This window comes from Oncorhynchus kisutch, linkage group LG10 (genome assembly GCF_002021735.2).
Source record: "Oncorhynchus kisutch isolate 150728-3 linkage group LG10, Okis_V2, whole genome shotgun sequence".
Classification (NCBI taxonomy): Eukaryota; Metazoa; Chordata; class Actinopteri; order Salmoniformes; family Salmonidae; genus Oncorhynchus; species Oncorhynchus kisutch.
Genome location: NC_034183.2, coordinates 28542777 through 28686955, shown reverse-complemented (window position 1 = coordinate 28686955; position 144179 = coordinate 28542777). Strand labels below are relative to the sequence as shown.

Genomic DNA, 144179 nt, shown 5'->3' with positions numbered 1-144179 from the left:
GTGATGTACTGGCTACCAGTGGAGGCTGCTGAATGGAGGACTGCTCATAATAATGGCTGGAACGGAGCAAATGGAATGGCATCAAACACATGGAAACCATGTTTGATGTATTTGATACTATTCCACCTATTCCACTCCAGCATTTACAACGAGCCCCTCCTCCCCAATTAAGGTAACACCAACCTCCTGTGCTGGCTACACTTGGTGATTCTCTACCTGCATGGTCAGGCCCAGTCAGACTTGTTGATAAGCGTAGAACAGGAATCATGATATACTGTACCACCGTAATAGGAACACTGTATTTAGAAAGTAAACATAAGAGGAATGAACTTTTGGGTAGGAAACGTGCATTTGTTTTGTAAATAATATGTAGACCTGGGGAAAGACAAGATCCAGGTTTAACCCCAGGGAGAGACATGATTGGTCTGTCTTGGCAAATGGGTAAGCCGTGCTCAGCCAGGGGCCCAAAAAACCAACATGATTTATATAAAGAGAGGATCAGGTCAAAGCCCACATCTTGAGTTACGCGTGTTCATCAGGGAACAGTATTCACACAGAGGGAGGAGCATCTCAGCACAGCCTACTACAGGGATCAGTGTTTTGGGTTAAACTGAATATGACCTTTTAGAAGATAGCTAGCTGAGCATTCGATTATTATTGTTAGATATGTAGCGGGCTTGACGGGATGGGCAGACAGACGGACAGTCCATATGGTGGGTGACTGGATGTCATTGCAGCGAGGTGGAGGGGGTCACTGTAAGGGCATCAGGTCTTTCCTGGTGGTCTACATTACAGACACTAGGGCTGACTGTTAGGAGTGGAGAGGAGGGGACCAATCACTGACCAGAACAGGGTTATCAAGGCTTGATCGCAACTCTGAGAGACCCTGGGTTACTGAGGATGTTATGGCTATAATTGACAGCATGTTTTAAACAAGTTCTATCAAATAAACATGTGTAATCATGCACTCTACAATATGAGCCAAATTAAATCTCTGCTTGGCTTGTTTTCTGCTTTACTCAGCTCTTGTTTTTGTTTTTTTACTATAAGCATTACATGCAGAGGTAAATGATATCTGGGTTATTGGAATTAAGGGTATGAGCAATTTCATTATTCAATTGCCACATCTTAATCTACTGCACATAGGGCCTACTTTGCCACAATGCGCAAGCACACACACACACGCACGCACACGCACGCACATGCGCACATGCGCACATGCGCGCACACACACACACACTTGAGCAGACCCAAGTGGTTTTTCCCCAGTCTGTTGATTCCCTGGGATCCTTTTAAGTTGTTGGTTGAGTAAGAGAATGAGTCATTCCCCTGACACACAATGGCCGACAGTGACAGCCAGTATTCTACAGAGCCCAGATAGAAGAAGACTTCCTCTCTAGAAAGGGTGTGCCGGGTGGTTTACATTGTCTCCACACTGAGGTCCTAACCCCCTGTGTTGGCCCCCTCACCTCTCACCTCCTGTCTTCTCTAATGTGCCTTTATTGACTGTGACACACTGGCCATGGAGACGATGACCCAACGATTAAAAGAGCCCCCAAAGGAAGGGCTATTAGAGTCACAAGCCACCCCCCACCATCTACCAGGGTGCGTCATGTGTATGTGCATGTGTGTGTCCATTGTATGTGCATTGTGTGTGTGTTAGCATGTAAAGCTGTTGATCGAAACTGTGGTGATAATACCCTAACAACAATGGACGGCTGAACTGCAACAATCCCTCCGGTCCCCCATTGGGCCATGAATATTAACCAACTTGGGTACTCAAATAATCAAAGACTTTTTCTCTAAAGGGATAAAGAGCAAAAATCTCAGAATAAATGATGATGACTTTTAGTAGACTATGATCACTTTTAGTAGATTATGATCACTTTTAATATATTATGATCACTTTCAGTAGATTATGATCGTTTTGAATAGATTATGATTACTTTTATTAGATTGTGATCACTTTTAGAAGATTATGATCGCTTTTATTAGATTGTGATCACTTTTAGAAGATTATGATCACGTTTAGCAGATTATGATCGCTTTTATTAGATTATGATCACTTTTCGTAGATTATCATCACTTTTAGAAGATTATGAACACTTTCAGTCAGGAGTATGTTTAGCTGTGAGAAAGACTTCTTAGCAGCTAAGGCTCTGTAGGAACACATGCAAATGCACACAAAAACACACACGTATACACACACATGCGCAAGCACACACTCACACACACGCACACACATGCAGACAGTGCAGTTCTATAAAGCTACAGTGGTACTTCGATTGCATCACTATAGAGCCTCCTATATGGCTGTACCTGTTTCTGCTACCACGGTAACAGTGCTGTTCTGTCTGTGGCATGGAAATGTGAAGTGAAGCCCTGTAATGAAGCTGCTAATGGTCTGGTTGACCTCTGACCTTGTGTCTCTGTCAGGGTCCTGCAGTGCAACGGCCACACAAGAGAATCGCTTCCACGAAGGATTCCCGGGCCTTTCAAATGTGACTTTTAGCCCTGCTCAGGAGTAACATTTTGTGAAATGCAGCTAATGCTCGCCTGTCACTTGTCGTCAGGTTTGAATAGGTCCGTGAGACGTTGTTTGTCTCGCTTTATTAGATTTACGCTGCGATGAAACTATCTGTGTTTCATTACGACCTCCTGGAAACAATCCTCTGTGTCATTTAGCTATGGGTTACACACACGTGGGTACACACATGCACAGGCACACACACTGGGGATGAGGGGGAGTATACTCTTTCTGTTCCAACAGACTAGACTGCAACCATATACTGTATCCTATGTTGCACTCCATATTTATCATGTCATCAGAATGCGTAGTTTGGTACAATACCTTGATTGGAGTATGTTCACTTGGATGAACATTTACTGATCTGCTTAGTGATGTCATAGCAAATGGAGGCTACTCTGAACTTACTGTCAATGAAATCTGAAAGTAATTCAACTGGTACGACCATATTTCTGTATGTCCATGTTGTAAAAACATTTTACAGACTGGTTTCCCATCAGAAGAGTTAGAGATGTATTTGATAAATCCCTACATCAACATCTGTTGGCATGCAGCAGCTATAATCAGTAAACTTTATCAGAGTTAAACTTTTACCAGATCCCCCCCCATTCAGTCCATAACACTTAGCCCTTTTATCTTATTTGGGGAAAGTATCAGTTGGATTTTCTGAGCGTTTGAAGAAGATTGAACAAACATGACTCCTAACCTTAAAATGATGGTGAAACTTGGAGACATTTGGGGATCAAGTGGTTGAAAATCTTTCAGGAAGTCACAGAATTTTGACACTTTAGTAAGTCTTTACTCATATTAAAAGTCGGATTTATTGAATTATCCATGTGGTCTATATTGAAATAAACTTCATTGAATATAACAGGCTTTAAAAATTACGGCACTTCGAGGAACGACACCATTCCTCATACCTTTTGTATTTTCCACTCTTTTCGGCTTTTAACCAAGTTTAAAGCCCTAGTTATTTTGTTGCTTTGACTAAGTCATTTCTGAAGATTATTATTTAATTAATGTGATTAGTGATTCATTTTAAGGTAAAAACAAACAAAAAATAACTTTAGTTTTAATATATTATATATATATATATATATATATATATATATATATATATATATATATATATATATATATTATAATCGAAAGAAACATTGCACATCTAATAGTCAAATCATAGTATAAAAGCAGGTGGGATGGTTCTACTCATTTTGGACATGTTCTGGTGTTTTGTGGTGGAAAACTGAGTGGGTCAAGCATACTAGTTCATATATTTTGGGCTCCCGGGGGGCACAGCAGTCTAAGGCACTGCATCTCAGTGCTAAAGGCATCTTTACAGACCCTGGTTCAATTCCAGGCTGTATCAACTGTCCGTGAACGGGAGTACCATAGGCCGGCGCACAATTGGCCCAGTGTTAGGCCGGGGTAGGCTGTCATTGTAAGTTAGCATTTGTTCTTAACTGACTTGCCTAGTTAAATAAAGGTTAAAAAAAATTGATAGACAGGCTCAAGGTTTGAACAATAAAACCAATTTTTGTGAAGCTTGCATTTAATTGGCCCCCCATGTTACACACAACAAGCTTCCCTTCCCCCTGTCACAAGGGGATGTAAGGCTGATTTAAGATGAAATCGTCAACCCTGGTTATTTTTTTGCCACTTAATAGACACTTACTATGGTCCTTTCTTTTATTTAACCTCTTGAGAGGGGAAAACAGTTTTTTATGAACAGGTGCTCTTTTATGACAGAATGGTAAAATTACAAAGTTACACATCTCACAAACCAGCTTAAGAAAACCTTTCCCTGTGGATTTGATTAATTTAAACAGACACCACAAGTGATGGTGTGTTTGTCTCTTAACTAGAACACATTCGGTGAGTATGGATCAGTTACGCCATTCTTTTCTCTTATCCTCCTTTCCTCAGCTTCTAAGCATCTTGCTTGTCTAGTGTTTGAGTAAGGGTTGTTCCCCTGTCACAGCCACAGACACATATTGTGGGATTTACAGTTTCACTGGGCTAGGTTTCCCATTGATTCTTTCTAGTGTACTGCAGTTATTGAAAGAGAAATGCATCTCCACAATGTAAGGTTCTTCAGACGGTTCAGGAATATTGTGCCTCAGGTGTCCTGCAGTTACTATTTTCTGAAGACGATGTCTGCCATTTTACCATGTTTATCTCTATGATATGCTACACTTTCTCCTTTGGAGTCCCAAATGGCACCTCTCTTACTCTTTTGTTGCTGAGAATTTTCCTGCACAGCAGGAAAAAAAAAAAGATATTGTACCTTGATTTAACTAGGCAAGTCAGTTTAGAACAAATTCTTATTTTCAATGACTGCCTAGGAACAGTGGGTTAACTGCCTTCCCGTTCAGGGGCAGAACAACAGATTTTTACCTTGTCCACTCGGGAATTCGATCTTCCAACCTTTCGGTTACTAGCCCAAAGCTCTAACCACTAGGCTACCTTGCCGCCCAAAACGGCTACCCTGCCGCCCGAAAGTAGTGTAGTGTACTAAAGGTTGAAAAAGGCATCTAAAGTTTGTAATTTCCTTTAAAATGTCAGACTTGATTTGCCTTAAGAGAATATCTATCGACCCCTAAACAAAATGCCCATTATTTACAATCCACAAAATAATTCACATTTCCTGTTCCTGCAAGATTATTTTCCTGTTGTAGCAAACTGGCTCAAATTAAGATCCTACACCTGTATATAGTGCACTGCTTTTGTCAGAACCTTATGGGCCCTGATCAAAATGAATGCCCTATAAAGGGAATAGGGTTCAGTTTGGGCCCCATCCATGGGGATATAGACTCAATGTTTGGCGTGTCATCACCTCACCTCTAACAATAAAATACTGTGGGACAACACTAAAGTGTCACAAACAACACACCTTGCTCGTTTGACTCACCTTGTTAGACTAACATTGCTGAACTCACGTAACCTCTTGGTATGAACAGGAAATCTGTAATTTTCGTAACCCCTTAGAAAAATATGAAGAAGTCCAACTATCCTCTAATGTAGTGTAATACTACAGCACATTACCACTGTATGTACTCCTGGTGAGTTACCTACTACTGCCATCTGCAGGTGGCTACTGAAGCATTTCACGGGTCCAACAAACAGTTACCTCTGCTTTCTCACCTTCATGTAATACTATATAACTCTAAACAATGCTTTGGACCTCGACAACAATAGAGAGCTGTTCACATCGAACCCAATGTTCAACACATGTTCAAGAGAGTTATTCTCATCCTTATACGCTCACAACACTGGTGCCAGAGTACTGTTGGTCCACAAACCAAGCCCAGAAGGATACATCGACAGTAGTCACTAGCTCCAGAGAGGTCAGGGCAGACGGCTGCACATGGGGCCTTCTCCGGTTGCTGGTGCCATAAAACAGAAATACTGAAACTCTGTTTGAGCTCTGCTCTCATAAATAATCTCGAAATGATTCATCGCTGAAATGTCCCGGCCGACAAATCAGGCCTCAATGCTTGTGGCTCCAGCAAGTAGGTTTTAAACATATATCCTCTCAAAGGGACTTCTTTCTGAAGGAGATTTAATGAGACTGAACCTCTGGGGCTTTTCTTATTGAGAGATGGTTTTATGGCCACTCATCCAGACACTGTGGACCAGTCAGAGACCCATAAAGAGAAATAAAATCTCACCCGTTTGGACCTCAGTCTAAACATTCAGGCCATTAGCTATGTTCTGCCTACAAACAGTATTTATTTATCCAGATAAGTTGACTGAGAACACATTCTCATTTACAGCTACAACCTGGGGAATAGTTACAGGTGAGAAATTAGCCAAATGTAAACTGGGGATTCTTAGGTGACCATGATGGTTTGAGGGCCAGAATGGGAATTTAGCCAGGACACCAGGGTTAACAACCCTACTCTTACAATAAGTGCCATGGGAACTTTTAATGACCTCAGAGAGTCAGGATACCCATTTAACATCCCATCTGAAAGACAGCCCCCTACACAGGGCAGTGTCACTGCCCTCGGGAGATAGGATTTTCTTTTTTAGACCAGAGGAAAGAGTGCCTCCTACTGGCCCTCCAACACCACTTCCAGCAGCATCTGGTCTCCCAGATTTTTTCATTTCTCATTTCATTTTCATTTCTTTTTGGGTCTAATTATATTCTCACCAAAGCTGTTTGTGATGCAGTGACATGTGGAACTAATGGAACAACCCTAAATGCTTTTTGAGACAGTGCCACCTTCTGGAACTATATAGGGAACATGAAGCAGGGTGACATCTTACAGTAACCTAATACTGATTTCTAGCACAGGCTGTGTTGAGGTGCAGGCTGCTGATGATGCATGAACTGTATTGATGGTTAGCATACTATACTATGGCAGGTTTGTATTATGCGAGGATGATGAAGGTTTGTGGCGTGTAACGGCGCCGAGGGCATGAGGCTGATGGTGTGTGGTGTATGGAGGGTGGAGGTGTTGTTGTTTTCAGTGTAAGGTTGGTGGTGTGCAGTGGGGTATGAGGATGAATAGTTATAGCGCTACGTAAGCCGTGCTAGCGGAGAGCGTGCTGTTCACACCTTTTCTCCTCGGCTCATTGAGCGGTGATTGATGCGGCTCATAACCCAACGCGGAACATCTGCGTATCGCCAGGAGAGTGTTGATTCACTTCAGTCATATCATTCCCATATTACAATACACAACTACACTGTAACATTCCCTAATCAAACACCCTTAGGAACATCCACAGGGATTAGAAGATATTAAGGAACTGCCTAACCCTACTCCCTAACTCCACCACTATGACGAAACCCCAGTGGAATGTCTGTCTGTCCGGAGAGGTTGGTTTCATAGAGATTAGCAGAGTGATGGCCATGGACAGAAGGTCCTGTGTGAAACCTTCATCCCCGTCTGGAAGAAAGGGGCCAGACACATCCAGACACACCCTGAACCAGGGGTCCTCACTACTGGGAATCTGCACCTGCTCTGACCAGTCGCAAGCCTGACAACCACATCTCATAGGTTGACCATTACCTCAACTATGGCCTATAAAATAAACATGCACCAGTATGAGAAAAATATTGGCGATAAAGTATGGCTGATAAAAATCCACTGGAACAATGAACCATGGAGTCCATTAAGTTTACCCAGGACGAGACGCTCAGTTTTAAGTCTTGATATTGCATCATCTCTCAGAATGATAAGGTATGTGTATCAACGCACATTGTATTTTCCGATTATTATAAAATATATAAACTCCACAGGGCGGTGCTTACTCCCCTGGATGGGGGCCCATGGGCCTGTCCTCTAGATAACCTTCCCTCTGTCTGAGGGAAGGTTAGGGGGACAGCAGCCAATAAGCGACCACCATGACGTCTTTTCATTAACACACATCACAACCAATCACGTGTCTGAGTCCCTGTCCGGCATGAGCGGTGACGGCACCAGGCAGTCCAAACATCTGAACCTGTCATCCCGGTGCAGTATACATAGCAGAGGGGTAAAATCACTAGCACATGGTTCCTAACACACACCTTCTACTGTGTTTAGACAATCGGCATGCTTCACACTCCTGACCGCTGATGCACAGATCCGAATGCTCCTAAAGAATATAAATAAATCCACCTAGGAAACATGAGACGGTATCAGGAGAGATCCAGACGTTTGTGGAGTAGTAGAGGAGAGGCAATAAAGATATATGAACTAAGAGCCAGTGTATTCCAATAGCTGTATGTACTGTATATGCCCATACAAATACAGTATATGGACCTGTATGAACTATAAACAATTAATGAACATGCACCTGTGGAACGGTCGTTAAGACACTTAAGACACTAACAGCTTAAAGACAGTAGGCAATTAAGGTCACTGTTATGAAAACATAGGACACTAAAGAGACCTTTCTACTGATTCTGAAAACACAAAAAGAAAGATGCCCAGGGACCCTGCTCATCTGCATGAACGTGCCTTAGGCACGCTGAAAGGAGGCATGAGGACTGCAGATGTGGCCAGGGCAATAAATTGCAATGTCCGTACTGTGAGACACCTACACCGACAGCGCTACAAGGAGACAGGATGGACAGCTGATCGTCCTCGCAGTGGCAGACCACGTGTAATAACACCTGCACAGGATCGGTACATCCGAACATCACACCTGTGGGACAGGTACATGATGGCAACAACAACTGCCCGAGTTACACCAGGAACACGCAATCCCTCCATCAGTGCTCAGACTGTCCACAATAGGCTGAGAGAGGCTGGACTAATGTTTTGTAGGCCTGTGGTAAGGTAGGTCCTCACCAGACATCACCGGCAACAATGTCGCCTATAGGCACAAACCCACCGTCGCTGGACCAGACAGGACTGGCAAAAAGTGTTCTTCACTGACGAGTCGCATTTTTGTCTCACCAGGGGAGATGGTCGGATTTGCGTTTATCGTCGAAGGAATGAGCATTACACCGAGGCCTGTACTCTGGAGCGGGATTCATTTGGAGGTGGAGGGTCCGTTATGGTCTGGGGCGGTGTGTCACAGCATCATTGGACTGAGCTTGTTGCCATTGCAGGCAATCTCAATGCTGTGCATTACAGGGAAGACATCCTCCTCCCTCATGTGGTACCCTTCCTACAGGCTCATCCTGACATGACCCTTCAGCATGACAATGCCACCAGACATACTGCTCATTCTGTGAATGATTTCCTGCAAGACAGAAATGTCAGTGTTCTGCCATGGCCAGCGAAGAGCCTGGATCTCAATCCCTTTGAGCACATCTGGGACCTGTTGGATCGGAGGGTGAGAGACTAGGGCCATTCCCCCCAGAATTGTCTGGGAACTTGCAGGTGCCTTGATGGAAGAGTGGGGTAACATCTCACAGCAAGAACTAGCAAATCTGGTGCAGTCCATGAGGAAGAGATGCACTGCAATACTTATTGCAGCTGGTGGCCACAACAGATACTGACTGTTACTTTTGATTTTGACCCCCTCTTAGTTCAGGGACTCATTATTCCATTTCTGTTAGTCACATGTCTGTGGAACTTGTTCAGTTTATGTCTCAGTTGATGAATCTTGTTATGTTCATACAAATATTAAGTTTGCTGAAAATAAACGCAGTTGACAGTGAGAGGACGTTTCTTTTTTTGCTGAGTTTATGTATGTAATATGTATGTATGTATGTGTGCTTTGTATCATGCTTAATTTTCATTGTACTGTGTGTGTGTGTGTGTGTGTGTGTGTGTGTGTGTGTGTGTGTGTGTGTGTGTGTGTGTGTGTGTGTGTGTGTGTGTGTTTGTGTGTGCACAGTAGGCTCTTTATGTATTCGTCTAAACTTCAGGAGGGACCAGCACTCAGCGTGCTCCAACTTTATGTCAACATATTTGTGACAACGTTTATATAACATTTACATAAAACTATAAATATGGAGGTGTATTTACCTGCTGAGACAGGAGAACGACCTTTCCCTGTGTATGCTGTGAGAGTGGGCTCTGTGCAAACGGTGTTCGACACATCGGAGTAGTGATTTGTATGTGTTTGTTTAAGTTCAGGTTCCAGGTTGAGCTGAGTACGTGCTGCTTTCATTAACACGTTGGACATGATGGCCGTGTGACTGACTGCATCTTCAGCTAAAGTTTCAGACTTCTACATTGCGGTTAACAAACTGTTTTCATTTCACATTCAACACTTGTTTCCCCCCTGTCATTCCACAGTGATGGAAATTAGGGATTTTTTCCCTCCTAAAGGATCTCATTACCAGGATCTGCTCTCTCTGTAGATAAATCAAATTAAATCAAATGAAATTGTATTTGTCACATTCGCCGAATGCAGCACGTGTCGACCTTACCATGAAATGCTTAATTACAAGCTCTTAACCAACAATGCAGTTCAAGAAATAGGGTTAAGAGTGATGGAAAAGTGAGTGAAGGAAAAGCAACCAACAAGTGATCAGCATATGTGGGAACTACTTCAAGACTGTTGGAAAAGCATTCCAGGTGAAGCTGGTTGAGAGAATGCCAAGAATGTGCAAAACTGTCATCAAGGCAAAAGGTGGCTACTTTGAAGAATCTGAAATATAAAATATATTTTGATATATATTTTTTGGGTTACTACATGATTCCATATGTGTTATTTCATAGTGTTGATGTCTTCGCTATTATTCTGCAATGTAGAAAATAGTAAAAATATGGAAAAACCCTGGAATGAGTAGGTTTGTCCAAACATTTGACTGGTACTGTAGGTCCTGGATGTCAGGAAGCTTGGTCCCAGTGATGTACTGGGCCGTACGCACTACACTCTGTATTACCTTACGGTCAGATGCCGAGCAGTTACCATACCAGGTGGTGATGCAACCGGTCAGGGTAATCTCGATGGTGCAGCTGTAGAATTCTTTGAGGATCTGGAGACCCATGCCAAATCTTTTCAGTTTCCTGGGAGGAAAAATGTGTTGTCGTGCTCTCTTCACAACTGTCTTGGTGTGTTTGGACAATGATAGTTTGTTGGTGATGTGGACACCAAGGAACTTGAATCTCTCGACCCTCTCCACTTCAGTCTTGTCGATATTAAAGGGGACCTGTTCGGCCCTCCTTTTCCTATAGTCCACCATCTGTTCCTTTGTCTTGCTCACATTGAGGGAGAGGTTGTTGTCCTGGCACCACACTTCCAGGTCTCTGACCTCCTCCCTATAAGCTGTTTTATCGTTGTCGGTGATCAGGCCTGTTGACACTGTTGTGTCATCAGCAAACTTAATGATGGTGTTGGAGTCATGCTTGGCCACGTAGTCGTGGATATACAGGCAGAACAGGAGGGGAATAACAACACACCTCTGAGGGGCCCCCGTGTTGAGGATCAGCGTGGAAGATGTGTTGCCTACCCTTACTACCTGGGGTGCGGTCCATCATGAAGTCCAGGATCTAGTTGCAAAGGGAGGTGTTTAGTCCCACGGTCCTTAGCTTATTGATGAGCTATGAGGGCACTATGGTGTTGAACGCTGACCTGTAGTCAATGAACATCACTCTCACATAGGTGTTCCTTTTGTCCAGGTGGGAAAGGGCAGTGTGGAATGTGATTGAGATTGCGTCATCTGTGGATCTGTTGGGGCCGTATGCGAATTGTAATGGGTCTAGGGTTTCTGGCATGATGGTGTTGATGTGAGCCATGACCAGCCTTTCAAAGCACATCATGGCTACCGGCGTGAGTGCTACAGGGCAGTAGACATTTAGGCAGTTTACCTTAGTGTACTTGGGCACAGGGACTATGGTGGTCCGTTTGAAACATATTGGTATTGCAGACTCGGTCAGGGACAGGCTGAAAATGTCAGTGAAGACACTTGCAAGCTGGTCCGTGCATGCTTTGAGTACACGTGCTTTGAGTACACGTGCTTTGAGTACACGTGCTTTGTGTACACGTGCTTTGAGTATACGTGCTTTGAGTATACGTGCTTTGAGTACACGTGATTTGAGTACACGTGATTTGAGTACACGTGCTTTGAGTACACGTGATTTGAGTACACGTGCTTTGAGTACACGTGCTTTGAGTACACGTGATTTGAGTACACGTGATTTGAGTATACGTGCTTTGAGTATACGTGCTTTGAGTACACGTGCTTTGAGTACACGTGCTTTGAGTACACGTGCTTTGAGTACACGTGATTTGAGTACACGTGATTTGAGTCCATTATTGATAGTCAGAAAATATTTGCATGTCAGCAATCAAGTTTTCAATAATAATCACCAAAACAAATACAGAAATACAGGGTGGATATGTGATGCCAAACGCAGCATCATATCGGCTGTATTTCTATATTTTGAAAGTTATATATCTTGGAAACTTGATTGCTGACATGCAAAACATTTTGGGACTATATCAACAATGGACTAATGAAACTAGTCCCAAGATATTATTTGGGGGTGGAGTTTTCCTTTAAGCGTTGTGGTGACACTTTGCTAAAGCATTTAAATGAATCACCGTTGGAGCAGCACAGCAGTGTTCCTCAGCCTGACCTGGATGGCTTCTCCCTTCCTGGTCTTAATGCTGTGGTATTAGCTCAGTTGTGGCTGATTTACGGACTCTTCACAGCACAGCATATTAAAGCGGCACAGCCTGCCAATTTGCTGGGGTGTTGCAGGTGTCACTGGGAGAGTGTGAGGTGAGCCGGAGCAGTTCAATGGCCCCATTATGAACCTAACACATGAACTGGAGAAGCACAAATATCCTGCTGAAAAAGAGCCTCTCTCACTCGCTCTCTCCAGAACGCATCTGTTCAGTTCATAACACACAAACACACACGTTGGAGACAAGTGGGAGGGGAGTTGCTGTGCAAGAGATAGAATGATGGTCAAAGATAAAAGTTTTAAAAAATGTAAAAATAAAACATAATAAAAAGTCAGTTTGAATGACACTGAGGGGAAGTGTTTTTACAACTAATGCCGGTTTACCTGAGGCTGATGCCGTGCAGGTGTTTGTACATGTGCATATACACACACTCTCATTCAAATAAACATATACAAGAACACACACATACATGTAATAGTGCCAGACATGCACACAAACATATACAGTTGGCATTGCTGTTATGATTTTAGTTGTCCTTGATGTCCTTTGTTTTTATTTTATTTTGTGTTTGTTTATTTTTTAAATACATTTTATTTGCATTGTTGTTTGTTGTTTTCTTCTGTCTTTTTCTTTTTTCTCTTTAGTTCTTTCTCTTGGATGTTGGTGCATTGTGGGGTTCTTGGGGGTGGGGAATGGAATGGATTTTTTTTTTTTCTTGGGGGGGGGGTCTCAAATGGTTGAAGGACAGTTATTGGGAAACCGTGGGGGGATCTTGGAGGGTTCAGGTTCACGTTTTTTGGCCTAGTGGGAGATCTGTCAACGTGCCATTGAGCAGGACATTGACCCTGGATGCTTCTGTGTGTCGCTCTGAGTCTGTTGGATGACTGGTATGATGTAGTTGTTGAGCGGCTTTATTGCAAGTATATTGTATGTTTCGGATATTCAATTTAAAAAATAAAATAAAAAACACACACGTTTACATGGCACTCTAACCGCTGCATAGCCTTTGCCGAGTCCCCGACAAACCAGATGTTCCGGTTTTCAGGGGAAATGGAAAGAGAACATCTTAATTCCATATTTACTGGATTGGTTGAACATTGCAGAAGAGATCCCCCCCCCGACAGGTTTTTAAAATTCTCTTCAAGACCAGTATGTAAGGGATATAGTTTCAGGTGTTTCTTTTACGCCTGCTATGTTAGGTTAACTGCTGTGTAAGAGACTGACAAATTGAAATCGGGCTCTTATTAAATACTACAACACAAAAGCACGTACTGGTATGGTACATACTGGGAGAATCTTTCCACAAATACACAATTGTCCTGCATACAGACAGGCACAGTCACGAAGCACCCACGCGCATACACACACACAGGCATGTACTCACGCACATACACAGATGGAGCAACAAAGTCACAGCTGGAGTATTAATATTGTTAAGGCAGCTGTCATTTAGGAAACAACGGCAATCAGCCATTTTGTTTGAGGAGTAATTCTGGAAACATGTTTCAGACGTCCGTGCTGCTTTTACAGTATTCCTCAAATATTTACATTTGGCTTTGGATAGAAGCACCAAGGGAATTATGACAAGAAACACAGGCAGAGCTGAGCTGTGCTGCGCGGTGAGGTTTCAAGACACTTGACACACTGGAATTTGGCTAAATATAAACTGAATTCACAGAGGTTAAATAAGCATGTTTATGTCCTTATCTTCCTCTTGGCCAATGTGTATACAGTCAAACAGAGACAGAGATATAGTGCAAAAGAGTGCATGGTAAAGGTAAGGAGAAAAACAGAGAGGAAGGAGAGGCATGCTTTTGGACTGCTTTATTGTTATATCCACTGTCCCGTTCAAGGACTTCTGTCCTCCATAGGATGGAGAGAACTGGAGTTTCAGCGGAAAGGGAAGGGTGGATGGAGAGACCGATGGAGGGAGAGACTGTCCATCACCTATACAATATGCAGCTTCTACATGGGTCTGTCGTGGTAAACATGTGAGAAGAGTCATATATTACCAGCCGGTCCTCAGCCACCAGACCACACCATCTGTGAATCATATCAATCGTGGATCACACAGCACCTCTACTGCTCTGGTTTGGTGTCACACTGTAGGACCATCAAGGCCACACACTGATACACTGTCACCTAGAAAAAGATCGATGCTCAACATCCCCACCATCAACTTCAACATGTCACATATTTCTTCCCTGCGTGTGAAATTCAAGGGTTTTTCTTTATTTTTACAATTTTCTACATTGTAGAATAATAGTGACGACATCAAAACTATGAAATAACGTATGGAATCATGTAGTAACCACAAAATTGTTAGACAAATCAAAATATATATTTTATTTTAGATTCTTCAGAGTAGCCACCCTTTGCCTTGATGACAGCTTTGCACACTCAGGCATTTTTTTTTATTTATTTTATTTAACCTTTATTTAACTAGGCAAGTCAGTTAAGAACTTAAGAACAAATTCTTATTTACAATGACGGCCTACCAAAAGGCAAAAGGCCTCCTGTGGGGACAGGGGGCTGAGATTTGAAACCCTTTTTGTAAAATTAAAATATAGGACAAAACACATGTCACGACAAGAGAGACACCACAACAACACATAAAGAGAGACCTTAGACAACAACTTAGCATGGCAGGAAGACATGACAACACAGCATGGTAGCAACACAACATGACAACAACATGGTAGCAATACAACATTGCAGCAGCACAACATGGTAGCAGCACAAAACATGGTACAAACATTATTGGGCAAAGACGACAGCACAAAGGGGAAGAAGGTAGAGACAACAATACATCACACAAAACAGCCACAAATGTCAGTAAGAGTGTCCATGATTGAGTTTTTGAATGAAGAGATTAAGATAAAACTGTCCAGTTTGAGTGTTTGTTGCAGCTCGTTCCAGTCGCTAGCTGCAGCGAACTAAAAAGACGAGCTACCCAGGGATGCGTGTGCTTTGGGGACCTTTAACAGAATGTGACTGACAGAACGGGTGTTGTATGTTGAGGATGAGGGCTGCAGTAGATATCTCCGATAGGGGGGAGTGAGGCCTAAGCGGGTTTTATAATTAAGCATCAACCAGTGGGTCTTGTGAAGGGTTTCCAGAGATGACCAGGTTACAGAAGACTACAGAGTGCAGTAATGTGTCCTATAAGGAGCATTGGTGGCAAATCTGATGGCTGAATGGTAAAGAACATCTAGCCGCTCGAGAGCACCCTTACCTGCCGATCTATAATCCGTAATCTAGCATGGGTAGGATTGTCATCTGAATCAGGGTTAGTTTGGCAGCTGGGGTGAAAGAAGAGCGATTACGATAGAGGAAACCAAGTCTAGATTTATCTTTAGCCTGCAGCGTTGATATGTGCTGAGAGAAGGACAGTGTACCGTCTAGCCATACTCCCAAGTACTTGTATGAGGTGACTACCTCAAGCTCTAAACCCTCAGAGGTAGTAAACACACTGGTGGGGAGTTGGGCATTCTTCTTACTAAACCACATTACAGAGAAAGCTTGCAGAGAAAGCTTGTTGTACACTAAGAAAGCTTTGTTGTAGAGCGTTTAACACAAAATCCGGGGAGGGGCCAGCTGAGTATAAGACTGTATCATCTGCATATAAATGGATGAGAGAGCTTCCTACTGCCTGAGATATGTTGTTGATGTAAATTGAGAAGAGTGTGGGGCCTAGGATCGAACCTTGGGGTACTCCCTTGGTGACAGACAGTGGCTGGGACAGCAGATGTTCTGACTTTATACACTGCACTCTTTGAGAGAGGTAGTTAGCAAACCAGGCCAATGACTCCTCAGAGACACCCTTACCTCTTATCTGGCCCACAAGAATGGAATGGTCTACCGTATCAACAGCTTTGGCCAAGTCAAAAGAAATAGCAGCACAACATTGTTTAGAATCAAGGGCAATGGTGACATCATTGAGTTTAAGGAGCTCCTTTAGAACTTTGGACTCAGTGACCGCCTGCAGGGAGAAACTTTGTAGCGGGGCAGGGAGGCGTATCGGGGCTATTTGCTTTAGAAGGGGTGGGAGATGAGGAAATGTTGGACGGGCAAGGAGACATGGCTGACTCAAATAGGAATCCTGACTTAATGAAGTGGTGATTAAAGAGTTCAGCCATGTGCTTCTTGTCAGTAACAACCACATCATCAACATTAAGGGGCATGGGAAGCTGTGAGGAGGAGGGTTTATTCTCTAGGTCTTTAACCATTTTCCAGAACTTCTTGGGATTAGACCCACAGAGAGAGAACTGCTCCAAAAAGTAACTAAATTTGGCCTTCCGGATAGCCTGAGTGCACTTATTTCTAATTTGCCTGAACGAGAGCCAGTCAGCCTGAGTATGCATTTGCTGAGCCTTTCGCCAAATGGAATTTCTTAGGTGTAGTTACTCTGCAAGATGACTGTCGAACCAGGGGCTGAACCTGATTTTAATTCTCATTTTCTTTATGGGGGCGTGTTTGTTAACGATACCACTGAAAATATCTAAATAAAAGGTCCAACAGAGGGGACCCCCTTCGACAGAGGGGATCAAGCTGATTCTATACCAGTTTACAGAGTTTTCATGAAGGAAGGCTTGCTAATTTAAGTTTTTTAGCAAGCGTCTGTGATGATTCAGGACAGGTCGTTTCACTGAGCAGCCATTACGAACAAAGGTTGTAAAACAGTGATCACTAAGGTCATTACAGAAAACACCAGATTGATACCTATCAGGATTATTTGATAGGATAACATCAAGGAGAGTAGCCTTATCTGGGTGTTTGGAGTCATACCTTGTGGGATTGGTAATAATCTGAGATAGATTTAGGGAGTCCCATTGCTTTAGGACTTGGTCAGGTGGTTTAAGCATGTCCCACTTTAGGCCACCTAGCAAGACAAATTCAGACTTAGTGTAATGGGCCAGGAGAGAGCTTAGGGCAGGTAGGGTACAGGCCGGTGCTGATGGAGGACGATAACACCCAGCAACAGTCAACAAAAGCTATTTGAAAGTTTAATGATTAAAACCAGAAATCTAATTGTTTGGGGACAGACTTGGTGGAGACAACCGAACACTGAAGGTGTTCCTTGGTAAAGATTGCCCCTCCGCCGCCTTTGGAAGACCTGTCTTGCCGAAAAAGGTTATAACCAGAAAGGTTAACATCAGTGTTCAAAACACTCTTTCTTAATCACGTCTCAGTAATGACCAACACATCTGGATTGGAGCTGTGAACCCACACTTTCAACTGATCCATTTTAGATAATAAGCTTCCAGTATTAACGTGCAGAAACCCTTGGCTTTTTCGAGAGCAGAAATCGGTGAAGCAAATATTAGAGCACACATCAGAATTGGGGCTAGCAACAGTAGATGGGCCAGTAATATAATAAGGGCACGGCAGAGGACAGGGAGAGCTTTGCAGTAATAATGTATGACATTTGAATGTGCATTAGATGACAACAAGATCATGTTGTACAGAAATGTCATCAGGTAACATGAATACAAAGCCGGCGATAGGTGGTTAGAATAGGATGGCCAAACATAGTCTGTCCCTCAGTTAGGTAAATAAGAAAGTTTATAATCAACAAAGCATGCAGGAGTCATGAGGCAAATAACATAAAGCACAAGAAAAAATATAATGACTTGGGGGTAGCCATTGTAAGTTCAGAGTCACTCGTCTCAACAGTGCGTGTGTGCTGGAGGCGAGCAAAAATTCGGGAAAGAGGGGGGAGTGTGGCGGTGGTACCTGTACCAGACAGGGGGAGACAGGCCAGGGCAGGAAGTGAACAAAAGCGCCAGGTGGAATCCAAGCAGCAGTGCAGCAGGCAACGGGAGTAGGTGTCACACCCACTAGGGTGAAGATTTTTTTTTTCCAGAACAAGATTCATGACAAAAAACACTAACCAGCGCTGTTAATTACACTTCTCTCTCAACTTTTAGCAGAATCGAGCCAAATACTGATGTGTTTGTCACTAACTTGCAACTGCTCAGTCTTTATACAAAGGACTCTGTCATCTTGGTTAGATTGTGTTTGATTGGTTAGTATACGAGGGAATTTCTTCCTTCCACTCTCTCTGTCCCGGTAGGTAGAGCTGAAACACCTTCTGGCATCTAAGGGCCGGGGGCTAACCCCAGGTTTGATTTGCGAGTTAAAAGAGCAGAGATAATCACAGGGCTTCTGTCTTAAATGACCAAAGCACTTTGTGTTTATGGGTTCATTTTGCAAGCCAGAGACCCAGACTAAACCGTTTTTTAATTTGTCCAACAAGGTTTTCGTTAAGGCTCCACAGAAGATAGGGGAGAGAGGAAAGAGAGGAGGGGGATAGAGGGGGGAGAGGGGAGGGCAATTAATCAAGCTGAAAAGTGTAGCCACAGGAGCCTCAAGGTGCCCAAATGAGTGAAAACACCCATTTCAGACCAGCCCAGTGGGGGACATTAACTGGGAAAGGTGCAGGGTGGAGTGGTTGTGTTGTCAGCCACAGAGGGGAACAAAAGAAAAGAGAGAGAGCACTTTGAATTTAAATGTAATTGAATTGAGAGAGGTGTATAGAAAGCCGAACTGTAGAGGTGAAGCTCCCACTTGTAGGCCCAGAGGGAGGGTGTGTTTATTTGGGTCTGTGTTTCCTTTCCTTCATGTATCCGTGCCAACTATCAAACGAGGGCATGATGGATTGTTATTTTCTTATATTTCTTGTTTACTTGGCTTGAAAGCCCATGACAGACAACATTTCCCCACTTTCTTTGTAGTCTTTTCTGCCTGCCTCCCGATGACCTCACCACAGAGCTGCAATCAGAACAAGACATAAGATAACAAAATACATTTCAGGGGGAAAAGGCATTGAGGCAAGATAAGGCAATTAACCTGTGTTTGTTTTAGCTCTAGTGCGGATAGCTCTCCAGGTGTTTCTGAAATGATGGCTCATTGGGTTACGGTTTATACTCAATAGGGTAAGAAAATGTGGTATTACTGAATTTTACTCACTGTGACAAACTAGACAGATTCCCAAAAAGACAGCATTTATTATAATCCCTCTACAGCACAGTTCCAATGCGTGGCATTAGCACACGTGATCATTCCCTCTTTAAAACACTTTAAATTGTTCATTTGTAGGATCAGTCAAGCACAATTGAGTTGAGATTTCCTGAAGTACACTCTTAGAAAAAAGGGTTCCAAAAGGGTGTCCCCATAGGAGAACCCTTTTTGGTTCCAGGTAGAACCATTTTGGATTCCATGTAGCACCCTCTGTAGAAAGGGCACTTCATGGAACCAAAAGGGTTCTTCAAATGGTTATTCTATAGGGACAGCCGAATAACCCTTAGGTTCAAGATGGCACCTTTTTTTCAAAGATCGTATTTCAGATCCACTCATTGATAACTCAAGCCAACGTTGGTGGTAGTAATTAGAAATAATAAGTTCCATGTTTGGCAAGTGTAGTGTAGTGGGAGTCAAGAGAAGAGGAGCCAGGACTGGAGTGGGCTCAGGTTGCACAGAACCAAACCTGACGGATCAATTCAGACTTACCAAAACTCTGAGCTCTCAATAACCAGGAACAGGAGAGGGGGAGAGAGAAGGAGAGAGAAGGAGAGGGGGAGAGAAATAGAGCGAGAAGAGGGGGGTGATTAAATGTAAAAAGAATGTGATCGGAAAACTGTTGGCAAGCCTGACAGGTGTTATTCACAGAGCCTCAACCAGACATAACACTCGAGCCGTCATGATGGTGCGCCATCTTACTCTGCTTTTCCATCCACACAGACCCGTAGCCTGGTGGTGCTCATCAGAGAGCTACTGTAGACATACACATATATAGACACAGACAAATGGAGGGGATGGTGGCAAAGCTACAAATGAATCAATTTGTCTCTATAAAAAAGGCAGGATGAAACACTTCATGGGAAATGGGGCTGATTGTGTTTATATCTGAAATATCTGCAGTAAGCTTAGGCATTCCTGAAGATGGACGGTGATGGATTGATGTAAGGAGGACAAGATGTTAAATGGAAAAAGTTGAATTCACCACTTTATTTAATTGAGTCATCCATCATGTTGAAATATATTCTGTGTACATTACAGCATACCTGAAACAGGACATTAAGGATACCAAGGATTTAGTTATAAACATGAATTTATGAGTCATGATTAGAAGATATGGGCCCAAATCCTGTAAAATGTATCTTAAACACATAACCATGGTTGAATTTGTCCCTGTTGCCAAATATAATTACCAATCCTTCTGAAACAAGAATTTGATGTATCACCCCTTTCCTCTCTGGGGCAAACGTCTGTTGTTTTACGCATTACTTAATGAGTTTATTCCCTATACCATGTTCTAGCCTTACAATAATGACTGATATCCCTCATGTAAATAACAGGAAACAGGACATTCACCAGTTTATCTGATTTATGGATCAAAGCTGTCCATTTGAAATGTTTTCCCATGCAGTCTCTGGCCTCCTAACTGCATATTCCTGTCATATCTGAAAAACTTATCAGATATACTTGGTCAGTTGGCCTTACACTATGAAGGTTGAAGGCAGATCATTTATTTCTGTCTTAAATTACGAGTGGACATCGATCAGACAAGCTACTGCGGCTAGCCGGCTAACTGTTTCTCTCCTAGGACGCTTTGATTTACAAAGTATTTCTGAAGGTCGCCCTAATAGAGGAAACAAATCTGAAGGTCACTTCAGCACTGCTACTTTCTGATGAAAGTCAGATGGAACTCTTGAGTAAATGTACAGTCTAATATATGGAGAATAGACAGGTAGCATGTCCCACACACAGAGACAGACAGACAGACAGACAGACAGACAGACAGACAGACGGACAGACAGACAGACAGACAGACAGACAGACAGACAGACAGACAGACAGACAGACAGACAGACAGACAGACAGACAGACAGACAGACAGACAGACAGACAGACAGACAGACAGACAGAGACAGAGAGAGAGAGAGAGAGAGAGAGAGAGAGAGAGAGAGAGAGAGAGAGAGAGTTCATTTTTGTTGTTTTGCACTTTATATATTCACTTTGTATGTTGTCTACCTCACTTGCTTTGGCAATGTTAACACATGTTTCCCATGCCAATAAAGCCCTTGAATTGAAATTGAATTGAATTGAGAGAGAGAGAGAGAGAGAGAGAGAGAGAGAGAGAGAGAGAGAGAGAGAGAGAGAGAGAGAGAGAGAGAGAGAGAGAGAGAGAGAGAGAGAGAGAGAGAGAGAGAGAGAGAGAGAGAGAGAGAGAGAGAGAGAGAGAGAGAGAGAGGAGCTATCATCAATCATAAGTCTGACAAATGTTTCCCTATTGTCTATACCTGCCTAATGTGCCTAACATTAACAGAACATGTACATTAGAAAATACACCTTTCTTATATCATATGTCTGCTCCATATATCAGTGAACAAAATATCTGACTTGGAGAATTATTATAATGCAGCGAGAAAACAAACAGAACCTTTTAGCTGTTCAGGCCAATATGGATTCGCTGTGCTTCTTTTAAAGGGGAAATGTATGGATGTGTGCTGTCCCCTCTAGAGAACACTGTTAATTCCCCTAAGGAGGAAAATATACTGTCTGGGAGAGGTGTAAAGAGGTGGCTCCAGATTCACCGGGAGCGCGGCCCCACTTTTTTTTATTAAAGAAAGATAAGGTTGTTACGCAATTGTTTCTCTTGTATTGTACTTGGTCAATGACAGTAAAGTACTCGGTATCTACAGTATATGCCAGTTACAGTGTATACATCCCTGTTACCAACCTCTGGTAAACTGATTGCTGCTGGGACCACCCACATTAACCTCTCTCTGCTATGACCTGTCCCCCTAAATCCCTTTTTCCATTCTCCTTTGCCCTGTCAGCCTTTTCTGTTTGTAACTCCAGTACAGTACAGTACAGGTTAGTGCCAGGTGAGCATCTGGGGAACAGGAGGTTCTTCCCAGCTAATATTGGCAACATGACACGATAAGTGCTCCACAGGCTGCCTGGGCTGGTCACAGTGTCTGGGGTTGAGCCTGGCAGTGACAAACAGACAGGACTATAAGAGCTCACTGCTGTGGGTCAGAGCTACACATTACTGACAGACTGCCACCATGCTGGAGAGACTGGTATTCCTGCTGCTGCTGGCAGCCTACGGTGAGTAACACACTTGCCTCTGAGCACTAAGGACAGCATAATGCTAACAACCACATCATCATCACTTCTGACATGGCCATTTATGTCCATTTACGTTTGTTTCACTGTAGGATAAAAGTCACAAAAACATTTGTCACAAAAACATCTGTGTGCAAATATATCATGCTGCTAACCGTGGACTGCATGTTTCTCAGCATATGGTTGTGGTACTCCCACCTTCGAGCCCAACACCAACAGGATTGTGAATGGAGAGGATGCCCGCGCCCATAGCTGGCCATGGCAGGTGAAAACTGTGAATTACTTCCCTGTATAAGTCCATTGAACCATACATTCATCATGTTTGTCTTTAACTGTTTTACTGTCTGTGCATCTGTATCCTTAGATTTCAATGCAGGTGAAGCATGGCAGCCGTTGGCATCACACCTGTGGGGGCACTCTGATTGGCTCTCGCTGGGTCCTGACTGCTGGACACTGTGTATGGTGAGTGCCAGAATGGAAGAGTGAGGTATTACTAGAGAATGTGAGTAAAAAGAGGTCATTGAGGTCACGAATGTGAAGCAGAATATTGGGAAAGTATAGATGTCATTAAAGAGAACTTAATGTTTCTCTGTGATGTTTGGCGTGTTCTCCCCAGGCCTGGAGATGTGTACCGCGTGGTGATGGGAGAGCATGACCAGAGTGTGCAGGAGGGAACTGAGCAGATCAGAGACGTGCTGCGTATCCTGGTTCATCCCGACTGGGACATCAACATGGTCGCCGCTGGGTGAGTATCCATCTGATAGACCAAAACAATGCTGATGACACAGCAACAGCTAGCTCTTACTATTACCATCACTACCACAACTAAAACTAATGCCACTATTACCACAACCACCAATAGCAACATTATGTCTTCAAGAACAACATAGGATATCGCAACTGCAACCATAATATGCAAACTAGCATGAATGTGGATGACTACAACAACTTGTTTTGTTTTCTCACAGAAATGATCTTGCCCTGCTGAAACTGGACAAGGCTCCCATCATGAATGAGAACGTTGGTCTGGCTTGCCTTCCTGAGGCAGGAGAGATCCCTGCTCATGGAGACGCATGCTTCATCTCTGGCTGGGGAAACCTCTACAGTAAGATATCACATACATCATTCTTCTCTGTGCTACACATGATGAGAGAGAGAGCGAGAGAGAGAGAGAGAGTCCTGTGTGGTAGAGCATTGTGCTCGCAACTCCAGGATCGTGGGTTTGATTGCTGCTGGGACCACCCATATGAAAAATATATGAATGCACTAGTGTAAGTTGCTTTGGATAAAAGGCTCTGGTAAATGGCTTTTAAAAAAAAAATATGTTTGGCTGTGTGGATACTGTGGGCTTGTGGCATGTGAAGTTTAATTTAAGGCTATATTTGCCTGTTTATGTTAAGCCACACAACAGTTTTAAAAGGATAGTGCAAGATTTTTGCGATCAAGCCCCTGTCCTATTTACCCAGATTCAGATGAATTTATGGATTCCTTTTTTAGATCTCATCATACAGCATGACGATAGTTAGCAATGGCTCACGAAAATACCTACAACTTCCTTCAAACTGCACGCAGAGATATCCATGAATTCGTCTGACTGAGTAAATAGAAAAAGCGTTTAGTTGCCAAAATTAAGATATATGGGGTGTGGATATATACAATATAAGCCTGTTAGTGAATATGATACATCGACATAATGTACTGTATACAGATATACGTAGGGTCATAATTTGGGCCAGTTTGCTACAGCCGGAAAATAATCCTGCAGCAACAGTAAATGTGAATTATTATGTGAATTATAACGATTGGACATATTTTTGTAGGTGTTGACATTTTAAAGTGGAATTTACAAACTTTAGAAGCCTTTTTAAACCTCGAATACACTACAAGTTTGGATTTTCTGATGTGCAGGAAAATAATTCTAAGCAACAAAAGAGTGATCAAGTTAAGATCCTACATCCGAGGCCTGTGTTTATGTTCCAGTGTATAGTGTCTAACTGTACCCTCCCTGTCCTGTTCTAGCCCATGGTCCCATGCCTGATAAGCTGCAGCAAGCTCTTCTGCCAGTGGTGGGGAACAGTGTGTGTAGGCAGAGTGACTGGTGGGGAATGGTGGTGAAGGACACCATGATCTGTGCTGGAGGGGGTGAAGTGTCAGGATGCAACGTGAGTGAGGCAACAACACATCTTGAGATCATATTCTTATGATAATACAGTAATATAACTGTCACCATAACCTGTATGACATAGTAACCAATGTTTGTAAAACACTTTCTGTCTCTCGCCTTATCCCCCTCTCTCTCTTCCCCTCCCTCTCTCTCATTCTCTCCCCCCCCCCATGCCCTGATCTCTGTCTGCAGGGGGACTCTGGAGGTCCTCTGAACTGTAAGGGTGCTGATGGTAAGTGGTACGTCCAGGGCGTGACCAGCTTTGTGTCCTCTCGTGTCTGCAACGAGGTGAAGAAACCAACCGTCTTCACCCGCATCTCAGCCTTTACTGACTGGCTCAGCAATGTAAGTCATGTAACAATACAGTTCCCTCTCACCTCTGACCTATAACATGCTCACCCACTGTTCTCAGATCTGTGTAACGCACAGCAAAGTTACACATGATTTATAACCCACAAAACATGTTTTTCCTGTCTCCTCCTCAGACAATGCTTTACTATTAAGGATCCGACTGTATCTCGGAGGCTGGCAGATGACCATCTTGTAATAACGCTGTGAATACATTTTGCCCAATAAATCATATGCCCATGGTTCAGATTCTGTACCGCTTCTGTGTTCTTTATAAATTGGGGCAGGAGTCTGAGCCTGGTTGGTAGAGGAATAGTAGACTTTAGTGGCTACATCTGTGGTGAGGAATATTTTGGAGGGGGAAAATAGGTCATGTGAAAATAATGATGACCTTGTGGTCACATGCTGGGGTTAGTTAATATTTTGCTACCTTAGGCTTTTAGATATAGTAGTCTAAATTGCACGTTTTCTTCCTCAATATTTGAGTGTAGCCTATCACGAAATCCTTCATCAGCAGGGCCATAACCAGGGTCTAAGTTTTATTGAGGTCCATCTAATAAATGTTAAGGAAGTTGAAGCCCATTCACTGCACTTCTATACAACTCAAAAAAAAATGACATTATCACATTGGTTACTGTAGCTTCATTCACCTCAGTCAATCTACAAACACAACCTATTAGCTATACAATTAGCGGCTACACATGAACTCACATTAATCAGGATTAAAAACTATAATTGAATGTGTTCAAAGGGATCTGTTGGGAGAAAAAATATTTTACTATCAAAAAGTTAACAAATTAGTTAGCAATTATTTTTTTGAAGTTTTACAGCGAATTTCTTATAATTTTACACATTTGCCATGGGGTGGGGAGAGATTTTTGCAGTTTAAAATACAGATGACATTTTGCCATGTTAATATGATATCTGAGTAAGAGTGGCTAACAAAATTAGGTCAGGGCTCCTGGGCGCATGCCCTGTGTGCCCTGTTGGTAACTTGGCCATGATTTGGTTACTACAAGTTTAGATAGCTAGCTAACTATTTACCCATCAAATGATTGTTTTACTGACATGGGCTAATTGAGTGACTGTCAGTGAGCGACATATGACAAGAGGAAAACTGCTGATGCACAACCAAGTTTCGAAACTGCACCTTGTGTTTTCTACTCTTCTATCTCTCAACAGTAAGTTGAGACCCCACAATTACTGAGGTCTGGCCCTCGGTATGCAGGCTTAGTTATGGCACTGTTCATCAGTAGGTTTACTGGAGATTAGCACATATTCACACTCCATGAACATTTGCAATCACACTTTTAATGTGAATGTATCACATTAAAAGTGAGTTTTATTCGTGTTTTTTGCATTCCTGGAGAAGAAGTGACCCGAGTGGGCTCCCGAGTGGCACAGCGGTCTAAGGCACTGCGTCTCAGTGCTACAGGTGTCACTACAGACCCTGGTTTGAGTCCAGGCTGTATCACACCTGGCCGTGATTGGGTGTCCCATAGGGAGGTGCACAATTGTCCCAGCGTCATCTGTGTTAGGGTTTGGTCAGGGTAGGCCATCATTATTGTAAATAAGAATTTGTTTTTAACTACTTGCCTAGTTAAATAAAGATTAAATAAAAAAGTGGAAGTGGTGAATGACTGGCCCCCCTTCCAGGGTCACAGCTTCATTCCTCATTTTCTGCGTGATCTGAGATTAACAAGCGGCCGTCCATATAGAGCGCCTTCGAGGGAGCATTGCTGATAAATCACCGCCGAGGCCGGAGAAGTGGCAGCGTCGGCACCCTGCCATAGAGCGGGCGGGAAAAGAGCGGAGTCGGGGAGTATGGGAGGGGGCCAGTGGCGGGGGGAAGTGGATAAATTGGTGGTGATGGCTAACCTTGACTTTAAATTGCTACGACTCGCCACTGGTTGGATCAAACATGGGATGATGTGGAAAATATACACCCCCCCAGCTCCACCCCTTCCCGTTTATTTTTTCCTCTGCCATTATATCACATTTTTCTAAAGCGTTGCTGTGCAGGCCTATGTGAATTGTGTGAAACGATTACCGTCAAAAGGCCTTCTGTTTTCCAGTCAGCAGTTTTCTACTCAGGCAGAACCCTGTGATCAGGACCAAGCGTTAACCGCGATGTGGTGATGTCACTTTAATTAAACCTTTGCCTCTGTGCAACCTGCAGTGCTCCCAGCACTATTATGCTACATGGCCTGATCCTATAGCTCCATGCAGGATTATATTTGGGATAACAATGGCCTATTACAGTAATTTATATTCCTAGTAGCTAGCCTATATTGTTTTTTTCTGTGGTAACCTAACTACCTTTTAGCATTACTTTCCTGGAGATAAACTCCAAAGTATAGGCTACATACATAACTACAACAGTATACAAGTACAGTACGCCCACATCCACATGGAAAACATTTTATCATTGGATGGAAAATTGAAACATGCCCTGAGGTGTCATGTGACAGCTGGTTGGGATATAGGTCTACACACAACGGGACTGACATAGAATTAATAGGATCTCTATGGGGATTGATCTGGGGAGAATTTCTGCTGGTTGAAGCAATGCCTAGAGTTTCTCATAGCCTCTCCTCAACCATGCTTGCGGATTGTGTGTGTATGCAGATGTCTGGATGAGTTTGGGCTGGGGGGGGGGGGGGGGGGGGGGCATATACTGTACCTCGTGGGGATGCAGCCTGCTGCTGGGACAATGCAGCCTGCTGCTGGGACAAAAGGAGCTAGGCTGCACAATGCCAGGGCTGTTCTCAGAACACTATGATTTAACTGGACAAACAAGGATAAATGTTAGTCCTAACTTGTAACTGCTATAATGTGCTCTTGCTAGGCTAAATTATGTTATTTTGGTATGAGAGAAAGTAAAGTCACCTCTATCTACCAGATGTACCACATCTCGGAAATGTGAATATATAGTATGTTAACGTTTTGCAGTGAGTCTGATTTGTGTTTTTACCAGTCATTCATCACCCTCTGCTGGTGATCATCAGCTGCTGCTATCACCAGCTCCAGCTCTAGTCAAAAAGTACAGACTAGAACGCCATGATGGCAGAACGGTTCTGCCCTCATATATATATATATATATATATATATATATATATACACTACCCGTTCAAAAGTTTAAGAACACCTACTCATTCAAAGATGTTTCTTTATTTTTAGTGAAGACATCAAAACTATGAAATATGGAATCATGGAGTAACCCCAAAAAATTGTTAAACAAATCAAAATATATTTTATATTTGAGATTCTTCAAATACCCACCTTTTGCCTTGATGACAGCTCTGCACATTCTTGGCATTCTATCAACCAGCTTTAACTGGAATGCTTTTGCAAGGTTCCCACATATACTGAGCACTTGTTGGCTGCTTTTCCTTCACTCTGCGGTCCAACTCATCCCAAACCATCTCAGTTTGGTTGAGGTTGGGGGATTGTGGAGGCCAGGTCATCTGATGCAGCACTCCATCACTCTCCTTCTTGGTTAAACACAAGAAACACAAGCAATGGAAATTAGACCGGCGGAAATTTCAACATCATACTTTCAAAATCTTAGCTAGCAGTCATCATCATGAATCAAGTCGACAATCTACTGGCAAATCCTTTTTTAATCCTTGTCATATGAAGATAAATAATGAAGAGAAATGATAAATAAAACGTATCAGTCATCAGCCATTGGACATATATATTACACAACAGGTTGGAAATCGCAAATTCAACAATGAGTGGTTTGGAAGGCTAACTGCAAGCATTGAAAAGCAATCACGAGCCTGCTATTCAGTGGAGTGGCTGTGTGATCCCGAATCTGGGATTATAGGACTCTTTTCCAAGTTTAAAATGATAAACATTCAACATTGGCCATGCTGTCAATGAAGCATGTTTTGTGCGGTGCTCTAAAACACCTTTTAACTCGGAACTTGACTTCAGTGAGTTCAAGACAACTGGGAATTCCGGAAAAAACTAGCTCCGACTGGGAAATACGTTTTGAACTTGAGCTTCTTTCTACAACCTGAAGATCAATGACGTCATCATGATTCAACCTTGTTTTTTTTCCCAGAGTTCCCAGTTGTCTTGAAAGCACCATAAATCCAAAGAATCCCAGACTTTGATGACAAAATTTGCCCACAAAGGACCACCGTGCAACCTTCCTGTTCAAGTGAGCACAACATGAGTCCAAAAATGTATTGTATGCTGCTGCATAAATGATTTGGTATGCCAGGGAGATATGTAGACTGTATCTAAGAAAGTAATACTAAGTGTATTTTGTGTAGTAAGCTGTTAGTAGCCCATGTGCCTAACCCAAATAATTTGGTCTATCTACCCCTCTTAATTTCACTTACTGTTCTGACTTGGTGGTGCACATGTAGCCTATAACCTGTTTTGGAGAAATGTAATCATAACACTTTATAAGAGCTTTCATTGTCTGTTGATATGCCCCCTTTATTTATCAAACGGTTCTGACTTGGTGTACAGGGAGAACACTGTAAGAATGGTCCATGTTCTGAATTCTGTCGCTGTACATTTCAAAAGTGCTAAAGAAATGCTACAATCTAAGCTAGATGCCCTCAATCTCACACAAATGATCAAGGAACCCACCAGGTACAACCCTAAATCCGTAAACATGGGCACCCTCATAGATACAGTATTATCCTGACCATCTTGCCCGCCAAATACACCTCTGCTGTTTTCAATCAGCATCTCAGCGATCATTGTCTCATCAGATATGGGTCCGCGGTCAAACGACCACCCCTCATCACTGTCAAACGCTCCCTAAAACACTTCTGCGAACAGGCCTTTCTAATCAACCTGGCACGGGTAACCTGGATGGATATGGACCTCATGCCATCAGTAGAGGATGCCTGGTTGTTCTTTAAAAATAATTTCCCCATGGTTAAATAAGCATGCCGCTTTCAAAAAATCTAGAACTAAGAACAGATATAGCCCTTGGTTCACTCCAGACCTGACTGCCCTCAACATGACAAAAACATCCTGTGGCGTACTGCACTAGCATCGAATAGTCCCCATGATATGCAAGTTTTCAGGGAAGTCAGGAACCAATACACACAGTCAGTGAGGAAAGCAAAGGCTAGCTATTCAAACATAATTCTAACTGCAAAACGTTCTGGGACACTGTAAAGTCCATGGAGAATAAGAGCACCTCCTCCCAGCTGCCCACTGCACTGAGGCTACGAAACACTGTCACCACCGATAAATCCACGATATCGAGATTTTCAATAAGCATTTCTTTATGGCTGCCCATGATTTCCTCCTGGCTACTCCAACTCCGGCCAACAGCTCCGCATCCCCTGCAGCTACTTGCCCAAGTCTCCCCAGCTTCTCCTTCACCCAAATCCAGATAGCAGATATTCTGGAAGAGCTGCAAAACCTGGACCCGTACAAATCAGCTGGGCTAGACAATTTGCATCCTCTCTTTCTAAAATTATCTGCCGCCATTGTTGCAACCCCTATTACTAGTCTGTTCAACCTTTCTTTCATATCGTCCGGGATTCCTAAAGATTGGAAAGCTGCCACGGTCATCCCCATCTTCAAAGGGGTTGACACTCTAGACCCAAACTGTTACAGACCCATATCCATCCTGCCCTGCCTTCCCAAAGTCTTCGAAAGCCAAGTTAACAAACAGATCACTGACCATTTCGAATCCCACCGTACCTTCTCCGCTATGCAATCTGGTTTCCGAGCTGGTCACGGGTGCACCTCAGCCACGCTCAACTAAGCAGTATCATAACCGCCATCGATAAAAGAAGCAGACATCTTCATCGACCTTGCCAAGGCTTTCGACTCTGTCAATCACCGTGATTCTTATCGGCAGACTCAACAGCCTTGGTTTCTCAAATGACTGCCTCGCCTGGTTCACCAACTACTTCTCAGATAGAGTTCAGTGTGTCAAATCGGAGGGCCCGTTGTCCAGACCTCTGGCAGTCTCTATGGGGGTACCACAGGGTTCAATTCTCAGGCCGACTCTTTTCTCTGTATATATCAACGATGTCGCTCTTGCTGTGGCTGATTCCTTGATTCACCTCTACGCAGATGACACCATTCTCTATACATCTGATCCTTCTTTGGACACTGTGTTAACAAACCGCCAAATGAACTTCAATGCCATACAACACTCCTTCTGTGGCCTCCAACTGCTCTTAAATGCTAGTAAAACTAAAAGCATGCTCTTCAACCAATTGCTGCCCGCAGCCCCCCGTCCAACTAGCATCACTGCTCTGGACGGATCTGACTTAGAATATGTGGACAACTACAAATACCTAGGTGTCTGGCTAGACTGTAAACTCTCCTTCCAGACTCATATTAAGCATCTCAAATCCAAACTTAAATCTAGAATCGGCTTCCTATTTCGTAACAAAGCCTCCTTCACTCACGCTGCCAAACATACCCTCGTAAAACTGACTATCCTACCTGTCCTCGACTTCGGCGATGTCATTTACAAAATAGCGTCCAACACTCTACTCAGCAAACTGGATGCAGTCTATCACAGTGTCATCCGTTTTGTCACCAAAGCCCCATATACCACCTACCACTGCGACCTGTATGCTCTCGTCGGCTGGCCCTCGCTACATATTCGTCGCCAGACCCACTGGCTCCAGGTCATCTATAAGTCATAGCTAGGTAAAGCTCCGCCTTATCTCAGCTCACTGGTCACCATAAAAACACTCACCCGAAGCATGCGTTCCAGCAGGTATATCTCACTGGTCATCCCCAAAGCCAACACCTCCTCCTACTTTGGCCGCCTTTCCTTCCAGTTTTCTGCTGCCAATGACTGGAACGAATTGCAAAAATCACTGAAGTTAGAGACTTAAATCTCCCTCACTAACTTTAAGCATCACCTATCTGAGCCCATCCAACTACATACCTCATTCCCATATAGTTTTTCTTAACATTTTTGCTCTTTTGCACACAAGTATGTCACTCCCTGACCATAGAAAGCTGTTTATTCTCTATGTTGGTTGGGGCGTGATAGTGACTAGGGTGGGACATCTCGGTGAATTATATTTCTATGGTGGCCTGATATGGTTCCCAATCAGAGGCAGCTGTTTATCGTTGTCTCTGATTGGGGATCATATTTAGGTAGCCATTTTCCCCATTGTTAGTTGTGGGAACCTGTCTACAGATAGTTGCCTGTATGCATATCAGTAGCCTCACGTTTCGTTTGGTATTTTGTTGTTTTTGTTCGGTGTTCATTTAATGAAATGTACGCCTATCACGCTGCACCTTGGTCCACTCATTATAACGATCGTGACACAGTATTTGTACTTGCACATCATCATCTGCACATCTATCACTCCAGTGTTAATTTGCTCAATTGTAATTACTTTGCTACTATGGCCTATTTATTGCCTTACCTTCTTACGCCATTTGCACACACTGTATATAGATTTTTCTATTGTTATTGACTGTACTTTTGTTTATCCCATGTGTAACTCTGTGTTATTGTTTTTTTGTCGCACTGCTTTGCTTTATCTTGGCCAGGTTGCAGTTGTAAATAATGACTTGTTCTCAACTGGCCAACCTGGTAAAATAAAGGTGAAATCACAAAATGTAAAATAGTTATATTGACTACGTCCGTCCTAGCTCACTCATTAATATCTTAATCGAAATTACAGATGGCCTCTTATCCGCTTGTCGTCCCCTTATGCCATAGTTTGTACATCTAAATTGTCATTAGAAACCACATTTGCTTCAGTAAGTCAACCATATCAGCTATGTTTTTATAAAAGGCAGTAAATGAGACTGAATGAACTGTTTCGCTTCCAGACAAGCCTCCGTCGATAGTCAGGTGTAGCAGTGGTAAGATGTTGGGACTGCTGTTGTTACAGCTTTATGTATGCCCTGACAGTTTGTGGGCACCATTTGTCACCGTTATAGTGCAATTCATGTGTTGTTTAGTGTTGTGTTGTGTAGTGGCTTTGCTGGCATCCCACTTCTTATAATATCTTTGCCCCACCAAGATTTACATGCCAAAATCACCACTGCTCTCAGAATATTTTGATTCAAAAAAGTGTTGAGGACTGTAATCCGTATGAGACTGGCAAGTACAGTTATAGTGGTGTAAATAGTTAACCTAGTAAACTACTGTCACCGTGTGGGGACTCCCTACTGTTTAGGATGATGCTGTCAGTCCACAGTTTGAAATTGTCACAGCCCATCTAATAGAGTGCATGAATGAGAGTGCATGAACAACATGAATGTTAGCTCAACTTCACATTCAGTATATTAATATAGTTTGATATTATGGTACATAAGGCTTTTCATAAACCTTGAAGGGAGGATGCACTTCCTGATTTGGACAAGTTTTTAAGATTGCTCATTAAGAAATGCTAGTGGCCATGACAGAAATCAAACAAGAGTTGTCTTGGGGGTGTGGTATAATGTGGGAGTGTTATGTTGTTTGTCCCTCCTGAGTCACCATAGTAACAAAATAGCCACTTCCTTAAAATGGTCCGAATTAATCTAAGATAAATCAAGAAATCTGTCCTTAATTTAGACGTTTTTGCTGAGTAGGTCTTAGTCGCACAAATGTACATCTAGCTAAGGTGTTTGGTGCAGTATTTCTCAAGTAAAAACATGTGCATTAAAAACTAGTCAGTGCACTGAATACAGTCTATCGAGCCGGGAAAGTCTGGCTGCGCGTTCAGGACTGATTTCTGAGAATAATAACATGTCTACAACTTCGTCATCTGCAAACTGTCAAACTATCGTAAATTTACACACTGTTTATCAGTGCCCAAAATCACTTGCTAGCTAGGGAAGTTCCAACTCTGTGTTTGTCAATGAAGCTAGAAAGTAGTAGCTAGCAGGTACATTGCGCAGCCAAGCCACAATCAGCTTATGAAGTGTCTGATGAGTGGCAACGTTTGCGCTTTGGTGACGTTTTTGTGCTTTGGTGACCTTTTTTACAGGTCGAGGGGGACACAAGATGCTTGTGAATGGGTTTGGAATATTGACAAGTTGCAGTTGGCTGCTATGATTGGATAGTGCGCAAGCAGCTGATGGAATGCAATCTGCACAACTGCTTCTCTCCTGTTAGTGGGCAATGGGCAAGGAAGTGGGAATCATCTTAATCCATACCGAACCCTCCAGTAAGTCTTGAAGAACTCACAAAACTTTGTTTTGGACAAGACTGACCAAAATTATCCTATTTACACTTCGTAGTCAAATTTTGACACAATTTCTGACTCAAATCCATGCCACATAGGCCATTTCAAACCAGAGAAGTTGGTTCTAAGAGGCAGTTGACCTTTAATCCCAAACCTGAAAAGGTAAATGAAGAGGGAGGAATTCTGTCGAGTTCACCGAGTGACTGTGCGTGCTGATACGCTAAATTGTTTTCCATCATTCCAAGGCAGTGTGGTAGGCCTTCATGGTGACCTTGACTGCAGATACCGCCTTTCTCTCCACAGCCTCTCAGGGTGAACTAGTTGAGACAAGTTCTAGCAGCTGAGAGTGTTTATGGCTTTATAGACAACTAATGGGGTACTATAGGGCTTGGTGGCCCCTGGTGATAAGGAGGCAAACTCTCTCACCCTGCCTGGACTACAGTGCCAGTGCAGCAGACATAACTACGCAGTGTCAACTCAAAGGCCCTCTGGGCAATCATTAACCACCATTCCATAATAGTACATTACCGGAGAAATTAAATAAGACCATTTCAGATAGAATGCTATTTTGAGTATATAATTTCATAAGACCATTACATGCCAAAAATGTTGAGCAAGGTAACGTTTCAGCACACTTTATTGTAAATTATCATATAGTAATCTCAGTTTTAATGCTTTCAAATAAAGATTTTATTAGAGCGTGGGTGGAGGGCCAATCCATGAAGGGTAAAGGTTATGCCACAGCTCAGCTGTACCTCCCACAGAATGTGGGACTCCTTAAGTCATATGGAAAAAAACTAATTGCTTCAGTATCAATGGTTAATAAATGACTGGATGAATTGTAAAACACTCACATGAAAATGTTTCTGTAGTACTTGATGTTACCTGTTCGTCATTAACCCTGTGTAAAAGTGTGTGTATTATAGGGTAGCAGACACTCAACCTCCCTTCACCCTTCACGTTGTCCAATATGTAGAGTGTGTAACATTCTTTTTAAAGTGGTCCTTGAAGTGGTCCTTGAAATTCTCAGAAGAGTGCAAGGACATTTATCGTGGGACAGTCTACAAACATTTGAATACTGTACATTGCCTGGAGGTTTGACACTGAGAGGGCACCTAAAAAGAATCACTCCCTAGGCATACAACTTGCCACTTGTGTCACGCCTGCCCCCGCTCTTCCCCCCTGGGGCTTGAGGGTGCCAGGCTCCCCAGCATTGCGCACTCCTGCCATCATCATCACACACATCTGCCTTCCCTCTGTCCTGCGCATCAGCGATTATTGGACTCACCTGGACTCAATCACCTCTGTCATTACCTCCCCTATATTTGTCTGGTTCCCCGCTCTGTTCCCTGCTGCAGCATTAATTGTCATATGTCCTTGGTTACCCGTAGGCTGACACTGTTCCTGTCTTGTTCTATGTCTGTTCCCTATTAAATGTTTGACTCCCCGTACCTGCTTCTCATGTCTGTTCCCTATTAAATGTTTGACTCCCCGTACCTGCTTCTCATGTCTGTTCCCTATTAAATGTTTGACTCCCGTACCTGCTTCTCATGTCTGTTCCCTATTAAATGTTTGACTCCCCGTACCTGCTTCTCATCCCGGCATCGGTCCTTACAGAATGCAGAAGCCATCTTACGAAGCATCAGGGAGTGCTGATGTTGGGTCCTGGGCCCGACACCGATGGAACCGGGGGTGCCTAAGCCAGCTCACGCCTCTGCCGGTTAGTTGGAGATTCAGTCCCAGCCGGCTTGTCCAGCACCCGTGCCTCGGACGGCCCATCAGGCTCGCCCAGGTGGGATGCCGAGTGGTGCCCCTAGGGGGGGGGGGGGGTACAGTACACGCCTGCTCCCACTCTTCCCCCCTGGCGCTTGAGGGCTCCAGGCTCCCCAGCATTGCGCACTCTTACAATCATCATTACACACACCTGCCTTTCCCCGTCACGTGCATCAGCGATTATTGGACTCACCTGGACTCAATCACCTCTGTCATTACCTGCTTCTCATCTCCGTCGTCGTCGGTCCTTACAACTTGACTTTAAAGCTTTAATTGTGTCATAATCAAACTAAGAAGTGTATCCTTGACCTTGTATGTAGTGAAAAATAAATTTGCAACCAATAAAGTTCAAACACTATCGTTTTTGAGAGAACAGGATCTGGGTTGGGATAAGTCTGACGGTGCCAGACCTTAACATAGAAGGTACATTTTAAAAAGATACTGACAAAGTGAAAGTCTTACTGATTGAGTCATTTTAACCTCATTCGAATCAAGCTCAAAGGTAACTGTCACACTTACATTAGGCATATCTGGTCATTATTCCCCACATAGGAGCATATATAGGAGGTGAACACCGCAACACTAATCACCTGTAATGGAAGATAAACTATCAACCCTACCAGGGGCAATTATCATACCGGTATCTGTTTGTATTATTTGCGTTCCTGTAGTAATAGTAATAATCTGTGAGATAGTGATTAAACTATTGTGATAAGCTGTATTTATTTAAGACATTCTCATCAGTGGGCAATGGGCATCACCATGACAGTATGATAAGATCATTAGTTACTGTCCTAGCCACTGTATGATGTCATCGGACTACAGATAAGAAAGTCTGAGGCAATATTTGTTGTGCTTCGTCCCCGTAAATCTAAGATTTGGAGGTAAATGTTGCAGTTGCTTATGATACTGTACAGTCAAGCATTAAAATGTTAAAGTTACTTATCAAGCCAGAGCAATATTTTGGGGCAAGAGCATCAGCAAAAGCTTCAGCAGATTGCTAATTCAATTTCAGATGTCAGATCAAAACAGATAACGGTATGCTGTCCAACCAAAAATGTTTGCAATTAGAGTCAAAATAGTTGTACCATTATTTAAGACATTGTCTTTACTATTTAATACTATATATAGAAAATAACATTATCAAAAGCAACAAAAAAAATCCTAAGCACAAGAAAAACGTTTTTTTTTCTTCCGTAACTGGGAATAACCTTGATTGAGCATTTTCAATTGATTGGGAGTTGGCTGGTTGTGTGGCTAGGAACTACAATAGCCATTAATCACAAATCAGTCACCAATGAATTGTGTGGCATGTAGCCTTGAACTGAACTATACTTGTATGGACTCTACAAAGCATGGACACTACAAAGTTTAGAAAGTGTTCCACAAGGATGCTGGCCCATGTTGGCTCCAATGCTTCCCACATTTGTGTCATGTTGGCTGAATGTCTTTTGGGTGGTGGACCATTCTTGATAAACACGGGGAACTGTGCAGTGTTAAAAACCCAGCAGCGTTGCAGTTCTTGACACAAACCTCTGCACCTGGGACCCTTTCCACAAACCCAATGAACCTGTTTACATGCTGGCACACAATTTTTATGGCATCATTTTATTGCTCTCTAAGAATAACAAAGAATTATGATGACAAAATAATATTTGTTCCTTTACTTTCAAAAGTAATATACTGTGTTATCTGTATCATAAAGGTACAGTAGATTGGTCGAAGTGTGCGCATGTGAGCGTGGATGAGTACATGTGTGTATATGTATATGTATATGTACATGTGTGTGTGTGTGAGTGTGTGTGTGTGTGTGTGTGTGTGTGTGTGTGTGTGTGTGTGTGTGTGTGTGTGTGTGTGTGTGTGTGTGTGTGTGTGTGTTTTACTATCCTTGTGGGGACCAGAAGTCCTCACAAGAATGGTAAAACAATGAACATTAGACAAGTGGGAACACTTCACCGATCCCCACAAGGACTATTATAGGCTCAGGGGTTAGGGTTACAATTATGGTTAGAATAAGAGTTAGGGTTAGATTTAGGGTTAGGGGTTAAGGGCTAGGGGTTAGGAAAAATAGGATTTTGAATGGGAATCAATTATTTGGTCCCCACAAGTATAGGAAAACAAACGTTTGTGTGTGTAAGTGTAAGTGTGAGTGAGTGAGTGAGTGAGTGAGTGAGTGAGTGAGTGAGTGAGAGAGAGAGAGAGAGAGAGAGAGAGAGAGAGAGAGAGAGAGAGAGAGAGAGAGAGAGAGAGAGAGAGAGAGAGAGAGATTTGATTAGCCAACTTGTATTCATAGTCTATGGCATAATATATTCAATTTGTACATAAAGAGGTATTGTAAGACTATAATGTTTTAGAAGTTCCTCTCCTCAGTTGTGTTAGACTGTTATAACCATGTGCTAATGACAGTTAAACCCTTCACTCCTGTATGATTCAGGTTATTCAACTGTCACATACTGTCAGAGCCATAATACAAGTGTCACCATGATAGTAGTGTCTATCTTATAGTCATGAACAAGCCAAGCCATAACAAAAATGAATTAGATGATAGGCCTATCTATGATATATTGAAGTGTATTGCGTATGGACCTGTGGTTGAAAACATGATAGGTAGGCCTATGTCGATCTTAGGCACAACACATTATACTGTTGTTCTTTTCTATAATAGTCGTTAATGATTTGGTTTAACCCACAGAGACTTCTTACTGGACACTAGGTAGCCTATAGACGTTCCACAAGCTACCACCAGAGAGCAGCTTTCCTCCATTCAGAAGAGAAATAGAGAACATTACGCACAAATGTGCCAACTGACCCACTCAACTGATTAAAAAAAATATACAATCTGGATAGGCTACACCTGTATAAGGGTTTGAATTAAATTTGCAAAGCATTTGTGAAAACTTCTACCATTTCCGTTATTTGAATAGGCCGAACCTAGTCTATTCTCAATCAAAGTGCAAATATTCTAACAGACTGGCCTTATTTATTCTAATAGACAGGCCAAAAACATTTCGAAATCATCAAGATTATTTGGTTAGGCCTAGTTCATTTGCCATTTTTATTTTTGGCCTGTCCTGAGATTCACGGAGGCTACACTCAACCAGCAAAAAAAACAAAAACAGTTTATGACAGTCATTAGCCTACTTTTTACCTAGTGAAAACAACATTTTAAAAACCCATGCCAGAGTAGTAATATTCCGTCATACACTGATCATTGGATGTTGCCTGGCCTACATTCACTGTGGATGCTAAGGTAAGCTCACTTACTGTCCGAGAGCCCTTTTTGCCTCGGACTTTGAACAGTCAGGTTGAAGTGGGTTTTCCCGCCCCAGCGCTATATAAGCAGCATGCAGGACCTCTCCAGGTAGCCAGGTAGCTCAGGTGAATTCCCCTTTTCATAAGGACTGCTGCAAAAGCCTACTCCTCCACCTCAGGTGCGTATTACTACCCTCGATACTCCACATTAGAAACAAGACAAATTCAAGTAATAGAGCAACAAAACAAAATCACAACAAACAAAGATATGTTAGGAATTGTTACCTATAGCTGTATGTGCTCATAGCCTTAATGCGTATTATTTTTGTTGACACTCAGCTTCACACACAGTTTGGTGCCAATGACTGGCCGAGCTTGTTCTCAAGGGTGCTATTTTTGGCCGTTTTTACCTGCTTTCTTTTTTTTGTCAAATGTTGCCCAGATAACGATGATAATAACTTGTTTTGTTATTATTAGAATAATTGGCATTCATTGTATTAGTTAGCCTAGTAGTATGCCACTATTGTAGCCTATTGTTGTTTGAGAGAACTCAATTTGATCCTTGGAAAAGGAGGACTTAGAGAGCTTTACTGATTACACTTCTCTTGTGGTTTTCTTGAGGATAGTAGGCCCCTAGCCGACAGTCATATCTGTATGTCTCTGTGGACGTAATCGATGTGGACGTGAAAAGCAACATCACGATGAGTTATTCCCATGGAATAATTGACCATAATTGAAAGGAGAAATTCTCCTATTTTGTAACATCTTGTGACAGGCACAAGATTGCTTGACTATGCATTGGAGGATGAACAAATAAACAGGAACTCTTTAATAGAGGATTCAATATAAAAGGACTGTGTTTTTGTTTCCTCTGGGAATAATAATACTTTTTTAATAACAATAGATTAATTCAAGTTAAAACTGTTTAGCCTTCCGATATACTTTGATGGTTTGCCACAGTACATGTTCTTCATGGTTTACCTCAAAGTAAAGTACATCATATTTGCCGTAGGGCAATGGCTCCTCGTCCAGAAGTCAGAGATACCTTGTCTCCCACTCTTGGTATGTACGGTTGGCTACTCCTTACTATCTATGACATCTACACCTCATCACCAGGCAGCACCACACACAGAGGCAACATCCACTCACAATTCTCCTAATCCCACAAATGATGCAGATACGGCACCCAAAGACTCAGTCGTCCTGCCAGCATATTCTACAGAGGACAAGTATGAGGATGACCCCTGGAATCTCCCTGAACTGCAGGACAATGGACTCAAGTGGTCAGGTGAGATAGATTATGGTTGTTTCTCAAATGGCACCCTATTCCTAACAAAGTGCACTTCTTTACCCTTCACTGAGATAAACATTTAGATGTTTTAAGTGAGAACCTGTGTGACTACACCAACCAAAATCTGGTTCCTCATCCAGTCTCATATCTCTCTCTTTGGAAACAGAGTTGGATACCAAAGGGAAGGTTTTGCGGGTTCTGACTGCCGTTGTCAAGTTCATTCTGCTGGTTGGATTTCTCTACATGTTCGTTTGCTCTCTAGACGTCCTGAGCTCTGCTTTCCAGCTAGTTGGAGGTAACATTAAACCCTGCTCTCTCTCTCTCTGTCGGAGTTGACAAAATGAATATTATGGTTTCATATCTTACTAAATCTTTGTTGATCCACGTAATCCAATCCAATCATATGATATAATATAGAGTCAAAATCAAATCAAAGTATAAAAGCGTTTGTTTTCAACCAGGTCCTGATAAGGACCGACTGTATTTGTCACTTCTTAGGTTTTAACTCTACTAATTTGATGATACTCTAATTATTATTCACAATTACAATTGTCCTGTCATTCCATAACAAAATATCTAAATATGGGATGTTTATGGATATGAAAGTGTTTATGGAACGTTTTCATGATGAATTTGGCCTTACCTTTAAGCTGTGTCTGCATAGGTAAGGCAGCTGGGGACATCTTCCAGGACAATGCGGTGCTGTCCAACCCTGTGGCTGGCCTAGTGATTGGAGTGCTGGTCACATTGTTAGTCCAGAGTTCTAGCACGTCCTCCTCTATTGTGGTCAGCATGGTGTCTTCTGGATGTGAGTATACACACACATACAAGTACACATGGGACACACACACACACACACACTCACTCTGTATCTTTATCATAGTGCTGGAGGTCCAGTCTGCAGTGCCAGTCATTATGGGAGCCAACATTGGAACCTCAGTCACCAACACCATTGTGGCCATGATGCAGGCAGGGGACAGAAATGAGTTCCGCAGGTACATCTAACTGAATCACTTTCTAAAGATTCATAACACTACAGTGCTTGAATTCAGGCATTATATTTACTGGTAGTTACTGATCATATATTTAAATGATTTATTTAATTGGATTCTTATTGAGCAGCTATAAATATATACATTTTATTGCTGTACGATAAAGAATGTGACCTACACAATTCCTTAAACCTAAAATAAGTAAAGCAATTTTGTGTGGACGTTAAACACTCTTTTACGTCAGATACAGACACAAAGCACGTCAGTAGAACCAAGAAAAAGCACCCGTTTCACAGCGGATTAGACACAGGCTGTTTAAATGGACAAAATGTTGATTTATACATTCACAAATTGGACAAATTTTGACTATCACTAATGTCATGATATTTTGGGTAAAGTAATAAAGAAGGTCAAGTCACTATGATATCATCAAATCTGTATATGGACATGACTACATTATTCAAAATATTGTCTTCTTGCTCGATTGATGAATACAGCCATAGCAAAATGACTGTCAGTCAGCTCAAGACGTTTCTAAACAGCCTCAATTGATAGAAGTATACTTCACAATTTTGCACCATAAAAAAAAACATTGTAATTTGCTGGTTGGTAATGAGCAACATTTCTGGGAAATAAAATATCAACCTTGGTAAATTGTGAGCTGTGTAACCTAGTGTTATTTCCTCCAGGGCGTTTGCTGGTGCCACAGTGCATGACTTCTTCAACTGGCTGTCTGTGCTAATCCTGCTGCCTCTGGAGGCAGCTACTGGTGTCCTGTACAAACTCACCAAGATCATCATCGACTCCTTCAACATCCAGGGGGGAAACAACGCCCCTGACCTGCTCAACGTCATCACAGACCCTCTCACCGATGCCATCATAGAGGTAGGATCAGCGTTTTACCATCGCAATTCAGGTGATTAATCTAATTTCACCTTATAAAGCAAAATACGCAATATGAGAAGTGAAAGTTATTTGAATGTATTTATATAGCTAGCAAGATATAGTACCTATACAACCCTGAAACATGTCTGAAACATTTATGAAACATCTGCTTAATATTACATTTGAGTTGATGAAGAAGTTTAGTAGGTTTTAAATCATCTTTAACTAGTCTGAAACCTTTATTTTCCTCTAGCTGGACAAAAAGGTAATCAGTGACATTGCCACCGGTGACCCAGCAGCCAGAAACAAGAGTTTGATCAAAATCTGGTGCAAAACAGAGAAAATCACGGTAAGATGTTTAGATTAACGATGACCCTGTCACCAGTGTTGGGGAAGGTACTCTGAAAATATACTTTACCGAGATGCCAATTACTTCACACTGGAAGAAGTTACGCTACATTAAAGCTACCCTTATGAAAAATATAGTTTGCCGAAGTAAATGTACTTTGGAAATGACTTATTGACAAATTATTATATGTAAATCTCTACAAATTGCAGGACAGATCACTTTGGGGTCATAATAACAGAATGTGTAATTTTGCCTATTGAACACAAAGATATGTTTCATGTGAGAATTAGAGAGGTTTGATACCGAACATGAAAGGAAATCATTGCGTACTTCACTTTATTTTCTTTTAGCAAAAAAAAGTAGTGTGTAGTTCCAGTAGCTAGTTACACAGTTACAAGGCAGTAAAGTAATTATCTACAGAAAACACTACCTAGATTTGAATATAGTTCTACTACCGCCAAGCTACTGCAAAATGTAATTCAATTATTTGTTGAACTACATGTAGTTCACTACTCCCTAACACTGCCTGTCACACCAGCAACACAGGAGGTTGGTGGCACCTTAATTGGGGAGGACGGGCTCGTGGTAATGGCTGGAGTAGAATGGTATCAAATGCATGCCATTCCATTAGCCGGTTCCAGCCATTATTATGAGTCGTCCTCCCCTCAGCAGCCTCCAATGACCAGCAATTACTAATCAGATAAGTCAAACAAAGGGCTATTTTTATAAGTTTGTGATGATTGATGATTTACGAGTTTTCCGACAGTAAAAACAAGATAATGTTGTAGTATACGTGAGAGTGCTATCTCTTAAGCTCTCTTCTCAGGGTTAATGTTTGATAGATCTTGTAGTTTGGCCAGAGTGATTCTACTTATAAGTTCCAGTGCCTTACTGATACTAAATCATGTCATCATGAAGGTGGTCTTTTCTTAATACAATTCTGCTTCTTTACTAGTCATAATGTCATTAAGGTCATTGTTTCCATAGGTTTTAATTACTTAGTGATAGCCATAATTATTGTGCCTTTTATCTGTATTGGCTTGTGTTTTATCAGAGAGGGAGAGGCGAAGCCTTACTCTGTCCAAAATTTGTCCATGAAAATAAGGAATTTTTGTATGGAGATCAATGAGAGAGGGTTGAAAAAGTCATTGCTAATTTGCTACATGAGGCTTATTTGATCAAATACACGTTTCATAATGGTTAGGTTGTTACGAATACACTGATATAAGTGGACACCTGCGGCATTTCAGCAACCTTGAAAAAAACCCGACTTTATATCGGAGTTGTGTCTGTTGTTCACATGCGTAACTGCCCTCTCATAAGCTAGAATGGTCTCACAAGATCGCGCCTGCGCCTTGTCTGCCTTCCATCTCTGAGGAGGTGTATTTTCATTGTTAGAGCGGTCACTGGACCGTCATCTTTGTTTTTATTCTCTTCTGTTTTAGACTCTTGTGAATATAACAGTTCCCTCAGATGCCAATTGCACGACCGGTGCCCTCTGTTGGGTGGAAGGCAACAAGACATTGACCCAGATAAATGTCACTGAAACAATCAATCTAGAGAGATGTAAGTACAGCACAATCACTGAACAGCCCATGACCCTACAAAGGTCTCGACAGAGCAATTTGAATTGCCTGATACGCTAAACCAAAATTCTGTGAAAGCTAAGAACCCCCCCACTGCCAGACAAGACCACATGATACAAGGACAATGACTTCCATTCAGTCTATAAAGTGACTCGGCACATATCCTCATCTCACCCCCTCTGCCTACTCAAATACCACACCCTCTCCACCTGCTCAAAAGGCCCATTCATCCTGGCCAGCTGAAGCACCTGAGTGGCCCAAGGCCAAATGACGGGCCAGCGCTCCCAAGTCTAACACAGCCAATCAAAATGAATACCTGTGCGCTTGGATCTGAAATCAGCCAATCAAAACAAGGGAAAGGGTCACTGCTCTCATTATGACTTGGACCAAATCCTGTTGTAATGTAACCCCCTACATTGGGTCACCACACGTCAGAGCTAAGTGTAGAAGCTATGGGGGAAAAAACATGTTGACTAATCAAATCAAATCAAACATTATTTTTCACATGCACCGAATACAACAACTGTAGACTTTACCGTGAAATGCTGACTTACAAGCCCTTAACCACCAGTGCAGTTGAAGAAGAAGAAATATTTACCAAGTAGACTCAAATAAAAAGTAATAATAAAAAGTAACAATATAAGTATAACAATAACGAGGCTATATACAGGGGGCACCGGTAACGAGTCAGTGTGCGGGAGTACAGGATAGTTGAGGTAATCTGTACATGTAGGTGGGGGCGAAATGACTATGCATAGGTAACAACCAAACAGTGAGTAGCAGCAGTGTACAAAAGGGAGGTGCTGGGGTGCCAATGTAAATTGTCCAGTGGCGATTTTATGAATTGTTCAGCAGCCTTATGGCTTGGGCGTAGAAGCTGTTGAGGAGTCTTTTGGTCCTTTTGGTGCTCAGGTACCACTTGCCGTGCGTTAGCAGAGAAAACAGTCTATAACAATTTTATGGGCTTTCCTCTGAGACTGCCTATTATATAGGTTATGGATGGCAGGAAGCTTGGCCCCGGTGATGTATTGGGCCTTCACACTACCTTCTGTAGATGCAGAGCAGTTGCCATACCAGGCGGTGATGCAACCGGTCAGGATGCAGAGTTGCAGAGGGAGGTGTTTAGTCCCAGAGTCCTTAGCTTAGTGATGAGCTTCGTGGGCACTGTGGTGTTGAAAGCTGAGCTGTAGTCAATGAACAGCATTCTCCCATAGGTGTTCCTTTTGTCCAGGTGAGAAAGGGCAGTGTGGAGTGCGATTACCATTCTTCCTATCTATTCCATAAAAACTGTGGAAGTCATGTCAGGACCGAAAAATTACCTTCTCACTAATCATGTGACCTTCTCTCTAAAATCACTACATTTATTACCGTCTTTCTAATCTCACTAAAGTTTAATTACCTTCTCTCTAATCTTTCATTGTTATTGCCCCTTTGTCCCATTTAAATCTTCAATAATATTTGGCATCTTCCCATGCAGGCAACCATATCTTTGTTTATGCTAACCTGCCTGACCTGGCTGTGGGCCTCATTCTGCTGGCCCTATCCCTGCTTATCCTCTGTACCTGCCTCATCCTCATTGTCAAGCTGCTCAACTCCATGCTTAAGGGACAGGTGGCTGTGGTCATCAAGAAAGTGCTCAACACAGGTGAGCACACATTTGGCTATCTTCTCAATCTACTCAGAATGCTGGTAGAACATACATCCTGTTTGATAGTCAGCAGTGGTACATCTTGATGTTTGATGAGCAACACTGGTACAGACACGCTGCAGCTTGAAGGTCACCTCAGGTGCTCTGGACCAAGATCAGGTACAACTATGCTGTGATCCAGACAGTCACTTGGATGTTGATGTTGAAAGTAATCCTAACGTTCACTGTGGTCACCAAGCAAATGCTGAACCTGCTGTGTCTTGTCTGTTCAGACTTCCCTTTCCCCTTTGGCTGGGTCACTGGTTACATTGCCATCATGGTCGGAGCAGGAATGACCTTCATTGTCCAGAGCAGCTCTGTCTTCACCTCTGCAATCACTCCCCTTGTTGGTGAATAGTTTTGTAGCTTCTATCTATCCACTTACCTTTAGCTGTCTCCAATTGCATCCAGACCTACTGACTAATGTAGAGAGCATATACTCAAGTATTATTTCAGTATTATGTAATCGTTCTCTCAATTACCCAACAGGTATTGGTGTTATTAGCCTTGAGAGAGCTTATCCTCTGACATTGGGCTCAAATATCGGCACAACTACCACTGCTATTCTTGCTGCTATGGCTGCTCCTGGAGAAACCCTGGCCAACTCACTGCAGGTTTGTTGTAGTAATCGTTTATTTTCATGTCAGTTTCATATTGCTCTCTGTCCACTCTCTCTATGCATCAGTGTTATTGAAGTCTTACTCACCCTGTTTGCATCTCCTCCTCTCCAGGTCGCACTGTGCCATTTCTTCTTCAACATAGCGGGGATTCTGCTGTGGTACCCCATCCCCTTCACTCGGATCCCCATCCGCTTGGCCAGAGCCCTGGGGAACCGCACAGCCAAGTACCGTTGGTTCGCAGCGCTCTACCTCTTACTCTGCTTCCTCCTCATGCCCCTGACCATCCTGGGGCTCTCCCTGGCCGGCTGGCAAGTCCTGGTTGGGGTGGCCGTACCCATCGTTGTCCTCGCCATCTTCATCATCGTTGTTAACCTGATGCAGGCACGTTGTCCTCAGTACCTGCCCAGCGGGCTGCGTGACTGGGACTTCCTGCCCCGCCCCCTGCACTCCATGGCCCCCTGGGACCGTGTGGTGACATCAGGCATGGCCTTCTGCGGCGCTCGCTGCTGCTGCAAGTGCTGCCAGAGTACTGACGATGAAGAGAAGGGTTTGCAGGAGAGGAAGAAAAGTCTGGAGATATATGATAACCCAGTCCTAACCAGAGACGATGAGCCGCAAGAGACCTCCAAGGAAACTATGAAAGCCACACAGCTCTAACACAGTTAACATATCTATCTGTATGACATATATAACCTATTTGTAACATGTTTGTAATTCTCCAAGTTTGCTTTGGCTTTATGGAGTTAACCAGCCTCTGTTTCGGTGATACTGTATCATGTGGTGTAAGCCTGCACATCTTGTAGGAAAACATCACCAAAAAGTGAGTGTCCACTATATATACACTGAGTATACTAAACAATAGGAACACCTCCCTAATATTGAATTGTACCCCCTACCCCCCTGCTCTTTATGACATAGACTGACCAGGTGAATCCAGGTGTAAGTTATGATATCACTTGTTAAGTCCACTACAATCAGTGTAGATGAAGGGGAGGTCGACAGGTTAAAGAAGGATTTGAAGCCTTGAGACAATTGAGACATGGGTGAATGGGAAAGACAAAATATTCAAATGCCTTTGAACGGGGTATGCTAGTAGGTGCCAGGCACAATGGTTTGTGTCAAGAACTGCAACGCTACTATGTTAGTCACACTCAACAGTTTGCCGTGGGTAGCAAGAATGGTCCACCACCCGAAGGAAACCCAGCGAACTTGGCACAACTGTGGGAAGCATTGGAGTTAACATGGGCCAGCATCCCTATGGAACGCATTTGACACCTTGTAGAGTCCATGCCCGGACAAATTGAGGTTGCTCCGAGGGCAAAAGGGGTGGGGGGGATGCAACTCAATACCTGGCCATTACGTTTAGCAGCTGCTCTTATCCAGAGCGACTTACAAGAGCAATTACTGTTAGGTACCTTACTCAAGGGCGCATCAACAGATGTTTCTATAGTTGGCTCGGGGATTCAAACCAGAGAACTTTTGGCGTCTGGCCCAACGCTCATAAGCACTAGGTTACCTGCCGCCCTGTGATTGATAACGCATAAATGTAAGCTAAAGGGTACAGTAGATTGGTCTCCCCTGGAGGGTTGTGCTCTTTTGCTGTAGCTAGTTTATGGGAGGTTGTATAAATATATACAGTACCAATCAAACGTTTGGACACACCTACTCAATCAAAGGTTTTTCTTTATTTTTACTATTTTCCACATTGTAGAATCATAATGAAGACATCAAAACGATTAAATAACACATATGGAATCACGTAGTAACCAAAAAAGTGTTAAACAAATCAAAATATAGTTAATATTTGAGATTCTTCAAAGTAGCCACCCTTTACCTTGACAGCTTTGCACACTTCTCTCAACCAGCTTCATGAGGTAGTCACCTGGAATGAATTTCAATTAACAGGTGTGCCTTGTTAAAAGTTATTTTGTGGAATTTATTTCCTTCTTAATGTGTTTGAGCCAATCGGTTGTGTTGTGACAAGGTGGGGTGGTGTCCAGGAGATGGCCCTAATACTTTAAGACATGATTACTTTGAGACATGAAGGTCAATCAATAAGGATCATTTCAAGAACTTTTAACATTTCTTCAAGTGCGGTTGCATAAACCATCAAGCACTGTGATGAAACTGGCTCTCATGAGGACCGCCACAGGAAAGAAAGACCCAGAGTTACCTCTGCTGCAGAGGATAAGTTCATTAGAGTTACCACCCTTGGAAATTGCAGCCCAAATAAATGCTTAATGGAGTTCAAGCAACAGACACATCTCAACATCAATTGTTCAGAGGTGACTGCATGAATCAGGCATTCATGGTCGAATTGCTGCAAAGAAACCACTACTAAAGGACACCAATAAGAAGAAGAGACTTGCTTGGGCCAAAAAACACAAGCAATGGACTTAGACCAGTGGAAATCTGTCCTTTGGTCTGATGAGTCCAAATTTTAGATTTTTGGTTCTTTGTGAGACGGATGATCTCCTCATGTGAGGTTCCCGCCGTGAAGCATGAGGGAAGATGTGTGATGGTGTGGGGGGTGCATTGCTGGAGGATACTGTCAGTGATTTATTTATAATTCAAGGCACACTCAACCAGCATGGCTACCACAACATTCGGCAGCAATACACCATCCCATCTGGTTTGGGCTTAATGGGACTATCATTTGTTTTTCAACAGGACAATGACCAAACACACCTACAGGCAGTGTAAGGGCTATTTGACCAAGAAGGAGTTACAGCGTGCTGCATCAGATGACCTGTCCTCCACAATCACCTGACAGCAGCCCAATTGAGATGATTTGGGATGAGTTAGAGTGAAAGAAAATCAGCCAACAAGTGCTCATGATATGTGGGAACTCCTTCAAGACTGTTGGAACAGTATTCCAGGTGAAGCTGGTTGAGAGAATGCCAAGAGTGTGCAAAGCTGTCATCAAGGCAAAGGGTGGCTACTTTGAAGAAGGCTACTTTTAAGACTTATTTTAGTTACTACATGATTCCATATGTGTTATTGCATAGTTTTGATGTCTTCATTATTATTCTACAATGTAGAAAATATTCATAATAAAGAAGAACCACTGAATGATTAGGTGTGTCCAAACTTTTGACTGGTGCTGTACTACTGATAGTAATATGTGAAATGTATCTGATGTGCTTTTAGACAGTAGCCACCTGGACAGGACTTTGCCCTGCATCCTTTGACCCATAGATATTTCACCTGGGAGACCAGTCCTGATTATGGTGCTCAAGACAAGGTGCACTTCATGAGTAACTCATGGTGATAGCACTTTATAGTTAACTACTAAATCAATTGCTACAAATGGCAGCAGATCAGAAAACCAAATACAAGTTTATCATTGTTATGTTTTCTCAAATAGGCCATTTGCACGTTACCAATTCAATCTATAATTTCAGACTATGTGTTTATCTCTAAAAACAGGTCAGGTGGGCTTTTGCCTTCTAGTTTGGGGTTGATAATTAATACATAATAATCCATACTGGTCTCATAGACCAAAAAATGTATACGTACCATACGAAACATAACATATCATACTAAATGGAGTGTCTCGGATTTACTTACAGAATAATATAAAATGCTCTGAGACCACATTGCAGAATTGGAAAATTGTTATAATGGGTAGCTGATACTGTATCTAATGAGTTGATAACAGAGACTTTGGGCTTTATTCAGTCGCTTAAGCGTTACAAATTGTGTGATAGAAATGTAAAGGTCATTTCCCATTGAGGATATATGCAGCGTTTACCGTGAATGCAGTGTCCGAGAATGCAGGAACATTGCCTTTAAATTTCAATCACGCTGTACACTGAGGGACTGAATAGAGCTCTTTGACACTTTTATTTCTGAGAGTTCTGGCACTGGTGATAACATTGGATAAAGAGTTAAATACTCAGCTGTTTCAAATAATAGCAATAATCTTGAAATAATTTGGCAATCACATTTACTATTTTTTTTATGAAAGGACAGTTTACAGGCTATGGTTTAATGCATAGCTTAGACCACGCATTAACTCAATCTCTGGTTAAAATGGTTGCCCATGGGAATATTAAGAGGGTTTGACTAAACACAAATATTATTACAAGGTATAGGGTTGAGAGCAATTCAAAATGTCACATTTATTACTCTGGTCACAGTGCTTGTTGGCAATGAAGTACCAAGATTCAACGTCATATCCATCTTCATTTTGGGGGGAGGGGAGAAACACTAGAAATTATACTGCTGTTTAGTTCCTATAAATTACCCAACATAGTACCAGCTCTAACGTCACCATAACACAATGTCCTTAACTGAAAATCAGAGAGCAACAGTGAAGTACTGTATCTACATGTTCATCAAAGTATGGTGGGGCATTAGTTTGTTTCACAGAACACAATCATATCTGCCTCATTCACACACATACAATACATGACCAAAGGTATCTGCTATTTCATAATCTCATTCCAAAATCATGGGCATTAATATGGAGTAGGTCACCCCTTTGCTGCTATAACAGCCTCCACTTTTCTGGGAAGGCTTTCCACTAGATGTTAGAACATTGTTGGGTGGACTTGCTTCCATTCAGCCACAAGAGCATTAGTGAAGTCGATCACTGATGTTGGGCGATTAGACCTGGCTCGCAGTCGGTGTTCCAATTCAATTCATCCCAAAGGTGTTCAATAGGGTTGAGGTCAGGGATCTGCGCAGACCAGTCAAGTTCTTCAACACCGATCTCGACAAACCATTTCTGTATGGACCTTGCTTTATGCACAGGGGCATAGTCATGCTGAAACAGGAAAGGGCCTTCCCCAAACTGTTGCCACAAAGTTGGAAGAACAGAATCGTCTAGTATGTCATTGTATGCTGTAGCTCTAATATTACCCATCATTGGAACAAAGGGGCCTAGCGCGAACCATGAAAAAAAGTTGCAGACCAATATTCCTCCTCCACCTAACTTTACAGTTGAAGTACTACTTATGTAGATTTTTGGGGTATCTGCACTTTACTTGACTATTTATATTTTTGACAACTTTTACTCCACTACATTCCTAAAGAAAATATGTACTTTTTACTCTCATGCATTTTCCCTGACAGCCAAAAGCACTTGTTACATTTCGAATGCTCAGGCAGGACAGGAATATGGTCCAATTCACACACCTATTAATATAACACATTGTCATCTCTACTGTCTCTGATCTGGTGGACTCAATAAACAGAAATACTGCATTTGTAAATTAAGTCTTGAGTGTTGGAGTGTGCCTTCTGGTTTGCTTAATGAATTTGATGTATAGCATTTACTTTTTACTTTTACTCAAGTATGACAATTGAGTATATTTTCCACCACCATAAGTTAACCAGCATAAGCCAGTCCATATGATCGGCCTTGGACAAGACAGACGTTTAGGAGGGGCCCCAAAGGAGAGATCTGTTCTAGTAGTAGCTCTCCTTTGGGGGACTCTCAAGTGGCACAGCTGTCTAAGGCACTACATCGCAGTGCTAGAGGCGTCACTACAGATTCAGTTCGATCCTGAGCTGTAAAACAACAGGCCGTAATTGGCCCAGCGTAGTCCAGGTTATGGGAGGGTTTGTCTTGGGGTGCTTTATTTGTCTCAGTGTACTCTAGAGACTCCTTATGGCAGGCCAGGCACCTGCAGGCTGACCTCAGTCATCAGGTGAACAGTGTTTCCTCCGACACATTGGTGCAGCTGGCAGGCGGGTGTTAAGAAGCAAGGCACTCACAGCCAAGGAAAAAATCAACGATTCCAACATGGATTGTCTACTCAGGAAAAACAGGGTGATGAAGGAGTAGCGACTAGACATACAAAGTCGTAGCATGTGTGAAAATCAAACATTTTCTGGGATTCCTGAGGATGCATCTAATAATCCAGAGGGCGCGATCAGAGAATTCATGCAATCCACCTTGAAACTTCCTATAGAGACTGTAAACAAGGTGACTTTCCACCGAGTACACAGACTTGGAGCTTAGAGCGACAAGACCAAGGGTCCCCGACCGATTATCACAAAATTTGAACACTACCAACAAAAGGAGCTGATCAAAAGCAGGGGAAGGGAGCTTAAAGGGACCAAATTCAGCCTCAATTACAAATTTCCAAGGGAGATAAATGAACGTCGTAAGAGACTGTATCCGGTACAAAGGCAACAAAGGGAGAAGGGTAAGCGTGCCTTTCTCATTCTGGACAAACTATTTATAGATGGACAGCTATTCCGAGACAGCTCCATAACACCATGGCTGTACTAAATTCTACAGGGACTTCAGGTTACGAAAAAAAGAAAGTATGGGAACTGTGAAAATATCTGACCACTATGAAGTGGATTTGAACACACACATACTCAATTACATGCTCGCTTACACATACGGACGTATACATACACACACACACACACCTGATCTCGCTCTCTTCTCTCTCTCTCTCTCTTTCTCACTTTTCTCTTCTCTCCCTCTCTCTCTATTGTCGAGAACTGTTTTATAATTTAATATGTTTATTGTTTGTCTATCTTTTGTTATGTATTTGTCTACAAGTTGATATATGTTTACAACAAGCAAGGGAAAGATAACAGAATTGGAGGATTTGCTGAATAATAACATACTGTATGGAATACATTTGTACTGTAGTGAAGCCGTCTCTAGAGTATTGCAAGGTCTCTTTCATGATCATGTGAAACGTCAATTGCTATGGAAATGCAAGGATGTGTTTTTCAATTATGTTAATAGATCGTAGATCCTTTTGAATATGAAAGTGGACGAAAAATAGATTTGGCTCATTAATCTATATGGTCCAAATCAGGATGATACATGTGTCTTCAAAAACATTTATACCAATTTATTGAACTTACAGGCAACAAGTCATTATGGTAGGAGACTATAACACAGTGTTAAGTACCTCAATGGACCGTAAAGGTAATCACTCTACAAACTATCATCACCGTGGCCTTAAGGAAATCACAAATATTATGAACACATTAGAAATAGTAGATATTTGGAGACTAAAAAACCTCGACTTAGTGAGATATACATGGGTGAGACTTAATTAAGCTAGTTTTCTTGACTAATTTCTTGTCTCTTTCTCACTTGCATCAAAGGTTAATAGTTTTAATAGGAGACAGAATGCGATTGGATCATCATCTAATTGACATTCACATAACTCTTATAGATTTTCCACATGGACGGGGATATTTGAAATTTTATCAAAGTTTACTGGAGGACAACTTATTTTTAACTAAGACAAAATCATTTATAACTGCATTTTCCCAGTATAATATAGGTCCAGCAAATCCCCTCATTGTTTGGGATACCTTTAAATGTACCTTCAGAGGTCATTCAATTCAATATTCATCAATAATTTAAAAAAACAAAAGCAGTTTCTGGCTAAAGAGACAAGACTAACAATGGAAATCCATGAACTAATAGTACAGGTAGATAGCAATAAAAACAATACTACAGAGATACAAAATAAGTTAGAGGAAAAACAAAAAGAACTTGAGGAACTTCTTCAAGAACGATCTAATGTAATCTATTACAAAAATAATGCAAACTGGATGGAATATGGAGAAAAATGCACAAAATTATTCCTGAATCTCCAATACAGGAACGGTAACAAAAATTATTTGCAGAAACTCGTTACTGAAGATGGAGTCACCTATGATTCTCCGAATTATATTTTAAAAGAGGAAGCTAATTATTTTCCCTCTCATCCTCTCCCACTGAATGAAGATTACGGTAAGGAATTCTTTCCAAATAATATACAAAATGGAAAATTAACAAATGTACAGAAAGATCAGTACGAAGGCCAAATTAAGAACTTTTGAGGCTATTAAATCCTATCAGTCTGGAAGAACCCCAGGGCTTGATGGCGTACCGGTAGAGGTATATCAAGCCTTTTTGATATACTAAAAGCTCCATTGTTATTGTTTTAACTACTCCTATAGAAATGGTAGACTGTCAGGTACTCAGCAGGAAGGTTTGATTTCTCTATTATTTAAACAACCAAATATAAAGACCCAGTCTATCTAAAAAACTGGAGGCCCCTTACACTTCAATGTATGATGCAAAAATAGTAGCGAAATGCATAGCACTTAAAATGGTTTTACCAGGTATTGTTCATCCTGATCAGACAGGTTTTTTACATGGACAACACATTGGAGATAATATACGACAACTACTAGAAATAATAGAACATCATGAAACATCTAAGAAGCCAGGCCTGTTATTTATAAAGGATTTTGAAAAGACATTTGATAAAGTAAGACTGAATTTTATTTACAAATGCCTGGATTTTTTCAATTTCGGTAATTCCTTAATGAAATGGGTAAAAAATAATGTATAGCAACCCCAGCTGTAAAATTGTAAATAACGGCTACTTCTCATAGAGTTTTGAATTGACAAGAGGAGTTAAACAAGGGTGTCCACTGTCACCATATCTATTTCGTTATGGCCAACAAAATGCTAGCTATTAAAATCAGATCTAATAACAACATTAGAGGATTAGGAATCCAAGGCCTAAAAACAAAGGTGTCCATGTATGCCGATGACTCAAGTTTTATATTAAGTCCACAAGCTAGATCCTTGCAATGTCTCATTGAAGATATACAGTGAGGGAAACATTTTTTGATCCCCTGCTGATTTTGTACATTTGCCCACTGACAAAGAAATTATCAGTCTATATTTTGAAATGGTAGGTTTATTTGAACAGTGAGAGACAGAATAACAACAACAAAATCCAGAAAAACGCATGTCAAAAGTGTTATACATTTATTTGCATTTTAATGACGGAAATAAGTATTTGACCCCACTGCAAAACATGACTTAGTACTTGGTGACAAAATCCTTGTTGGCAATCACAGAGGTCAGACGTGGTGAGGGTAGGCAACAACATCTCCACCCCGCTGATCCTCAACACTGGGGCCCCACAAGGGTGCATTCTGAGCCCTCTCCTGTACTCCCTGTACACCCACGATTGCGTGGCCACGCACGCCTCCAACTCAATCATCAAGTTTGCGGACGACACAACAGTGGTAGGCTTGATTACCAACAACGACGAGACGGCCTACAGGGAGGAGGTGAGGGCCCTTGGAGTGTGGTGTCAGGAAAATAACCTCACACTCAACGTCAACAAAACTAAGGAGATGATTGTGGACTTCAGGAAACAGCAGAGGGAACACCCCCCTATCCACATCGATGGAACAGTAGAGGAGAGGGTAGCAAGTTTTAAGTTCCTCGGCATACACATCACAGACAAACTGAATTGGTCCACCCACACAGACAGCATCGTGAAGAAGGCGCAGCAGCACCTCTTCAACCTCAGGAGGCTGAAGAAATTCGGCTTGTCACCAAAAGCACTCACAAACTTCTACAGATGCACAATCGAGAGCATCCTGGCGGGCTGTATCACCGCCTGGTACGGCAACTGCTCCGCCCACAACCTTAAGGCTCTCCAGAGGGTAGTGAGGTCTGCACAACGCATCACCGGGGGCAAACTACCTGCCCTCCAGGACACCTACACCACCCGATGTTACAGGAAGGCCATAAAGATCATCAAGGACAACAACCACCCGAGCCACTGCCTGTTCACCCCGCTATCATCCAGAAGGCGAGGTCAGTACAGGTGCATCAAAGCTGGGACAGAGAGACTGAAAAACAGCTTCTATCTCAAGGCCATCAGACTGTTAAACAGCCACCACTAACATTGAGTGGCTGCTGCCAACACACTGACTCAACTCCAGCCACTTTAATAATGGGAATTGATGGGAAATGATGTAAAATACATCACTAGCCACTTTAAACAATGCTACCTAATATAATGTTTACATACCCTACATTATTCATCTCATATGTATACGTATATACTGTACTCTATATCATCTACTGCATCTTTATGTAATACATGTATCACTAGCCACTTTAACTATGCCACTTTGTTTACATACTCATCTCATATGTATATACTGTACACGATACCATCTACTGTATCTTGCCTATGCCGCTCTATACCATCACTCATTCATATATCTTTATGTACATATTCTTTATCCCCTTACACTTGTGTGTATAAGACAGTAGTTTTGGAATTGTTAGTTAGATTACTTGTTGGTTATTACTGCATTGTCGGAACTAGAAGCACAAGCATTTCGCTACACTCGCATTAACATCTGCTAACCATGTGTATGTGACAAATAAAATTTGATTTGATTTGATGTTATGTTTCGTATGGTACGTATACATTTGATTTGATTTGATTTCTTGTAGTTGGCCACCTGGTTTGCACACATCTCATGAGGGATTTTGTCCCACTCCTCTTTGCAGATCTTCTCCAAGTCATTAAGGTTTCGAGGCTGACGTTTGGCAACTCGAACCTTCAGCTCCCTCCACAGATTTTCCGTGTAGTTCTGGGTTGATTCCTTACCGTTCTCATGATCATTGCAACTCCACGAGGTGAGATTTTGCATGGAGCCCCAGGCCGAGGGAGATTGACAGTTATTTTGTGTTTCTTCCATTTGCGAATAATCTCACCAACCGTTGTCACCTTCTCACCTCTTGTGAGAAGGTTGTCCCTGACATCCTTGGAGAGCTCTTTGGTCTTGGCCATGGTGGAGAGTTTGGAACCTGATTGATTGATTGATTGCTTCTGTGGACAGGTGTCTTTTATACAGGTAACAGGCTGAGATTAGGAGCACTCCCTTTAAGAGTGTGCTCCTAATCTCAGCTCGTTACCTGTATAAAAGACACCTGGGAGCCCGAAATCTTTCTGATTAAAATGCAAATCAATTTATAACATTTTTGACATGCGTTTTTCTGGATTTTTTTGTTGTTATTCTGTCTCTCACTGTTCAAATAAACCTACCATTAAAATGATAGACTGATCATTTATTTGTCAGTGGGCAAACGTATAAAATCAGCAGGGGATCAAATACTTTTTTCCCTCACTGTAGATAACTTTTCTGTACTCTCTGGACTAAAACCTAATTATGATAAGTGTACAATATTACATATTGGATCTTAAAAAATACAACTTTTACATTACCCTGCAGTTTACCCATAAAACGGGCTGATGGTGAAGTAGACATACTCGGTATTCATATCCCAAAAGATATAAATAATCTCTCCACAATGAATTTCAATAGAAAACTTGTAAAACTAGACAAGATCCTGCAACCATGGTGAGGTAAATAACTGTCTATCTAAATTGCCTTGATTAACTCCTTAGTCATATCTCAGTTTACTCACTTACTTATGGCGCTGCCTACTCCTGATGATTCGTTTTTCAAATCAGATGAGCAAAAAATATTTAGCTTTATCTGGGGTTGCTATAGGCAACTAAAATGTGCCTGTCTATATAATGAATATGAATTGGGTGGGTTGAGATGATTAAATAGAAAAGCACTAAACCTCAATCTAAAAGCTTCACCTTTACTTGAACCCCAAATGGTTCTCAAGTAGATTACTAAGAAAAGCTCATCCATTGTTTGTGCAGATTGCCATGTCTCATTTTCGATTAATTGAAAATGATACTTTTTTCAAAGTATCTCTCTTTTTCAAACAAGCATTGCAGAGCTGGCTACAATTTCAATTTCATCCCCCTGAAAAGATATTACAACAAATTTTATGGCTGAACTCAAATGTGCTGGTTGATAAAATACCTGTATTTATGGGAAAGATGTTTGAGAAGGATAGTTTGTTCTTAAATTATATTGTAAATTGGAATGACAGAGTTATGTCCTTCATGGAGTTATCAGAATTGTACGGGAAGGTTGCCCAATTAAAACATTTTTAAAAATGCACCTTTATTTAACCAGGCAGGCTAGTTGAGAACAAGTTTTAATTTACAACTGCGACCTGGCCAAGATAAAGCATATCAGTGTGAACAGACAACAACACAGAGTTACACATGGAGTAAACAACAAACAAGTCAATAACACAGTAGAAAAAAAGAAAAAAAAGAGTCTATATACATTGTGTGCAAAAGGCATGAGGAGGTAGGCGAATGATTACAATTTAGCAGCCGTCCAATGTACGGGAGCACTGGTTGGTCGGCCCAATTGAAGTAGTATGTACATGAATGTATAGTTAAAGTGTCTATGCATATATGATAAACAGAGAGCAGCAGCAGCATAAAAAGATGGGTTGGGGGGCACACAATGCAAATAGTCTGGGTAGCCATTTGATTACCTGTTCAAGAGTCTTATGGCTTGGGGGTAAAAACTGTTGAGAAGCCTTTTTGTCCTAGACTTGGCACTCCGGTACCGCTTGCCATGCCATAGTAGAGAGAACAGTCTATGACTGGGGTGGCTGGGGTCTTTGACAATTTTTAGGGCCTTCCTTCTACACCGCCTGGTGTAGAGGTCCTGTCAGCTTAGCACCAGTGATGTACTGGGCCGTACGCACTACCCTCTGTAGTGCCTTGAAGTCAGAGGCCGAGCAATTGCCGTACCAGGCAGGATGCTCTCGATGTTGCAGCTGTAGAACCTTCTGAGGATCTGAGGACCCATGCCAAATCTTTTTAGTTTCCTGAGGGGGAATAGGCTTTGTCATGCCCTCTTCACGACTGTCTTGGTGTGTTTGGACCATTCTAGTTTGTTGTTGATGTGGACACCAAGGAACTTGAAGCTCTGACCTGCTCCACTACAGCCCCGTCGATGAGAATGGGGGCGTGCTCGGTCCTCCTTTTCCTGTAGTCCACAATAATCTCCTTAGCCTTGTTTACGTTGAAGGATAGGTTGTTATTCTGGCACCACCCGGCCAGGTCTATGACTTCCTCCCTATAGAGAAAGAAAGAGAGAAAGAGAGAGAGAATTAGAGAGAACATACTTAAATGCACACAGGACACCGGATAAGACAGGAGAAATACTCCATATATAACAGATTGACCCTAGCCCCCCGACACATAAACTACTGCAGCATAAATACTGGAGGCTGAGACAGGAGAAATACTCCAGACATAACAGACTGAACCTAGCCCCCCGACACATAAACTACTGCAGCATAAATACTGGAGGCTGAGACAGGAGAAATACTCCAGACATAACAGACTGAACCTAGCCCCCCGACACATAAACTACTGCAGCATAAATAATGGAGGCTGAGACAGGAGGGGTCGGGAGACACTATGGTCCCACCCGACGATACCCCCAAGGGCCAAACAGGCAGGATATAACCCCACCCACTTTGCCAAAGCACAGCCCCCACACCACTAGAGGAATATCTTCAACCACCAATTTACCATCCTGAGACAAGGCCGAGTATAGCCCACAAAAGATCTCCGCCACGGCACAACCCAAGGGGGGGGCACCAACCCAGACAGGAAGATCACGTCAGTGACTCAACCCACTTAAGTGACGCACCCATCCTAGGGACGGCATGGAAGAACACCAGTACGCCAGTGACTCAGCCCCTGTAATAGGGTTAGAGGCAGAGAATCCCAGTGGAGAGAGGGGAACCGGCCAGGCAGAGACAGCAAGGGCGGTCCGTTCACCTTCACACTCCTGGGCCAGACTACACTCAATCATCGAACCTACTGAAGAGATGAGTCTTCAATAAAGACTTAAAGGTTGAGACTGAGTCTGTGTCTCTGTTGATTGTATTTGATTGGATAGATTGAAATTGTACGTTAAACATCACAGCATAGTTGAAAGATATGTGTTGCTTAGAAACCCAAAGTGGGTGGCCAGCAGAGATAAATGGGATGGGCTGAGGGAAGCTAAGGGTTGGGATGTGGAATTGGAGACAAGTGGGAGGGGAGTTGCCGTGCGAGAGATTGAATGATGGTCAAAGATAAACGTTTTTTTTTTAAGTCTAAATAAAACATAATAAATCATATGTTTGAATGACACTGAGGGGAAGTGTTTTTACAACTAATGCCGGTTTACCTGAGGCTGATGCCGTGCAGGTGTTTGTACATGTGCATATACACACACTCTCATTCAAATAAACATATACAAGAACACACACATACATGTAATAGTGCCAGACATGCACACAAACATATACAGTTGGCATTGCTGTTATGATTTTAGTTGTCCTTGATGTCCTTTCTTTTAAAAAAAATATATTTTTTTTTTGCATTGTTGTTTACTGTTTTCTTCTGTCTTTTTCTTTTTTCTCTTTAGTTCTTTCTCTTGGATATTGGTGCATTGTGGGGTTCTTGGGGGTGGGGAATGGAATTAATTTTATTTATTTATTTTTTATTCTTGGGGGGGGACTGTGGGAGGGGTCTCGAGTGGTTGAGGGACAGCTATTGGAGAACTGTGGGGGGATCTTGGAGGGTTCGGGTTCACGTTTTTTGGCCTAGTGGGAGATCTGTCAACGTGCCCTTGAGCAGGACATTGACCCTGGATGTTTCTGTGTGTCGCTGTGAGTCAGTTGGATGACTGGTATGATGCAGTTGTTGAGCAGCATCACTGCAAGTATATTGTATGTTTCGGATATTCAATAAAATAATTGTAAAAAATTAAATACCCGCTGTTTGGCAGGTCATGTTTCGGAGGACGCATGACCCCACTTTCACCTCCTGAGCCCGTTGGGGAGTTGCAGCGATGAGACAGGATAAAAATTGGGGAGAAAAAGGGGGTAAATATATATATTTTTAAACAGAGCTCTCCCTTTCTTACCAACCCGCTGAGGCTTTCACTTCAGGTCCTGTGGTTGTATCCACCAAGCCAATTGGTTATCTACTGATGTTTTTAATTACAGGGTCATTACTGTTGATATTTGAGCCCTACTGGACTGTTATGGAACATTCCAACCAATAAATTAATTAATTTGAAATATCTATTTTTAAGCATTTTTTTTTTTTTAAACAAGTGCATCACATTATTTCTCTGCTGTAACCTAAGCTCCACTTTCCTGTCTAGAAATATGTTGCTGAGCATCACAAAAAGTACAAGTCTGTCGTTCTTTCCTGAGCAAGATAGTTAACCCACTGATCCCCGGGCGCCAATGACGTGGATGTCGATTAAGGCTGCCTCCCACACCTCTCTGATTCAGAGGGTTTGGGTTAAATACAGAAGACACATTTCAGTTGTATAATGTGCAGAGAGCACTGAGACAGCCAGGTCAGCTGTCCCCTGCACTCTCTGTCCAACACTCTGTGTTTATTTAACTAGGCAAGTCAGTTAAGAACAAATTCTTATTTACAGTTATGGCCTACCCTGGCACTGGGAAAATTGTGCACTCGAACCAGGGACTGTAGTGACGTCTCTTGCACTAAGATGCAGTGCCTTACACTGCTGCGCCGCTCGGGAGCCATGGAGCATACGTAAGATGAATCATACATTCTTAGAAAAAAAGGTGCTATCTAGAACCTAAAACGGTTCTTCGGCTGTCCCATAGGAGAACCAGTTTTGGTTCCATGTATAATCCTTTCCACAGAGGGTTCTACATGGAACTCAAAAGAGTTCTACCTGGAACCAAAAATGGTTCCACCTGAAACTAAAAAGGATTCTCTTATTCTTCTAAGAGTGTAGACCCTGGGCCATTCTAACAGTTCTAGACATGTCTTCTCTTCTAATGGGATCATTCTGATCCTGCTGTCCACTTAACTTCTGCTGTCCCTGTCCTGTCCTTTACTGAACGGTCAGCAGTATGTCTACGTTTTCTAGGTGGGATGTCCACTTGGCGACACAGAATCAATTCACCAGTCATGAATAACAATAAATAAATATGTCAGGAGCAGAACGGCACAGTATTCCAGTGGTGGCTAGTGTCTTTTTAAATCGGAGGACAGGCTCATTTTAATGTCTGGAATGAAATAAATGGGACTTTATCAAACATATCAAACACATGGTTTCCAAGTCATTGATACGGTTCCATTGATTCCATTCCAGCCATTAATATGAGTCGTCCTCCCTTCACTAGCCTCCTCTGATGTATTCACCTTAAGGCTTTAGCTATAACACAACTAGTTTGTAACAGATAATCAAGTTAGCCAATACTACCACCTTGTGGCATGAATATGTAGATAACTCATACATACAGGGTCATAAGAACTGGAGATGTGATCATTTCACGTGGACATCAAGACGATTCACTATTACATTGATATGTAAGGGATAATCAACGAGGGACTATGCGTTCTATGGAAAATAATGAATGACATGGAAGGTGTTTCATGACGCTCTTAGTGGAGTGGAACTGTCCTTCCAGGAGTGCGTGCTTAGTCCCCTCCTGTACTCCCTGTTCACCCATGACTGCGTGGTCAAACACATCTCCAACACCATCATTAAGTTTGCTGACGACACAACAGTGGTAGGCTTGATCACTGACAACGATGAGACAGCCTAAAGGGAGGAGGTCAGAGACCTGGCAGTGTGGTGCCAGGACAACAACCTCTCCCTCAATGTGAGCAAGACAAAGGAGCTGATCGTGGACTACAGGAAAGGCGGGCCGAACACACCATGACAGTCGTGAAGAGGGCACGACCAAACCTTTCCCCTTCAAGAGACTGAAAATATTTGGCATGTGTCCCCAGATCCTCAAAAAGTTCTAAGCTGCACCTCCGAGAGCATCCTGACCGGTTTCATCACTGTCTGGTATGACAACCGCTCAACATTTGACTGTAAGGCGCAACAGAGGGTAATGCTTATGGCCCAGTATATCACTGGGGCCAAGCTTCCTGCCATACAGGACCTATATACTAGGCGGTGTCAGGAAGGCCCAAAAAATTGCCAAAGACTCCAGTCACCCAAGCCATAGACTGTTCTCTCTACTACTGCATGGCAAATGGTACTGGAGTGCCAAGTCCAGGACCAAAAGGCTCCTTAACAGCTTCTTCCCCCAAGCCATAAGACTGCTGAACAATTCATCAAATGGCCACCCGGACTATTTACATTGACAACCCCCCGTACTGAAGAGCTCAGTGACTTTCAGCATCGCACCGTCATAGGATGCCACCTTTCCAACAAGTCAGTTCATCAAATTTCTGCCCTGCTAGAGCTTCCACAGTCAACTGTAAGTGCTGTTATTGTGAAGTCTGAACGTCTAGGAGCAACAATGGCTTAGCTGCGAAATGGTAAGCGACACTAGCTCACAGAACGGGAACGTACTCGCTGGAGAACACTACCTGCCCGAATGCATAGCGCCAACTGTAATGTTTGGTGGAGAAGGAATAATCGTCTGGGGTCGTTTTTCATGGTTTGAGCTAGGGAAATCTAAAAGCTACAGCATAAAATTACATTGTAGAAGATTCTGTGCTTCCAACTTTATGGCAAAGGTTTGCAGAATGCCCTTTCCTGTTTCAGCATGACAATGCCCCCATGCACAAAGCGAGGTCCATACAGATTGGTTTGTTGAGATCAGTGTGGATGAACTTTCCTGGCCTGTACAAAGCCCTGACCTCAACTCCATCGAACACCTTTGGGATTAATTACAATGTCAACTGCAAGCCAGGTCTAATCCCACAACATCAGTTTTTGATCTCACTAATATTTTTGATCTTACTATATATATTTGACCTTTATTTAACTAGGCAAGTCAGTTAAGAACAAATTATTATTTAGAAAGACGGCAGAGGAACAGTGGGTGACTTGTTCAGGTGCAGAAAGCCAGATTTCTACCTCGTCAGCTCGGGGATTTGTTCTAGCAACCTTTTGGTTAATGTCCCAACACTCTAACCATTAGGCTACCTGCCGCCCCAATGGAATGGAACCAAGTCCCGCAGCAATGTTCCAACATCTAGTGGAAAGCCTTCCCAGAAGAGTGGAGGCTGTCATAGGAGCAAAAGGGGGACCAACACCATATTTATGCTCATGATTCTGGAATGAGATGTTCGACTTTTGGCCATGTAGTGTACGTTTAATCGGTTTCTGATGATCAATGGGAAATCATATCCCTCCTCTGCCAAAACCACCAATTTATATATTCCCTGGGGATTCATGAGGAAAATAATGAGTATTGATCTGTACAACTTCTGATGGTTACTTTTACATAAGAGTAATTCTGAATTCTAGAGGCTTGAACATAGCATACAGGAAATGACAGTCACCTGGGAACTGCCTGCAAGGGCTGATCTGTTGTACACTGATATGGCCTGATCAACAGTTCCAAGCATGCTGCTAGATTAGTAGTAGTCTACCATCTTCAGGAAACCTGGAAACAGAGAGATAGCCTGAGTGCCAGTCTGTGCCAACTCCTTGTCACCCCTGGTCATGCCAATGACATCAATGGAGTTTGCAGGAGCCCAAACAGATATGGGACCAGACTAACAGAGAGACAGGTGCTTTATGTAAACTAGCTTTTCCACTAGTGGCTCGAGGCTTTGTGATGACATTGTAGTCTGTAAGACAGAAACTCACCAGAGTCATGTGGGGCATAGTTCATTGTGGAATGGTTGTAATACATCCATTGACAGTCATAGCTCTCCTTCATTTCCTGCAATTAAAAAAGAGTGGTAACTCCGGTGTAAGTGAAGGTATCATAATGGCTTATGGTCATTCACGTCCCTTTCTGTTAAGGCCTTGTATGTCTCAAATGAATGCGTCTCTACATCTGAACTAAATTATTTTAGAATAATATGAGAGATGATACTATGAGAGATGTAACTTTGCATAAGAAAATTGGATTTAAAATGCCAGACTCCTTACCTCACATAGGTAGGCAACATTATTCTGTGCCACAACCCGACCTGTTGCTGCTGCCAGAGCATACCTCACCAGAGCCTCAACCCTTTAGGAAGAATAATCACACACACACACACGCACATACACATACGCACACACAAACACACACCGTAAAATCAGTGATTTGATTTGCCAAATCAAATGAATGTGAGTCAAATTGGACGGATGTTCTAGAGTCTATTTTGCTTCTCTCACCAGGGAGCACTGGAGGTAGGCTTGGAGAGCCTCCTTGACTATGTATCCCAGGTAACCATTCTTCTCGCAGATCTGTTTTAGCGTGCTGGAGGACAGAACAGATAATAAATGATACATGAAAAACCTAATTGAACCACTAAGGAGGTTCATCACATATCGAAATCAGCTAAGTATTGTTATTACAATATCATTACATCATTATTACCATGACCTACAATAACCTCAGTGATTAAAGCTTTACTCTGGCATCAACTAACTCGTTACTCATTCGACTCTAAGAAAATGTGAGGGACACTAACTGCTTCATCTGGTGATTCATAAGACATGTGTGCCTCAACAATAAGCAGGGTCATTATCTCTCTATGCCACACTGTGACATGGCACTTATTCTTAGATATGCAAATACCCAAGACCTGTCCTTGAATTAGCTCGGTGCAGTGGACCAAACAGGAGCTCTCTTCACTCACTGAGAGGATAAAATACTAATATCACAGCCCTCTTTGTGTCCTGGGAGACCCTGTCCAGGTTTCCTGTGGACAGGTACCAGGCTGCCTCCACCGCACCGACCAAGTGGCCATACAGAGAGGAGTACAGGGAGTACAGGAAACACACTGATTATTAGACCTTTCATAAATCTGTCAAAGGTTTTCAAATTAAAACTCAAGTTGATTTTTAAAATGAGCTGTGGTCCTACCTCATTCTTCTCTGAGTGGTTTGGGTTCTTTCCATTTGAAGTCCCCTACTTGCATAGGACATGATGCTTACCTAAAGTAATAAGATAGAGTAGTCATACATGGTGAAAGAATCCTCCAGCTCCATGGCACTCTTAGCGTACCACTTAACTGCATTCCTTCCCATCCTTAGAGACACCCATTTCACCCCAGAACAGAAGCTTTGCTAGATGTTTCTGCATAAAGGAAGAGTTATGTCATTTCCAAATGTATTCCCTTGGATCTTTCCTAACTTGACGTAGAAGACATTTCTAGCTACTGTAGTCTAGAACTAAAGCTAAATTATGTATAAGTCTTTTGATATACCTGTGATTCAACGTCTCCGCTGTCAGCTTGAAGTTCGAGAAACTGAAAGGCGTCACCTGTCTCATGAGTCAGGCTGTTCAGATGGTCCTCGTTGCTTATACGAATGTGCTGAGTTATAGATTGCTAGGAATGAGAAGAAATGTGTGGTTAACGTTATATTCATCAAACACAGTATAACTAAAATCCCTAATTTCTCTCTATAAACTCACCTGTTGTTCCATTACCATCCCTTGGTCAATAGTGGTCTGTGCACCAACATTGGAGTAGTAACCATACCCCATGTCAGTCTTTGTCAATTCCATGTGTGTGTTTGTAGCCCAAATGCATGAGGCCTTAATGGTTGTCTTCCAGTACACCAATCAGACTGTAAATATGACCCTGAAATACACAGAGGTCATAAAAAGGTCATTCATGGGTCAGGGGTCAGATAGAGGTGCCATTAGTAGCAATAACAGCAGGTGACTGTTGTGCGGTCCTTACCTGCCTAGTAGCCTAGTGGTTAGAGAGTTGGACTAGTAACCGTAAAGGTTGCAAGTTCAAATCCCTGAGCTGACAATGTACAAATTTGTCGTTCTGCTCCTGAACATGCAGTTAACCCACTGTTCCTAGGCCGTCATTGAAAATAAGAATTTGTTTGTAACTGACTTGCCTAGTTAAATAAAGGTAAAAAAAAGTGGTGGTGGCCAAAACAGGAGGACGTCTGGCTCAAATAACTTAGTTATTTGTCTATTGAGACAGTAGGCTATTGCAAACCTAAGCACGACACAAACAGGTTGTCTAGCAATTTCATGTCATTTGTTCAGGAGGGGAGTTACATACAGCTATTTAGGCAAGCTATACAGTATGTAGCCTACACAGCATAACAAACAAGCAAGACACGGATAGGCAAACGATAGCGATTCAATGTACTTTTTTCAATATCATTGCAACATTGGCTAAACAGGAGGCAGACTCTTGGCTATATGACAGCATAACTATAAAGATTACATCATCACACAAAACACACTTTTTTTGGCCCCAATGCAATGTGTAGACTTCATTTTTTTGTGTGTGCTACGGCAATATCCGTTACAACAGACAGAGAAGGTTGAAGCCTTCATATATATTTTTGGAAGGTTCTTTCAAATCGCATCATATCAATGAAATTGGTTGAGGGTTCAGAAGATGGTGAGTAAAGAGAGAAACGTGAATGTGTGTAAATAACACAGAACGTGATTTGGATCCTTAGATTAGAGAAAGAGGTATCCAAAGTGGTGTGTCGGGGTGAAAACTCTGCCTAATTCATTATAAGTGGCAGCAGTAACTGTATGGTGTAGATACTGTACATGAAACCCCAAAAATTGGAGATGCAGTCAAACTACCTGCAGGTTATGTAGGTTTGAGTAAGGCACCTGCATGAAATGGGCAGCCTATAGGGAATGCGTTTGGGTTTCCCTTTATAGTCTGTAATAGTTCAAGCCCTGTCACATCCGACGAGCATCAGAGCCGGTGTAGTAGGATTCAATCTTAATCCTGTATTTACGCTTTGCTTGTTTGATGGTTCGTCGGAGGGCATAGCAGAATTTCTTATAAGCATCCAGATTAGTGTCCCACGCCTTGAATGTGGAAGATCTAGCGTTTAGCTCGATGCGGATGTTGCCTGTAATCCTTGGATTCTGGTTGGGATATGTACGTATGGTCACTGTGGGGATGACGTCGTCGATGCACTTATTGAAGAAGCCGATGACTGAGGTGGTATACTCCTCAATGTCATTGGATGAATCCCAGAACATATTCCAGTCTGTGTTTGCAAAACAGTCCTGTAGCATGGCATCCGAGTCATCTGACCACTTCCGTATTGAGCGTGTCACTGGTACTTATGGCTTCAGTTTTTGGTTGTAAGCAGAAATCAGGAGGATAGAATTATGGTGAGATTTGCCAAATGGAGGGCGGGGGAGTAAAGGTGGTCTAGAGTCTCTGAGTGTGGAGTAAAGTATCAATATTTTTTCCCCTCTGTTTGCACAAGTGACATGCTGGTAAAAATGTGGTAAAACTGATTTAAGTTTGCCTGCATTAAAGTCCCCGGCCACTAGGAGCGCCTCTACTGGATGAGCATTTTCTTGTTTACTTATGGCCTTATAGAGTTGGTTGAGTGCGGTCTTAGTGCCAGTATCGGTCTGTGGTGGTAAATAGACGGCTACGAATAATTTAGATGAGAACTCTCTTGGTAGATAGTGTGGTCTACAGCTTATCATAAAGTACTCTACCTCATGCGAGCAATATCTCGAGACTTCTTTAATATTAGACATCACGCACCAGCTGTTATTGACAAAAAGACACACACCCCCAGCCCTCATCTTACCAGATGTAGCTTCTTCTCTGTTCTGCCGGTGCATGGAAAATGCCGCCAGCGCTGTATTATCATTGTTGTCGTTCAGCCACGACTCGGTGAAACATAAGATATTACAGTTAATGTCCCGTTGGTAGGGTAATGGTAATCGTAGGTCATAAATGTTATTTTCCAATGATTGCATGTTAGCAAGTAGAACAGATGGCAGTGGGAGTTTACTCGCTCACCTACGGATTCTCAGAAGGCAGCCCAACCTGCGTCCTCTTTTCCTCCGTCTTTTCTTCACGTAAATTACGGGGATCTGGGCCTGTTCCCGGGAAGCAGTATATCCTTCTCGTCAGACTTGTTAAAGGAAAAAGCAATGCAAAAAAACGAACAAAATAGCATAGTTGGTTAGGAGCACATACATCCTGTATGTTGTTGTTGTAGTGTCCCTTGTGGGATTAATAAAGTGTATTCAATTCAATTGTATGGTACCTTAGAGCCTTGTATGGAGAAGTCTAGTCAGATTCATGTCCAGAGGGTCAGAGATGTGTGGGCTCTGAATGCCTGATCTCCCCCAGACACCACACACACCTGAATTAGGATCTCTCCTAAACAGCAGACATGATGACATGTCCTTTATTAAATCATAAGACATAATGTACATCTCCCATAATGCACGTTGATATCCAATCATACCACGACCTATCGCACAAGGACAGCTTCATCACATTCACAGCCTAGCATAGCATCACAAGTATCAAGTGAGAGCAAAACTCTGACAAATACACAGTGACATCCTATCTGGTGAATCCACAACAGGCTGTCATGCTATGCCTCGCCTGGTTAGTGAGCTGCATCAGAGGAGTGTCATATTCACTGTTCTGATCAACGTGATGGAGGATCTTCTTGTCACACCACTGCACCAGATAGACCCACATAGACACTGTTACCCTGGGGAAAAGGAGATTAATGAGATCTTTCACATTCCATTTCCTGTGTCACTGTCACTGTTCCATGGCTGCCTCAGGGAGGAGATTGAATGGATTTGTGTCATTGTAAACTGTGATTACATCTTGATTAGATCTTAGATTATGCATCCATCCTTAAAACCTGATGGGGTTAGGGCTGATTGCTGCCCCCTTTGGGGTGATTGCGTGCCCATGGTAAACAGAAAAAACATCTGTCAAAAATTGCTAATATATGCAATTAAAAATTATTATTGAATAGAAAACACTCTAAAGCTTCTAAAACCGTTTAAATTATGTCTGTAAGTAAAGCAGAACTCTCAGGGCACTCATTCTCCCAAACTCTCTCTTGTCATCCAAAAAGTTGGCCCAACTTTGACGTCATCGCCCCCACCCTTCCCAAGCACCTACAGTCCTGGGAACAGTTCCTATGCCTTCAGCGCGGTGTCCGCTTTCAATGGGGCTTCTCATTGTGTGAATCGTGAGCTCACGAAACCTTTCGGTCGAGCGAGAAAACAGGTTACTCTCATGCGCATTCTGCTCCTGTGGTGTCTTTCTTCCAAGATTGATTAAACGATGCGTGTGTTTCTCTTCGTCCTGAGAATTGCTGTGAAGCTATATAACATGCTAACGCTGTGTTCTGAACCAAGTTTGACAAGTTTAGTCGACATATAATATGTAATTTCGACGTTTTGGTGCGAACTAACTTTACTTTTTGGCTGCATTTCAACCGAAATATGTCGTGTTTGATAACCGAAAGACACAGACTTCAAAACTAAAGCTGTTTTTGGTAAGTATAAACCCTTCCAGGTCTTCTGATGGAAGAACAGCAAAGGTAAGGGAACATTTATGTGTTAAATTTGGGTTTCTGTGGACTCCGAGATAGAGGAGCCAAAATGCTAATTCCTGAGCGCCGACTCACATTATAGCCTAGTGAACGAAATCTGTAAAGTTAAAAATAAATGTAACACAGCGATTGCATTTAGAAGAAGTGTATCTTTCTACATATATGTAGAACATGCATATTTAGTCAAAGTTTATGTTGTGTATTCCATGTTAGCTGACGCGTGTGCAGAAGCCATCGTCATTTCTCCGGGCATTTGAGTAGCATTTTTTTAACAATGCGTCATTGTAAACAGAGATTTATGGATATTTATAGCATATTATTGAAAAAAACATAAATGCACTGTGTAACATGTTATATTACTGTCATCTGATGAAGATTTCAAAAGGTTAGTGAAATTATTTTTCTTTTAATCCTGCGTTTGGTGATTGCATATTTTGTTCAATTTGGCTATGGAAATTAGCTGTGTCTTCGGTGTGTATTCGGTGGTGGTTTGACATAAATATGTGCTATGTTTTCGCCGTAAAACATTTTAGAAATCTGACTTGCTGGATAGATAAACAAGTTGTTTATCTTTCATTTGAGCTATTGGACTTGTTAATGTGTGGAGGTTAAATATTTCTAAGAATATTTTTGCATTCCGTGCGCCACCGTTCCAGCTGACGGTGGGGGGGCTGGTCCCCAATTGGGAACCAACATCTTTGTCAGGTTAAGCTTCCATAAAACACACCCACCCACTGGTATCATCTTCTACATATGTTATTTTGCTGATCTTTCAAAGCGTCTTTTAAAGCATGTAGACAATAAAGTACATTTCAATGTGTACATTTTAGTCATTTAGCAGATGCTCTTATCCAGAGTGATTGGTAAAGAAGATGACTCTGACAGACATGACAGCTCTGCTTCTAGCAACTTTGCAGTATCAATTTTTTTTGTGTGTAATTTTTTTTACACGCATTTCGCTACACCCTCAATAACATCTGCTAAATATGTGTATGCGACCAATTAATTATGATTTGATTTACAATTAGTCCATTCACCTTAAGTTAGCTAGGTGGGACAACCACATATCACAGTCATAGTAAGTAAATGTCTCCTAAATAAAGTAGCTATCAGCAAAATAAGAGCTAGTAAGGGGAGAAAGGGTCAAATGAGTGTTAGTTTATGAAAGGCTTTTTTCTTTTTTTAACTGTGTGAAAACTGATCTGTTAAGTGAAATCAAAAATGTAAGTGAAACGAGGTGTCAGCCTTGAAATGAGACACAGATCTTAGCCTACTGTAACTGACCTAAGGAGGTTAATTGGAGTCAGAAACTTTGGATGGCAGATGCTATCATTTTCAAAGTGCTAGTTCATGGACTTTTTTGGTTGAACTTTAAATGAACCCACTGTGTAAGAGGCCACAAAACTGTATAATTAATTTGGCATTATACCGGTTATAACTATTCATGTTGTTGTGAGTCATTCTAGGTGACATTGTCATTACACAAGCAGAGAGCTTGTTGTCCACAAGATTATCCAAATGGTCAGCTGCCATGACAATGTAAGGAAGTTTGTCATAAATGTAAATAAATTATACAATTTAGAGTGAAGTCAGATCCAAACCTGTGTCACGACTTCCGCCAAAGTCGGTCCCTCTCCTTGTTCGGGCGGCGTTCGGCGGTCGACATCACCGGCCTTCTAGCCATCACCGATCCACTTTTCAGTTTCCATTTGTTTTGTCTTTGTTTTCTACACACCTGGTTTCAATTCCCCCCATTACATGTTCATTATTTAACCCTCTGGTTTCCCCCATGTTTGTGTGCGTGTTTGTTTTATTGTTAGGCTGTATCTGACGGTTGATATTATTGTTGCCGGGTTTTGTTGTTACGCCCGTTTATTTCGTGGTACCGGTATTCTTCCAGCTCCATAGTATTGTGTTTGTACTGGTGTTTTCTTGAATGAAATACCTTGTCCATGCATCTCAGCTCTCCTGCGCCTGACTCCTTTCACCAGTTACCCACAGCCTTGACAACCTGGGCTGCTCCACAGTGAGGAGGCGGGTTCTCTCAAGATCTATGTTGATGAAAGGGTGGATCTTGTAAATCACTTCAAAACTCTCTCCAGTGCTAACCAGGGTACCGATGACGTGGATGTCGATTAAGACAGCCCCACGCACCTCTCTGATTCGGAGGGGTTGGGTTAAATATAGAAGACACATTTCAGTTGAATGCATTCAGTTATACAATTGACTAGGTATCCCCCTTTCCCTTTACCATTGGGAATGTCAACATATCTACAGTGTCCACAAATCAATGAAAGGAAAATCAAAACATTAGTATACACTACAACTATAAGGACTGAGGACACCATGTTTAACCAAATAATATGTCAGTGCTTTTTTCTTGTCTCAATTCATGGTGAAAGAGAGCATCTCTCTGTTTGGGTTGATCTGTGACCCACTAGAACCTTCTCCGGTAAGAGGGGAATAAGGCAACCTCAGAGTTACACACACAGATACTTTATTGACACACACACTGAAAAATGAACATGGAAAGGTAGTGGCATGGTAGTGGTTCTGAAACAGGAGAAACAGGTAATGAATGCACTATATACAGTTTTTTTAACAAGGGAAGGACTGTATGAAAATGTACATACTACCGGCACATATTCCGACACAGCTATAAACAAAGGCAGCATACAACAATAGTAAGAACAAACTACGAAGAACAATATGCAAAATACACACAAATCACTTTGTGCACGCACAAGTTCAGAGATACCAGTCCAGCTGTTGTTGTGCAGGATAGTGATGAGCTTGCTGCTCTCTCTGGGACTGCTTGAAGGAGACAGAAAGATAACTGCCTTTGATTGGCTGATCCCATTGTGTGATAAGACCCCTGGCAACCTCCTAGCAAACAATCGGTTTGGTTAGGACCAGAGGTGTGAAGGGCCAGTTTACGACCTTTAGCCTAGCCTGCTTTGCTCCAGAGGGGGTGGGGAGCCTACTGCGGGAGTTAGAAAGTTGTAGAGTTTGTGTCCCTGAGAGTGGGCTGTGAGATGGTGTGCTGAGAGCCTCTGGTAGGAAATTCATAACACATGGGAACCTTAAACTGTTCAAAGTACAAGTGACAGCCAGGTGAGTTTAATTGAAACACACATATACAAAAACATGATTGGTTGATTTAGACATGACCGGACTCATGTGGGCAATGGCGGACTCTGCCTCTGGTCAGCTGCCACCTCAGATCAGCCATCCACGAGGGACACCCAGGGTAAGTCTGGCTGGACTCTTAGAGGGCGGTACTGCCTGGAGCACCTTGAATGACCTCACCAGGGACCCATGGTATGTGCTGTTCGTCCCATTGCCTTTGTCTCTATTGCCTTGGTCAAGGTGGTCCAACCAGGCTCCTCAAACCATCACATGACGGACGTCCAATGTGTGCCTGATGAAGAAGTCCTCTCTGTAGGCCATGTCTGGAGGGAATGTGAGCTTCTGAATGTGTTCCATCTCCTCTTGAAGACCCTGACTCCTGTCTTGGTTTGTGTGGAGACCACCACCTCCACTTCCACCTCATAGGCCCTGGAGCACTGGTACCTAACTCGAACCACTGAGCCATCTGTCATGTCTGGGGCCTAGTCAAACTGTATGGAATCATCATGTAGCACTGTACTCTCTCCAGCTGGGGGTGAGGACGTAGAGGTGGTGTGGGATGAAGACTCACATAGTGACTGGGAGTATGTCCATCATATGCTCGCTTGGTGTTCAGAAGGCCTCTCCTTGAATGGTCTGTCATAACAAACTATAATACATGGGTATGATCCTTTATCAAATCAAGAGAAATAATGAGTAAAGCCTCTGGACTTTTCTTCACTTAGTATAACTTGTTTGTAAGATTCATTCTGAGATGCCTCTGGCACTGGTGACTAGCAGTGTGTGTCTGGAATATAATCTATTTTGTTAGAATTTTTAACACTGGTTAGACACATATGCATTCAGATTTAAATTGATGAACAGTGCCAGAAGCATAGTGGGCCTAGTATGGTATCTACATATTAAACATCATATGTTGAACAAATATCATATTTTAAACAAGTGACACTTAATAACCAGGAGCTTAATGTGACATTTGTGGATATACTGTAAGTTGTGAGGAAATAAAGTGATGTGTGGAGGTAGCCTGTAAGCATAATGATATGAATAGCTGTAATACACACACAAGACAAATATTTACACACGTTTGCAACTCATTTTAATAGACTACCCAGAAATTGTTTGCATTCTTCAAGTTTAAAATTGCCTATGGACTAATCACTATACCGCATTTGAATTATATTAGATAGTCAATCATTTGTATTTCTTACCAGCAAGAACAAAATTACAACAGTGATAGCATATCCACAAGGGTTACAACTTTTAAAAATGTTCATTTTCAAGAGTGCACTTCATGCAATTCTTGACATTCTGTCTTCCCGAATTTGTTCCAGGACTGAATCGAATGTTATTAAATTCACAATCAATTCGGGGTTAGAATTCATTGAACTTAAAATAATGTGATATTTTTGGGGGGCCAAATGCAGCTGTCTGTAGCCTTGTCTCTACTCATCAGTTCAGTGAGACAGGTGGAGTTATACGGTGCCACCTGTTCTGCAAGTCTATTGTAGTATATGCAGTGCCAGGTAGGCTGCCTGACTTTTACATTTGCAGAGAACACCTGGGCAGAGAGCAACATTTGCATATTCATAGAATGAATCATAGAAATAAAAATGAAAAGAATGGGCTTGGAAGCTCTAACCCTGGCAATTTGACTGGTACACTCATGGGCAAACTCACAATGGCTGCCTGGCATTATTATGCGAACTGATGGGGCTCATGCAATGGAATGTATTTTTTATAATGTCAGTTGAGTTGACTCCAAAAAAATCACAGGACAGATTGAAAGGTACACTTCCTGCTTTTATTTCCTGTCATAAGTACACTCAAAATAGCTGCCAGTCCATTGCAATCATTGGCTTAAATAGAGACGCCTTTTCTATTCATTACATTTTTATGGAATGATTGCTATAGTCTGGTTGCCTGGTTACCAAATCACAACCCTCTGGCAAAATGCCAAGCCCACTAATGTTTCCTGTATGGTAACAAAAAAAAGTCTAAAGGGGTTCCTTGGCAAAGGTGGACGTCCCGACTCGGAAGTCATCCGATGACTTTATGTAAATAGTAGTCAGGGGAGAATGACTGCCACCTCTCATTGAAGCCACGAGGTTCAAGGCTAACAGCTGTACTCCAGGAATTGTTTGCAGAAAACAGGATCCCTTATTATAGTGAATGGGAAAACGGCAATCTTCGTGGTCATTCTTTGTGTAATAAATATATGTTTCGAAGTCAATCATGGTGCCAATAATTGTTTCAATTACACCAGATGTATGTCCTTGAACCGACTACTTTAAAATCGCACACAGAAGAGGTTACAAGGATAATTGTGTTGCTAATGGCAGCCTGAAGAACAGTGTTGGCCTTCAACTTCAGCTACTCAATGAGAGGGGGCAGCACTGATCTAGCCTGCAACTAAATTTTCATAATAACTTCTCTGTGTGCCATTTTAGAATAATCAGTTCAAGGACATACATTTGCTGTAATATAAGCAATTATTGCTACCATGATTGTCTTAAAAAATATAAAATTATTTACATGAATATTGACCACGAATATTGCCATTTTTCCATTCACTATAACGGGGATCCTGTTTTCTGCAAACAATGCCTGCAGAACCGCGGTCATTCTTGAACTTCATGGCTTCAATGAGGGGGCAGTCGTTCTCCCCTGGAAATCACCTCATTGAAGTTGAAATTTAAAATGGTTAAAGTAAGGGGGTTTGGTAAGGGTTAGGGTAAAGTTTAGGGTTTAGGCAAGGGAATTTCACAAGGATTACGGATAGCACTAACCCACCGTTTTTAAATTCAGGATGAGTCATCAGGCTAATAGTCTGCCTCTGTACACAGGCCAATGTGCAGCCTACTTTTAAAACACAGTTGTGCATGTTGATGGCTCACCAATAGGGAGATAGACTGAACTACAGACACAATCTAATTTCATAAATCTAAATCAACACAGCATACCAATATAATTTATGAGACAGGTATCATGTTCAGGCACAGTTTTTGATGACTGACGTGGTTTACTCCATATTTAATGCATTCCGGTAATGAGGTAACGTAATGCTATTGATATTGCGCTACTTGTTAAGACAGTACAACTGAGGGATCATTTACTATGTCAAAATGATCCTTTTTATTACATTTAGATCAGTGCATCCCCACTCTCAGAGACAAACAGACCTCGACTGACTCTCAAAGACTAAAAACATTAGAATCAATAATTGACATTGGAGAGGAAATAAATAATCAATAAATAAGTAATTTTACATATTAACAGACCCATTTTTTCAATGGCATTACAGGATCTGTATGGTTACAAAGACTCTATTCTTGCCTCCAGATGAAAATTTTCAGCTTCACTTCGAATAGACCAGGAAAACACCTCCTTGCATTTTGGGAAGAGAACCAGAGATACAACAAGCAGTGACTTGTTGTGGAGCTACAGTTGAAGCCCACTGCATCTTTGTATTGATACCTCAGTGAAAGCCCCATACAGTTTGGCCAAATCAACCCGAACATTGCACCAAACCCCATCACGTCTGTCGACTGTGCCCTCTGGAGAAGGATTCTGACTCAGGAACTCCGGCTCTACCAGCTTCGCCATGCCAGGAGAATGTCCACAGCTGGTGCTGCCAAGCTGCTAACCCACATGATGCACCCGTTAAGGGCACTGAGCTGTGTGTGGCAGACACTCTGTGTGGCTGTGATGGAAGAGAGGTGGATGGGTCAGGAAAAAAGATCAATGATGGGGAGTTAAACAGATGATCAGGCAAAGACAGCTGCAAGTGAACCAATCTCTCAAGCAGAGGGAGAAGCTAAGAGGCAGTGCCTCTCACCAGCCATGAGTGGGCAGCACTGTTCAAGTTTCACATTGTTTATTTAATTTAAGTGCACAAGTACAGTGAGATGTCTGCTGGAGGTAGAGGTAGGCAGGTGCTCTCTGGCTCAAGCCTGTAATATGTCTGCAGGGAAAGCTGTTCTCTGTGGGTTCCAGCTCACCCTATGCCTACTGTGTGCAGGATGGAGGGTTGCGGTGGAGGAACTCCTCTCACTGGCCAGGGAGGCTGCGTACATGGCCACACATAGAGACGTGTGGAGTAGTACAGAGAGAAGGAGAGAGAAAGAGGGAAGGTAAGGACAGAGGAGGGACAGAGAGGGGGAAAGGGGTGAGGAGATCGGTAGTTAGGGTAATAAAGAAGGCTAGTGTGAGGAGAGAGAATCTTAGCAGAAGAAAGAAAATAAGAAATGTATATGAGCCAATAATTGCAGCCTTTTAGAGTATTACTGAAATGAAATGTTAGACTACATTAATATTCATCATTTTTATAAACATCAGAGGTCATGTTTTAATTTACTTTAAAAACCTTTTGAACCCGCTTGAAAGTATAATAACAACATTATTCACAATATGTAACCTAGGAAATCACATTTTAGACTTAGATTAGCTAGAAGTACTTGATTTAGAGTACTTGATTTTATCAGTCTCGGACAACTGTGACAGAGTTAAGAAAATATTTTATTTCTGATAAGTAATTTTTCTGAGAAGTCATTGATGAATGCAAGATGTCCCTGGACTGCAGAAATCAAGTTGGGCCACAACCTGGTCCTCAGATGTCCCTGGACTGCAGAGCAGAAGTTGGGCCACATCCTGGTCCTAAACTTGCGTCTGCCCCCTTCCCCCTCATCAATGAGACAAACATGGGGAGTCTGCGGTAAAGCTGAAGGATTGCTCAGGTTGCATGAGGATGAGCAGGCCTTCTCCATATCATAACACATGGTGGAGGCTTGGCACTTGTCCCTGGGCCCTGTCATAGAGGAAAACATGGGAAATCTGTGGTAAGGCTCATAGAGGTTCTCAAGGAAGCTCACCTCTGGGGTTGGCTCATCTCCCTTGTCCATATCTCTCCGCATGCTGGAGGCTCAGCGCTGGCGGTGGGGTGAAGGAGGCGCTATCTGCCAAGGAAAGTAAGTCCAGGACGTCTCTGCTGGGTACGCCGGCTCATCAAAGGACATCCATGGTTCCTTGGGGTAGTAGGGTTGAGACTTCCAAGACTCAACAGAGTCAGCAGCAGACAGGTAATCTCTGAAACTTTCCTGATATTTGTCTTTGACATCTTTGTTTGCTTTAGCAGTTCTCTGTCTTTTACTGTATGTGCATGGACTCCATCTTGTCTGTGAAGTAACCACACATCAAAAAGCTGTATCGCCACAAGAATAGCTGTATCGCCACCTTTCCTCTTCATAGTGAAAATTGGAAATTGAGTTCTTGGAATGACAAGTTTCTTGTCTTTAGAAAATTAGACCTTAGCAGCATAATTGCCATAAACCAACACTGCTTTTATGACATTATTATGACATTAGAATTGTGATGGCATTCATTGTTTAAGTATACTAAGGGAGGTGGTGGGGGGAATCCATTGAAGTGACTATGGGTAAATCTCACTGTGTCCAGACAGAGATCTTTAGTAATAGAAAAACGACATGCATCTAACACTGCATCATTGTGAACCATCACATTTTTAAGGGTATTTCTTTATCATAGGTAAGCTAATGTTTACATAAGCCCATAGTGAACTTTTGCAATCGATATTGCGATGTCGATAATGAACTATTGGAGGACCATCTCGAAGAAAACTGAACGAGGTGCAAAACTGCAAATCTGTGACGCATTTCCTTTACCGGCAAAACTGTTTTGATAACAACGGAAGTGGTATTTTCATCATTCTTAGTTTAAAGATGGCTCTTGCTAATGTGTTGCAGAGTGAGTCAGTAGACTTTTCAAACTATGGTCGCAAGTGTCGTGGCTTCACCAGTAGTTTGTATGAAACAGAGTTGGGTTTGGAGTCTGTAGGGGGGGATAACCTCTCTTTCGCTGTGAGAACCGCCTGCTCTGACGGAGATGGGCCAGAAAGAAAGATACAATTCCTTCATGGCACAACCACATTAGCCTTCAAAGTAAGTGTACTCGTGATAAATGAAGATGTCCCACTCGGGCCGTTTACCATTGGAAAAGAAAACATCAGTTCCGGTCTGCTTAATGGGTGGTTTTAGGCACCAACGCATTAGCGGCTGGTCTGCTTATTTCAGTTCGTTTACTGTACATAAACCAGAAGGAATGAGGGAGTGGGATGTCTCGCTTCGCCTTTAACCCGTTTGCACGATATGCTAGCTAACAAGTAACCATTGTTTGAGAGCAATTAATCGCGCGCTCACATAACGTTACAAATGGATTCCCGGTTGGCTAGCCATTTAGATATTTATATGGACTATTCATCCAGGCTGTATCACAACCGGCCGTGATTGGGAGTCCCATAAGGCGGCGCACAATTGGCCCAGCGGTGGCCGGTGTAGGCCGTAATTGTAAATAAGAATTTGTTCTTAACTGACTTGCCTAGTTAAATAAAGGTTGAATGTAATTTTTTTTGCAGAATATTAAATACATAGTTCCAAAACAAAGCTTTGCCGTACCAACGTGATGTGCATTCCATAACAAGCGCATCTCACCTGTGCTAACTCTTACTGGTCAACTGTGTACGCAATCATTACCAGTTACCTATAACCCTGCGTAAGTGTCCTTAGGCAACTGAAGATATAAACAACACATTAAATGAGCACATAAGCAGGAAAAAATGACTGCTTCATGCCAATGGTCATTTTAGCTAGTCATATAGGCTACATCTTGTTTAAACTTAGCTAACATTTTTTTAAATGTTTTCCTTTATTTAATAACTAGGCAAGTAAGTTAAGAACAAATTCTTATTTTCAATGATGGCTGTGGAACAATGGGTTAACTGCCTGTTCAGGGGCAGAATGACAGATTTGTACCTTGTCAGCTCGGGGGTTTGAGCTTGACAAGTCCAACGCTCTAAACACTAGGCGACCCTGCCGCCCCAAGGGTTGCTTTAAAGGGTTGCTAGTTATTCTGAAAATAACTTTAAACAATGACACCTGAAATAATCAAGTAGGCCTAGCTATTACCCCTTGGCTAGCCATTGTCTAACTTCTGCCTCCATGTCCTTTTCCCCACAGTTCCAGCATGGTGTGATCGTGGCGGTGGACTCCAGGGCTACAGCAGGCGCCTACATTGCCTCCCAGACAGTGAAGAAGGTGATAGAGATCAACCCCTACCTGTTGGGCACAATGGCTGGAGGGGCTGCTGACTGCAGCTTCTGGGAGCGCCTGCTGGCCCGCCAGTGCCGCGTCTACGAGCTCCGCAACAAGGAGCGCATCTCTGTGGCAGCCGCCTCCAAGCTACTGGCCAACATGGTGTACCAGTACAAAGGCATGGGCCTCAGCATGGGAACCATGGTGTGTGGCTGGGACAAGACTGGACCAGGTATGGATGTGATATGATGCTGTATAACTGGCGTCAATGTGCTAGTTTAGCAGTAACGCTTCTTTCACTGTCCCTGGCCTCTTACTGGGCTCGAACTAGTGATTCTCTGCTTTGCAAACACGTGCTAGCCAGTTGCGTTGCCAAAAAGCTAGCAATTCAGCGACCCGAGTGAAGATATTTGAAGCTGTGGAGTGAGCTTATCGTACGCATAGCTGCGGGAAGTAGTTTGGGGGTGGGGATGCTGGGATTTGTTGGTGGGGGGGTGTGATGCAGAAATATTTTTTCTTAACCCGCGCTGATGTCTTTATCATTCTGCTAATATAGGACTAGTAAAGGCCCAGTGCACTACGTTTGTGATCATTTTTATAACGGAATTGATTTGAATTTGAGTGTTAACCAGCATTTGTAACTTCAATCTGATAATTTCCTGTACAAAACAGTTAATCTGATAATACTTGTGATATATAAAAATACTTTATGTTTTCCAGTTTCTTGAAATACTTTGCAAATGCAACTTATTTCTATGTGTAAACTGAAATGGTCCATTCATTCCTTTTAACATTTTAGTAGATGTTCTCATCCAGAGCAACTTACAGTAGTGAGTGCATACATTCTCATACTTTTTTGCACTAGTCCCCCATGGGAATTGAATGTTATTTGATCAATGTAGTTTTTTAAATTTGATGTGGATGTTTTGTCTATGACCATAACTTTGCACCTTTTGATGTAAATGTTTGAGGACAAGGTTTTGTTCTTACTGTATACATTTAGAATGACAATCGCATGACAAAAAGCACCCCTACTTCCTGCTGCTATACTAGTACGGTGTTATCGCTGTTACATCAGAGATTACCATAAACTATGTGATGAAATGTTGTCTTGAAGACTATGTTAATTTGTTTTGTCTCTAGTGTTCCATATTACATGTGTATATGCAGGACAAAACAAAAATAAACCAAGCATCACAAAGTTCTGCTCGCTAAATTCCTTTTCCACTGGCTCTCACTCAATTGCGTTCCGACCGTTCCCTCTACACATACGTGCTGTGTGCGCCTACAGAAATAAAGGTCTATAAATTGTTTTTATCTATCTGATGGGATACCCAAGCTACATCCCTTGCCAAAAGTTGGGGGCCCATCTCTGATCTAGGCTATTAACCCCCCCCCCCCAACATAGACAGTTTCCACACTGACAATATGCAATAACATTAGTTTGATAAAGACGGAGCATATTTTCATCAGAATCATTAAACCTAGGCCTACTCACCAAACCTATGTCATGGCCATAATTCAGTGTAGAATTGTTAATCCATTTACAAAATTCCTAGGACCAACATAATACAGTAAATCGAATGTCTGTATATCGAAAAGAAGACAGATTTTTAGTTTGCAACCCTGAAAAATGTCTTTCAACTTGCCAAATTGCGCCTCGTTCCAAATTATCACTCTTTGAGAATAACTGTTCCCGACGCAATAAGCCAATCACTTCACACTCTTCTGTTCTATTCTGTTATATTACATCATGTTTTCTTAACATAAAATAGGTGTTTTGACTGTGATAACGGCTCAGAAAATAAGAGCATCTTGTCTAATTTAAATATGTATGTATTTTTTTGTAAATGTATTTATTTATTTGTAATAATGACAATTACAACAATACTGAATGACACTTTTATTTTAACTTAATATAATACATCAATCAAATCAATTTAGTCTCAAATAAATAATGAAACATGTTCAATTTGTTTTATATAATACAAAAACAAAGTGTTGGAGAAGAAAGTAAAAGTGCAATATGTGCCATGTAAAAAAAGTTAACGTTTAAGTTCCTTGCTCAGAACATGATAACATTTGAAAGCTGGTGGTTCCTTTTAACACGAGTCTTCAATATTCCCATGTAAGATGTTTTAGGTTGTAGTTATTATAGGAATTATAGGACTATTTCCCTCTACCATTGTATTTCATATACCTTTGACTATTGGATGTTCTTATAGGCACTTTAGTATTGCCAGTGTAACAGTATAGCTTCCGTCCCTCTCCTCGCCCCTACCTGGGCTCGAACCAGGAACACATCGACAACAGCCACCCTCGAAGCATCGTTATCCATCGCTCCACAAAAGCCTTGCAGGGCAAAGGGAACAGCTACTCCAAGTCTTAGAACGAGTGACGTTTGAAATGCTTTTAGCGCGCACCCCGCTAACTAGCTAGCCATTTCACATTGGTTACACCAGCCTAATCTCGGGAGTTGATAGGCTTGAAGTCATAAACAGCACAATTACTTGAAGCATTGCGAAGAGCTGCTGGCAACACACACGAAAGTGCTGTTTGAATGAATGCTTATGAGCCTGCTGCCGCTCAATCAGACTGCTCTATCAAATATCAAATCATAGGCTTAATTATAACATAATAATAACACAGAAATACATGCCTTAGGTCATTAATATGGTCAAATCTGGAAACTATCATTTAGAAAATAAAATGTTAATTCTTTCAGTGAAAGATGGAACCGTTCTGTATTTTATCTAACGGATGGCATCCCTAAGTCTAAATGTTGCTGTTACATTGTACAACCTTCAATGTTATGTCATAATTATGTAGAATTCTGGCAAATTAATTACAGCTTTTGTTAGGAATAAATGGACTTCACACAGTTCGCAACGTGCCAGGCGGCCCAAACTGCTGCATATACAGTGGGGCAAAAAAGTATTTAGTCAGCCACCAATTGTGCAAGTTCTCCCACTTAAAAAGATGAGGCCTGTAATTTTCATCATAGATACACTTCAACTATGACAGACAAAATGAGAAAGAAAATCCAGAAAATCACATTGTAGGACTTTTTTCTGAATTTATTTGCAAATTATGGTGGAAAATAAGTATTTGGTCATTAACAAAAGTTTATCTCAATACTTTGTTATATACCCTTTGTTGGCAATGACAGAGTTCAAATGTTTTCTGTAAGTCTTCACAAGGTTTTCACACACTGGTATTTTGTCCCATTCCTCCATGCAGATCTCCATGCAGTGATGTTTTGGGGCTGTTGCTGGTCAACACAGACTTTCAACTCCCTCCAAAGATTTTCTATGGGGTTGAGATCTGGAGACTGGCTAGGCCACTCCAAGACCTTGAAATGCTTCTTACGAAGCCACTCCTTCGTTGCCCGGGCGGTGTGTTTGGGATCATTGTCATGCTGAAAGACCCAGCCACGTTTCATCCTCAATGCCCTTGCTGATGGAAGGAGGTTTTCCCTCAAAATCTCACGATACATGGCCCCATTCATTCTTTCCTTTACACGGATCAGTCGTCCTGGTCCCTTTGCAGAAAAACAGCCCCAAAGCATGATGTTCCCACCCCCATGCTTCACAGTAGGTATGGTGTTCTTTGGATGCAACTCAGCATTCTTTGTCCTCCAAACACGAGTTGAGTTTTTACCAAAAACTTATATTTTGGTTTCATCTGACCATATGACATTCTCCCAATCTTCTTCTGGATCATCCAAATGCTCTCTAGCAAACTTCAGACGGGCCTGGACATGTACTGGCTTAAGCAGGGGGACACGTCTGGCACTGCAGGATTTGAGTCCCTGGCGGCGTAGTGTGTTACTGATGGTAGGCTTTGTTACTTTGGTCCCAGCTCTCTGCTGGTCATTCACTAGGTCCCCCCCATGTGGTTCTGGGATTTTTGCTCACCGTTCTTGTGATCATTTGACCCCACCAGATCTTGCGTGGAGCCCCAGATTGAGGGAGATTATCAGTGGTCTTGTATTTCTTCCATTTCCTAATAATTGCTCCCATAGATGATTTCTTCAAACCAAGCTGCTTACCTATTGCAGATTGTCTTCCCAGCCTGGTGCAGGTCTACAATTTTGTTTCTGGTGTCCTTTGACAGCTCTTTGGTCTTGGCCATAGTGGAGTTTGGAGTGTGACTGATTGAGGTTGGGGACAGGTGTCTTTTATACTGATAACAAGTTCAAACAGGTGCCATTAATACAGGTAACGAGTGGAGGACAGAGGAGCCTCTTAAAGAAGAAGTTACAGGTCTGTGTGAGCCAGAAATCTTGCTCGTTTGTAGGTGACCAAATACTTATTTTCCACCATAATTTGCAAATAAATTCATGAAAAATCCTACAATGTGATTTTCTGGATTTTTTTTCTCATTTTGTCTGTCATAGGTACACTTCAACTATGATGAAAATTACAGGCCTCTCTCATCTTTTTAAGTGGGAGAACTTGCACAATTGGTGGCTGACTAAATACTTTTTTGCCCCACTGTACCCTGACTGCTTGCACGGAACGCAAGAGAAGTGACAATTTCCCCTAGTTATAAGAAATTCATGTTAGCAGGCAATATTAACTAAATATGCAGGTTTAAAAATATATACTTGTGTATAGTTTTTTTTTTTAAAGGCATTGATGTTTATGGTTAGGTACATTGGTGCAATGATAGTGCTTTTTTCTCAAATGCGCTTGTTAAATCATCACCCGTTTGTCAAAGTAGGCTGTGTTTCAATGAGAAATTAACAGGCACTGCATCGATTATGTGCAACGCAGGACACGCTAGATAAACTAGTAATATCATCAACCATGTGTATGTAGTTAACTAGTGATTATGTTAAGATTGATTTGTTTTTTTTATAAGATAAGTTTAATGCTAGCTAGCAACTTACCTTGGCTTCTTGCTGCCCTCGCGTAACAGGTAAGTCAGCGTGCCATCCAGGCTCCTCGAGGAGTGCAATGTAAGGCAGGTGGTTAGAGTGTTGGACTAGTAACCGGAAGGTTGCAAAAACGAATCCCCGAGCTGACAAGGTAAAAATCTGTCGTTCTGCCCCTGAACAAGGCAGTTAACCCACCGTTCCTAGGCCGTCATTGAAAATAAGAATGTGTTCTTAACTGACTTGCCTAGTTAAATAAAGGTGGAAAAAATATAAAAAATCGGCAAATGGGTGTCCAAAAATACAGATTACCGATTGTTATGAAATCTTGAAGTCGGCCCTAATTAATCGGTCGACCTCTAGTACAGACATTATTGTCATGTGTAGGAATACAAACAAAAATATATGGAGGGGTGTGAGGGGCAAAACATTTTTTCTGTTGCCTGAGGGCACCGATGTAGTAGTAGAGGGTTAACATTTCACCTTCTAACGCCTTCCAGGCCTCTACTACGTGGACTCTGAGGGGAACCGTGTCTGCGGGGACCTGTTTGCTGTGGGCTCTGGCTCCATGTACGCGTATGGCATCGTGGACAGCGGTCTGAAGCAGAAGGACCTGACTGTGGAGGAGGCCTGTGATCTGGGTTGCAGGGCCATCTACCAGGCCACTTACCGCGACGCCTACAGTGGAGGACAGGTCAACCTGTACCACGTACACAGTGAGGGCTGGAACAGGGTGTCCCAGTCCGATGTCTTAATGCTGCACCAACAGTACCAGGCAGAGAAGGCATAGGAGGGGTAGGGGTAAAGAATGATAGCCAGAGGGACCATTCAGTTTTCGAAAAGTGTTTACACACATCCAAACTTGGCACAGTATCTGGTCTATTGAAAAATGACCTTTTATAGAATATAAGTAACCTTGCTGTCACTGCACGTTCCTTACTGTGCCTGGGATAAAGGGGTGTTCCTTCTGTTAAACTGTGGCTTTGCTGACTTAACTCATATTTTTTTCCCTTTTGACTGCTCTAAAGTTTTCAATAAATGTTCACATTCTCATCTTTCTAACGTGTGCTTTTTTTATTGGTAGCAGAGAATTTAACAGACCAGTAATCATTTACAGATCCCATTATTGCCTTGAAGGATTAAGGCAAAGGAGATGCACTACATGACCAAAGGTATGTGGACACCTGCTCGTCGAACATCTCATTCCAATCATGGGCATTAATATGGAGTTGGTCCCCCTTTTGCTGCTATAACAGCCTCCAATCTTCTGGGAAGGCTTTCCACTAAATGCTGGAACATTGCTGCAGGGACTTGGTTCTATTCAGCCACATGCAATAGTGAGGTCGGGCACTGATGTTGGGCGATTAGGCCTGACTCGTAGTCGGTGTTCCAATTCATCCCAAAGGTCTTCGATGGAGTTGAGGTCAGGTCTCCGTGCAGGCCTGTCAAGTCCTACCACACCGAACATCGACAAACCATTTCTGTATGGAGCTCACTTTATGCACGGGGGCATTGTCATGCTGAAACAGGAAAGGGCCTTCCCCAAACTGTTGCCACAAGGTTGGAAGCACAGAATTGTTTAGAATGTCATTGTATGCTGTAGCGTTAAGATTTCCCTTCACTGGAACTAAAGAGCCTATCACGAACCATGGAAAACAAGCCCAGACCATTATTCTTCCTCCACCAAAACTTTACAGTTGGCACTATGCATTGGGGCAGGTAGCGTTCTCCTGGCATCCGCCAAACCTAGTTTTGTCCGTCGGACTGCCAGATGGTGAAGCATCCCAGAGTCGCCTCTTCACTGTTGACGTTGAGACGGGTATTTTGCGGGTACTATTTAATGAAGCTGCCAGTTGAGGACTTGTGAGGCTTCTGTTTCTCAAACTAGACACTAATGTACTTGTCCTCTTGCTCAGTTGTGCAACGGGGCATCCCACTCTTTCTATTCTGGTTAAAGCCAGTTTGCGCTGTTCTGTGAAGGGAGTAGTACACAGCATTGTACGAGATCTTCAGTCTCTTGACAATTTCTCGCATGGAATAGCCTTCATTTCTGAGAACAAGAAAAGACTGATGAGTTTCAGAAGAAATGATTTGTTTCTGAACATTTTGAGCCTGTAATTGAACCCACAAATTCTGATGCTCCAGATACTCAACTAGTCTAAAGAAGGCCAGTTTTATTGCTTCTTTAATTAGAACAACAGTTTTCACCTGTGCTAACATAATTGCAAAAGGGTTTTCTAATGATCAATTAGCTAATCCAAGTTTATCATTTTAAAAGACTAACACAACGTGCCATTGGAACACAGGAGTGATGGTTTCTGATAATGGGCCTCTGTACGCCTATGTAGGTATTCCATAAGAAATCTGCTGTTTCCAGCTACAATAGTAATTTACAACTTTAATGTCTAAGCTGTATTTCTGATCAATTTTATGTTGTTTATTTTATTTATTTTTATTTCACCTTTATTTAACCAGGTAGGCTAGTTGAGAACAAGTTCTCATTTGCAACTGCGACCTGGCCAAGAAAAAGCGTAGCAATTCGACACATACAACAACAGAGTTACACATGGAATAAACAAAACATACAGTCAATAATACAGTAGAACAAAAGAAAACAAAAAGTCTATATACAGTGATTGCAAATGAGGTAAGTTAAGGAAATAAATAGGCCATGGTGTCGAAGTAATTACAATATAGCAATTAAACACTGGAATCGTAGATCGGCAGAAGATGAATGTTCAGCTAGAGATACTGGGGTTCAAAGGAGCAAAATAAATAAATTAATACCAGTATGGGGATGAGGTAGGTAGATAGATGGGCTGTTTACAGATAGGCTAAGTACAGGTGCAGTGATCTGTAAACTGCTCTGACAGCTGGTGCTTAAAGCTAGTGAGGGAGATGTGAGTCTCCAGCTTCAGAGATTTTTGTCATTCGTTCCAGTCATGGGCAGCAGAGAACTGGAAGGAAAGACGACCAAAGGGGGAATTAGCTTTGGGGGTGACCATTGAGATATACCTGCTGGAGCGCGTGCTACGAGTGGGTGCTGCTATGGTGACCAGTGAGCTGAGATAAGGCGGGGCTTTACCTAGCAGAGACTTGTAGATAACCTGTAGCCAGTGGGTTTGGCGACGAGTATGAAACGAGGGCCAACCAACGAGAGCTTACAGGTCGCAATGGTGGGTAGTGTATGGGGCTTTGGTGACAAAACGGATGGCACTGTGATAGACTGCATCCAGTTTGTTGAGTAGAGTGTTGGAAGCTATTTTATAGATGACATCACCGAAGTCGAGGACCATGGACTTTACAGTGTCCCAGAACTTTTTTGTGTTAGTACTACAGGATGCAAATTTCTGTTTGAAAAAGCTTGCCTTAGCTTTTCTAACTGCCTGTGTATATTTGTTCCTAACTTCCCTGACATTTGCATATCACGGGGACTATTCGATGCTAATGCAGAACGCCACCGGATGTTTTTGTGCTTGTCAAGGGCAGACAGGACTGGCGTGAACCAAGGACTATATCTATTCCTGCTCGCAGAAGTGTTTCAGGGAGCGTTTGACAGTGATGAGGGGTGGTCGTTTGGTCGCAGACCCATTACGGATGCAGGCAATGAGGCAGTGATCGCAGAGATCTTGATTGAAAACAGTGGAGGTGTATTTGGAGGGCGAATTAGTTAGGATGACATCTATGAGGGTGCCTGTGTTTACTGATTTGGGGTTGTACCTGGTAGGTTCATTGATAATTTGTGTGAGATTGAGGGCATCAAGCTTAGTTTGTAGGATGGCTGGGGTGTTAAGCATGTCCCAGTTTAGGTCACCTAGCAGCACGAGCTCAGAAGATAGATGGGGGGCAATCAGTTCACATATAGTATCGAGGGCACAGCTGGGGGCAGAGGGAGGTCTATAGCAAGCGGCAACAGTGAGAGACTTGTTTCTGGAAAGGTGAATTTTTAGAAGTAGAAGCTCAAATTGTTTGGGTACAGACTTAGCCTGCAGAGTTCTGTATTACTTTCTATCTTTGCAGTAGATTGCAACACCGCCCCCTTTGGCAGTTCTATCTTGGCGGAAAACGTTATAGTTAGCAAAGGAGATTTCAGGGTTCAGCCAGGATTCAGACACGGCTAAGACATCTGGGTTGGCAGAGTGTGCGAAAGCAGTGAGTAAAACAAACTTGGGGAGTAGGCTTCTAATGTTAACATGCATGAAACCAAGGCTTTTACGTTTACAGAAGTCAACAAATGAGAGCACCTGGGGGGGTGGGAGTGGAGCTAGGCACTGCAGGACCTGGATTAACCTCTACATCAACAGAGGAGAAGTAGGATAAGGGTACGGCTAAAGACTACGAACTGGCCGTCTAGCACGTTCGGAACAGAGAGTAAAAGGAGCAGGTTTCTGGGCACGATAGCATAGATTCAAGGCATAGTGTACAGACAAAGGTAAGGTAGGATGTGAGTACATTGGAGGTAAACCTATGCATTGAGTAATGAAGAGAGAGATATAGTCTCTAGAGATGTTTAAACCAGGTGATGTCATCGCATATGTAGGAGGTGGAACAACATGGTTGGTTAAGGCATATTGAGCAGGGCTAGAGGCTCTACAGTGAAATAAGACAGTAATCACTAACCAGGACAGTAATGGACAAGGCATATTGATATTAGAGAGAGGCATGCGTGGCCAAGTGAACATATGGGGCCAGTGAGTTGTTGGGCTGGCTGGGGACACGGCGATTCAAACAGTTAGCAGGCTAACAAGCTAGCAGTTAGTAGGCCAGAGCTAAACAAGCTAGCAGCTAGTAGACCAGGGCAAGCTAGCATTTAGCAGGCCGGGTTAGTAAGCAAGCAGTTATCATGGGCTAGCAGTTAGTAGACCAGGGTAAGCTAGCAGTTAGCAAGGGCTAGCAGTTAGCAGACCGGGCAGGCAAGCTGGCAGTTAGCAGACCGTGTTAGCAAGCAGTTAGCAAGGGCTAGCAGTTAGCAGACCGGGCAGGCAAGCTAGCAGTTAGCATGTTATTTTAATGGACAAAAATGCTTCTTTTTTTTTTTTAAACAAGGACATTTCTAAGTGACACCAAACTTTTGAACAGCAGTGTATATTTATTTTAATTCCGTGAAAACAGCCATAGTGCAACTCTCCCTTTTTCATGGCTGAATTAATGTATCAGGAAAAGTAAGGTTCAGTACACAGACCAGACATAACAATTACAGCCACCAGGGGTTCCATGCACTTGGGAAATTGTGCAGTCTTGCTAAAACAGTTTTTCCCCCTGTGTACACATGTCATGGTTTACTACCACATTAGTATAGGCCTAATATATGTATTCAGTTTTACTCAACTCAGCATATTCTTTTGTCCCTCTTTCAACAGCTATTGAAGAGACAATTGAAGAGTAACTGATGGGGAGAGGACTACTGCTGAGCATTCTTATTTAAGAGTGCAAGGCTGCAAGCTGACAGACTATTTTCCTGGCTCTAAAACTATTTAACTTTCCCATGACAAAAAAAGACCACATTGTTTACGTTTGGCTGATGCATGCAACTGCAGTGATAATATATACTGGATCACAGGCGCTAGGATGAGAAAGTACAAGAATAGGATACGCATTCACAGGATGCAAAGCAAACATGCCCACAATTACATTGTGGCATGAAGGCTGAAAAAATAGCCTACAATATCCCCAAAAACGAGAATCAAACTGTCAGCCGCGCGAGAAGGATAGGGGTCTGTGAGGAAAGAGGGGGAGTGATATGTCATTTACTGGAACAGTCTCACGAGCACCAGATTGAGAGCGCGCGCTTAAAGGCACCCAGTGAAGAACACCGGCTTCCCCACTTTGGAATCTAGTTGTATTTCATTCAGCGCGTTTACTTAAATCGCTGCCAGACGAAGGAGCTACCCAATTATATATATTAAAAGGTAAGATTGAAATTCGCATGAGAAATATGCATCGGGACAAAACGTTTTCTTTTTCATAATGGGATTCAGTTTATTTGTAGCTTACTTTCACTGTAGCCGATGCATTTCACGGAATAAATGGGGTATCAGTTATTCAATTTATTATAGCTGCTGTTGACAGATTTATGCATGCGAATAAATGTTTCTTCCAATGTCGATACATGTTCCATGGTGGTGAATCTGACAAAAAGCCAAAATTGTGTGGCGCGCGCGCCTATGTCAAATACAATGTGCATAAGAATGTTTGTCTTCAGATGTCAGCTGTTTTAGCAGACATAATAATGTAGACATAATACAGAGTTATCCAGGAGATCCGTTGGAAGGGACCAAACTGCGGATGTTCTGGTTGACTAAACTAAAGCGCGGAGATTTGACATATGGTACCTATGGGTTTCCACAACCACAAATATCGTAAACATTAATGAAAAAAATAAAAAGCTTTTTGGTCCTAATTAAGCTTAGCGTTAGGCATAAGGTTAGCTCTGTGGTTAGGTTTAAAACCAGATTTTAAGAAGATAAATTGTGGAAATAGGTGGGCTTTATGACTTTGTTGCTGTGGTAACTAGTAACGACTGTTTTAATGTGATAGTCAGCTTCCCTTCCTACCCAGACAAGTCACTATTACGCTGAACAAAAAAATATAAACGCAACATGTTGGTCCCATTTATTTTGCTACAGTTAAGAACAAATTCTTATTTTCAATGACGGCCTAGGAACAGTGGGTTAACTGCCTGTTCAGGGGCAGAACGACAGATTTTTACTTTGTCAGCTCGGGATATGAACTTGCAACCTTTCGGTTACTAGTTCAATGCTCTAACCACTAGGCCACCCTGCCGCCCCGTTTCATGAGCTGAAATAAAAGATCCGAGAAATTTTCCATACACACAAAAAGCTTATTTCTCTCAAGTGTTGTGCACATATTTGTTTACATCCCTGTTCGTGAGCATTTTAGCCATTGTCAAGATAATCAATCCATCCATCTGACAGGTGTGGCATATCAAGAAGTTGATTAAACAGCATGATCATTACACAGGTGCACCTTGTACTGGAGACAATAAAAGGCCACTCAAATGTGCAGTTCTGTCATACAACACAATGCCACAGATGTCTCAAATTTTGTGCAATTGTCATGATGATTGCAAGAATGTCCACCAGAGCTTTTGCCAGAGAATTAAATGTTTATTTCTCTATCATAAGCCACCTCCAACAGCGTTTTAAAGAATTTGGCAGTACGTCCAACTGGCCTCACAACCGCAGACCACATATAACCAAGCCAGCCCAGGACCTCCACATCTGTCTTCTTCACCTGTGGGATTGTCTGAGGAGGGGTGCTGAGGAGTATTTCTGTCTGTAATGAAGCCCTTTTTATGGGGAAAACTCATTCTGATTGGGTGGCCCTGGCTCCCCATTGGGTGGGCCTGGCTCCTAAGTGGGTGGGTTTATGCCCTCCCAGCCCCACCGATGGCTGCGCCCCTGCCCAGTCATGTGAAATCCATAGATTAGGGCCTAATTTATTTATTTCAATTGACTGATATGATCCTTATATGAACTGTAATTAGGGCTGTGGCGGTCATGACATTTTGTCATGCAAATAACTGCCGATCTCACGGTATTTGACTGTTAATTAACAAACACATTTAGCATCTCCGGCTTCCACGCATAGCCTATGGCGCATCTATGGAGCGTCTACATTATAAAAACGTCTAATAAATACTTTTAATATAGCCTACACCATCACAATACGTCAATGATTTATTTTAGGCCGGTCTAAAGAAACAAAATGATATGAAGGAAATGTAGCCTATTTCAGAAGAACAGAATAGCATAATCTGTTAGGCCCTAATCTGGCAATGCCATATAGCTGTGGGCTATACTAGTTCATTTAGCAGGCAAGAATTGCTTATTCCCGTGGCATTATTTTATATTGTTTTACAGTGAGAACAATAAAATGGAACCTAGCTGAATAAAATAGAAAGGATAGTTTCCCCAAAGGATTTGAAGGAGTATTTCTAATACATAACACATGCGGCTATTCTGTGTTGAGCAGTTAACAAAGAAACAGGTCCTCCTATATGCTTCATTTAGAGTTACTAAATTCAACTTTAGTTGTGATACCAATGTTAGGCTATATGTTTTGATTTTCTAATACATAATAATCATTTGAAGAAAAGTTGCATAAAAGGCACGCGCTCTGCTCTGTTTCTTGCACATTCTGGGCATCATTCACAAGTGATAGTATTCTGACTCCAATCAGACTACATACACTAAATAATGTATGTGTGAAATTAGTTTGGATTTAGAATGGGCCATTATTATCTGTTGGAACAGGTGCAGGGGGAGGAAAGCATTGTAATCCGTATGCACTTGAATAGCGAATGGAGGAGGCTTTTCCCATGGTTCATTTTCATGCCAGCCAGGCAGGCTACTCCGGTTGTAAAGAGAAACAATGTGCTTCATATTAGGAAAGATGAGAAATAAATATAATAGGCCTAGCGTATAGAAATCTGATTGTATCCTCTTTTTAATAGAGGCCATCAAAACTCTGTTTTATAGCATAGCCTGTAGAAATGTTGCGCAACATGGGCTTATAGGAACATTGATTTAATTCCATGCATCAACCAGCTATGAGGAGCTGTCTGTCACTGAGCAACAGGTGATCCTATTCCGCTCAAGCTCTGAATGCCAGGGCTCTCATGAAGTGTTTGATTTGATTTTTGATTGCATTTGCGTTGATATCATAGTGATTAGAGAGCGCTGAGTACAAGACCATTAGCGACTGTCCGTTAGCAAGTTTGGTAGGCTACTAATAACTACCAGTTACCGCCTAGTTACCGTGACTAAATGGTCACATGGAATTTGACTGTGGTCATGACTCGTGACTGCCAGTGTGGCGGTTATATGGTCACTGTAACATCCCTAACGGTAACTTGGCAAAATCTTAGAAATTGTTGCATGTTGTGTTTTATATTTTTGCTTAGTATAGGTGTCCATCCATGTCTGAGGACATCATCAGATGAAGTGGAAACCGGCCACTAAGGCCAACAGTGCCTTAGTGGCACTTGGAGATGGTGGATGGGCGTAAGCATCTGCCTCTGGTGCAAGATATTTTTCTTATAAGCCTATCCCAAACCTTAACCATTCAGAGTTAATGCCTAACCTTAAGATTTTGAAGTTAATGGCTAATACCTTAAATACTTGGAAATTTGAGGTTTGGAACAACTTCGAAATTAAACGTTTGAGAAACATGGATGAATGTCTAATTTTAACATGAGACTGTTTGAGCTTGTTGTCCTTCCTGGACTCGTGCGTTGTGGAGCGCGCGCAAAAAACGCTCACCTGCAGACCGCACTGGTTCCGCACGGATTTGCGCTCGCGTAATGAAAATGATGAGCTTGCCTCCGCGTCGCCAGTAGCTCGCAATTGTTAGCGTTGCATTCATTATTATAGTTAGACCAAGTGTGTAAATCACATTAACATGCGTCAGAGGGGTCACAGCTCCAGAATTCTCTAACAAGACAAGGTTGTGCTCCAGGCTGTTCAGTGTAGGCCTATCTACAGTATGCTAATGAACAGCTTTGAAGAGTGTGCGTGTGTGTGTGTGTGTGTGTGTGTGTGTGTGTGTGTGTGTGTGTGTGTGTGTGGCACAAGAGGAGAGGAAGTAGGGAGAGAAATAACAGACCCTTAGAATAAGGCACCATGTACCACATTTGCACGTCAACAACACTTTGACTTTGGACATCAAAAAGGAGAAGAGAAGATCATTATCAGTCATTTCCACTCAGCACATAATACACACACACACACACACACACACACACACACACACACACACACACACACACACACACACACACACACACACACACACACACACACACACACACACACACACACACGGCCAGTATAGATATTCCCCAGTCCCCATTCACCAGAGTCTTTGTTGAACTCATTAATTTGTCAAGTGAATGTACAGCTGAGTCATAAACACTAACACATTGTTAGAGCGAGCACACGTCTGCCACAACACAGCACTTTGATTGGGAGGTTGTCATACCACTTAGGCTTTGACTGACTGTCTGAATGTCAGATGTTGACAATAGCAAGATGAGTGATGTGCTGAGTACAGTCACAGTGAGGCCTCATCAGTTTGGTTTGGACAGAATGGGAGGACTGTCTACACACTGAGAGAGAACGAGAGAAGGTGGTAGAGAGAGAGAGGCAGAGCAGTCTTAAAACATTAAGATGAATGGAAGGAAGAAGAGAATGTCAGGGAGACGCACGGGTGGAGCAGAATCTCTTTGCCTGTCTTCGTTGCTTAAGCCAGCCAAGCTCTCCCTTCATCACATACCCCCTCTCGCTTCTCTTCTTCCTCTATCTCCCCCTCGCTCCCTCTCTCTTTTCCCCTCCCTCCCACTCCTCCCCCTCTCTCTGTATCTCTCTCTCTACCCCCCCCCCCTCTCCTCTCTCTGTATCTCTCTCTCTACCCCCCCCCTCTCCTCTCTCTGTATCTCTCTCTCTACCCCCCCCCTCCTCTCTCTGTATCTCTCTCTCTACCCCCCCCCCCTCCTCTCTCTGTATCTCTCTCTCTACCTCCCCCTCCTCTCTCTGTATCTCTCTCTCTACCCCCCCCCCTCCTCTCTCTGTATCTCTCTCTCTACCCCCCCCCCTCTCCTCTCTCTGTATCTCTCTCTCTACCCCCCCCCCTCTCCTCTCTCTGTATCTCTCTCTCTACCCCCCCCCCCCCTCTCCTCTCTCTCTATATATGTAAAGGCTTGACATGCACAGTCTATTTTTAATAAAAAATGAAACAGCTTTCTTGCAGTGAAGCGAGACACAGAGTGAAGTGAGACTGAAACAGCGATTTGCAATTTAGGCCTGTGTGACACTCATCATCCCCCTCCGAGCCAGCAACAGTAAATTCGCCCTCAGTCTTTCATTGCCTATCTATCTCTATCGCTCTATATCTCTTTCCAGCGATCCCCTCACACATGTTTCTCACTAACACTTACATCTCAAATGCTGAAAAATAATATTAAATGACATGTTTTTTCTGTAATTGTGGAGCAGTAAACATGAGAGCAATATGAACAACACTAAAGCTAACTGTTTTAAAATGGGCCAGGAAGTACTATTAATGGATTCAAAGATGCAGCATTATACAGAAGAAAGGGAATGTCTGTAAAAGCTTTAGTGGAGATACAGTATATGGGATGGTTTAAAGATGAGGGAACAGACACATCGGCTCAGAGAGACTGAGTGCACATCTGGCATTAATATTGATGAAGTGGCATTAATGTGTGCAAAATACAAAAAAATAGCATTATTCCTTTTAAACAGTTAATTTTTCTCTTCGGCGAAAGAATTCATGTGGAAGGGAGGGGTAGAACAAAGTCGAATATATAGCTCAAATTAGTTCTTTGTTATCAAGCGTTAAGAAACTAGGGCAATTGCTGAATGAGAATGAATGAGGATTCTGTTCCTGTCATAAACATAAAAACATTTAATAAATTAAACATTCTGATAAATATTACACAGTCATTTTGGGTTAATAGTGTTTTAACTTAGGCCCTCATGTGCATCTAAATGAATGGTTTTGTAATACAATTGCAGATGTTTTAATTACACAGTAAAATGGAGCTCAGATAAGGCTATTCAATATAAACATAGGATTTGGGCATGCCAAGTCAGGGATTGTAGGTTGGCAGCCATTCTGTTCTTACAGACAGAAATAAATATGTACGATTGTATATGAGTGTGTGTTAAATGAGAGAGAGGGAAATGTAAAGAGTGACAGTGACGAATTCATACACACACACACAGAGAGTGAGAGAGAGAGTGAGAGAGAGAGTGAGAGAGAGAGTGAGAGTGAGAGAGATATTTATTACACATTTTCAGTCTTAAGTTGGTGACAGCCTTCATTGCACAAAGCCTGCAAGATCGATGGCCAGGGTCTGACTCTAATACTAACGAAACTCGGATCGTTAAACTTTTGGGAAATGATGACAGAAATTGATTAAAATATGTATGAGTCCAATTAATCTTTGAAGGGGGACTTCTTCCACTACTTGGCATTGAGGCATGAGGAGGCCATCTTTAGGACGACATCAATCATCTGATGGAGTGGCAATTGTGTCTGACACAGTAAAGTAGTGGAGCTGTGCCCCACCCTCTGCCCTTCAGGCCCAAACTCAGCCTCCAGAGACAAATCTCCTTTACATGCATTATAATGAGCTCATAACCTAACACAATAGTCTCATGTGCCCCATTCTGTCAATGAGTATTCAGTGACGCTTTAAACCAAAAGATGTAATGCTTTGTTACTAGTTACGAGAATCTATGAGCCCTTGTAATGTTTTATTATGTTATAAATAGATAATAGGTATTTGTATGCTGCAATTTTACAACAGACTGAACATAGCCTCTTGTTTTCTATAAGCTGATGACTGTGGTGTCTAATCCTTCAAATTCACTAAACACTAAAAGATGGACAAATCTCCACATAGACTGTATGCAAAAACACAGTGCAGACAGTACAGACTATTGCAATATATTCCCCACAAAGTGTAGTTGTAAAATGGCAGCCAGTTCTCCTCAGGCCTTGAGGAGTTAATGAGAATAGTGTCAACATCTCTGCATGTCTTCATGCCTCCTGCACCTCGGAGCTGTTTGCTCTCCTTTTAATTAAAACAGCTAAGATTACTCTAATTATCTCTCTACTCAGGTAATCCAGCTCCGCTCTGCTGCGGCCGTGGGAGGGAGTCCTGCATCATGTGTACAGCAGAACGGGAATGAGTTAGTGTGAGAGTGAAAAGTAAACCAGAATAAAGACTGACCCTGCGGATAGCAAAGGAAATCACAATGTGGGGAGAAGACAAACAGAATCCAAGGAGAGGATAAAAAAATCTCTGAATAGAGTTGACTAACACACCACCTCCACTATGACCACCCCAACAGTGCTTCTTCTTGTTTTGGTTTGTATGTGGGAGGAGCAGCGAGGATGTAGTTCACTAACTGTTAGGTTACCGATTACAGCTCAGAATAGCCAGGAAGACGTAATTGAACTGAGGGCTGCAGAAAACTCTCTGGTGAATCATGGTCAGAATGCTGAGGTTCTTATGACAACCCACATCCCACTGACTCCTGGATTAACAGACAAAGAAAAGAATGGCGTGGATGAAATAGTACAGATATCAACTCAAACTCCAGACTTTACCCTTCAAACAACTTTGACTCCTGGAAAGATATGGAATGTAATTACATCCAAGAGTGACCATGTGGATAATGGGGATGTTCACACTCAGTCACTTGAGGCCCAGCATTCCATGGAGGCAGAGGCCAATGGAGACCCCAAGCATCATGTGAAACTCCAGACTGTCTCGCATCCAGAGTTCAGAGTTCTCCCAGAGAGTATCTCTGGGCGGGGCTTAGTCTCTCGGGGGGAGGGGTTAACTCTAACAGGGGTGGGGTCTCGCTCTCGTCGTAAGCGGAGCTGGCAGTGGAACCAGTTCTTTGTCATTGAGGAGTACAGAGGACCAGAGCCAGTGCTCATCGGACGGGTAAGACCTATTCACAACCAATGTCATGATTTCAGTGTTATCAGAAATATCCATAAATGTATATTTGGTAAATTCCTAGAACAACAGCCTGAGGATATAGCACACCAGGGGTTCCCAAACTTTTTCACTCAAGCCCCCCTTCTAGCATTCATGGTGAACATCCGGTACCCCCCACGTCTATTTCTATAGGCACAAGCACTGTTTATGACACACAATGTTCACACCCCTCTTGTTGGCAGAGAGACAATTTTGCAGATTTAAAGCTTATTTCCTACAATTCTACACATTTTGCCATGTCTTAAATTAATGTATGTGTGTTTATGTGATGTTTGATTGACCCAAACATTACAACATGGGCTAAAAAACCGAGCTAAAAAGCATTAGCTGACACGGGCTAGTTGATCTGGAAATGATCTCTCTAAGGCCTGCAATGACTGACATGACGAGGAAAACTGCTGATGCACTACCCAATTCCCAAATAGCACCTTGTGCATTCTACTACTACAATTTCCAGGAGTAAGTAGGGCGGGGTGGTCCTTCGCACACCCCACAGTTTGGGAACCACTTCAGTACACTACTAGTCAGTTGACATACTTTACTTCATTAAGGTTAGCCAATAAGTATGGTAGGTCGCACCACACCAACAACACCACAGAGCTGACAGGAAGTCAGTGTTCAGCCAGTGTGATGATGAGATGATTGGAGGTTTTAAATCAGAGCACACCTGAACCATCTAGATCTGTGGAAGTTACTTGTAGCACTTCACAGGCAAAGTGTTGGGCTGCTAATGCATCTGTTGGCAGCTTTAGTGTGTGTGTGGATTATATTAGCTGTGACGCTTACAGGGAACTCTGCCAACTCACAGTAGCAGGCAGCGTACTTTATTGTGACACCACAGTTTGGAGCCTCCCCAACCAACACTGTGTTCACATCGTAAATGTTTCATCTTCCTCTCTGCCTGTTATTGATACAGTCAGGGAGGGATGTCAGTGCGGTCGGTGGAGACACTCTTTCTTGTTGTTGTAGTAAGTGCGCAAGTCTGATTCAGGGCTTGAGATGGCTAGGATGTTGCTTGGATGTTATGTCAAACATGTTCCAGCTTGTTAGGGCTATGAGTTTGATAAGATCATACATACATCAATGCCCAGATTCACATACATGTGTAGAGTGTGTGTGCTATGCCGTTTGAAAGATACATCATGGCAATGAATGAGAATTTTACTGGGAGAGAAAATCAGCAAGGTGAAGATGGACTGAAGATCCCTGCCACACTGTAAGAGCAAAGAGAAGAGAACATTGAGATGAAAGAGAGTGGGGGAGAGGGACAATGGCTTGGGGAAAGTAGCCGTCTGGGAATTCTATCAGAGATCATTTCAACAACAAAAAAATACATGTTTTTATGGATTGGTTAAGTTTTAACCCCACAGAGTAACATCTTTTTGCCATGGCGACTGATGCACAGCAGGACTGAGCTAGCAATTAGATTGAGACTAAGAGGGTAGGGGTTGGTGAGATACTGTGTGGGGGCTAGGAGGGAAGGGTGTTAGGAGAGTAAGATAGGGAAGGAGACTGACAAAGATGTCTCTCGTGGTGATGTATGGGATCCGAATCAAAGCAGATTTAAGGAGGAAGAATATATAGCATTTCTTACTGTCTGTTATCGTGTGTTTCTTTAATCCCTAACTGCACGCTCAACTACACACATACACACACTGACTCGCTCTCTCTAACACACATATCACAGTTGCAGACAGACACACTTGGCTGTATACACCCAGGGTTTATGAATTACAGTTGACATGTATACCAATGTTTTTATGCACCATTTTGGTATTCTTGGCTAGAATAAATGCACAGCTATGTGATTAAAGGCCTAGGGGCCATAATACTTTCTTATGCTTGCTCTCTCCAGGCTTATGTCACATAATAATATTAACAATTTTCCTTGCCCATGGCTTGGCTTGTGCGTAATTCTCATGTGAAAAATGTAATAACCACAGAGACCACAAAGCTGTTTCCATATGAAAGAACCTACAGTATATATACAGACCTTAATTGATGTGAAAACCTGCAGTAATATTGCTCAGCAAATATCAAACAACCCATGCTACTTACTATAGTTAAAATAATCATTTGTGGTTCATTAGACAGAGGTTGTGTTGGTCTAAGATGGAGGGTCTGCAGTGGAGGGGAGGAAAGGATGGGATGTGAGTAAGCCTAGTGGATTATGAACATGTGCAGAAGTGCCTTAAGTGGAGCAAGATGTGAAGGTTCCTGGTCAGAAAGCCTTCCTTGTGTGATGAAGGCTGAGTAATCTCTTTAGCTTTCTATTTCTGTGTGTCTGGCCTTTTACCCACCAAGCTCCCTGTAATATCCCCCTACTGCTATTCAATACTGAACAAGCTAGCACTCTTCACTGCAAAGTCAAATGGGCAGACACACAGAGACAGGTAGGCAGACAGAAAGAGAGAAACAGATGGGCAGATGGACTGTCAGAGGTGCGTTCTCAGAAAGAGAGACAAATTTCACCCCAATAACTACTGTGGGATATTAAATCAAATTTTATTTATCACATGCGCCGAATACAACAGGTGTAGACCTTACAGTGAAATGCTTACTTACAAGCCCTTAACCAACAATGTAGTTTTAAGAAAAATGCCCCACCGCCCAAAAAACGAAGAGATAAGAATAAGAATAATATGCGTCAACAGCAACCTTGCGTTATCATTAACAGCAGACTTGTGCATTTCCACAGTGAAAACAATGTACTGAGCAAATGTCAAATTGGCTTTTTACCAAAATACCTTATGACAGACCACGTATTCACCCTGCACGCCCTAATTGACAAACAAACCAAAACAAAGGCAAAGTCTTCTCATGCTTTTTGATTTCAAAAAAGTTTTGACACAAAATGATGGAAAGCGGTTTTGGGGTAAAAACATACGGCATTATAAAATCCATTTACACAAACAATAAGTGTGCGGTTAAAATAATCAAAAACCACATTTCTTTCCACAAGGCCTTGGGGTGAGACAGGGAAGCAGCTTAAGCCCCACCTTCTTCAACATAGATATCAACAAATTGGTGAGGGCACCCGGCCTCACCCAACTAGAATATGAAGTCAAAGGTCTACTATTTGCTGATGATCTGGTGCTTCTGTCCCCAACCAAGGAGGGCCTACAGCAGCACTTAGATCTTCTGCACCTAGATCTTCAGCGATGAAAAAAATGATGGTGTTCCAAAAAAGGTCCAGTCGCCAGGAACACAGAGCACACAAAAAACTATACATACCTCGGCCTTAACATCATCACCATAGGTAACTTCCACAAAGCTGTGACCGATCTGAGAGACAAGGCAAGAAGGGCCTTCTATGCCATCAAAAGGAACATAAAATTTGATATACCAATTAGGATCTGGCAAAAAATACTTGAATCAGTTATAGAACTCATTGTCCTTTATGGTTGTGAGGTCTGGGGTCCACTCACCAACCAAGAATTCACTAAATGGGACAAACATCAAAATGAGACCATGCAGAGCAGAATTAATCCGATACCCGCTAATTATCAAAATCCAGAAAAGAGCCGTTCAATTCTACAACAACCTAAAAGGAAGTGATTCCCAAACCTTCCATAACAAAGCCGTCACCTACAGAGAGATGAACGTGGAGTAGAGTCCCCTAAGCAAGCTGGTCCTGGGGCTCTGTTCACAAACACAAACAGACACAGAGCCCCAGGATAGCAACACAATTAGACTCAAACAAATCATGAGAAAACAAAAAGATAAATACTTGACACATTGGAAAGAATTTACAAAAAAACAGAGCAAACTATAATGCTATTTGGCCCTAAACAGAGAGTACACAGTGGCAGAATACCTGACCACTGTGACTGACCCAAACTTAAGGAAAGCTTTGACTATGTACAGACTCAGTGATGTCGTGACGTTGCTCATCGAATGATTAAAGGATTCTAATTGCGTGATTAGCTGAATCAACCAATTATTAACTCATTAACCTGGGGCACCATGGGAAAATGTGTTTTATTGAGTTTCTATTTCCCAAATTAACTCGATTAACTCGATCGATTTTACAACAGCCGCTAATTAATCAGTTACCTCTACAGTCTCGTTCTGAACGACGCATAATCCGGGAATCTGCACGGACCCGGGTCTCACCAATGAGTTCCTACCACACCAATTTTAGTTGAGTATTTATTTACTAGAAAGCTAAAATGATGATAAAAGATACATACACAAAAACACATTCTAGGCTATTGTTTAGAACTTAGTATAACGGGCCAACACACTATGGCGCGTGTTACCCAAAATGGGGATTTAAAAGAGAGAGAAAATTTAAAAAGTACACAAGAGAAATATACATTTGGGTGAATTTGTCAGCTATGCTTATTCTAACCCTAGCCTTGCCCCAAACTGCCGCTCTTATGGGTCAGCATATAATGATGTAATTACGTGGGGAAGGTCTCCGTGGATTCTCCGCGTGGACCATTCAGGCTGCTCAATGACGCACTTCTCCGATGCAACTCTCTGGTCATCCTCACGATGTCAGTGTCCTTTTGGCTTAGGAGTCTGTTCCCTCGCCCTCGCTCTGGAAGGGCTCTTCTGAGGACAGACAGCTCTGTAGCTCAGAGCTCACAGCGTAGGAATGAAACATTGTAGATACCACGATTCGATGGGGAGTGGGGGCTAGGTGGTTCGACTTGAATTCACCCGCTTAGACACAGCTACTCATCCGTAGCTTGGGTAGAAAAATATATCTTTGTCTTCAAACTTGTGTTGCATTTTGGGTTTGTTGACTTTTTAGACCTCGACTGCAGCTTGGGTCACTTAGTCTCATCTGTTAATTCTTCACTCACAGGTTTTATAACCCCGGGTCAGATGTGGGCGTAACCGCCTTTAGGGCAATTCTCTGGACGTACCAAGTTATGGGCAAGGTCTAGATTTTACTCAAATCCAATTTTAGACAACTAACTTTACATTTCATCTTTACCAAAACATTCTCTTTGATTTGGACATTTTCCACACAACATACAATGTGTTAACCTTTAATAACAAAACAAAAATGACATACATTTTCATATTCCATCTATCGTCATTACCACCATTGTGGCTGACGGAAACCATTGTTCCAAAGTCCCTTTATTGCATGTTCAATGTTCTGAGGGTTGGTTTTCCATATTGAGGGGACACAGGAATGTTGTGTGGCCTAAGATTTACCAGGGGCGTGAGGGGTCATAAAACCCCCACATCTTCAGACCCCTAGATCTCTCCTCCTCTGTTGGGGTTGAGAGATAATCTGTAGGGTTGTGGTCTCCTGTAACCTGACCTGGTCAGGATAGTCATGACAGTGAGCATAGCCTTGCTATTGAGAAAGGCCGCCATATGCATACCTGGCTCTCAAGAGAAGACAGGCTATGTGCACACTGCCCACAAAAGTGTAAACTGAGTTGCACTTCCTAACCTCCTGCCAAATGTATGACCATATTAGAGACACATATTTCCCTCAGATTACACAGACCCACAAAGAATTCGAAACCATATCCAAATTTGATGAACTCCAAAATATAATGGGTGAAATACCACAGTGTGCCATCACAGCAGCAAGATTTGTGACCTGTTGCCTCAAGAAAAGTGCAACCAGTGAAGAACAAACACCATTGTAAATACAACCCATATTTATGTTTATTTATTTTCCCTTTTTTACTTTAACAATTTGCATATCGTTACAACACTGTATATAGACATACAGTGGGGCAAAAAAGTATTTAGTCAGCCACCAATTGTGCAAGTTCTCCCACTTAAAAAGATGAGAGAGGCCTGTAATTTTCATCATAGGTACACTTCAACTATGACAGACAAAATGAGAAAAAAAATCCAGAAAATCACATTGTAGGATTTTTAATGAATTTATTAGCAAATTATGGTGGAAAATAAGTATTTGGTCACCTACAAACGAGCAAGATTTCTGGCTCTCACAGACCTTTAACTTCTTCTTTAAGAGGCTCCTCTGTCCTCCACTTGTTACCTGTATTAATGGCACCTGTTTGAACTTGTTATCAGTATAAAAGACACCTGTCCACAACCTCAAACAGTCACACTCCAAACTCCACTATGGCCAAGACCAAAGAGCTGTCAAAGGACACCAGAAACAAAATTGTAGACCTGCACCAGGCTGGGAAGACTGAATCTGCAATAGGTAAGCAGCTTGGTTTGAAGAAATCAACTGTGGGAGCAATTATTAGGAAATGAAAGACATACAAGACCACTGATAATCACCCTCGATCTGGGGCTCCACGCAAGATCTCACCCCGTGGGGTCAAAATGATCACAAGAACGGTGAGCAAAAATCCCAGAACCACACGGGGGGACCTAGTGAATGACCTGCAGAGAGCTGGGACCAAAGTAACAAAGCCTACTATCAGTAACACACTACGCCGCCAGGGACTCAAATTCTGCAGTGCCAGACGTGTCCCCCTGCTTAAGCCAGTACGTGTCCAGGCCCGTCTGAAGTTTGCTAGAGAGCATTTAGATGATCCAGAAGAAGATTGGGAGAATGTCATATGGTCAGATGAAACCAAAATATAACTTTTTGGTAAAAACTCAACTCATCGTGTTTGGAGGACAAAGAATGCTGAGTTGCATCCAAAGAACACCATACCTATTGTGAAGCATGGGGGTGGAAACATCATGCTTTGGGGCTGTTTTTCTGCAAAGGGACGAGGACGACTGATCCGTGTAAAGGAAAGAATGAATGGGGCCATGTAACGTGAGATTTTGAGTGAAAACCTCCTTCCATCAGCAAGGGCATTGAAGATGAAACGTGGCTGGGTCTTTCACCGTGACAATGATCCCAAACACACCGCCCGGACAACGAAGGAGTGGCTTCGTAAGAAGCATTTCAAGGTGCTGGAGTGGCCTAGCCAGTCATAGCCAACCCCATAGAAAATCTTTGGAGGGAGTTGAAAGTCCGTGTTGCCCAGCAACAGCCCCAAAACATTACTGCTCTAGAGGAGATCTGCATGGAGGAATGGGCCAAAATACCAGCAACAGTGTGTGAAAACCTTGTGAAGACTTACAGAAAACGTTTGACCTCTGTCATTGCCAACAAAAGGTATATAACAAAGTATTGAGATAAACTTTTGTTATTGACCAAATACTTATTTTCCACCATAATTTGCAAATAAATTCATTAAAAATCCTACAATGTGATTTTCTGGATTTTTTTTTCTCATTTTGTCTGTCATAGTTGAAGTGTACCTATGATGAAAATTACAGGCCTGTCTTATCTTTTTAAGTGGGAGAACTTGCACAATTGGTGGCTGACTAAATACCTTTTTTGCCCCACTGTAATATGACATTTTGAAATGTTAATTTTTAATTTCACTTTTGTTTTATTTTCTATTGCCACTTGCTTTGGCAATGTAAACACGTTTCCCATGCCAATAATGCCCCTTGAATTGAATTGAGAGAGAGAGGGTGACAGAAAGACAAAGGTAGAGATACATAGACAGGCAAACAGATGGATTCAGAGAGGGAACGAAAACAGACAGATGGACAGAACAGAAGACAGACAGAGCGACATTTGGGGGCCACTGTCCACAGTCATGTGCTCTCACCCCCTAACAATCCCCCGGTGGCCTATTTGGTCCAATGAGTTAATTAGCTGTACGCATCAGTACACATTCTGGCCCCCTCTGTCCCCTTCACACCTGGTGCCATTCAATTCACACTGACTGAACACCACATCTTGGACTTGATTCAACCGCTGATTTCACAAACTATTGTTTAGGTAGATGATCAATTACGCAAATGAGGGATGCATTTTCTGAGTCAGTGGTGGCTTGGACACAATATGTCAAACAACAAAGCATAAGTTCAACTGTAAACCCTCTTTTTAGAAAAAGGATCATAGAGAACTGATGCCACTCATTAGGCAAGGCTCAATGCAGAATCCATAGATATTTTCTGACTTTATACTTCTCTCTCTATACACATATATCTCCTGCAGCTGCACACAGATATGGACCGAGGTGATGGGCGTACCAAGTACATCTTAGAAGGAGAGGGGGTGGGGTCTGTGTTTGTCATCGATGGGAACACGGGCAACATCCACGTCACCAAGTCCCTGGACCGAGAAGAGAAGGACCAGTACCGCCTCATCGCCACGGTAACCGACCGCCAGACGGGCCACGCCCTCGAACCCTCGTCCATGTTCATCATCAGAGTGCAGGACATCAATGACAACCCTCCTGTCTTCCAGAACGAGCCATACAGCACCACCGTGCCCGAGATGGCCAATATAGGTATTACATGTGACAGACAGAGCTTCAGTCTTGATCTGTGATTTACATTACAGTCTAGACAAGCTGCCTCAAGGGCTTATTAGTCATTCCTGAAGTCTCACCAATCCATCTCTCTCTAACAGGTACATCCATAATCCAGGTGACAGCCACGGATGCAGACGACCCTACGTATGGTAACAGTGCCAGGCTGGTGTATGCTGTGACCCAGGGCCAGCAGTATTTCTCTGTGGATCCTCAGACAGGTCTGGTGGGCCTGCAATGCAGACTCTTATCAAGCTACATGTTAACCATATGGTAGCCATGCTGATGAACTGTCACTACAGTATGCCCCTTTGATTTGTAAAAATATCACATGGTGTAACTTCTGTGGTCTGTATGTATTCTGTGTACTCTACATAAAGCAGGGGTCAGCAACAGGTAGCCTGCGGTCCAAAATTTGATCTAATAAAAAAAGAGAGCTATGTAATCATGTCTTAATGTAAATACAATCTCCTTTTGGGCTTAGTTGTGTTCAATTTGTAGTCTAAAAATATTATAATTATGTTCTGGCTCCCCCGAACATCCGCTCCGACAAAAACAGCCCGGGGTTGAATCTTGTCGCCTACCCCTGACATAAAGGCTTGTGACATGGCTATATGTGACATTAAAGCAGGTGACTCATCCCACTACAGCATTTAGGTCTGCTTGTCCCTTCAGCTGTGATGTAATGTAATGCATCATGTGCTTATGTACTGTCCTCTCATCGTCCTCTCTGCCAGGTGTCCTGCGTACTGCTGTAACTGACATGGACAGGGAGAGTCAGGACACCTATCTGGTCGTCCTTGAGGCCAAAGACATGGGGGGGCACCTGGGGGGGATGTCAGGGACGACCACAGTCACTGTGAGGCTGAGTGACGTCAACGACAACCCCCCTCACTTCAGAAAGAGTGAGAACATTACAGTTATGGTTTTGTTATTGGCCATTGTCATGGTATTGCGGTTATGGCTTTCAACTTCTATAACTCCAGTTGAAACATTCTTATGACATATTTCTGTATTCTCTCTCTCTCTTTGTGTGTCTGCGCGTGATTTTGCGTGTGTGTGATCTTGTGTTTTTGATTTTGCATGTGTGCTTGTCTGATTTTGTGTGTGTGTGTGTGTGTGTGTGTGTGTGTGTGTGTATGTGTATGATTAGAGTGATGAAATGCTTTGCAATGTGGCACTTGTGATGGTGCACTGATCTCTTGCTGCTACTAACAGCACCTTTAGGATCTTCTCTGCCAGGATTGTCACACAGCAGCGCTGTGCTTATAGTGGATTTTGAAGCCATTTTATGGAGTGTTCCTTGATGTGTGCATATGGCTCGTGTTTCCTCATTGCAAACTAATGATTCAATTCCATGAATGAGCTGCTTATCTCTTCTTCCTCCTCCTCACCGTCATCTTCATCACCATCTGAGTTGATAACATATTATGAGATTTCTCAACACGAAGCTCTTCCTGAAAAACAGTAAGAGATCATGAAGTCTTTTCTTATCTAAGCGCTTCTGCATTCTATTCTATTCATATTTTATCTGCCATCCAGTTGTTTCTGCTCCAACAGACAGTAGAATCACTACAGAATGTAACATTCTCAGTCCAACAATACATTCCTCTGTAATATATGTCCTTCTCTCTCTGTCACACTCTCCCCTTCCTCTCTTTCTTGACTTCATCCCCCCCGCTCGCTCTCTCTCGCAAGCAATTTCATAATTCCAAATGCACAGTATTTATTAGGCACTATAGCTGTCCTACTGTAGCTCACTGTGGGCATGTTCATGATTCTCTATCTGACACTAATACAGAGTGAGTCTAAACAAACGTATTTGTTTCATCTGTGGAGATAGAGACGTGTGTGTTGAATTCGCAAAGCTTTGAATTATTAACAAGTGTCATTAGATGAAGGTGTGTCCTTTCCATACTGTTTAGAGGGAGACCACGGTAGGAATACTACAGTTAGTCACTTACTGTGTAGAATCAAAGAGAGACAGGCAGACTCATCGCTGAGAGCCAGGCAACTGCCAAACCCTGTCACAGACTACTGCACTTTGGCTGCCGTTTCCTTGGATACAGGACACTCGGAGAGAAGTTTGGCTTTTTTTCCTTTGACCTTTATTTAACCAGGCAAATCAGTTAAGAACAAATTCTTATTTTCAATGACGGCCTAGTCCAACGCTCTAACCACTAGGCTACCCTGGTTTTCATCATTACTGTAAACATTTTCCCTGAGGACTACTGGAATGACTACTCTCATTTTAGGATCGAAATGGTTTGTCTCTGCCCTGTGACTCATCTGTGTGGTCTCTCTCTCTCTTTCGCTCTCTCTCTCTCATTCTCTCGCTCGCTCTCTCTCTCTCTCTTGCTCTCTCGTTCTCTCTCCCTCGCTGTAGGTGCCTGGTCGTTCTCTATCTCTGAGCTGGCAGCACCAGGGGTGGAGGTGGGTCGCCTCTCGGCCACAGATGCTGATCTGGGAGATAATGCCATGCTGGAATATACCATCCTGGACGGAGAGGAGGGGGACACATTTAACATCACCGGAAGAGACCAAGAGGCTGTCATTGTGTTAAACAAGGTGAGCAATAAGTTATATAGCTCTTAATCAGACTCAAGTCAAAAAACATCCACAATGGTGTAAAATGAGAGGCTAAACTAAGCATTGCTCCTCCAAGCTACTCTAACCAGGAAGTTAATTCAGTGAAAGACATAGAAAACAGCAGGACAGTGTTGCCTGCAGAGACTTCAGTCAGCAACAATCAGGTCTGATAATAGGATGCTTTGAATAAAGAAATATTTGGTCTGGAAACAGTATCTTAATGTTTTTTTCCTCAGTCATTCTTCCTAGCAATCCTGTTGTGTGATTGCAGGCAATGTCACAAACTTAATTAACTTAAACAAAACATATCTCACCTTGGTTTGCTTGGAAATAGACAAAAAAAGAGATCCAAATACCCTGGAATTTATGCACAGCTATTTGAAAAATGGAAGATTCCATCTAGCAGTTGAATTGGAAATCGCCAACCAGAAAATAGGTTGTGAGCCTGTGTTTTCCTCTGTGTGGTATCGAGTACATGGGGCATCGCAAGCTCCATTTAACAAAGTGTGTGAGATGAGGGTGAGAGTATGAGATAGAATGTGGGAATGATGAATCAACATGGGAGCAAATTAATTATGGAACAAGGGTAGGGGAAGGGGCACGATGAAAAGAAGAAGAGAGTGTTCAAGCAAAGGAGAAAGAGAGAATTAGTAGACAAAACTGGTTATAGGGAAGAACATAAGCCAAATCTAATTGGTTGTACTGTATTTCTCTCCTCAGCTGCTCGACTATGAGAGGTGCGGTTCCTACTCGTTCTCAGTGGAGGTTATGAATCCCATAGTGGACGCACGGTTCCTACGGAAGGGTCCCTTTAAGGACCGGGCGAACGTACGGGTCATGGTCCTCAATGCAGACGAGCCCCCACGCTTCTCCCGATCACGTTACCGTCTAGATGTGCCTGAGAACTGTCCTCCTGTCTGCAGCGTGGGTCGGGTATCTGCTGTGGACCCAGACACGGGACAAAGCGCCAACATCAGGTAGCCTACACTCAACCAGTCAGTCCGTCCGTCAGTCAGTCAATCTGTCCTTCACTCACTCACATTTTCTCCCCCCACCCCCGTCACTCTCTCAGGTACTCTATTGACCCTCAGTCTGACCCTGAGGCTCTGTTCCGTATAGCATCTGACAGCGGCCTTATCACCACGGTGATGGAGTTGGACCGGGAGCGCGAGCAGTGGCATAATATCACTGTCATCGCCACACAGAGAGGTATGAGGCTCCCCCTTCTCCTCTCAGCTTCAGCCGCCCCCAGGAAATACACGCACTCTGGCTTAGTACAGTCATGTTTTCCCCCCATATCACTCATTGTAGCCCTTGGGTGAGAGCTGTGAAAAGCTGTAATGAAGTTGATGTTGAACTCACCAGGCACTCCTTCCCTGTTCCAGACAATCCTAACCTTGTGACCAGAGTTGTGGTTGCCATAGAGACACTGGACCAGAATGATAATGCACCAGAGTTGGACAGGCAGTACACAACGTCTGTGTGTGACTCCAGTACCCCTGGACAGGTCAGTGCTGCTGCTAACACTTACCTACAGTATGTAAGTCTGACACTGCACTTTATCAGTCTATCTATCTATAGCCCCGCATGCTGATAACCATAATGCCATTTTCTTACTCCACTTTTTAGAGGACAATTCTCTTTAGAAGTCTTTGAAGATTTCCTATTCCTTTTAATGTCTAACTCTTATTAAATTGGAACTGATGTCAGATCACTGTGTCCTGTTTCTCTAGCCTGCCATTGGCTGAATTATTTTTCTCTAATGCCATTGGCTGACTTCTTTTTCTCCAATGCCATTGGCTCAGTTCTGTGACTGTGAGGTCCAATAGAAGTCCTCCTCTCTCTGCTCTGTCTCCCAGCTTGTTCAGGTACTGCGGGCGGTGGATAGGGACCAGGGAGGACAGGACGCCACAGTCCACTTCAGCATCCCTCCAGAGTCCAGTTCGGCTCTAAACCTCACCATCAGGGAGATTGGAGGTGCCCTCTAGCAATATTCAACCTCCATGTCAAACTGTCACCCTCCTCAGCCCTCTGCCTAATGCATGTCAAATCAGAAATTCTGCAACGGGATTCTTTTTTTGACATGCTTGATGACAGTGTGCCTACATCTCATAGTATAGCCTGTATAGCCTGTCAAACTTCTAATATTAATTGCAACTGGAGAATGGCATTCCTGTACCAGTGACTTGGCGACTGGCTTGTGTTTCTGGTGTTACTGTCTCATTTAACCCCAGGTGCCACAGCGAGACTGGTGCTCCAGTCGGCCCTGCAGCCCCTCGCTGGCTTCTCCTCCTCCCTCCTCACCCTGTACGTGCCCATCGTGCTGCGGGATGGGGCGTCCGGCCTCACCAACACCGGGACGGTCACCGTGACCGTGTGTCCATGTCTGAGAGGAGGCATGCAGGCCGAGGAGAGGGGCAGGCAGAGGGACAGGGGCTGGGAGAGACGGACAGTATGTCTGCCCCTGCCCTCCGCCTCTCCATCACTCTTCTTCAGTATGGTCACCTTGCTGGCCCTGCTGGCCTGTGTCACCACCCTGCTGGGTAAGACTCTCTGTGTAGTAGGACTACTGTCAAATCAATGTATAGTACATGCCTGTTTGTACTGTTTGCACTATACTGTATATCTGTCTGTCTATTCGTTGTCTGTCCTTCTATCTGAAGATCTGTATCCCATGAAATGGACAGCAGTGTGTGGTATTTACGATCATGTACCTCTCTCTCTCTCCCTCTCCCTCTCTCTCTCTCCCTCTCCCTCTCTCCCTCTCCCTCTCTCCTTCCCTGCCTCCCTAGTGGTGTGTACTCTGTCTCTGTCTCTGCGGCATCAGAAGCGAGACTCCCACTCCCCATTTGAGGAGGATGATGTGAGGGAGAACATCATTACCTACGATGACGAAGGGGGAGGGGAGGCAGACACTGCTGCCTTTGACATCACTGCGCTCCAGAGCATGCACAGAGTACAGCGCATGCAGGACAGCAGGAACATGTGAGCTGTGACGTTGGTTTGTGTAGTGTGTGTGAGGGCATGTGTCTGTGTGTGTACTTGCGTGCATGTGTGTTCCTCTGCCTTATGCTCATCTCTTTGCCCAGATGGTACACCCAGCAGAATCAGGCCAGGGCTAGGACGTACAGCTGGACTCGGACCCCACACTCTGCTTTGGACCCCAGGCATCCAGGCTCAACCCCTGTGTACGGACACCTCTGCTACAGCATCCACACCCTGCCTGTCCTCAGAGACCTTCCCGAGGGGCCCACTCCATTCCAGTCGGGTCTGCAGCTGGCCAAACTGATGGAAACCTATGGGCTTCCTGGCCATCAGATGGGTAACGTTAATAATTCCCTAGTCATCCAGAACCAGGGCACATTTGATCTGCTAGAGCCTGGAACGGTTCATCTCAATCCTGCTGAGCCACGGTTCCCCAGCAGAGAAGGACCAGAGAGCATGATGGCTGACAGCAGACCCACAGAGAGAGAGGGAGGCAGGGAGACCAACACTGACAACCAGCAACAGCAGCTGCATCTGGACCAGGGACCAATCAGGGTCAGATATTAACTTTCATATATAATGGGTGTAATAATGTTGTTATTATCTCCCTCAGAAGTATTTATAATTCCTCATATAATCATTGTGTATTTCCTCCCCAGACACAGCCTGAGTCTGTACTGACAGATGAAGCACTGGTTCTGACCTACTCTGTCCCAAATGGCTCATGCTCCCAGAGTCACAGCAGTAGCATCTCTTCCTCAGAGCAGCAGGAGAACAAGACAGAGTCCTCTCCCTCACAGACCACCACCACCACTGGAGCTTCCAGCTCTGCAGTAGATGACACAGACACAGATTCCTCTACTCTCCCCAGCTCAGAGAAGAATGAAGACACTGTTGGTGTTGGCCAAGTAAATAGCAGTCACACCCACACTAACACACAGGGGGAGTCAACATACAGCATTGTGGGTTCACTAAACCAGGGCAGTGGAGGGATACCTGTGACCGGGACTACTTTGTATCCAGGCAGTGCAGAATTCCTGAACATGTACGTGCTTGGTAGGAGCCTCTCTGGAGGCATGCTGGGATACGGCAGGGGGTGGGGCTGTGCCCGGGGCCTGGTGTCTAACAGGGCAGGGGCAAAGGGTGGGGCTAACTGTAACCCCTCCCTGCCTTTGAGGATGGAGGACTTCCTGAAGCACCGTTTGGACCAGGTGACTGACCTATCCCAGCCACCCTACGACTCACTGCAAACCTATGAGTTTGAGGGGGGGGACTCCCGGGCCGGGTCACTGAGCTCACTGGAAAGCGAGGGCGAGAGGGAGGAGGAGAGAGGGAGGGAAGTGGTAGATGAGTTGGACCAGAAGTTCCATAGGCTAGTGAAGATAATCGAAGAGAGGGAACAAGAAAAGGAGTGTGATAGAAGTTCAGTGGAGGAGACGACACGGGCAGAAGATAGAAGCCAGAGTTTCAATGTCAACGAGATGAGCAAAACAGAGAGTGTTGATGAAGAGAAAGAGGTCTCAAGGTGGGATTTTTAGAGAACCTGCTAATGAAAGAGACTGAATATGAGTTTGGAGAGGAGAGGAGAGAGAAACACTCCAACAGATGCAATTTAAAAGCAATACGGGGGTGTTATGCACGACTTCAGAGAGAAAAATGTTCTGTTCTGTTCAATGACTAAACTTCCTGCTTGTTGGCTATGCAGCATAGCTGAGACATGTCGGAGGATCCATCAGCACATCTCATAAACTCACCCTTGTGTTTATTAAACAGTATATCAAAAATGTCACTTTTAGACTTTGTAACTGATATGAATAATGCACCTAGGCTTTCTACACTGAAGTTATGAAAAATGCACATTCTGAAATATTGATTCCCAGCCCTGAAAGCTGCATTGTTGGAAAATAGGCCTCATGAAAAATTTAAGGGAATTGTGATATTTAATGTTGATAGTTAATTAGGTGCACTCTCACTCAGAACACTGTTGTTCCCAAAGGCGACATTTAAACATGGATAACTGAATTGAACTAATTCTAAAAAGCATACCAATTCCACACTTCTACACTTGCATACACACAGACACACACTTATAGAGCTAATGTGAATATATAAGGGTGAATCTGTGCACATTACATCCAGTCAAAGGAAAGCTGTTCAGGTGATGATATTATGTCACAATCAGGAGGGAGCTCTTCAGAATTGCATAGACTTTGACACCCAGGCTATGTATTGTCCCAGTAATTATAATCACAGTAATAGGTTCTATGAAACACTATGCAATTTGCACACTGACTAGACATAATACGTCTTTGAAGAAAGAAGCCTTGTAGAAAGTTGAATATGTTTCCTACTATAGCGACATGATTATGTGCACACTGTAAATATCATCCTCTGCAATGTGGTGATTATTGGGTGGAGGATTTCACACAGACCACGAAAGTGTCCCTTTATGAGAAACACTGTCATTATTTCATCATTTGTAGTGATTAAATGGTTGGTGTTAAAGAAGATGTCTGTTGTGCCACGTTATTTCCCACGTGATAGTTTTCCTAGATAGTTCAGCTATAAACCTGTTCATTGACTGATCTATTACTCGTTTCATCTTTGCAATCCATCGAACTGCACAATCTTGCTCTTTCTTTAAACACTGACATGGAATTGGGTAAAGCTTACACACGCAATCGTACTGTTTTACTATACTATCCAGAATTTAACTAAAGATTGATTCATATGACCACCAGTCAATATTTCCCCCAAAAGATATTGAGATTGAGAACACTGTACGGCTCATTTGTACTATTGCAAAAACGAATAGCTTTTAGAATTTTTCGATTCATGTGTGATGACTAAATTTAGCAGAGACCTGGGGCCTTGGCCAAACTGCTGTTTGTTCGTCCCACCAGGCTAACCAAGGGAAATTAAATCTTAATCAAGCAACTATCTTAATGAGAATTCGATTTGAACTTGAGAAATTTGACAAACAATCTATAGCTCTTTGGGGTGAAAAATGAGGCGTGGAGATTGACCCGGGGCTTACAAGAAGAACAGAGATGGCAACGAGAAAGAGGATTAAAAGAAAACTGTGAATGAAAAGTCTAGGGCCCAATTAGAGAATGGTCCTAACAGTAAATGAAAGAAAGGACGAGTTGAGTATTTACATCAATACCAAACTAATGACAAAGAGTTGACAAAATATGAGGGAAGTGATTACCATGACTGTACAGTTGTGTTTTATACAGTATAAAGGACGAGTGTTTTATACAGTATAAAACACATATATTGCATGGCTCTGGCCAAACTGATCCAACATTATGTTGGTTATACACATAAAATGTGTAGTAATGTTGAAAACAGTGAAGTGCTGATATTTAGGTTTGTGGCAGTGCAACACTGCCCACAGAGGTCAAGTCTATGTATTGCATCAATGCGTCAACTCTGTCCTCAAGTACTCATTTTGCACCCTGGGAGAACTGTAGAATCTCTTCAACCACTAGTCTCATAGTCACTCTTTTAGGAACCAGAACACACTGCACACCTGAGGGTAAATTAAAGTAAAGTTACTCGTCTTGTTATCTCCTTTGGGAGTGAACGGTTTATGTAACATACTTGTGTGACGACCCTCCCAATCTGTCTGCAAAATTCTTTCTCTTTGTTCTTGTTGGTGGGCGGAGCCGGGAGGGTCGTCAGCGAAATGGGACACACCTGGGCCCAGGTGTGTCCCAGGGATAAATACACCTTTCCCCCATACATTGAGGAGACTCTCTTCATGCAGACACACTGTTATTTTTGGTTGTGGCATTTTGAGGCTTCTTTATGTTAATTTGTTTTGGCATCTCTCAACACGCCTCATTATCACCATCTGTGCATGCATCCACTCACACTACTGACTACACATTCCATTATTACTTGGATATGGTTTACTTTATTTAATGAAAATGGTTTTCTCCCTCTTTGTTATGGGCCTCGAGCCGGTGTGTAACAAGTGGGGGCTCGTCCGGGATCATAAGGTTGGATGCTACATTTTGGCGTTTAGTATTTTGTTGCATTATGGGTTAATGCTAATTGGGAAGCGCTTTGGTTGATATTCACTGCCTAGTCTTATAAGTGTTCGGCATAGTGCCTCCGAGGCGTATCCGTGATTTTGGTTGTCCGATGATGTCATCAAACAGGCTTGTAAAGTATGTAAGTAGGATTACTACTCGTGTCGTTAGGCTAACTGATATGAGTATTTTGTTGGGGAGAAAACGTGAAGTCACTGTTTGATAAACACTGGAGGTGCTTTGTTTGCATCTCTTGTTACAACTTTCTTTGAGTTGCGCTGTTTGGTAGGGCCAGGGTTGGTTGCCTTTTTTGTTTGGTAAACTTGCCACTGCGGTGGTTAGTTGGTTGTATGCTGCGTTGGGGAGAGTAACATTGGTTAGTTTCCAGGCGCCTGCCCAGGCTGGAAGCTCTTGCTCTACTCGCTGTTGTGACATCGGTCCGAGAAGGTCAGTTCAATCCCCTGTGTACCTAAGTGGGAGATTTGGGTAGGGTAGTGCTATTTGCGACCCGGAGCTATAGCCTGTCTTTTCCCCTGTTAGGCTTAGCGACATGTTCCACTTTGGAATACGTTGGGCATCGCAAATTCGCACCAAGACTAGGGTTGCGTTATTGTAGGATTTGGAGAAGCTCCTGATATATCTCGTCTCTCTCCTGTGGTGCCCAGTTTGATTGGTGCTTCTCTTGTTGTGGTTTGGTCTGGTGTGCTCAGCAGAGGGGCAGAGCAAAAAAAATTTTTTGCAGTTACTTGTGACTATGGCGTCTAATGTAGACAAGTTCATTTGCGTTCCATCAGAGGAACTGTTAGAATTATGTACTAAAGAACAGCTGTTGAATATCGCTGAACACTACTAGGTTGAAATTAGTGATATACATCAAAGAAATGATGTTAGATTGATATTGAAGGCCAATCTGATGGAGATTGGCAGACTCGTAGGTATCACTGGGGCAGACTTTGCTGAGGAATCGCCACCTCCCCAGCCATCTCCCCATTTCGTTACATTGGCCGCTCCATCTGTTAGCCTAGTAGTCTTTTTCAGCTGTTACAGCTAGAGCATGATCGTGTTAAGCATGGAAAGGAATTGGAACTTAAACAGGATTTGGAGCATGCTGATTGTGTTAAGCATGAAAAGGAATTTAAACAGGATTTGGAGCGTGCTAAAATCAAGCTGCAACAAGAGTGGCTAGAATTGGTTAGAGAAGGAAAGCTCTTGGGGGAGAGTTTGCTTAGGGAAGGTGACCCTGATTTAGCTAGGGGTCGCTCGTTCGTGCCCCGGACACATATGATATTGTGGGAAACTTACAGCTGTTGACAAAATTTAATGAGGAGGACACTAAGACTTATTTTCGTTGTTTGAGTGTGTTGCTTACGCTAGGACTTGGCCTAATTCTGATCTCACTTTAATGTTGCAGTGTGTGTTGACTGGTAAAGCGCAGGAAGCATATTCAGCTCTTGGTGTAGCCGACAGTCTCAGCTATGCTAAGGTTAAAATGGCTGTGCTACAGATTTACCAATTGGTTCCTGAGGCTACCGTCAATGATTTAGAACTTTAAAAGGGGCTGATAAACAGACTCATATTGAGTTTGTGCATAAGTTATCTACACAGATGAATCGCTGGTGTTCTGCCTCTGCGGTTACGACTTTCCAGGGGCTGTGTGATCTGATTATGCTAGAGCAATTTAAGGACACAATCCCTGATCGAATAGCCACGTACATTAGCGACCGAAAAGTGAAGACTGTGGTGGAGGAGTATGTTTTGACTCACAAAAGTGGATTTGCAGAACCAAGTAGATGTGGTCAGGGCAATAAATTGCAATATCCGTACTGTGAGATGCCTAAGACAGAGCTACAGGGAGACAGGATGGACAGCTGATCATCCTTGCAGTGGCAGACCACGTGTAACAACACCTGCACAGGATCGGTACATCACACCTGCGGGACAGGTACAGGACAGCAACAACAGCTGCCCGAGTTACACCAGGAACGCACAATCCCTCCATCAGTGCTCAGACTGTCTGCAATAGACTGAGAGAGGCTGGACTGAGGGCTTGTAGGCCTGTTGTAAGGCAGGTCCTCACCAGACATCACCGGCAACAACGTCATCTATGGGCACAAACCCACCGTCACTGGACCAAACAGGACTGGAAAAAAGTGTCTCACCAGGGGTGATGGTCGGATTCTCGTTAATCGTCGAAGGAATGAATGTTACTCCGAGGCCTGTACTCTGGAGCGGGATCAATTTGGAGGTGGAGGGTTCGTCATGGTCTGGGGCGGTGTGTCACAGCATCATCGGACTGAGCTTGTTGTCATTGCAGGCAATCTCAATGCTGTGTGTTACAGGGAAGAAATCCTCCTCCTTCATGTGGTCCACTTCCTGCAGGATCATCCTGACATTACCCTCAAGCATGGCAATGCCATCAGCCATTCTGCTTGTTCTGTGCGTGATTTCCTGCAAGACAGGAATGTCAGTGTTCTACCTTGGCCAGAGAAGAGCCCAGATCTCAATCCCATTGAGCACGTCTGGGACCTGTTGTATCGGAGGGTGAGGGCTAGGGCCATTCCCCCCCCAGAAATGTACGGGAACTTGCAGGTGCCTTGGTGGAAGAGTGGGGTAATATCTCACAGCAAGAACTGGCAAATCTGGTGCAGTCCATGAGGAGGAGATGTACTGCAGTACTTAATGCAGCTGGTGGCCACACCAGACACTAACTGTTAATTTTGATTTTGACCCCCCCTTTGTTCAGGGACAAATTATTTCATTTCTGTTAGTCACATGTCTGTGGAACTTGTTCAGTTTATGTCTCATTTGTTGAATCTTGTTATGTTCATACAAATATTTACACATGTTAAGTTCTGAAAATAAACACAGTTGACAGCGAGAGGACGTTTCTTTTTTTTTGCTGAGTTTTGTTGACTTTATTTAATAAAAATATATCTCCACGTTGTCTCCCTTTTTGTTAAAAGCTACGAGCCAGTTCGAAACAGTTGCTAAGTTGCTATACTCCAAAACAGATGTCATGACACTCATGGTATAGAATAATTTTGAAATCATCGATATCTTTTCTCTGTTGTGTATGTATTTGAATGACTTTGGAAGTTAGAGTGGACTTCATGAAGTTATAAATTGGTTTGAGATTATATACTTTATGGAGGTGTAAAGTACCTAGTCGAATGACGTCTTTGATGTTCCTATGTTCAGCATCAAAGAAAATCATCTCACTGAAACTTGAATCCACTGTCTGCCTGGAGCCTGAACAAAGACACAATGACAGTGAGTTCCACTACAAACACACTTTGACGACCAGTTACCCATAAACTCAAAGCGTAAACACAAACATGAAAGAATGTCGCCGAAAAGGGTAGCTGCCGTTTCTGCTATTGTGTGTGGTTTTTATTTGCGCTAATCCTAACTTTTTTTGTACATAAAGTTTCTGCCATCGTTTCCTATGACCCAAAACCGCTTCTGGACAGTTGTCACTAACCTCGATTTGAATGAAGACTTCTTCTTGAGTCGGTGACGCAGGAAATACTGCACACCCCGGACCAGGAACTAAACCTCGAGACTCGGAAAAGGCGGCGCAAGAGAGGCCAGCGTGTGGGCACCCTATCGAAACTATGTTGGCGTATAAATAATCTGCCTCTATCCTCCGTTCTATTGGCGAACGTATAGTATAATCACTGGAGAACAAATTGGACAAGATCTGTTTGAGACTATTCTATCAATGGGACCTGAACTGTAATATCCTGTTTCTCTGATCCTGTTTCTATGCATCGTCAAGACTGTACGGCAGCATCGGGTAAGGTTAGGAGGGAAGGGGTATGTCTTTCAGCTGGTGCTCGATATCTAATAAGGAAGTCTCATGGTTCTGCTCGCATGAGTTAGATTCTGTCACGATAAGCTGTAGACCATAATATACTGGACAAAAATATAAATGGCAAAATGTTAAAGATTTTAGTGAGTTACAGTTCATATAAGGAAATCAGTCGATTGAAATAAATAAATTAGGCCCTATTCTATGGATTTCACATGGCTGGGAATGGAGATATGCATCTATTGGTCCCAAATACCTTTAAAAAATTTTAGGGGCGTGTATCAGAAAACCAGTCAGTATCTGATGTGACCACCCCACATCTCCTTCGCAAAGTGTGGATTAGGCTGTTGATTGTGGGCTATGGAATGTTGTCCCACTCCTCTTCAATGGCTGTATGAAGTTGTTGGGTATCGGTTGAAACTGGAACAGGCTGTCATAAACGTTGATCCAGAACATCCCAAACATGCTCAATGGGTGACATGTTTGGTGAGTATGCAGGCCATAGAAGAACTGGGACATTCCAGAAATTGTGTATAGATCCTTGCGACATGGGGCCGTGCATTATCATGCTGAAACATGAGTTGATTGTGGCAGATGACAGGCACGACAATGGGCCTCGGGATCTCATCACGGTATCTCTGTGAATTCAAATTGCCATAGATAAAATGCAATTGTGTTCGTTGTCTGTAGCTTATGCCTGCCCATACCATAACCCCACCGCCACCATGTGGCACTCTGTTCACAATGTTAACATTAGCAAACCGCTCGCCCACATGACATCATACACGTGGTCTGCCAGTTGGACATACTGCCAAATAATTTTAAATTATGTTGGAGGCAGCTTATGGTAGAGAAATGACCATTCAATTATCTGGCAACAGCTCTGGTGGACATTCCTGCAGTCAACATGACAATTGCATGCTACCTCAACTTGAGACATCTGTGGCATTGTGTTGTGTGACAAAACTGCACATTTTAGTGGTCTTTTATTGTCCCCAGCTCAAAGTGCACCTGTGTAATGATCATGCTGTTTAATTAGCTTCTTGATATGCCACACCTGTCAGGTGGATTATCTTAGTGAAGGAGAAATACTCACTAACAGGGATGTAAACAAACGTGTCCACAAAATTTGAGAAATATGCTTTTTGTGCAGTATGGACAATTTCTGGGATATTTTATTTTAGCTGAAACATGGGACCAACACTTTACATGTTGCCTTTATATTTTTGTTCAGTGTATTTCACAAGAGAGTTTTCATCTATATTATATATCTATTTATCACCACAAATTGTTGCTGGCACTAAGACCGCACTCAACAAACTGTATAGGACATAAGGACACAAACAAAACAATAACATGCTCATCCAGAGGAGGGGCTCCTATTGGCCGGTGATTTTACTGCAAGGAAACTGAAATTGGTTTTTACCTCATTTCTGCAAGCATGTCACATGTGCAACTAGAGGAGACTAAACTCTAGATCACATTTACTCCACACACACAAACGGTTACAAAGCTCTTTCGCCCTCCATTTGGCAAATCTGACCATAACTCTATCCTCCCACTACGACCTCTGACGAGCCATCAAACAGGCAAAGCAAAAAACACAGGACTAAAAACGAATCCTACTACCCTGGTTCTGATGCTCCTCGGATGTGGCAGGGCTTGCAAACTCTCACGGATTACAAAGGGAAACCCAGCTGTGAGCTTACCAGTAACCTGAGCCTACCAGACGAGCTAATTGCTTTGTATGGCAGCTTTGAAGCAAGCATGATATAAGAGCCGATGTGAGTAAGACCTTTTAAACAGGTCAACATTCACAAGAACAGACGGATTACCAGGACGCATAGTCAGAGCATGCACTGACCAATGGCAAGTGTCTACACTGCCATTTTTTAAACTCTCCCTGACCCAGTCTGTTATACCTACATGTTTTAAGCAGACCACCATAGTCCCTGTGCCCAAGAACACCAAGGTAACATGTCTAAATTACTATCGCCCTGTAGCGCTCACATCTGTAGCCATGAAACACTTTGAAAGGCTGGTCATGTCTCACATCAACACGATCATCCCAGATAGCCTGGACCCACCCCAATTCACACACCGCCCTGAACGGATCCACAGATAACGCAATTTGAATTGCACTCCACACTGTCCTCTCCCACCTGGACAAGAGGAACACATATATGAGAATGTTGTTCATTGACGACAGCTCAGCATTCAACACCCTAGTATCATCCAAGCTCATCACTAACCTAAGGACCCTGGGACTGAACATCTCCCTCTGAAACTGGATCCTGGACTTCCTGATGAGCCATCTCCAAGTGGTGAGGGTAGGCAACAACATATCAGCCACGCTGACCCTCAACACAGGGACCCCTCAGGGGTGCGTGCTTAGTCCCTTCCTGTACTCCCTGTTCACCCACGACTGCGTTGCCCCCACGACTCCAACAACATCAAGTTTGCTGACGACACGGCGGTGGTAGGCCTGATCACCGATGATGATAAGACAGCCTATAGGGAGGAGGTCAGAGACCTGGTAGTGTGGTGCCAGGACAACAACCTCTCCCTCAACGTCAGCAAGACAAAGGAGCTGATCGTGGACTACAGGAAACAGAGCGCGAAGCACAGCCCATTCACATTGACAGGGCGTTAGTGGAGCGGGTCGAGAGGTTCAAGTTCCTCGGTGTCCACATCACTAAGGATCTATCATGGTCCACACACACCAACACAGTCGTGAAGAGGGCATGACAATGCCTCTTCCCCCTCAGGAGGCTGAAAGTAATTGGCATTGGGTCCTCAGATCCTCAAAACGTTTTACAGCTGCACCATTGAGAGCATCTTGTCTGGCTGCATCACCGCTTGGTATGGCAACTGCTTGGCATCTGACCTCAAGGCCCTATGGAGGGTAATGCGTACATCACTGGAGTCGAGCTCCCTGCCACCCAGGACCTGTATGCTAGGCAGTGTCAGAGGAAGGCCTTAAAAATGGTCAAAGTCTCCAGCCACCCAAGTCACAAGACACCCAAGCCATAAGACTGCTAAATATTTAGCTAAATAATTAACCAAATAGCTAACCGGACTATCTGCATTGACCCTTTCTGCACTAACTCTTGACTCATCACATACCCTGTTGCTACTGTTTATGATCTATCTTGTTGCCTTTATTCATAGTTCTATGTACATATCTACCTCAGTTACCATGTACCACTGCATATCGACCCGGTACTAGTACCCTGTGTCAATATGGCCACGTTATTGTTACTAATTGGGTATTTATTATTACTTTTATTATGACGTGTTATGACTTTTCTCTATTTTCTCTCTCTCTGCATTGTTGGGAAGGGCCCGTAAGTAAGGATTTCACTGTTAGTCTACACCTGTTGATTATGAAGCATGTGCCAAATAAAATGTGATTTGATTTGAAACACACAAACACACACTTCCATTCTCCAACTAACAGTATTTGTGTTGAAGACAGAAGAATCGTTCAGGACCGGTGGCAGTGGTCGTATAATCTCAAATTTAGATGCGTACTTTTTGAAGTAAGGGACCTTTGACCATGGGTATATTTCCTTGAAGGATATGTATTGGTTGAAATTGAAGAGAGACAACAGCTGATTGGCTCCATCCACTTCCCCTGTGCTGGGGAATAGAAGGAACATTTAAATAATTTACATTGCTGGCATGTTATTTCAAAGAATTACCCATCTAGAGGCTAATAACAGAAATTGCCATTGTCTAAACAAGTTTTACATAGATATTTAATCAGATTATAAAATAAAATAGCATGCAGTTGATCCCTGTGTGAACTAACTGTGATGCCACTCCAATCTGGATCCCCTGGTCATGTAGAGAAGTGAGTATGTCCATTGTTTTTCTCTCCTCTTGCATCCAACACCACTTCCCTGTAGGGAAATACGTGATATTATTATAAATCTGAAAAGACATGGCTGAAATGTAATTTGTGTAAGAATTGGAGAGGATTTAGAGAAGAACATAGCCTAAAGCCATCACTAGCTTGCAACTCATCAATCAATTTCACGATTTTTGATCAGGAAACTCACACATTGCCTTTGAAGTGGTAGGTCCACATGGGTATCTACCCAGAAGGACCAAAGAGTATAATCTGAGATAGGGAGAAAACAAAAACAAAGCAGATGAGATGGAGGATGACAGGTACAGAAACAGACCGAAACACATGACAGTTAGCTAGACACTACTGTATCTGTGACAGTCTTCTTTTTCTGCTCTGGTTTTAGCTAGGTATGATATTTGTCAGTGTTCTTTCTCTTTAACTTTATTGAACATAGCTAGTTAGCTACGTGGCTATCTAATGTTAGCTAGCTAGCTACAGTTAGATACAGTATATATCTAGTTAGCTAGCTTTTCAATTTACCCAGGTCAAAAACAACAAAGCTATTGTTAGCTATTTCCTGAGTTAAGAAGTTACATTTTCAATTATATATTAGTGAAACGCTAATAACAATCCTCAAATGTATTGAATCATCAAAATTGTAGGACTAGCTAGCTTACACTGTCACTTTCCAATGTTGTTGTTTTGGTGTTCTCAAATCAATTAATCACAGAAGCTTTCCCTTTGTAACATGGATCAAAGGTAATTGAACAGCACACTTGAGTTTGTTGCCAGCTGCATTAGAGTTGCTGATGCTGATGCTACATTTGATCAAAATAAATAAAAGGACCCAGAGCTGGAACTGGTAGAAGACCTACCCATCAGAGATATTTAATTAAGGAAGATAAGAGCCACCCATTTAGCCATTTCATTATTGCTGAGGAACTGGTTTAGAACAGCGTGTAAAATTCAAATCGTGTTACATTTGACACCTCATCTACCACATATGCATGTGTAATTGCAGCCACTGACTGAATGTGTTTCTGTGTTCCATCGTGTGTCCATGACAAGGTAAAAATCTGTCGTTCTCCCACTGAGCAAGGCAGTTAACCCACTGTTCCCCGGGCACCGAAGACGTGGATGTCGATTTATGGCAGCCCCCAGCACCTCTCTGATTGAGAGGGTTGGGTTAACTTTTGAAAGACACATTTCAGTTGAAGGCATTCCGTTTTACAACGGACGAGGTATCCCCCTTTGCCTTTAATCATTCTCCATGTGCTGTAGCTGAATAAAGAGGTAGTCCTTAATGATGTTTAACCTGTTTTAATCTCAACAGACTAGAGAGGTTGAAAGAGAGATTCCGCAATAGCCAAGGAAGAGACATATCTAAATGACAGTTTATTTGTATTTCCTCTGATTCACACAATAGATTTTCATAACAAACAATATAAAATCAAAATGGGTGCTCTTTAAAACAATGACTGGAAATGTACATATTCGACATTTAAACCCATCTGTTCTGGTGTTCTTCTTCATTTGATCACATTGTGCAAAACAAAGCAGTAAACAACTTCAATAGGTGGTTAACGCTTAACTAGATGCTGGAGCTAGCGAAGACATTACATCAATCATTTCTTAGTTACATGTAAATCAATTATCATGGTGGTTCTCCTCCCTCTCGGATATATTTGTGCCTCTCTGTAGCTACGTTTTCATTATTTTCAGATTTGTGATTGATAAGAAGTACTCGAATGAAGTACTCTAAAGTACTCTAAATGAACAAGATCACTGTTTATTAAGGGATTCTATAATTTGACCATTATTTTGAAATATACATTACAATTGTTGACCAGATGCCACCTACTCGGTTTGCAGAAATGCTTAACTAAAGCCATGGATAAAACAGATCTGAAAGGTGTTGTGTTCGCTATAGCCTATCTCAAAAGCATTTTTTTTTTACTTACAGCGAGCTCCAAAGGTATTGGGACAGTGACACATTTGTCACTTCTTTTTGTCTCTGAAGTACTTGGTAACTTCATGGTTTAAGAATGTATTTTCAATTGAAAGTTTCAAAGTTTCAATTGTTGTTGTTTTGGCTCTTTACTCCAGCACTTTGGATTTGAAATGATACAATGACTATGAGGTTAAAGTGCAGAATGTCAGCTTTAATTTGTGGGTATATACATCACTTTTGGGTGATCCGTTTAGAAATTACAGCACTTTTTGTACATAGTCGCCCCCATTTTAGGGGACCAAAAGTATTGGGACAAATTCACCTATACCTATGTGTATTATTAAAAATAGTCCAAAGTTTAGTTTTTGGTCCCATATTCCTAGCATGCAATGATTACATCAAGCTTGTGACTTTACAAACTTGTTGAATGCATTTGCTGTTTGTTTTGGTTGTCTTTCATATTATTTTGTGCCCAATATAAATGGTCGCATCCACATTAATGTAGAAGTGTTTAAAAATATATTATATTCTTATTTACAATAAAAGTGACTCCAAAATGACACAATACATAATTTATCATGTATTTCTATTGGGCACAAAATTGTTTTAAACACAACCAAAATAAACAGCAAATGCCGTTTTAAACTGTAGACACAGTCCATGAAAGTCTATTTGTAAGGGTTTTTAGTGTCTCTTGGCCCACCCTGTTCTTGGTAGCATTATACAGGGGAAGCCTTTACAGCTTTGTGAAGCGATCGTCATCTGTGAATCCTCTGTTGTAGATGCCGTCCAGGTTGATGCCATTCTCCACTCCTTTCATCTGCCTGTCCTCTTCATCCTGTCCATCCTCCATCATCCCTTTCTCTTTCCTGGGTTAGAATAAGCCATAGTTCAATAACAAAACACAGCATTATCAACAGAGAGACAGAAGTATTGTCAAAGGGTGGACTCACCGTCTCTTTTGAAGCAGAGAGGATACGAGCAGGGCGATGATTCCAGCAAACACAGCCCCTATGACCACTCCAAACACGATGAGCCAGGGAGGGGTGTCAGGGTTGACTGGTTCTGCCAGTGTGGGGTAGATGCCCAGAAACTCCAGAGTCCTATCTGTCAGGAGGAAGGCGTTGTTGATGCGATGCCTTGACATGCTATTAGACATGGGACGGCAGGGTAGCGTAGTGGTTAGAGCGCTGGGATAGTAACAGAAAGGTTGCAAGTTCAAATCCCTGACTTGACAAGGTACAAATCTGTCGTTCTGCCCTTGAACAAGGCAGTTAACCCACTGTTCCTAGGCTGTCATTGAAAATAAGAATTTGTTCTGAACTGACTTGCCTGGTAAAATTTAAAAAAAGCATGGAATGGGTTACTTTAAGTCCAATTGGTAAATCTCACCTTTTACAGGTCTCTGAATCTGTGTAAATACCACTTGCCTTGTGGTTCAGATTGTAAGCATAATATCTATTTTCTGTTTTATCTATCAGATACTCAGGTGGCTGTTTAGGTTCACCTTTTTACTTCAGAGTTCAGTTCATCTACAGGTGTATACCAGGATATTTTCCTTTTAAAGTAGACCAAGAAATTACCTCACAGCTTTTTCCACATCTGCCTTAGGAATAAGCATGGTGGGGTTTTCTGGTGATATCACCACAAACCAGAAGGACACCCTCCGAGTCTGATTACACACGATAATGTTGTCGACACTGGAAAAGTCCCACAAACATCATAATACCATGAATGCCATGTTGTCAGCATTACACCAACACACCAGGAATACATTTTTATTGACTTGAACAGAAGTCATAAAATATAAAATATGCACACAGGAATGCTGGAAATTCATCTTTGCAGGAAGTGGAAAAAACATTATGCTGTACAACACTGTGCTTTGATTTCAGTTCAAATATATGGCACAAGTTTAGGGAACTGTAGATTTTCTTACTTGTAAGTTTCTGTTTTATAGTACCTCCTCATGGCAAAGGCCATAGTTGCTCGGAAAAGGAACATTTCATTCTCATTCCATTCATACTGCAGACAAAAAAAGGACATTTCATCACCCAGCACAATGTAGTTCTACATGTTGTATTTCAAACTTCATATCGGACCCATGATGTGAGAGAACACTTGGAAGTATAGTACGTACGGCCTGATTTCCCAAAGCAGTTTTGATGCTGATTCGCACTCTGTAGCCATTTGATGCATCTACAGACAGAATAAGACTTATCTTGATGAGTGATTCTCACCCCCGTCTAAAACACATTTGAATAATCTTTGGATTCACCATGAGTGTACAAGAACACACTTTCTTTTAGAGGACACAAACCTGTGGGCTTGAATCACATGGGTTGATAGGTCAAAAATAGTCCAACAAAAAAAGAATCACGACAATGAAACCAACAGTAAATAGGACATCCCTCACAAAGTGTTCCTCAAACCGTCCTGATAAAGAACTATCTGTACAACCATACAGTATTTACTCTGTGTCCACTCAAACATTCCCTGTTGAACTAGAAACCTCTAAGTAGTACATGACAATGCATAAACAACAGAACAGCATCAAACACCATTTAAATCATGAAAATACTCATTATAACCATACTCATTCACGTGAACTTCTTCCTCAAGAAAACTCTGATCAGCTGACAAGTATTGCACAGTCTCTCTCTCCCTACATTAAACTACAGATATTTGGCGAACTAGATAAAATAAACATTCAGGGACACAATAAGAGGTTGTAAACATAACATTTTGTAACACTAATATAAACTAAAGAATGACAACCAACCAAACACAAAAGCAATAAAACAAGTAGAAATTGTGAGGACATAAGCATCTTCTTTAGATCAATCTGAGTAACTTACTAGGCTGGCAGAGGGTTTGTGCTAGGGCTGGTGCCCCCGCCAGGTAGAGCAGAACCAGGATCCTCACCAACATCCTCTGTGGATAAGAACACAACTAAGACAGAATCTCCTGTGCTGCTGGTTCAGTCAAAGTCCCAGTGGTCAGACATTAATGAGAAGAACAAAGTCAACGACAGAATTGGAATCAAACAGGGGGTGGCCACTATGGTTTAATGGCTAAACGATGACACAGCTGCAAGCTACAACTCTCCCTGCCCAACTTTTAAAAAAAGTGAACAGCCCTATAATAGTCATCCCCAGCAGTACAGTTAGCTTGCCCAGAGAGAAGAGTAATACAGCAACAGTAATGTGTGGGCAGCTGTGTGGGCAGCAATGAAAGCACTAGCTACTGTTTGTCCAAGCCTCAGAGAAGTGGAAGAGGTTTGAGAGAGTGAGAGGGAGGCAGATGTCATAAATATAAACACACAGACCCAGTCTGCTTCTGTTTACCCAGTGGGCCTGCTGTACAGCATATACACCACCTTTCTGTTTGCCTTGCTTGTAGCTTTTGAGTTCCAGTAGCAACCCCTTCCTATCATTTCCTTCTATTGTTTTAAATTTGTGTCCATGTTTGGGTTTAAGGGGTATTTGGCCAGACACAGGAATATATTTGACATTAATGAAACAATATATCCTAGTTAACAAACCACGAGTAGGAAGTTTGTAGAAACGATGAACATATTTGTACTACCTTTTCTAACCAGGGGAGCTAACACCTTCAGACTTACTCTCCACCACAGGTCACAGAGAGGTCAAGAAAGATAGCGCCTCTCTTCTGGGTGTTAATAGTTAATAACTTTCATAGTGTCAGTCAGTGTATGTCCCAAATTGCATTCTATTCCCTACATAGTGCACTGCTTTTGATCAGAGCCCTATAGGGCATAGGGTACCATTTGGGAAACACCCTCAGTATCTGTCTTAGGAATTCTTCTTCAGTGCCATGAAGGTAAACCTAGTGTAACATGACACTTTTACGATTCAGGCAATGTGTCTTGATTAAGCATTCACACTTCCCTGGATACATTACCTATAAATGTAGTACATTTTCACCAGTGAAGGTTTTTGTCAACAACATTTTTAGTTGAATAATTGATTTTTCATGAGAAACATGAGAAACAGGGTTTACACATTACACTTGGTCTTCTTGTTGAGGATCTACTGATTGCCGGCTACAAAAAAACAAATTAGCTTTAAACTGGGGTACTGCAGGGGGCCTGAAATTTATTTATTTATTTAAATATTTTGCGGGATTTTTGGAGAAAAATTTATAATTATTTTATTAACATTGCTAGCTGCAACAGAATATTATTGTGGATACCGTTTTTTTTCTCTGCGTCCAGTATGAAGGAAGTTATAGATAGTTTCATGAGCCAGTGCTAACAAGCGTCCACAGAAGTCTAAACTAGAAGTCTATAGGAACAGTAAGCATGCTTGTGTCTTGAAGTCGTCTAGGCTAGCTAGTGCTAGCCAACTTCTTTCGCCAATTAGCTTCCGTCGGCTGGTGTGCATCTGTGACAAAGTTTTATCTCTGGTGCTAATTAGTGACTGTCAATAAATTACGCAATGTAAATGCGACAATAATTTCATGGTGGACATCTTTTAGTTGAATCATGAAATGCTGTAATTATTTTTACATTAATTTCTATATATCTCATGACTAAGCAATTAGCCTACTAAAATGTTCATCTGCCTCCATAAAGATAATTCAAATACACAAGCAAGCAATAGGCAATGAGTTGACGTTGTCTAGCAAGAATTGGTCTGAGAATTGTCTATATCAAAAGCAGATATTTAATAAATATTGTATAATGAATGAATTCACATACAAGGCATAAAGCTTAAGTTACAAGCATTAACAAGCATTACAAGGCATTATTCAAACCATATAGAGTCTAAAGTTAACTTACAAGACAACGCATGAACAAAGAGATGCCTAGGCCTCTGGCCTAGGAAATGAGAATTGATCCTTCCTCCATGGATGGGATACAGGATAAGAGAGACAACAAAAGGCATTTAATTCCATTTATAACATCTGAAGGTGTAACTCTTCAACCCAAAACCAACCACCATTGACCAATCACACAATAACAAGTTTACAGAGTAAACTTATTTACAGGGTAAATAAGACAGAATTCCTGAGAGGAACTTAATACCCCTTTGCAGTCAAAAGTTTGAAAACACCTACTCATTCAAGGGTTTTTCTTTATTTTTACTATTTTCTACATTGTAGAATAATACTGAAGACATCAAAACTATAAAATAACACAAATAGAATCATGTAGTAATCAAAAAAGTGTTAAACATATCAAAATATATTTTATATTTGAGATTCTTCAAAGTAGCCACCCTTTGCCTCGATGACAGCTTTGCACACTCTGGCATTCTCTCAACCAGCTTCACCTGGAATGCTTTTCCAACAATCTTGAAGGAATTCCCACATATGCTGAGCACTTGTTGGCTGCTTTTCCAAAAACTCTGCGGTCCAACTCATCCCAAATCCTCTCAATTGGGTTGAGGTCGGTTGATTGTGGAGGCCAAGTCATCTGATTCCACACTCCACTCTCCTTCTTGGTCAAATAGCCCTTACACAGCCTGGAGGTGTGTTGGATCATTGTCCTGTTGAAAAACAAATTATAGTCCCACTAAGCGAAACCAGATGGGATGGTGTATTGCTGCAGAATTCTGTGGTAGCCATGCTGGTTAAGTGTGCCTTGAATTCTAAATAAATCACTGACAGTGTCACAAGCAAAGCACCCCCACACCATCACACCTCCTCCTCCATGCTTCATGGTGTAAACAACACATTGCGGAGATCATCCGTTCACCTACTCTGCATCTCACAAAGACATAGCGGTTGGGAACGAAAAATCAGAAATTTGGACTCATCAGACCAAAGGACAGATTTCCACCGGTCTAATGTCCATTACTGGTGTTTCCTGGCCCAAGCAAGCCTCTTATTTGTATTGGTGTCCTTTAATAGTGGTTTCTTTGCAGCAATTTGGCCACGAAGGCCTGATTCATGCAGTCTCCTCTGAACAGTTGAGGTTGAGATGTGTCTGTTTCTTGAACTCTGGCAAGCATATATTTGGGCTGCAATTCCTGAGGCTGGTAACTCTAATGAACGTATCCTCTGCAGCAGAGGTAACTCAGAGGTCTTCCTTTCCTGTGGCGGTCCTCATGAGAGCCAGTTTCATCATAGCCCTTGATGGTTTTTGCGGCTGCACTTGAAGAAACTTTCAAAGTTCTTGAAATGTTCCCAAATTGACTGACCTTAATTAAAAATATATACATATTTTTTTATTTAAGCTTTATTTAACTAGGCAAGTCAGTTAAGAACAAATTCTTATTTACAATGACAGCCTAGGAACAGTGGGTTAACTGCCTTGTGTTTTTTTACCTTGTCAGCTTGGGGATTCGATCTAGCAATCTTTCGCTTACTGGCCCAACGCTCTAACCACAAGGCTTCCTGCCACCCCTTCATGTCTTAAAGTAATGTAGAAAATAGAAAAATAACGAAAAGCCCTGGAATGAGTCGGTGTCCAAACTTTTGACTGGTACTGTACACATAGATAGTTTCCGAGTCCTGTTTAGGGGACAAGTTTCAGATATATACCAGACATGGATACTAGCATTATTCTATCACACATTCAATAGTCAGTCCTCTGGATACTGTAACAGAGAAACATGTTGGGCCCTCGGAGGGGGAAGAGCTGACTAGGCCTTAGGGATTGTCCTTTGTGCTTTTGTTGTGTTCTTGGACTATTTGCCATGCAGCTTCAGGTGACAGAAAACGCATAAATTAGGGCCTAGCCTACAAATCCCCCTGGACCTAAGATGTACATGGACAGACTGTGTCCAACTCAGAAAGAAATGCACCACATGCCTGTTCCTTCTTGAGTCTTCAGTCCAATTTATGGAACCCAACTTCTAGTCTTGGGCCCATGACATTAGAAGTGTCATCCTGGAGATCGTTGACAATGCACTTTAGACATGCAACTGTCCCTAGGTACATACCAAGCTCAATAAAACGTCATTCTTCTTTAACGGCAGAAAGATTACAACAGTTCAATCAGTTCTCAACATTTGATGAAGCATTATTACAGTCAAGTCTTACTGGTCAATGTTTGGCTTTGTGTGTTGGTCAGATTGGTTGGCTTGGTCAATGGTATTCTCAAAGTTTATTAAGTATGAATCCGATGGATATAAATTGGAGGAATGGCCATTAAATGCATAATTAAAGTAGCACTATCACAAGTGTTAAATTGTACCTTCTTTTTTGAAAAACAGAAAGTTAAATTGAAAAAGCCTCTCCCCTCTGGGAGGAAGTTTGCCTTGAAAATATGAAAAACATATTTATGAAAACAAATCACCACAATATCAATTCTTAAGCTTATATTATTAGAAACAGAACATAATATTAACACTTCATGTTAAGCCACAATGTAATAAAATTTTCTGAAAGACAATTGAATAACAACATTAAAGGTAGTGACACATATGCCTATGTGTAATAAGAATTAGCATTAATCAATATTAGCATTAAAAAACATATATTTGGTTGCTAAATGATCTCCATGTTCTCGGCTGACATGTCATATTTTCTGCCAATAGTTCATAAAAGCAATTGCAATTTCGAACTGGTTTCTAAACCAGCATAGTAAATGTGTTGAAATGCTTTTAGACCCAATCAGGAAGTAGAGATTTAACTGAATCTTTAAACATGGATTAAATGGAATGTGACTAGTCACTGTTCTGTCTCTGGAGACAGAGCAGTCATATTTAACTAAATGTATTTCAAACCTGACAAAATCACATTCAAAGATGAATTAAAAAACAATGCTATCTTTAGCAAGTAACCTTCTATCAGATGAGGAAAATAAAACTTGGGAGTGAGATCCAAAACTCACCCAGTGCTTGTGCAATTCAAATATAATATGAATAATTCAGTAGTTTGTAAACCCAATCTGTGCCCCCCCCCCCCATTGAACACACACACACACACACACACACACACACACACACACACACACACACACACACACACACACACACACACACACACACACACACACACACACACACACACACACACACACACACACACACACACACACACACACACACACACACACACACATCCATAGTTGGGTGTCATCAACAGGAAGAGTTAACTGCCCCATCAACATTAGTCTGATCCTTTGCACAACCACATAAACCATTTTGTCTTGCATTGTGTGTGACAACAAAGTGAGAACAGTAACATTTAATGTGGCCACCTCACAAGGGTTGAAATTGTTTCGGGCAAAACCTAAAACAAGACATGTTAGCTGTGTGTTAGTAAACTCGTCAGTGTAAATCTTGAGCAAAACATTGGGTTATTCTCAATACAGGAGAGAAACAGTCAACAAGTAAGACGTGGAGCATGTAACGATCATGGAACACATATCCTAGACAAACGTAGGGCAATATGGGACAAAGTGGAGGAGTTGCCTTGGCCAAGGACTTCTATCAGAGTCAGTTCAAAAGTGGGATAATCATAATCTCTGATTAAAAACGCATTCAAATCTACTGCTTCATATTGAGAGCTGAGTTTGGTATGGAAAACCAGCAAGGCCAATGTGATTCTCTTTTATCTTACACATAAAAGGGTAGTCGAGCAGAAACTAAGAAATTCATCCAAGGAATCAGCTTTCTATAGTGTCAGTGATTAGCTAAAATGCTAGAAAAATTATCCACATCCATAGGTCGAATAATAAAAAGTTGAAATCTGGAATCGAATCTGACATGTCAAATTGTCTGTGTAAGGGAAAATAGTAAATCATCATTATAACAAGAAAATAAATGTAAACATATGAAATGCCTATCAATACCCTAGACCATCCTGTGTAGCCTATCAATAAACAGCCCCCCAGCCATCCACATGCCATCCACTAGCAGAGGGATTAGGGAAAATTCATAACTAACCCACACATCTTCACATGTCAGATGGATTTGGCCATATGCACAATACGCATAGGGATATAAATCACACTCAGAAATCTAACACAACTGATTACCCCGCACAAGATTATAAGGGTTAAATGTTACAAACATATGTTTGAGACTACGTTCGTGGCAGCCTACCCGGCTATGTTAGAATTACAGTTATTCCGAGCATCTGAGCTCCAGGCAACTGCATTTTGAGTTTCAAACATTGGGATAGATTCTGCACCGTTTTTCAAACAAGACAGGATATTTATCATAGGGTATATATAATTTGATCTATGATTATCCGCTCACTCCACGCATTGAGAGAATATCTATACATTGTAATCGCTAAATTTGAAACCTGTCCTATGCGCAACCAAGACAACGTCAGCATAATAAACGCACATGTTTCCCAGAAACACTGCAGTCTGTCTAATGACCCCGTGGTTGGTTAAAACTTGCTATTCATGTAAAAAAAACACAAAAAAACAATGAACGCTTTACGAATTAGAGTTTATATGAATATAAAAAATGGCTGAGCTCTGTAACTTTCCCTGTCTGGTTAACTTGGCCTGTCTGGTAAATAAAAAAAAATCCTATTACTCCTAACACTTAACACTAAAAATTACTCCTAACACTTTCAAAACTGGTTGTAGCTAATGTTAGGAATTTTATGAATAATGACTAAATGATGTATACATTTAACGTAGAACTATAATTAACAGAAATCTACCCTGTCACTGTGTGATCGTATGACATTTATTAGAATCATAAATCTAATGTGTGTAGTTTTAGTCAGAATTAGAACAATGACTTTTTGTTCCTTTTTAGTATGTAAGCAGGGTGCAAGTGTGATTCAAATGATAAAAGAAGCTATCGACAAGCTGTACTACTGTGTTCCTTACAGGACATTCTGTCCCCACCCAGGGAGGGGAGAGACCTTGTTGTAGTAGATTGTATAACAGGTGGCAGACAATGTATGAGTAGGAGAAGACTTGTGAACTATATTGTCATTGTTTCTGAGAGGAGGGACATTTATGACTAAATGTGAGGTATATAGACCAATGTACAGGAAATGATAAGCAGAGCTTTCGTAAATAAACATGCTGACTATGGTAGACTGGCCTCTGTCTGTTTCATTTTAATAAGAACCTTACAAATTCTTAGTAACAGAGAGTATTTTAATTGAAGTTCAGTTTGTGAACATTGAGAACAAAATTATCTTAACAGCTAACCCGATGGCATAGACACACACTGCACACCCTTTAGTTTGTCCATTTTCATCTCACAAGTTTTTACATTCATTTTTCAAAATGTAAAATTTCAATAGCTCCTTGGTCATGTGACCTAATGTCCGCTGACTACCCTTCTATATTGCACACTCTTGTTTGTGTACTGTAAAGTCACGCGGTGTAACGTACATTTTTCATAGTTTCACATTTGCAATACCTCCTTGGTCATGTCAATTACACACCTAAGAAGCATACAGTGGATGTACACCCATATTGCATAACCTATCTTCTATATTGTTGTACATTAATATTAGTTTGACAATTTAGGGGGTTCAGTCCAGTGTTGTGTTTACCCTTTTCTTTAATATTTATCTACAATAATTGGTAGTTCTAAGTACTTATTTTTTTATTTTTTTATCCACAGTATTTAACAGTGGTACACAATAGGAGAGAGACAGATAATATCTCCTTTCGTCGTTAATATCAACCATAAAGGAAAAGGGCAAAGTACGAGAGTCATGCTATTAATTGTCCTAAGCAGGGATGGAGAGTGAGCTGGTGAGGTAGACTGCAGTGGGTTTGCTGGTCAATACATATACTGAACATGTAACCACAGTAATGGTGGCCAGTAAATCAATGAATAAACATTTAATATTGACAAATTTAACAGAAATTGTAGACCTTTTAATCTTTTCTAACATGTCAACAGACACTTAACTTCATTTAAGTATGAAACATTTCACAGTGTTAACCTTCTCTTTATCCCTGGTTGAGGTACATTTCAGAGCCTCTTCAGTGTGGATGGGGAAAAGCATACATTTTCAACAACAAAGACTGCACTTCCAGTTTGTGTTCTTTACTCTGTTTCTTGTGTTCTTTACTCTGTTGAACTCTTTTGTCTTCATTCCTAGGCACAGCACATGGAACCACCGTTGGCATGTAAAACATTCAATCAAAACAAAGCGTAACACGTTATAAATAATATGAAATATCAATGCAGTATGATGAATGACGAATTAGCCATCCATTGTGTTATATCATAAATTGTCTTACATGCCGTCACTGTTGTCAAAAGATTATAAACATGTTAAATAAAGTTACTAACCCAGACAGTCTTTGGGCCACATCCAGGTTCTTTATCAGTGGCACACATGATGGCTATCCCACACAACTACATAAAAATAAAGAATGTTAATTTAGTTTGAATTAAATGTTGTTACATACCAGACATTTTAGTATATCCTCAGCCATTTCTTTTCGCAGTTGCTCCATGTGTTTTTGTGTCACACCCTGGTCTTAGTATTTTGTGTTTTCTTTATTATTTTGGTCAGGCCAGGGTGTGACATGGGTTATTTATGTGGTGTGTTTTGTCTTTGGGTTTTTTGTAGGTCATGGGATTGTGGTTAGTGGGGTTGTCTAGAATAGTCTATGGCTGCCTGGCGTGGTTCTCAATCAGAGGCAGGTGTTTATCGTTGTCTCTGATTGGGAACCATATTTAGGCAGCCATATTCTTTGAGTGTTTCGTGGGTGATTGTTCCTGTCTCAGTGTTTGTTTGCACCAGATAAGGCTGTTTAGGTGTTCCACGTTTTTTTGTATTCAGTTGTTCATGTGTACTATTTCGTATTAAAAGAACCATGGACACTTACCACGCCGCATATTGGTCCTCCGATCCTTTTCGCCTCTCCTCTTCAGGAGGAAATAACTCACACCATGCAGCAGGACACCTTGTAAATAAAATGCCATACAACTCTCCACGGAAGGAGAGTTGTATTGCATTGAAGCTTGTCTGGAGGTTAGTTAACAGTGTCCAAAGAAGGGCCAGAAGTACACAGAAAGGTGTCGTCTGCATAGAGGTGGATCAGAGAATCACCAGCTGCAATAGCGACATCATTGATGCATACAGAGAAAAGAGTCGGCCTGAGAATTAAACCCTGTGGCACCCCCATAGATACTGCAACAGGCCCGGACAACAGGCCCTCCCATTTGACACACTGAACTCTATCTGAGAAGTAGTTGGTGAACCAGGCGAGACAGTCATTTGAGAAACCAAGGCTGTTGAGTCTGCCGATAAGAATGCAGTGATTGACAGAGTCGAAAGCCTTGGCCAGGTCGATGGATACGGCTGCACAGTATTGTCTTTTATCGATGGTGATTATGATATCGTTTAGGACCTTGAGCATGGCTGAGGTTCACCCATGACCAGCTCGGAAATCAGATTGCATAGTGGAGAAGGTACGTGGGATTGGTGTTCGAAGACCTTAGAAAGACAGGGTAGGATAGATATAGGTCTGTAGCAGTTTGGGTCTAAAGTGTCACCCCCTTTGAAGAGGGGGAGGACCGCGGCAGCTTTCCAAACTTTGGGGATCTCAGACGATACGAGTGGTTGAACAGGCTAGTAATAGAAAGAGAGGGTCCAGATGATCTAGCCCAGCTAATTTGTAGGGGTCCAGATTTTGCAGCTCTTTCAGAACATCAGCTATCTGGATTTGGGTGAAGGAGAAATGTTTTATTTGATTTATTTCACCTTTATTTAACCAGGTAGGCAAGTTGAGAACAAGTTCTCAATTACAATTGCGACCTGGCCAAGATAAAGCAAAGCAGTTGGACACATAAAACAACACCGAGTCACACATGGAGTAAAACAGACATACAGTCAATAATACAGTAGAAACAAGTCTATATATGATGTGAGCAAATGAGGTGAGATAAGGGAGGTAAAGGCAAAAAAAGGCCATGGTGGCAAAGTAAATACAATATAGCAAGTAAAACACTGGAATGGTAGATTTGCAGTGGAAGAATGTGCAAAGTAGAAATAAAAATAATTGGGTGTAAAGGAGCAAAATAAATACATAAATAAAATAAAATAAATACAGTAGGGAAAGAGGTAGTTGTTTGGGCTAAATCATAGATGGGCTATGTACAGGTGCAAATGGGGAGGCTTGGGCAAGTTGCTGTGGGGGGTGCAGATCTATTGACAAGGGTAAGGGTAGCCAGGTGGAAAGCAAGGCCGGCCGTAGAAAAATGCTTATTGAAATTCTTGATAATCGTAGATTTATCGGTGATGACAGTGTTTCCTAGCCTCAGTGCCGTGGGCAGCTGGGAGGAGGTGATCTTATTCTCCATGGACTTTACAGTGTCCTTTTTGGAGTTTGTGCTACAGGATGCAAATTTCTGTTGGAAGAAGCTAGCCTCTGCTTTCCTAACTGCCTGTGTATATTGGTTCCTAATTTCCCTGAAAACGTGCATATCGCGGGGTCTATTCAATGCTAATGCAGTACGCCACAGGATGTTTTTGTGCTGGTCAAGGGCAGTCAGGTCTGTTCCTGGTTCTACATTTTTTGAATGGGGCATGCTTATTTAAATTGGTGAGGAAAGCACTTTTAAAGAATAACCAGGCATCCTCTACTGATGGAATGAGGTCAATATCTTTCCAGGATACCCGGGCCAGGTCGATTAGAAAGGCCTGCTCGCTGAAGTGTTTTAGGGAGCGTTTGACTGTGTTGAGGGGTGGTTGTTTGACCGCGGACCCATTACGGACGCAGGCAATGAGGCAGTGATCGTTGAGATCCTAGTTGAAGACAGCAGAGGTGTATTTAGAGGACGGGTTGGTCAGGATGATATCTATGAGGGTGCCCGAGTTTACGGATTTGGGGTTGTACCTGGTAGGTTCCATGATAATTTGGGTGAGATTGAGGGAATCTAGTTTAGATTGTAGGACGGCCGGGGTGTTAAGCATATCCCAGTTTAGGTCACCTAACAGTACCAACTCTGAAGATAAATGGGGGGCAATTAATTCACATGTGGTGTCAAGGGCGCAGCTGGGGGCTGAGGGGGGTCTGTACTGTAACAAGCGACAACAGTAAGAGACATTTTTCTGGAAAGGTGGATTTTTAAAAGTAGAAGCTCGAACTGTTTGGGCACAGACCTGGATAGCATGACATAACTCTGCAGGCTGTCCCTGCAGTAGATTGCAACTCCAGCACAGGATGTAATACACCCTTACAACAATCTACTTTTAAACTTGACTATGTGTCAAGAAAAGAGCCCCAATTAGGGGATAGTGTACTCCAGTAAAAAAGGGCTGGTTTAGATTAAACACTATTGCCCTGTGTCCCCATTCATAGGGGCATGAGAGACTAGTCAGTGGTAGAATTGAGTTGGCACTTTATTGGCCCAAACAGCCACAAGATTGAGGTTACTCATGGACAGTAATACGTTTTTTTTTTTTTTGCATTCATGTCTTCTAACTGGCTGTTGTCATATCAATCCCGTTAGAGATAAAATGGATCACTAACCTTTGATGATCTTCATCAGATGACACTCATAGGACTTTATGTTACACAATACATGTATGTTTTGTTTGATAAAGTACATATTTACAGTGGGGCAAAAAATTATTTAGTCAGCCACCAATTGTGCAAGTTCTCCCACTTAAAAAGATGTGAGAGGCCTGTAATTTTCATCATAGGTACACTTCAACTATGCCAGACAAAATGAGAAAACATTCCAGAAAATCACATTGTTTCATTTTTTTATGAATTTATTTGTAAATTATGTTGGAAAATATTTGGTATTTGGTCAATAACAAAAGTTTATCTCAATACTTTGTTATATACCCTTTGTTGGCAATGACAGAGGTCAAACGTTTTCTGTAAGTCTTCACAAGGTTTTCACACACTGTTGCTGGTATTTTGGCCCATTCCTCCATGCAGATCTCCTCTAGAGCAGTGATGTTTTGGGGCTGTTGCTGGGCAAAACAGACTTTCAACTCCCTCCAAAGATTTTCTATGGGGTTGAGATCTGGAGAATGGCTAGGCCACTCCAGGACCTTGAAATGCTTCTTACGAAGCCACTCCTTCGCCCGGGCGGTGTGTTTGGGATCATTGTCATGCTGAAAGACCCAGCCACGTTTCATCTTCAATGCCCTTGCTGATGGAAGTTTTTCACTCAAAATCTCACGATACATGGCCCCATTCATTCTTTCCTTTACACGGATCAGTCGTCCTGGTCCCTTTGCAGAAAAACAGCCCCAAAGCATGATGTTTCCACCACCATGCTTCACAGTAGGTATGGTGTTCTTTGGATGCAACTCAGCATTCTTTGTCCTCCAAACACGACAAGTTGAGTTTTTACCAAAAAGTTATATTTTGTTTTCATCTGACCATATGACATTCTCCCAATCTTCTTCTGGATCATCCAAATGCTCTCTAGCAAACTTCAGATGGGCCTGGACATGTACTGGCTTAAGCAGGGGGACACGTCTGGCACTGCAGGATTTGAGTCCCTGGCGGTGTTACTGATGGTAGGCTTTGTTACTTTGGTCCCAGCTCTCTGCAGGTCATTCACTAGGTCCCCCCGTGTGGTTCTGGGATTTTTGCTCACCGTTCTTGTGACCCCACGTTCCATTTTGACCCCACGGGGTGAGATCTTGCTTGGAGCCCCAGATCAAGGGAGATCATCAGTGTTCTTGTATGTCTTCCATTTCCTAATAATTGCTCCAACAGTTGATTTCTTCAAACCTAGCTGCTTACCTATTGCAGATTCAGTCTTCCCAGCCTGGTGCAGGTCTACAATTTTGTTTCTGGTGTCCTTTGACAGCACCTCTGTTCGAATAACTCTCCTTTCCTTGATCCATACCACATACAGCCATTTGCGGATCTTTTCAGTGTCCATGTGAAAGATAGTTATTGCAAGGATGGAACATTTGTTGACTTAAAATATTTTTTTAAACACCCATGTAAAATGAAGGCCTACAAAGCTTACAGATATAAGTCTAATAGCATGAGATGAAAGTAGACAAACATCAGAGTGTGAGATATGAAGGTATAGTTAGTGGACATTCTGAACCTTGTTTAAAGTCAGTAGGTCACATGACCAAGGAGCTATTGGAATTTTACATTTGGAAAAATTAATGTAAAACCATGTGAGATGAAAATGGACAAACTAAAGGGTGTGCAATATAGAAGGGTAGTCAGTGGACATTCTGAACATTGTTTGAAGTTAGTAGGTCACATGACCAAGGAGCTTTTGAAATGTGAATGTAAAAAAAGTTTGTACTTTGTTTACACTCCCTAACTAATTCATATTGGAATACAAAATGCTGCTCACATTTCCACATGTTTATAAGCTTTGGAAAGCGAATTAATGTCCAAATCGTGAAATAAGACCTGTGCAATGTTGTGTGCAATTTTTCCAACATCATGACACTTATTTGGAGTCTGTGGCTCAAGTGATTTGAAAGCTATTGAGGTTTGAACGCGCAAATATCCGTCGATTATCCAACACCGAAGTCCTATTCAAGTCTGAAACATTTGCTTTGTGTCTAGTTTAAGAAGCACAAAGAAATGTGGATTCCGGTATCCAGGGTTCCAACACTTCGATGCTAGATGACCCGTCATGGGAGTGTAAGTTTCTACACCTTGGTTGAAATGCCTGGGTTACCCCTCCCCAGATCCCAACACGTTTTATCTACATGTCCCGTTCGTTTGTGAGTACACTGTTTATTGTACTGTTTAGATACATTGTTAACGTTAGATGCAACGAAACATGCCTTGAATCTAGGACACCATGGTGTGAATGAAGATTTCACTGGGAATGTTCCAATAACATCTAAATGAGCGGTGGTATCGCTGCATGTTAACCTGCGCGAAATGACAGACTCTGCGTCTGTGTTGTTTGTCAATGTCTTAATGACTGAAACATGAGCTACCATTGCCCTAAATGGACTCGCTAGTCTATGAGGAGTGCGACAACAGCTGGGATTTTGAATGGCGCTGTCATCAAGGCAAAGGGTGGCTACTTTGAAGAATGTAAAATTAATTTAGATTTGTTGAACACTTTTTTGGTTACTACATGATTCCATATGTGTTATCTTATAGTTTTGATGTCTTCAGTATTATTCTACAATGTAGAATAATGTAGAACCCTTGAATGAGTAGATCTGTCCAAACTTTTGACTGGTACTGTATTTTTTGATATTATAAATACCTCACATGCAACTCATAATAAGACTGAGCAATTATCCTATTCAAATGTTTATCTGACTCATTAAAGATCATTCAAATATACAAGCAAGCATTAAGCGATGAGTTGACGTTGACTACACAGGAGGTTGGTGGCACCGTAATTGTGGAGGACGGGCTCGTG

General features: G+C 42.3%; 5 protein-coding genes and 1 pseudogene across 5 annotated transcripts; 4 read left to right on the top strand and 2 right to left on the bottom strand.

Moving 5' to 3' along the window:
* Window positions 1-22536: 22536 nt before the first annotated feature.
* LOC109897507 (proproteinase E) lies at window positions 22537-25454 on the top strand. The gene is made up of 8 exons (XM_020492007.2): window positions 22537-22672; window positions 22867-22955; window positions 23055-23152; window positions 23307-23435; window positions 23659-23795; window positions 24710-24852; window positions 25047-25199; window positions 25340-25454. Exons 1-8 carry the CDS (start codon window positions 22630-22632, stop codon window positions 25355-25357), a joined length of 810 nt encoding a protein of 269 aa, XP_020347596.1. The 5' UTR covers window positions 22537-22629; the 3' UTR covers window positions 25358-25454.
* A 14002-nt stretch (window positions 25455-39456) lies between these two features.
* Window positions 39457-47848, top strand: LOC109897506 (sodium-dependent phosphate transport protein 2B). The gene is made up of 13 exons (XM_020492006.2): window positions 39457-39546; window positions 40380-40429; window positions 40545-40655; window positions 40825-40953; window positions 41323-41466; window positions 41542-41653; window positions 42340-42535; window positions 42789-42884; window positions 44330-44450; window positions 45948-46115; window positions 46391-46507; window positions 46647-46771; window positions 46889-47848. The coding sequence occupies exons 2-13, from the start codon at window positions 40384-40386 to the stop codon at window positions 47432-47434; spliced, it is 1911 nt and encodes a 636-aa protein (XP_020347595.1). The 5' UTR covers window positions 39457-39546; window positions 40380-40383; the 3' UTR covers window positions 47435-47848.
* A 31713-nt stretch (window positions 47849-79561) lies between these two features.
* LOC109898006 (proteasome subunit beta type-5-like) lies at window positions 79562-86919 on the top strand. Its single transcript, XM_020492728.2, has 3 exons — window positions 79562-79833; window positions 80908-81214; window positions 86362-86919. Exons 1-3 carry the CDS (start codon window positions 79615-79617, stop codon window positions 86649-86651), a joined length of 816 nt encoding a protein of 271 aa, XP_020348317.1. The 5' UTR covers window positions 79562-79614; the 3' UTR covers window positions 86652-86919.
* Window positions 86920-91224: 4305 nt separating this feature from the next.
* LOC109898005 (cadherin-24) lies at window positions 91225-115854 on the top strand. Its single transcript, XM_020492727.2, has 14 exons — window positions 91225-91770; window positions 98531-99365; window positions 107389-107683; window positions 107806-107925; window positions 108442-108609; window positions 110091-110272; window positions 111014-111270; window positions 111366-111502; window positions 111679-111800; window positions 112153-112270; window positions 112528-112836; window positions 113086-113278; window positions 113383-113833; window positions 113938-115854. The coding sequence occupies exons 2-14, from the start codon at window positions 98748-98750 to the stop codon at window positions 114814-114816; spliced, it is 3849 nt and encodes a 1282-aa protein (XP_020348316.1). The 5' UTR covers window positions 91225-91770; window positions 98531-98747; the 3' UTR covers window positions 114817-115854.
* Window positions 115855-116727: 873 nt separating this feature from the next.
* Window positions 116728-125020, bottom strand: LOC109897648 (magnesium-dependent phosphatase 1-like; annotated as a pseudogene).
* A 1269-nt stretch (window positions 125021-126289) lies between these two features.
* LOC109898004 (collectrin) lies at window positions 126290-130067 on the bottom strand. The gene is made up of 6 exons (XM_020492726.1): window positions 129795-130067; window positions 129077-129135; window positions 128876-128961; window positions 128520-128636; window positions 127890-128084; window positions 126290-127805 (listed from the first exon to the last, which is right to left on the bottom strand). The coding sequence occupies exons 1-6, from the start codon at window positions 129865-129867 to the stop codon at window positions 127673-127675; spliced, it is 663 nt and encodes a 220-aa protein (XP_020348315.1). The 5' UTR covers window positions 129868-130067; the 3' UTR covers window positions 126290-127672.
* Window positions 130068-144179: the final 14112 nt, after the last annotated feature.

Excerpts from the sequence above, each read along its gene's own strand:
- LOC109897507 (XM_020492007.2), top strand. The coding sequence starts at position 22,630 with ATGCTGGAGAGACTGGTATTCCTGCTGCTGCTGGCAGCCTACG. Across the intron at positions 22,673-22,866 it reads GCTGCTGCTGGCAGCCTACG|CATATGGTTGTGGTACTCCC; the intron begins GTGAGTAACACA and ends CATGTTTCTCAG. Across the intron at positions 24,853-25,046 it reads GTGAAGTGTCAGGATGCAAC|GGGGACTCTGGAGGTCCTCT; the intron begins GTGAGTGAGGCA and ends CTCTGTCTGCAG.
- LOC109898004 (XM_020492726.1), bottom strand. The coding sequence starts at position 129,867 with ATGTTGGTGAGGATCCTGGTTCTGCTCTACCTGGCGGGGGCACCAGCC. Across the intron at positions 129,136-129,794 it reads ACAAACCCTCTGCCAGCCTA|ATGCATCAAATGGCTACAGA; the intron begins GTAAGTTACTCA and ends TTCTGTCTGTAG. Across the intron at positions 128,085-128,519 it reads GATGTGGAAAAAGCTGTGAG|CATGTCAAGGCATCGCATCA; the intron begins GTAATTTCTTGG and ends CATGTCTAATAG.
- LOC109897506 (XM_020492006.2), top strand. The coding sequence starts at position 40,384 with ATGGCTCCTCGTCCAGAAGTCAGAGATACCTTGTCTCCCACTCTTG. Across the intron at positions 42,536-42,788 it reads TCACCGATGCCATCATAGAG|CTGGACAAAAAGGTAATCAG; the intron begins GTAGGATCAGCG and ends ATTTTCCTCTAG. Across the intron at positions 46,508-46,646 it reads TGCAATCACTCCCCTTGTTG|GTATTGGTGTTATTAGCCTT; the intron begins GTGAATAGTTTT and ends ATTACCCAACAG.
- LOC109898005 (XM_020492727.2), top strand. The coding sequence starts at position 98,748 with ATGACCACCCCAACAGTGCTTCTTCTTGTTTTGGTTTGTATGTGGGAG. Across the intron at positions 110,273-111,013 it reads CTGTCATTGTGTTAAACAAG|CTGCTCGACTATGAGAGGTG; the intron begins GTGAGCAATAAG and ends TTCTCTCCTCAG. Across the intron at positions 113,834-113,937 it reads TGGACCAGGGACCAATCAGG|ACACAGCCTGAGTCTGTACT; the intron begins GTCAGATATTAA and ends TTTCCTCCCCAG.
- LOC109898006 (XM_020492728.2), top strand. The coding sequence starts at position 79,615 with ATGGCTCTTGCTAATGTGTTGCAGAGTGAGTCAGTAGACTTTTCAAAC. Across the intron at positions 79,834-80,907 it reads CAACCACATTAGCCTTCAAA|TTCCAGCATGGTGTGATCGT; the intron begins GTAAGTGTACTC and ends TTTTCCCCACAG. Across the intron at positions 81,215-86,361 it reads CTGGGACAAGACTGGACCAG|GCCTCTACTACGTGGACTCT; the intron begins GTATGGATGTGA and ends AACGCCTTCCAG.